This window comes from Numida meleagris, chromosome Z (genome assembly GCF_002078875.1).
Source record: "Numida meleagris isolate 19003 breed g44 Domestic line chromosome Z, NumMel1.0, whole genome shotgun sequence".
Classification (NCBI taxonomy): domain Eukaryota; kingdom Metazoa; phylum Chordata; class Aves; order Galliformes; family Numididae; genus Numida; species Numida meleagris.
In genome coordinates this window covers 37,233,894-37,378,072 of record NC_034438.1, presented here as the reverse complement: position 1 = coordinate 37,378,072, position 144,179 = coordinate 37,233,894, and the positions used below count along the sequence as shown (strand labels likewise).

General features: G+C 39.6%; 4 protein-coding genes across 11 annotated transcripts; 3 read left to right on the top strand and 1 right to left on the bottom strand.

Moving 5' to 3' along the window:
* OSTF1 (osteoclast stimulating factor 1) lies at positions 80,844–102,070 on the bottom strand. Its single transcript, XM_021381646.1, has 10 exons — positions 101,866–102,070; positions 94,584–94,630; positions 94,018–94,068; positions 93,872–93,935; positions 87,262–87,315; positions 86,710–86,817; positions 86,237–86,286; positions 86,054–86,132; positions 85,477–85,575; positions 80,844–83,215 (listed from the first exon to the last, which is right to left on the bottom strand). Exons 1-10 carry the CDS (start codon positions 101,897–101,899, stop codon positions 83,157–83,159), a joined length of 645 nt encoding a protein of 214 aa, XP_021237321.1. The 5' UTR covers positions 101,900–102,070; the 3' UTR covers positions 80,844–83,156.
* On the top strand, positions 101,931–111,169 carry NMRK1 (nicotinamide riboside kinase 1). 2 transcript variants are annotated; one of them, XM_021381647.1, is made up of 9 exons: positions 101,931–102,514; positions 103,926–104,011; positions 104,387–104,477; positions 105,122–105,170; positions 106,594–106,765; positions 107,496–107,567; positions 108,488–108,594; positions 109,527–109,616; positions 110,003–111,169. In XM_021381647.1, the coding sequence occupies exons 2-9, from the start codon at positions 103,983–103,985 to the stop codon at positions 110,020–110,022; spliced, it is 630 nt and encodes a 209-aa protein (XP_021237322.1). In that variant the 5' UTR covers positions 101,931–102,514; positions 103,926–103,982; the 3' UTR covers positions 110,023–111,169. The 2 variants fall into 2 exon arrangements, with proteins under 2 accessions (XP_021237322.1, XP_021237323.1); XM_021381648.1 differs by lacking the exon at positions 101,931–102,514 and adding an exon at positions 102,542–103,478.
* CARNMT1 (carnosine N-methyltransferase 1) lies at positions 111,554–133,748 on the top strand. Of its 7 annotated transcripts, XR_002433735.1 has the most exons (10): positions 111,713–112,233; positions 116,376–116,571; positions 117,536–117,699; positions 123,401–123,541; positions 127,608–127,786; positions 129,376–129,489; positions 130,287–130,390; positions 131,223–131,339; positions 131,704–131,750; positions 132,529–133,748. XR_002433735.1 is itself a non-coding variant. In XM_021381642.1 (9 exons), the coding sequence occupies exons 1-8, from the start codon at positions 111,728–111,730 to the stop codon at positions 131,322–131,324; spliced, it is 1,506 nt and encodes a 501-aa protein (XP_021237317.1). In that variant the 5' UTR covers positions 111,713–111,727; the 3' UTR covers positions 131,325–131,339; positions 131,704–133,748. The 7 variants fall into 7 exon arrangements, 4 of the variants coding, with proteins under 4 accessions (XP_021237318.1, XP_021237317.1, XP_021237319.1 ...); XR_002433734.1 differs by having other exon boundaries at positions 131,223–131,750; XM_021381642.1 differs by having other exon boundaries at positions 131,704–133,748.
* CZH9orf40 (chromosome Z C9orf40 homolog) lies at positions 133,896–142,304 on the top strand. The gene is made up of 2 exons (XM_021381651.1): positions 133,896–134,360; positions 140,925–142,304. Exons 1-2 carry the CDS (start codon positions 134,037–134,039, stop codon positions 141,078–141,080), a joined length of 480 nt encoding a protein of 159 aa, XP_021237326.1. The 5' UTR covers positions 133,896–134,036; the 3' UTR covers positions 141,081–142,304.

Genomic DNA, 144,179 nt, shown 5'->3' with positions numbered 1-144,179 from the left:
TTGACTCTTTTTTCCTGGTTTCTTCAATTCCTGTGAGAGTCTTCTGATATCTCATTGTATTTCTTTGCTAGCTTTTTCCACAAGACTAATGTAGAAAACAATAGGAATTACAAATTAATTTTAGTGATTCTTAGCTATCGGAATAGGCAGGGATCACCTCTTAAAAAACTTAGTGTAACCCATAACAAAATCTGGTTCAGCCCTGAATCTCATCAAAACTGACAGATCCTCTTAGAGAAAATAAAGGAATCATCTTCTCAAAGTTAAGGTCTGCCCTATGCACAGCTGAGTCTAACTCAAGAAATTCTTTTCTTTCCAGTTTCAAGTATATCATGGCACTTGGTGCCATAGCGTCTTATTCAATGCCTACTGCTTACGACAAATGTATTAACATTCTGAAATGATTTTTATACTCTGAGATCTCTGGGAACTACTTGTGGTTTTTTTTTTTTTTTTTAACTTGATTTCAGTCTCCTTTTCTAATTCTGCATGTGAGTGATGCAAAGCAAAAGAATGGCATACTCAGCAGCAAATATATTATATTTTACTACACATATCTCTCTGCTGTAGTGTATTGGAATTTAAAGTAGCTTTAGTCACTCCAAAAAAGTTTTTCTGCTGTCTGTGAGATTCCAGTATAAAATATCTTGGTTAAACTCAAAAATAATGAAGTGATGGGCCACTACAGAGGCATAATTCTTCTTGGAAATATGAGACAAATATTTTAAGAATGGACTCAAGATAAATGTGGGAAGTAAATTATTTTTCTTTAAAATCTTCTTTTTTGGTCCTAGTATTTAAGAGGGCTCTAGGGACAGAAGTGGAAGTTCTTCACTATGAATCACTGCTTTTCTGTTCATTTTTGGGAAGTAAAAAACTCCTGATGTTAAGAAAATTCGTCATAAAAATTGTACAGTGACAATATGCCTGTTCTTTTTGTGTACAGTTCCACTGTATTCAGAGGTCATTCAGAAGTACCTCCCTGTTGAAAACAGAATAGAAGCACAGGATAGCTAGATTTCTCACTGATGTAGATGCTCCACAGCCAGTCTTGCAAATTCTTTCTTCTATTTCACTTTACAGCAACTTTCTATGATTTGACCATTATTTTGCATTATAAAAACTATAAACTTTAATTTCTGGTTTTACATTTGAGCTATAGCAAAACAAATATTTTTTTCACTGCTTATAGGAAAAAAAGTTGCCTCGAACTCGCACACATTTATCCTTTGAAGAAGCACTACTATAATGACACTGGAAACAGAGGAAATGGGGAAAGCGGGTGTGCCATGAAGTTTCTTGTAAACTATAAAGGTCAGTAGGACTGCAGTTTGCTGTCCTAAATAACTGTACTGTACTGAGCAAAAACATAATCAATGGGGAATAGTGGCAAAGATATTTTAAATATGTTTCTGTATATATTTAAGTGTATAACATTTAAAGACAGCATGGTTAAGGATCTTCACTAAATCAAGTTAGTGTTAGATTGAGTTAGTTCATGAAAGGCAGGAGGGTAGTCTTCAGGGTGACTGAAGACCATATTGCAAGTACATTGTAGGTTGCATCGTCTCAATGAGCTGCAGGCCTAAGCCTTATCTAAGAGAATGTGGGTCTCCCCAGCTGTAGTGGTTTGCGCTTTCTTTTTTTTGATGATTACTGATGTTTTCTTCTGTTCTCTGCTGCTATTAGAAATGTAGTCTTTTTTTTTCTTTTTCTTTTTTTTTTTTTAATGTTAATGATTACATAGTGTATTTCCAGAGAGGAAACTTGTTAATATTTTGACTTTAGCTCAAAGCTAAATATTTCCACCAGGATAGTATTTGATAGGTTTCAATTTTAAAGTAAATCAGTGTTTCATTTTTCAATTTTTGCTGGAGTTTTCAAGCTGTTTACCGATGAAAAGAACACTTTGTGCACCGAAGCAGGCAATCTGTTTTAGCTAGATGTATGATATTTTTATTTCTGCCAAAAAGACCTGTGAAGTCCAAGAGAAGCCTTATATTCTGTTATCTTCAACGCAAATTGTTACCAAGAATTTGCCACTTAAAAGCAAGACCTGTGGATAGAGATTGTATATCCATTTAATTTCTATAAATTGCTTATTTCTCCAATTCAGATAATGAAAAAACCAACTGCCTGTAAAAATGATTTTGAATGAATTAGAAGAATATGACTTTCTATGAAAGCCATGAGACTGGGAAGACTAATAGTAACTCTAATCAGTCAACAGCACAAAGTTGCACAACTTCCATTTAAAATAGAATCAAGATTTTGTGCTGATAGCAGTACAACTTGACTGAGGAAAATGCTGGAGAATATTTATTCCTCCAAAATATCTTCCTAAGGTTAATGGGAAGTGAGAGAAAGAGGAATAATATGTCTTTTGCTGAGTTGATTTAACAAAATTTATTATAGTTTAAACTTTATTTTCGCAAAATTTTATCCTCTCTAGAAAGGTAGTTCTGTTTTTAGCTTCCTTTAGAAAAGAAGAGGTCAGTGTGAACTCTGTTTTTACATAAGAACAGGAATAAACATTAGGGTAATAAAACTGTTATTTCCATCTCAGTAATAACAGCATTCCTTTCTGTTTCAACAGTTACTATGGTTTGCCTGTATTTTTAAGACTTTCTTATCTCTGGAATTTTTCTGTCGCTGTTCTGCAATTTTCTCCCACATATTTCAGCTTCCTTCAGAGCAGACAAAAGAGGAGCTCCTTCATCACTTCCTTTCTATCTGCAGAGAAGTCATGATATCAAGTAGTCAGTCATCTGTCTTCTTCCCTGGCCTCTGTTAATTTGTTCAACCATTCATTGTCATCTGAGGACTTCCTTACATGCACAGCTTTGTGTTTTGTTTTCTAAATTTTCTTGCATAACCTCTCAGGATTCTGAGCACTACTCAGAATGCAGCTTTAACATTTTTAGGCCTTCTTGGAGATTATACTCCCAATGCAAGTGCTATTGCACCTGACAGGAGGTATCTTAAGTTTCAATCTAATTTTAGAAGATAAAGATTAATGGTTCTATTCTGGTTATTAATTAATCATTGTTGCTTAGGAACAAGAAACACTGACCTGTTACATCTTTTATAGGCAGATGGAGGGCAATCTCAAACAGTGAGAAACATCAGGTGTACATTATTTGCCAAAACAGAGAGAAATTGGATGAAGCTGATTAGAAGGGCAAACGAAAATGGAATAATGAAACTGAGAGAGACATTCTTCAGGAGATCATTAGAGGAACAGTTGGCACAAATTGCACACTCAAAGAGGAACATCCTAAATAAAAGCCAGTGCAAGGTCAAAATCAAAGGAAGGGGAGAAGTGAAGAAAGAAAAAAATGTGATATATAAGAGGGTAAGAATAATTAGTGAACTCAAAACCCCAGTGGATTTAATAATGAACTGAAGGCAGCAGTTGGACAAAAAATGATAGCTAACATGAATAAGCAAAATTAATTAACATATATATGTGCCTTAGACTTCCCTTTTTTTCTATGGCATATAATTTTTTCTATGAATGCCAAAAAGATTTTTATGTAGCCAAGATTTTAAGAACTAAAAACACTTTAATAAGAAAAGGCTAAGGCCAGATTAGTACTTATAAGAAATTTCTAATCCTGAAGATCACTACAAACTGAAGGTAGGTAACTATATAACAAACTACCAGGAAAAGCAATCAATTCTTCATCTTTTTTTTTTTTTTTTTTTAATCAAAGCCATATGAATTCTGGAAGATATATCTAAGGCATGAAAAGAGAAATGATCTTCAAGACAAAAATCTGAAGCAAATAATATCAAGATATGTTCACAAACAAGAGGCCTGCATATGAATAATTATGAGAAATAAGAACAATGCAAAAATAGAGTGAGAAACATTTGAAAATATGAAAATTCCATGGAAGATGTGAAGGACTTTACCCTCTTGTCTCTGCTATTGCTAATCCACAGCTTTCACTTTTGCCTGTGAAAACACTCTCTTTAGCATTGTCATGTTTTTATGATTTTTGTTATCAGAATTCCACATCATAGTATCATGTAGTGCACTGGGATTTAAAGAGTTAATGTTCCAGTTTCTTGGATTGATGAATTTTCTGGGTACCTGGTTCTCAGAAGAGAAGAAGAACTACGTATCCCAGAAGATTTTCACTGTTCCGTTTCCATTTTCCATTTAGAGGGAAAGACAAAACTGCTCGCAAGTCATGAGACACTCCTTCTTTTACTGCTCACCTCTGCGGTGTGTGCTCACTAGCTATCTTGCCTTTGGCATTAGAGTAAGGCCTTCAGTTTTGGATACTCTCTCTCTCATTTTATTTGATTTCTTAGCTTCAATTCCACTTATATTGTATTATATTTTGTTACCTTGCATTCTGAGATCATATTTAGTAAACTAGTTTTTCCCCCTTAGCTTGTTCCTGCTGTTGTGTTTTTAGGCCCTTCTCCCTACACTTTCCCCTTTTACTCTTTTTCCCTCTCCCAGGGCGTGGGTCCATGAGTCCCCCCTCCCCATTAGTCATAGAACTGGGCTGAACCAGCCCAGAAACTGCTGAAAAACACATTCCTTCTTTTCCTTAGTATCTGCACATACGGGTAAACAGTGAATTTTTCTTTTTTTAGGATATGGACAACACATCAGGCAGAGCTGGGAATGGTGGTGATTTGTTATTTGAGGAAGAGAAATTGGCTAGCTGGCTGCAGAAGGATAGTACTTTTATGCATTCATTGGAATTAGAGGCTGGTTTGGCCACTAGCTGACCAAGAGTTCAGGGAAACACAAATTGTTGTGCTTTTCTACATTGGACCTGATGATCACTTGCAGCTTTTTTGAAGTGGTCGTCAAATGCATTGCTTCCTCTCGCTGTACATAAGCATTTATCCTTGTGTAACAGTGGGACAAATTTCTGGTGTCCAAATTGTTTTATGGCAGTATTAGCTTAGTATAACTTCTCTGAAACTAGAGGAGTAGCTCCTCACTTCTCATGATAGTGATACAACATAGATGAGGGGGAATGGTTTTAAACTAAGACAGGGGAGATTTAGGTTAGATATTATGTTGCTATCCCCTCCCGTGGCTGTCCATCCTCCCGACCCGAGGCTGTCCATGCTCGCTCAGACAGAGTCTCTCAGTCACCGATGCAGTGGAAGCAGATCTCGTTTATTCCCCGGGATGCTCCTGGTATTATACCTGTACACCCGAACACATCCATGACACGTGCTGGTTTCGTAACTTCTGTCCAATCACAGTCTCGGTCACGCACCGTGCACGAGGCTCTGTGTCATGGGCTGCCCGCCCTCCTTCTGGTTGGTTCTTCTGTCTTCTAAATCCTTCTTTGACTGCATGGGTACTTTCCGAGCTTTCGGAGCTTCCAGGTTCATTTGGTCGCATGTGCAGGCGCAATAACTATTCTTGCGTAGCAGCACTGAGTACTAATGAACGGCTATTGCTTAATAAGAAGCCATTGAGACCCACAACATTAGGAGAAAGTTTTTCACTCAGAGGGTGGTGACGCACTGGAACAGGTTGCCCAAGGAGGTTGTGGATGCCCCATCCCTGGAGGCGTTCAAGGCCAGACTGGATGTGGCTCTGGGCAGCCTGGTCTAGTGGCTGGCAACCCTGCACACAGCAGAGGGGTTGAAACTAGATGATCTTTAAAGTCCTTTTCAACCCAGACCATTCTACGATTCTATGATATGACTTCCAGCTGGCATTCCTCACTCTTTTGATTATGAGGATCAGTCTCATTGTAGGTAGCTTGCTGGCATTTGGTTGGCACAGCACTGGTATGCCCCAGCAGGTAACAGATATTGCATGTGGACTGTTTGGATAGTTTTGAAGTTGTTTGGCCGACAGAATTGGGTTGGGAAACCAGAAATTTGGTGTATGACAGTTTTCTCCTCTTCTGGCTTTACATATCAAGTAAAATATGGTTTGAACTTGTAGGCTGGAACTCTGGAGGAAAAAAATCCTTTTTTTTTTTTTAAGATCATTATCGTTATTATCAAGTCTAACTGCTTTTATATTCATTTTGTTTCAACATTAATGGTTATGGGAGCTAGTGGAGAATCTCACGTAAAAAACACTTTCAATTATCTTGCTACTTGCTTGTAGGTTTTGTTGTCACCAGGTAATTTTTGACTCTTGTTTTAATGCTAATTGTTAGCTGATGCAGGAAATGGCTGCACTTACTACTCTCTCCTCCCTGCTGGAACTCCTCCTACTGCTACAATAGCAGAGGCAACTTCCAGTGGAAGAAATCCAACACACAGACCAAGGATTTTAAAAGTGAAGCATATGCAAATGGAAAATTAACCTGAAGCTTAATTTTTCACAATCTTCCTTAATAAGAAGCGTTCGCCAAGATTACTAGTGTCAGCAAAAGCAATAGATTAGAAATGCCATCAAAGTATATGCAAATCGAATATCATAGGGTATCAGGACTTTTCCACAATATTCTGCAGTCTCTACAACACACATCATAATACAGTGTTCAGCATGTCTGTAGTGAGTGGTAGGCTGGCAGTGGAGTGCTGCTCATTCTGTGATATTTCTGTTTCTATGGTCACTACAGTCACTTGTTAAAAGTCAATAATAGATTTTTTTTCTCTCCCTCTTGAACTATCTTACATTCCCATTGGTGCAAGGTGGAAACTTTTTAATTTACGATACAAGATTAACACTGTGTCTATCTTCTTATTTAAGGACTTGGGACTCAAGGGTCATAGATATGATTTCAGTTTACATGTGGGATACCTGGAAATTTTGACAGTTCATTTTTCATATGCCTTCTCCTTGTTGGATGTATCTTTGCCATTAATTGTGCCTACTGCCATGTTTGTTGTTTACAGAAAGATCACTGGTGGTGGTTGTAAAATTTATTTTCCAAATAATTTCCTTTTTTTATTCATTAAACATCTCATTATGTTCCATGTCCAAGTGTACTAGACCATAGTTTTATTTTCTTGCACCTCTCAATTCAGAACTCTAAGTTCTGGACACAGGGTCCAAAACAGCTCTGATTGCCTGGGAACACTTTGGTCACTGGCCTTTCCATCAAGAAGCTGCTACAGGCAGTGGCTGCTCTCAGGCCACAGGGAGCTCCTGGGCTCCCAGGAAATGAGGGTGATGCGTGCTGCTCCTCTGTAAAAGGGGGGCAAGCAGGGAGGGGCTGGGATGGAGTGCAGCATCAGGCTGGTCCTTCCCTGCAGAAGCCATTACTATCTTTTTTCCTCCCTCTCTTCCCTTCCTTTGCTCTTCCTCTTCCAAGTAGCCACAGAAGCAGCAAACCCAATGCTATTTCCCCTAGTCCTGGGTATTTCCCTGTTTCAGACTCTGTGACCTCAATTTCACCTGCAGCGCTGTCTCAGGTTTCTCCATTCTCCATGACCTTTTCCAGCCCCTTTACAGGATTTGGATCATTTCTGCTCATGCTGTTCATTGCACCACAAATTACACTTCTCTGAGACTTCATTGTGATTCAAAATCCTGTGGAAGGAGAGAGTGCTGTTTGTTTTGTAGGATTTATCATGACAGATCGAGTCAACTCAAATAGTGGATAGCAAACAAGACTCATCGGAATGGTTTTTGCTGTATACTGCGTATCTTTGTTTTCTCCAGAATGTTCTGAGGCAGGATTAGTTATAATAAGAATTTCCTGAATAAATTATTTTAAATATTTCCATTTAAAAAGAAATGCACTCAGTGTAATTATGACTTCCAAGAGTGTGCTGAAGGAACAGGGAAGTTTAAACTTATCTGAATGAATGTTTACTGCATTTTATCTCTGCCTCCCCTTCTGAAGCTTTTATGAAAATTCAAGCCAGTCAGTCCTTTTGTAAAATTTTCTCTTCTTTTGAATCTATATTGATAAATAAAAACTCTGATAATTTTATTATTTTTTATAAAATGCTCTTTTTTTCAAATTGAGCAATTATTTATGTTTTTTATGCTTTGATTTAATAGATTTTTGATTCACTAATCACTAATCTAATCTCCAAATATAATCACCAATATAATCCTAACATTATCTCCAGATTCTGTCCTTTGGTCTAGGATGTTTTATTCTTGTTCCTGACTTTTACAGCAAATTAATAAAATCTATGTTATAAATAACCACACTGAAGAGCAATATCATAAGTAAAGGTCCAACACATAGAAAGCCATTGGAGTAACCATTTCAATATCATAAGTAAAGGTGCAACACACAGACAGCCATTGGAGTAACCATTTCAACTTTATTTACACTTCAAGGTTGTCCAAACTGATGAAACTACCATAGAATATCAGTGTGTTTGCTGTGTGGAGGACAAAAAATAAATGATTAAAAAATCAGTCTGCAGTTAATTGGAAGTTAGCACAGGTTGGTTTGGGGTTTTGTTTTTGGTGAGTTTTTTGGGCTTTGTTTTGTTGTTATTGCTGTTTTTAAAATATTTCATTTGGGAGCAAAATGAAATCATTTATTTCTGGCTGTTCACATCCTTTATTTTTCCATCTTCCTCCTCTTCCTTTCATTTTCTGTGTCCTAAATGTAAATGTTTCAGATTTGTTTGCCAACTTATAAGGTATAATAAATTATTACCCACTAAAGCTCTGAAAAGACCATCTGGATAATAAATGTGAGTCAGTCAATTTTAACAGCTGGTCCTCATATGCAACTCTTTTGTCTTTTTCATTTATTTTTTACACCACCTTTTTGCTTTCAAAATATGCTACTGTTCCCTTAAATTAGTTACTCATTTTTAACTCTAAGAATGTATCAGTTTGGTTTTCTTCAGTTATTTAGAAAGACTCAATTTCTTTTTTTCTCTGTGCTTATCTGGAGCATGTTAGAACCTTAAGGGTGTTTCAGCACTTCAAAAACCACTATAAGTTTTTTGGTTTGTTTGCTTCACTTTTGAAATGGGTGGACCCTGATACGAAATGAATTTCGCTAATGGGAGATGAATTGCACATCACATGCAATTCATGTTCACGTGGTTCATGTGAGTCTGTGAGTAGTTCTGGGATCTTATAAAAAAACACAACCTGTCACAACATCACACCACCTTCACCCCCAAAAGAAAGAAAGAAAAAAGAAAGAAAGAAGGGAAGAAAGAGAGAAAGAAAATGGGGTGATAGAAACCTCTTGAAGCTCACTAAAGGCAAATGGCAAGTCCTGAATCTGGGCTGCAGTAATTCCATGGAGTAGCATAGGCTGGATACCAACTAGCTAGAAACTAGCTCGAACTATGCTCGAAGGTGTCCATGTAGACCAGCTGAATGTGATTCAGGGTGTATCATTCCAGATCTTCAAGGCCTTCTGCATCCTGTTCTATGTAGGCACAAGCAAACTAAAAAAGAAAAAGGAGGTTTTTTTTTCCTTTTTCACATCTGGAGCACTGTTTCATTTTGTGCTCCCACTATGCGCACTGACATACTGGTACACATTCAGTGGAGAGTCAGTGTGTTACTTATGGGTCTGGAACACAAAGCATGAGGATAAGTTAAGAGAACAAAGTTCGTTTTTTCTTAAGAAGAAAATGCTAAGGGAACATGGAAGTTTATCTCATTCCATATTGATGTTAAAAAAGGCAGGTTCGGACTCTTCTTGGAGTTGCATAGGCAGAGAGACAGGACAAGAGGAAGAGATGGGTTGTATTAAGAAAAATTCCAGTTGGATACTTGTTATTGGAATACTGTCACAAAGCAGGTAGTCAGATACTACACTGGGTTGGCCAGAGATGTTGTGGAGTTTTCATTCTTGGAAACAAAGAAAATTGATCTGGGCTCTGAAAACTGACACTGAGAAACCTGCTTTAACCTCTAGCACATGGACCAGCTGGTTTCCAGACATCCCCGACAACCTCAGATACTCTGTGATTCTTGTAATCTGGAACCAAGAATGAGATCCCGGTAAGAGTCTTTCAAATAACTTTCAAATACCCATTTAGTAAACATATACCAAGAGGACCTCAGGTGTGCAGTGTCATCTACAAAGCAATTAAATATATTTGTGTTCTTACGTGTCATGGTTTTGTGATTTTCGGTTATTGGTACTCCACATCATAATATCATGTAGTAAATGTACCTGGTTCCCAGAAGAGAAGGACTACTACATTCCCCACGGTACTTTGCTCCTCTGTTACCATTTTCCAGCCGGAGGGAAAAGATAAAAGCTCACAGTATAAGAACTTGCAGATCACGAGACCTCGTCCCTTTTTCCGCCGTCTCTCGTCTTGGCAGCACCTCTCTCTCCAGCCATCTTATCGTCGGTAGTAGAGTAAGGCCTACCTTGATTTTGGTACATTCTCTCTCTCTGTATTGGATTTATCTTTTAATTTAGCTTAAATTGTAATTATATTGTATTATAGTGTGTTGTTTTGCATTCTGATATCTTATTTAGTAAATTAGTTTGTTTCTCCTCAGATTGTTGCCGCTGTTCTTTGCTCTCAGGGCCATCTCCTTACCCTTTCCCCTTTTTCCCGGGGCGTGGGCCCGTGGATCCCTCGTCCCCTTTGTCACGGAACCGGGCCAAATGCCCGTAAGCCGTTGACATTATGTTTTTGCTACTTCATACACTTTACATAGTAGCTCTTTTCTATGCCTCATCGTCTCTTGTTGAAATTGCTTTCTTCTTCATCCACTTCATGACAGAGGAATAGGAGATAGCTCAGGATGAACGAATGACTTGTAATCCTGCTTATATACACATGACATATTAAATAGAGTTCCTTTTCTATGTTATTAATGAGCTAACCATGTGGAAGTTATGATATCTACTAGCAAGAGATGATCGTTCCTTTGAATACTGTTTTACATTTTAATGTCTAAATGGTTATGTGAGCAATTATGAATACTCATGGAGCACTGTGTTAATCTATGCAAATGATTTCTCACTTTACAAATCTTTGAAAACCAATGGACACCTATTTAGCTACCGGGTTGTGTAATTCCAGATGGGCACAGCAGGTGTACCCCACTTCATTCAGTTTTCCATAATGCTGTCATATTGCTTTTAAGTTCCTTCCTTCTGGATTCTTGTCTAGTCTATTTCGCAAAGATGAGCAGTTCACAAAACATGCGGCTAGTAGGTACAGAATACAAAATTATGCATCCCTGTGAGAAAATAATATTTTAAAAAGTGTGATAGCATCTCACACCGTCTATGACTCCTAAACAAATCTTAAATCCATTTGATTCAGAGATGAGAAACTGTGGTGATCATCAGAAACAGACAGCAATGAGCTTGTAAAACAGTTCAAGCAAACATTTGCAGTATGGGCATTAGCTAATAATATTGTTATTTTTAAGGAAAATTAATCCATAGGTCAGTGGATGATGTTTGTGTAATGAGTTACTGGTGACTCATCAGAGAGCTCTGAGGGAATCTTTTACTTGCTTGGGCCACTTCTGCATTTGGATCTAACTCTTTAGAAAAAGAAACAAAAATCTATTCGGTTGTTGAAGTAGGTTATTACTCCCTGCGGAAAAAAGGAAAGCCAGTGGCACGGAAATATGTTATATGTAGTTCTCTATTCTTTGTGTACATTTGCAGATGTATGGTTATTGTATAATATAACAAAGTTCTGTTATTAGTAAAACCTCTCTATATTTTCTGGTCTGTAAATACGAGTTTTGTGTAAGCATCTATTTAGAATTTATGTTTCTTTTTTTTTTTTAAACAGCTTTCTGACTTTGTCTTTCTAGCTTAACTGTCCTTTATTATCTATTCCTGTCTCAGATCTCTCTTCTTCATGTCATTTAAGCAATAAAATTGTTAGTCTGTGTACTTAGTCAGTATCATAGTATCTTCATATTCATCCTTAAAAACTGACTGTTTTGGAGGAATGAAGAAAAACTGAACTGTTTATAGTTTGCATCCTTGTCTTTGCACCATAACTTTTAACTTGAAACACCTGCTCCCTGGACAAGCACATGCAGAATTTCACAATAGACGTACAAGCTCTGTGAGACTCTCCTCTTTTTGATCCAGGTTCTTGTTCTTTCTCCAGACAGATACACAGTGTTGAGCCAACTGCAGGAGTGAACCTCTTCAGAACCCAAACAGTACCTCTGTTATATTGCAGACAGTCAATATATAAACATGTTTTGTGTTAGGTAATGAACAGCTGGGGTATTGATCAAATCATATGCAGAAATGGCGAGGCTGCAGAAAGCTATCTGCTTCAGGTATGCTATCTGAAAACTGTTCTGTTTTCAGGCTGATGCTGTGTCAATGAAATATAAAAGTATATTAGAATTATAACAGCAGACATAACATTTTGCTAATCGCTGAAGTGGTATGTCTGCAGCTATATGCTGCAAACATGAGTCAATTATTCTAATCGTCATCTCTGAGCTCTTGTTAGGAATTCAAGACCATGTGTGGTGTTCAGAAGGTAATTCCTATGATTGGCAGTTATTTGGTTGCTCTCTTGGCTATTATGATAAGACTCCTGTAGAGGCACTTCAAGCATACATAAAAATGTATAAGCAAGCTGTAACTGGAACATTTTGCAAAGATGAGGAAAATGAGAGATTATTAATTTTGCTCTTGTAATGTGCAAGACAACTTATGAGTAATTCTTTTTTTTTTTTTTTTTTTTGGTAGGAAAATCCAATACTGTTGGAGAGTGTTCTGTCCCCAACCCTAACCCCTGTAATAGTATTAAGTTAAGCATGTAATATAGCTGCAAATTAACCACAAGGGACTGGGGAAAGATTGAGGTTCTTAGCAGTACAGACGTGATCTAACTATTAAAGAAATTGGTCACCAATTGCTGTGACTAAGGGGTATACTCAAGGTAGTTCACATGCTTAGTGTGAATTATTGTATACCTTTTTGAAGAACCTTAAATCACCTCAACTAACTGATTCCTGAATTAAGAAATGTGGCATCTTTTTCAAGAGAAAATGCAGTAAATGTCCAACTTCTCCATGCACAGAGATTCCCACCCACTGAGTTCTTTGACTCCACTAGATAACGTTTATAGATTTTATTCATTTAATTCTATTTTTAGTACTTACTAGAGATTTATTTCTTTCAAAACTATTGAAGTGACAAAGTTAACAGGAGTTCTATGCTCTACAAAACTTCAATTCCTTTTACTTTTTTTCTTTTTTTTTTTGCTGGTATTTCAGGATTTCTTTTGCCATTTTCTAGCTCCATCTACTTATAAACCACTCTGCCTGTAGCTGTCATGGTGCAATAGTGGCTGTTGGGTTAGTTTGCAAAGCAGTACATGGTGTTTCTGAAGAACTGCGCTAGAAGGTGTGTACCTGCACTCTTTGTGCATTTTTACGTATGAATCTTATGTTATCATCAAAATAATAGAATATATCAAGGCAAATGAATATTGCTTCAAACTTAAAAATCATCTGAGAATACTGCATGACTCACAAATAGAATATTAATTTCAATTGCAGTTTCTTACTTCAGGGAAAATACTTCTTCTTTGTTAATCAAGGCCTCTTGATTAACTTGCTTCTGTTTGCTCTTTAGGGATTAATGCCAACTTCCATTTGTAGTAGTGTAAATGCTTCTAATAGCTGCATGGGGATGTGAAGGCTCCCTCTGAGAGTAGTCTTTACTCAACTCCTTTAACAAATGCTGAATGACTCAGTCACATTTTTAAAACCCTATGTGTGAGGGTGTAACCTTCACAGCTCAGTCTTTGGAGAGTTTTTGTGCAGGAAATTAGAGAAGTGGGTCACCCCAAAGGCAGTGTCCAGACTGTGGCACTCCAGTAGATAGGATTGCATGAAACAAGGCATGAAAAGCCTAAAGCTTTGTATCATCCTACCCATATCTATCTTTGACTGTGAACTGATTAGTAATGAAAGGTCAATGGGATATTGGGAAAAGGCTTTCCAAGCTGTTAGTAAAGAAGCAACTCCATTTTGGACATCCTTAGGGCTAATTTACAATGAAGATAGTAAGGGAATCAATTCAGCAGGAGAGTAGGGGCTATAACGGGACCATCCTTCTCCTCCTCAAGAAAGAAAAGCTCAGTCTACATTGACTTCTTACAGCAGAACTGAAGTGTGAATAATGTGAGGAATAGTATATAAGTGTCCTCCTGTCTTGCACTGGGTGAAGTATCAAGCAGAATACTAGCCTACTTCTCCTAACAGCTGACCCTCTAAAGAGGTTAAAAGTCCTAATACTAGAAGCTTAGGAAGAATTCTGTACCATGAAGGAGAGGAAACCTTATTTTATTTCACTGTTGACTGTGAGGCCAAATGTGGTCATCCTACAGTTAAATAACAGATGAATGCATTTTGTGAGTCCTTTAATTCTTCACAGAGTGAAGGATTCCTTAAATATTCCACTTTCACCTTTCATAACCTCATAACTATGTAAGACTGAGGAACAAACCTTGAGCCTTATAGGAACAGGTCAGTATTAAAATCAAAAGATGCAAAAGGGGAGAATGACTCGTCGCTGTGGTACCTTGACCTTGGCAGGACTTTGTGCTTTGCCATGTCTTAGCTGCTCATTTTGGAGAGGACATGAGGGTGGATTTGCCCTGCATTTTGTGTCTGTGACACTTCCAAGCTACTAGGACATGAGCCTGTCATGGCAGGCTCTTCAAGTGTGCTCTAAGGCATGACAGAAGAAAAAGCACAAGCCCAAGTCTTGCCTCTTGAAGAGTCTAGACTACAAATGCATTGGTAAAGGGTGTACTTTTGACACATTTCTAGTCTGTTCTCTAAACAAGTGACATCAGGACAAAGTGGGCTCTGGTTCACAATTTGTAGAATGAGAACAAAGCACTCTTATGAGACATTTGTAATTAAAAAGATATCACACAAATTTGTAACTGTTTTATTCTGAAGCAGCTCTTCAAGGTGAGGCTGGATAAGGCCCTGGGCAACCTGATCTAGCTGTGGTGTCCCTGATCATTGCCGGGGAGTTGAACTAGATGACTCTCAGAGGGCCCTTCCAACTCTAAGGATTCTAGGACTCTTGTACATTTGTTTGTGGCTTTGAACAGTGATAGTCATGGAGGAGAAGAAGAAAGCAAAAACAATTGGTCTTCCAAGTGGCAAGGCTGAGATTCTGTTACAGGAGGAACTGGAAGCCATTGTGCAGCAGGCAAACTGTGACTTAGTTGCCACTGCTGAAACATGATGGGATCATTCCCACAATTAGTGCTGCAATGGACAGCTACAGGTTCTTCACAAAGGATAGGCTAGGAAGGAAATCTTGCACCCCTCTAGGGATATCTGCATCCTCTGTTTGTATAAAGTGCCTGTATACCAATGCACACAGCATGGAAAATAAGAAGAACCAGAGATCTGTGTGCAGTCACAATGCCATGATGTCACTGCTGTCATGGAGACATAGAGGAACAAGTTGTATGACTGGAATGCTGTCACGAATGGCTATGTCTTTTTTTAGGAAAGACAGGCCATCAAGGTGAGGTGGTGGAGTTGTTCTTTATGTGAGAGAGCAATGAGAGTGTATCAAGATCCACTTGGGGGTGAATAATGAATGAGTGGAGAGCTTGTGGGTGAAAATCAAGGCACAGGCTAACATGAATGATACAATAGTGGGTGTGTACCACAAGATCAGAAGGAGAAAGTTAATGAGATCTTCTACAAACAGCTGGAAGTAGCCTTGTGATCCTGGGCACTGATCCTTATGGGAATGTTCAGTCATCCTGATATTTGTTGGAAAGGCAACAATGTCAGGCACACATGGTCCAGGAGGTTCCTGCAGTGTGTTGAAGATAACTTTCTGATGCAGGTGGTGGAAGAGTAAACAAAGAAGGCTGTGCTGCTGGACCTTGTTCTTACTGACAAGGAAGGGTTGGTTGGGTATATGAAGGTTGCAGGCAGCTTGGGATGCAGCGATCATGAGATGGTGGAGTTCAGGAATTTGTGTGGAAGAAGCAAAGCAACAAATAGGATTGCTGCCCTGGACTTCAGGAGATCTAGCTTTGATCTCAAAAAAGACCTACTTGGAAGTATCACTTGCGCTAGAGCGTTGAAAGGTAAGGGAGGTGGTCGACACTTAAACATCACCTCTTCCAAGTTCAATATCAGAGCATCTCTAAGAATATGAATTCAGGGAAAGGTGGCAGGAGACCTGCGTGTATGAGCAAGGAAGTCATGAAGAAACTCAAAGGGAAGAAGATCCACAAAACGTGGGAAGAGGGCATGTTCACTTGGAAAGAATATAGGAATGTTGTCAGGGCATGCAGGGATCCAACAAGGAAGACTCTTCAAATAACTGAAAGATGATTGCAGTGAGAGCGGTGCTGGATTCTTCTCACTGGAGACAGGTGACAGGACAAGGGGAAATGGCCTCAAGTTGTGCCAGGGGAGGTTTAGGCTGGATATCAGGAAAAACTTCTTTACAGAAAGGGTTGTTAAGCACTGGAACAGGCTCTCCAAGGAGGTGGTAGAGTCACCATCCCTGAATGTGTTTAAAACCTGTTTGGATGTGGTGCTTGGGGACATGATTTAGCGGTGAGTTGTTAGAGTTAGGGTACTATGGTTAGGTTGCAGTTGGACTTGATGATCTTGAGGGTCTTCTCCAACCTGAGCAATTCTATGGTTCTATGATTCTAAGGCCTTCTTGGAATTAAATCTGGTAGAGGTGATCAAGGATAACAAGAAAAGTTTTTTTTAAGTGTGTCAATAGTAAAAAGAGAATTAGAGATAATGTGGTTCCATTACTGAATGAAATGGGTGCCCTGGTAACAGGGAACACTGAGAAGGCATCTGAATGTTTCAGTCTTTACTACTAAGACTGCCCCTTGGGAATCTCAGACCCTGGAGGTAAAATGGAGAGTCTGGGATCTGGAAGACATCGCCTTGTTTGAGGTGGACAAGATCAGAGAGAATTTAGCTAAAATCAACACACACAAATTCATGGACACTGATGGAATGCACCCATCTGTGCTAAGGTAGCTGGCAGAAGTTATGTGACTGTCAAAGCATTCTCTATTATCTTTGACAAGTCTTGGAGAATGGGAGAAGTCCCTTAAGGTTGATTGTAAGCCAACATCACACCAAAATCCAAAAAGGGAGAGAAGGAAGAAGCGGGCAACTACAGGCCAGTCAGCCTTACCTCTGTCTCCGGAGAAGTGATGGAACAGCTTATTCTGGAGGCCATCTCCAAACAACTGGAAGAGAAGAAGATTATCAGGGGTAGTCAACATAGATTCACCAAGGGGAAATCATGCTTGACCAATAATGTAGCTTTCTATGATGTCATTACTGGCTGGGTAGATGAGTGGGAGAGCAGTGGATGTTTTGTACTTGACGTCAGCAAGTCATTTGACATTGTAGTCCACAGCATCCTTGTAAGTGTGGGATAGATGACTGGTCAGTGAAATGGATTGAGATCTGTCTAGCTGGCAGAGCTTGTAATCAGTGGCACAGAGTCCAGTTGGAGGCCTGTAACTAACAGTGTTCCCCAGGGGCTGGTGCTAGATCTGATCTTGTTCATAGAATCATGGAATTCCAATTCTGGGCTCCTCAGTTCAAAAAAGACAGTGATCCCCTAGAGAGAATGCAGAAGAGGGTGATAAAGATGATAAAGGGTCTGGAGCATCTCCCCTATGAGGAATGGCTGAGAGACCTGGGACTCTTCAGTCTGCAGAGGAGAAGGCTGGGAAGGCATCTCATCATTGTTAATAAATATCTGAAGTGCAGGAGTTAAGTTGACTGGGGGCAAACTCTTTTCCATGGTGAGCAACAGTAGAATAAGGGGCAATGGGCACAAACTGGAACACAGGAAGTTACATACTAAAGCAGTTAAGAACTTTTTCACTGGAACATGCTGCCCAGAGAGGTTGTAGAGTCTCCTGCTCTGGAGATATTCAAGACCAGTCTGGATGCTTTCCTGTGTGACCTACTGCAGGGAATATATATGAAAATGGATGCCTGACTACGAACAGTGAAATATTTGTGTGGTAAAGCATCCAATAAATTGGCCTCCATCAACATTTAATGTCTCAGGATTAACAGGAAATTTTTAAGATTGACATTGAACTGGATTTATTCCATGCAAAGAGCTGCTTGAAAGATTTTGTTCTTAATCTTGACTTGCTGGAGAGGTTATGGATATGGTGAGTGTGTCCTTTGTTGGCATTATTTCTTTAGGCTTTTAGGAGTGTTAAATTTACAGTTGATCAGTAGAAAGACTTAATACTTAAATTTATAATTTTCACCTATTTAGAAGGACAAACAAAACTAATGAACAAGTGCTTAGGTGATATAACTTTATTTAGGAGTCACCAGTGCGTAATCTTCTCGGCATTGTTTGTACAGTACTCGGAGTTTAGACTTTGCATATGCTTGTGAGTATTCATAGAAACATTCATACATTCATAGTTACATGTAATAACATAGCTAAAAGGACAGTATGGAATGAAAATCTTTTTTCCTATTCGTTAAAGCCCAGAACTTTATAGAAGAAATAGAGCAAGAATCATGACAAACCTGCAGAACATACTGTTCTAAGAAAGGACTTTAACAATGAGATTTGTGTAAGCTCTGTATGTGTATTATTCTTTAAAAATTATTTTAAAATAGTCCATTCTTTTGTCTATTTTTAATGGCTACCAGAGGTGCAATGCACACTGAACCAAGCAGGACAGATTGAGATGGGAAGGTATTTTACTCTGGAAGAAAGGATCTAACACACCACCCAATGCAGAACCTGCTGTGAATTGTCCCATGAAAACATGCTAGAAATAACTGAAAGCTCAGGGTTTTTTTTCAGTGCTTCAAAAGTGTCTGACCAAAGTACATCTATGAGTGTGCACTACATGACCTCTAATAGCTCTCAGCACTGTTAGGAAAGGCTAATTATTTGTAAGCCATTTGACAGCATAATTAGGTGACCTTCATATGGAGGCAGAATAGTTTCTTTATCAATTATGTTCAGCAGTGAAAAACTGATTATCTGCATGCTTTTGGAGTAGGTTGTAATGGGATCATAACAAAAACTATTTTGTTTTACTCACATATTGTAGGGAAGCTAAAGAATAGGAGTAATTCACTTAATTTGCTAAAGGTATGAAGTAATATGGTGCAACAATTTGGTTTAACAGATTGAAGGTATAACCGGAACAGGGTACTGAAGGAAATGAAATTATTTTGATTGAGGACAATTAGCCTTGAATGACAATTGTAGAGAAATGGATTAAAATTATTTACTCAGAGCCAGTGAAAAGCTAAATCTAAACTCTAAGTTTGGAGCAAGGAAAACATGGTATTTCCTCGTTTATAATCTTGATTTGAGAAAAAGCATAAAAGCATTGGCTTGCAATAAACAGCCTCAGTGATAATGAGTGTTAGTTTTCATTGTGTGAAACCTGCTTCTGTATTCAGTTTTATTCTAATTATGGGGTAACAGTTTTGCAATGACAAGCTGCCATTAGTAGTAAGGTAGAGAAATAGAGTCAGAAAATGGGATGTCTTTGGGAAGGAAATAAACTTTTGTTTGAACAATTAGTCTGTACAAAGCGGAAGAGTGAAGCAGCACTTCCTCTCAAGAGAAATGGAGTCTCAGAAGATAATTCACTAATAAATGAGATAAGGGAGTTAGAGGCCAGCACTGATTAAATTAAAGGTTTGAAATCAGAAATTAACAGTAAAACAAGCTGTCCAGAGAGAAAACTGATACAAGTTAGGGTGTGTTGTGTAGAGAATTATTCACTCTGCCTGGGAATGAACTAGCAGAGGGTGACCCTATGGTGGGATCTGAATCCCGGAAGGAACTCCTTTATTATGCAAGGAAATCACTGGAGAAGAAAGACGACACTATCTAATTTAAGAGAAGCGGCCTATATTTATCATCTAACCTCAAAGTAGCACACCACTATACCTAACTTAAATTGACAGGAGTATAAATTGTGGTGTTTTCTAAAAACTTTCAAGTACAGAGGAAAGATGTGTGATTTGAAGTCACTGGGTGAGGGAAAACCTGGAGATACTCCCTTCAGAGCTTCTGGAAGAGAAAACATACATTTGACCTTCAAAATACCAGCAGATTCAAATCCTTAAAAAGGATTAGCTGAAAATAAGTTTAAACAATAACCTGTGACATTCTGACTGCTCTTCTTCTGGACAGCCTAGACACATTCAGGACCTTAATGAGTGGTTGATATTGGTGCTGTTCCAGGAAGAGCTGAGGATCTTGTTAAATTTGTTGCAGACAAGGGCTTAATAAACTTGTGTGTTGTTGAAAGTAGGTAATAGCGACTGCTCTTATAAACAGAGAAGAAATACGTTATGCATTTTCTGATCATACTAAACAGTTTTATGAGTCTCATTCACTGAATCTTCTTGTTACATTTAAACTTCTGATGCTGCTTTAGCAGATCAGAACCTGGTTCTTCAGATATACTGATAAATAAGTTTTCTGCTTGCTCCTAATCAGATCATCATGCTAGGTGACCAACAATGTCATTACTATTGTGCTTCAGAAAAGGAGGGAAACTGTAGTAGTACTCCCACTGTATTATGGGTTTGATATTGACATTGAAGCACAATGTTGATGTCATTGCAGAAAATTTACATTCCAGTGACAAGGGAGAAGGAAGCAAACTTTACAAATGAACTTACCTATCTTTCAGATAGTCTGAAGTCTGCTCAGCTGTCCTGAAAACAGAAAAGAAAGCTCAAGGTCTCCTATAGGGGTATATTATTGTTTTTTGCTGATTTAAAGCACCAGGGTATTATAGAATGATAGAGCTCATTTAAAATGAATAGAAATATTCTGTCACTTAGTATCAACACCACTAGAAATAATGTAGAGTGGTGTTGTAATTTCATGGTTTATGATGTACTCAGTAGATCAGATGCCTTGGTATTAGCATCTTTTTTTCCTCTCTTTATGATTATTTGCATTAATCACAACATTTGTGTTTACCTGAAGAGTCTTACAACACCACTCCTTCTCCAGTGGCTACTGTGATGATTCTTTCTCATTCTGGATACCTGGAATTTTTTTAGCATTAAGTCAGCTGACAGCCTCTGGTTCACGCAGATCTGGGAAAGTCATGTCCAGAGCAATAAAGTGTAACAGCACACATATATCTCTGATCCTTTTAACCAAGTTGAAATCTTTGCTCATAATTCAATTGTTCACACTTCTGCTTAAGCTTCTTTCCTTCCTAGTAATGGAAGCAGGTGGGTGGCAATCTTCAGAATCTGTTGTCTAATGTATACTATTTTAAGGAAGGATGATGAAGGATTAAAGATATATAACAAAAAGAAGAAAAGAAGAAAAAGCAATACATTTTGAGTCTTGCACAGTGTAAGCTCTGCTGCAGTGCCTCCTCTTTTTAATGACAGTTATTCCAACAGGTGGGCTATGGCTAGCAGTTAGAATAGTCGAATTCAATGCAACAAAAACTATGCTGAAAAATAATTATTAAAAAAAATGTTGTCATATTAGGAAATAGCATCGCTTGGGAAGTGCTTAATGACAGTCCCACTTTGTGTCATGTCTTAAGCTGTAAAGGAATTAATTTGTTTGTGGAAATGAGTATTGGACTGGAATCATTTATTTAGCTAATGAGGTATGACTGCATGATGTCATAGTATCCTAAATATCGTGGGCTCTGTTACTGGAATACAGGCTTTGGGTAAAACAAAAAGACTTAAAAGCTTGTTCTTGGATGTTCAGTAAATCACCAGACCAAAGCTATGCTGGAACACCTCGCCTCAGTAAAACGAACAAATACGTTGGCTGTACTTCTCTAAAATTTGATTCAATTCAGTATTGTCCCTTTTCAGTTCCACCCAGGCAGGTAAATAAAAGAAAAATAATAAAAATCTCTTCCAGTTTCCTAAGCAAATGTATTCTATTAACATCAAGACCTTTCTTCATACTTTCCCATGGTCTAGTCTCTACATCCTCAGTTTAAAAATGTGATAACACAGAGAAAAGAAAGAAAAGTTCTTCCACTGAAAGAATTTAGCACGCAGAAAAAAAAAGATTAACATCAGATTCCTCTTAGATCTCTCTCTTCTGAAGGTAATCAGTTCAGCTGTGATTTCTGACTTGCTTCAGAAAAAAAAGTTCAGGTCTTTTTAACATTGCTTTCGTACTTTGCTCAGTATGTCTACCATTACTCTTATTTGAGTTTGGAGACTAAATAAACACTGGAAGCAAGCATCTTTGCAGTTGTCATTTGAAAAGATGCTGTTACAGTTTGTTGTTTTTTTAATGCTAGTATAACATTGAAGAATCTTTTTATAACATTCCTGGTTTTAATAATTTTCCTTAGGTTCATACCACTGAAACCTGATTCCTAACTGAAATGCTCTATCTGAAATGCATGGAAACAGAATAGATATTTTTCTACAACTGACTGCTCATAAGTAAAACTTTACTGGCATATGTTTTGTCTTTTATGAAGGGTGGAGGGAAAGAATGTTTCCTATGCTTTAAAAAAATATTGAAACTCTACATCTAAGTCATCATGTTATGTCACTGCTCATGGTCAAGTTATTTCACTTAGTAAGGAAAGTAAATTTAATTAAATTTTGTTGTGCATATAGAGCTTCCCACCTTAAGGATTTCTGATGAAGTACATTATAAAAATGTAATTGTAGCATGAACTACCCAGGCTATGCAACCTGAAATCAAACAAAAAGTTCACCAGAGGTTTGTTATGTATGTATACTATCTCAAATGACTCATAAATTTCCTGTGGATTCCTCTTCAGTATTTTACGTCTCTATTCCTCCTTTTTAAATGATCATATTTTTGGATCAAGTGGCACATGTAAAATCTAATAAAGGTTTCATTGGAATGCACAACCTGTTGTTCCTTATCAAGCATATTCGTTACCTCATGTTTTAGGACACAGGTCATCACAAAGCCCTGCTGGACTGACCAGCTTATGGCTAGGCACAGTTAGAGAATTATTAGCAACAGAATTATAATCACATTGAGAGACTTAGGAGAGAAGAAGAGTGTGTTGTGTGAGGCCACACATTAGCATTGATTCTGAGGAACACTGATTTGTATTGACATCAGGATTTTATCTCTGGTAATATGGAAAGAATAAGCCGTTTTCTCAAGGTCACGAAGCAGTTCAGTATTTAGAGCTCAGCTACAACCTGGATCTTTTTATTTCTGCTTGACTCTCTTATCTGCTGTACCATATTGCATTTTCTATTTTAATCTGTTAATTCTAGAATTCCCAAAATGCAAATAAAATAAGAGGCCTTTTCTGCTTCTTTCTGTGTATACACTTCCTTACCCTTCAGTGTTTGCAAGATTGTAATACAACACCCCTCTGGCCTTTTCTTCTCAGATGCAGTTAAATGGCTACAGGAAGGCCAGAGTAGTCCCAAGAGGACAAGAAAAATCCAGTTTCCCTTTCCCTCAACTGGCATTACACATGCATAACCCAGGAGACAATGAGGCTAAGAAGGTCCACACAAAGTTTTCTTCAAAGACATTCATATGTCATCCTGAAACATTTTCAGACTGTTCTGTCCATGATCCTGGTGAGAGTTGGATTTGAACATTTTTATTCTGACAGTACATGCTGGCTCAGGTGTAGCATGTAGGAGCAGAACACAACATGCAAGCTACAGCTGTAAAAAAGTGTATAGTGACAACACGAGCTTCCAGTATACACCTTCATTTCATCACCTATCAGATAATCCATGCAGTAATCTGCCCTCTAATGAAAGGAAGAGAACACAGTATCATAAAAATGAATTAAATTTGAACATCAAACAAGCCAGAAATGATACAAAATGAGAGTAAACGTTGGACAGAATACAATTACTTCAGAATGTAATTTCTCAGATATGTTGTCTCAGTTAACATACACAGGGTTTGTGGCATGCCATGTCATTAATACTGCAGAACATCTTCCATTACAGAACCTAGATTTCAGTTGCTTATGGCTTTGCCAAAATATAACATCAGGTTGATGTTTTATGCAGGAAGTCTACATTGTCTATTTGTTTAAATATTAGCCAAACAACTTCAGCTATATCCAAGGCTGAGAACAAAGAGAAAATCTGTTTTTTGTTAAAGAAAAAAGAAGGGTTGTGTGTGAAAAACTAATACAGCTTGACTACCGATTGCACTGAATGTTTGTTCATTAACGAACTGAATTCCAGTATTTCTGAGGACAGCAATATTAGGACTGCAGACGTGTCATTAGTGTCTTTCATACAGTTTCACAGAATTAAAGAACTGCAGTGATTGGAAGGACCTCAAGAGATCACCGAGTCCTGCTAAAGCAGGTTCCTTACAAGGATTCACACAAGTAGGCATCCAGGTGAGTCTTGAATATCTCTACAGAAAGAGACCCCACAACTTCTTTGGGCAACCTGTTCCATTGCTCTGTCACCCTTACCATTTGACTGTCTTTTGCAAACTGGGGAATTTACAGTAAAACTGGAGGTCTGAAGGAAGACAAAAAAACCTCAGCAAATCATTTTAACATATTCCAGACACTCTGAGTAGCTTAACCTGTTGTAATATTTGAGATACTAGCCAGTAGAATGTGCTAGCGTTGAAATATAGCTATTATTTAATCTCAGTAGCCATTTTCACATGGTGATGAACAAGTGAGACAACTGCTCAGGAAATGTTTTACACGCTTGTAATTTAAGCAATCAGATTTTGCAGGTCATTGAATCAGACACACTGAAAGGTAATAAAATAAAGATGGCCAAATCCTGTGTTCTTTCAAAGACAACTATTTGAGATCCTCACTCTTCTGGCCTGATTCTGATCTCAAGAAGGTTTTTCTGGCTTTGCAGAAGCGTGTCAGAAAGAAGAGTCAGTGGCTTACAGCACTTGAATGTTTTGGACTTTCAAATATCCAAATGTGCCTCCTACCTCAAGTCTCAAGTCTAGTAGTTGGAAAGAATTTTATTGACCTTGCTGCCAAACTACAGTGGCTTTGAAATCTCCTTGTCATTTGTTCTTTATTTAAAGCTGAGAGTGAAAATGCTCCTGCTATTCAACAGTTCCTGTGCCAAAGCAAACCTTTTTCCCATAATTTTGTCTCCTATTAGTATTTTTCATTATTATTTCTCATAAAATATTTCCCTTACTATCTTTGTCTCTTCTGATTTTCAGTATTATTTTTGATGCACTGTAATTGTGTTAGCACTCTGGAAATTGTTTTGTACAAAATGATCAAGGAATCCAGCCTCATTCGTAAAGAATTCATAAAGAAATTGATTTTTTACATGAGTAATTTTGGCCAGTGGGTGTTGAAGACAAAAATCCTATTTATTAATTGATACCATGGGCAACCTACTTCATTTCTCTATCTTGTCTTACCTCTCTCCCAGTTTTTTCTTATCTTCCATTCAGACAGTGACAGTCTATTTTCATTTATGTTCCTATCCATTGCTTGGTATGATGGGACCATAATTTTTAGATTCTAAGGTTACTTTCTTTATTTTTGTATTTGTTGAGAGGACAGTCACCAGTTTGGAAAGTTATAATTTAGCACAAAATAGTGTATTACTGTGTGGTGCAGTTGACACACCTGAGAGATAAGTTGTCATCCAGAGAGATGTAGAATCTCACGAGGTTCAGCAAAGCCAAATGCAAGGTCTTGCACCTGGGACACAACACTATCAGTACAAGCTGGGGGACAAAAGGATAGAGCACAGCCTTGCCGAATAGGATTTGGGATACTGATGGATGGCAAGCTGGACATAAGCTAGCAGTGTGCTCTCACTTGGAGTACTGTGTCCAGATGTGAAGTCCTCAGTACATGAGATACATCAACCTGTTGGAGCATGTTCAGAGGAGGGCCACAAAAATCATCTGGGGGATGGAACACCTTCCCTACGAGGACAGACTGAGAGAGCTGGAGCTGTTCAGCCTGAAGGAGAGAAGGCTCCAGAGACACCTGACAGCTGCCTGTCAGTATCTGAAGGGGTCTATAAGAAAGAAGGGGACAGACTGTCCAGCAGGGTCTGTTGTGATAGTAAAAGGGGAATGAATTCAAACTAAAAGAGGGGAGATTTAGGTTAGATTGTAGAACGAAATTCTTTACTCAGAGAGTGCTGAGACACTGGAACAAATTGCCAAGAGAAGCTGTGGATGCCCCATCCCTATAGAAATTCAAGGCCAGATTGGATGGAGCACAGGGCAAACAGACCTAGTGGGTGACAACCCTGCCCACAGCAGGAGCATTGGACCTGAATGATCTTTAAGATCCCTTCCAACCTTATATCCAATCAGATTGGATATAAGGAAAATTTTTCCTCAGTAAGAGTGATGAGGCACTGGAACAGGTTGCCCAGAGATGTGGTGGTTGCCCCATCCCTGGAGACTTTCAGTCTGAACCAGGCTCTGAGCAACCTGATCTAGCTGTAGGTGTCTCTGTTCATTGCAGGAGTTGGACTAGGTGCCCTTTACAGGTCCCTTCCAACACAGAAAATTCTATGATACTACAATAAAACCTTGAGATATAGGAAGCTGAAAACCCTGTTCATTTTTCCCGTGAAGCTGGTCTGCATGAAGAACAAATGTAAGGGTGGGATTTTACATTGTTATCAGAAGTAGTATTTCACCAATGTTGAAAGCTGGAGACTAGACAGGACTGTACCATTCTATTAAGAAACAAAGTTCCCAAGTTAACTGTGATTGGTCTAAGATTAAAATCAGGTAAGAAGTTCCTTATTATTGTGATCAGGAAAGAAGATGGGGAACATCTATGGTGTATTTGTTTTCATAGTTGTTTTATATAGATTAAAAGAATCTGCACGAATTTTTACATATGGAATAGGGACGAAAAATTTAGTGTTATAACTGTTTAATTAACGATATAAAGCCACCACTAGGAAGTCAAAACAGCTATGATCTTCTCAAGTCAAGTATTGTTTTATTATTTAGTAGAATACAAAAGTGGTTTTTTTTTGACTTCAGGAAGTGTTACATATGGCAATGAGCTGATCTTATGTCTATTCAGGGACAATCAGCACACTAGCAAAAATCACTGTGTTCTGGCCAGCAGCTTTTGCTTCAGTTTGACTGTCATCTGGATCTTGCTGAAGATTGCCAGTGGAATTTTTGATAATACGTTACATAGTATAATATATTTAGCATTGTTCTATGAGCTGAAGATTATCACAGAATCGCGGAATCACAGCTCTTGGAAGGGACCTCAAGAGATCATCAAGTCCAATCCTCTGGCTAAAGCAGGTTCTCTAAAATTGGTAGCACAGGTAGGCATCCAGACAAGTACTGAACATCTCCGTAGAAGGAGGCTCCACAATCTCTCTGGGCAACCTGTTCCAAAGCTCCACCATCCTTACCGTAAAGAAGTTCTTCCACATGTTAGTATGGAATTTCCTATGTTCAAGTTTTAGGCCATTACTCCTTGTCCTATTGCTAAACACCACTGAGAAGAGCCTGGCCTCATTCAATTGCCTCCAACCTCCCTTCTCGGTACTCTTTTTCCCAGGCTGAACGGACCCAGGTTACTCAGTCTTTCCTCATAAGAGAGGTGCTCCAGGCCCTTTATTATCTTTGTGGCCCTCCACTGGACTCCTTCTAGGAGATCCCTGTGTTTTATGAACTGAGGAGTACAGAACTGGACACAGTGTTCTAAATGTGGCCTGACCAGGGCAGAGTAGAGAGGGAGGATCACCTCTCTTGACCTGCTGGCCACGCTGTTTTTAATGCACCCCAGGATGCCATTGGCCTTCGTGGCCATCAGAGCACACTGCTGGTTCATGGCCAACCTGTTGTTCACCAGGACCCTCAGGTCCTTCTCTACAGAGCTCCTTTCCAGCACGTCATCCCCTAACCTGTGCTGATGTGTGCGGTTATTCCTCCTCAGGTGCAAAACTTTGCATTTGTTCTTGTTAAACCTCATCAGGCTCCTCCCTGCCAACTCTCCTGTCTGTCCATACCTTAATGAACGGTAGCACAAAATTTCAGTGTGTCAGTAACTCCTCTCAGCTTTATAACATCAGCAAACTTGTTGAGGGAGGACTCTATCCCTTTATCCAGGTCGTTAATGAAGATGTTGAACAAGACCAGACCCAGCAGCGCATTCATTATGTACTTGTGTAACAGAAAAAAATAAAAATTCCCAATGATACGAGGACACTATTACACAAAAGGAAAACAGACATCTTTCATATCACATGGTATAATCTGCCACCACATTCCTGTGAGGACTGTGTAATTTATAGCACATAACAGTCAGAGTGAATAAAAATAATGCCAAGATTTTACAAAGTGCTGAACAGTCCCACACTGTTAAACAAAATCTGAAGTTATTATTTCTCCTTCAGATATATTGTCACACACAAAGCCTACAAAACTCAGGAGTTCAGAGGTAATTCCTCCTTCAGAATCATTCTCAGAACCTACAGGTGTGCAGCAGGTCAACACAGACATGGCTGAGCTGGTGAGCTGGTGCTGAGGTCTGATTCTCTGCCCCACCTTTAGTCAGTTTGCTAAGAATGGAGAACTTTTCATCCCAGGTTCTTAGGGAGAATTGCTTCCTTCCCTCATATGGCTACTGTAACATGCTAGGATAACTGACTTCAGAACAGAATAGAATGTGCTTAGTAATCTCAACTTGCAGAGCACCCCAGAGAGAGTCAGCTCAATTAAGTAAACAGGTTTTGAGGTAAAAAAGACTGGAGATAACTAGAGAACAACTGTGTAAGTAATTCATTAGTGTAGAGTGGGGAAATTGAATCCTTTCCCCATCTCCAGCCACTTTTCTATGCCATGCAGAGCCTTACCCCTTCTCATAGCAGTAACATCTATGTACCCTCCTGTACTGTAGTGAGCAACAGTTTGGCCTTTCACACATCTTACTGTCTTAATTTATTTCCTTGAAGACAAATGCTGTGGAATGGTTCTGGTTTGGGATTTCCTTCTGAGTAATACAATGCATATGTTAAAGAAAAATGTTCAAAATAAATAAATATTTGCATAAACTATATTCTTTCTCCTTCTTCACCTCCAGAAGTCATGCATCTAAATAAAATTTTGAGCACCAAAATCTGAATGTTAGCATCTCATTTTCTCCAGTTAGCTATCATTCAGCTACCTGAAACTGATCAAGCTAGTTTCTAGGTGAAATTTTGGCATATTTTTCATTCTCATTTTCACCAGGCAGCTGCACATGAAGAGTGGTGATATGCACTCTACAATGTCTGACTTGTTGGAATAAATATTTCCTAAGAATGGGAGATTAAGAGGGAGGCTGAGGTTCTGTCTGTCCACTGGTAATATTTTCTCATCAGTCCAAACGCGAGACAGGAGAAAGAGGAGGGACACACAAGTCCTCCAATTTGAGATGAGAGGAAATAATTGCAATCTTTGTCTGCCGTTTCATGGTATTCTAAATAACAGGATATTGCCTGAGGAGCACTGACCCTTGCATCTAAGTTTAGACAAGGTTTACAGCTGCAAATCTCGGCTGTGGGAGGTGCCTCCCTGCAACCATGAAAACTGTTAACATTACAGGAAGGTCGACAGAAAAGGCTTTGGATGAATATCTTTCCTGATACCAAGGGTGCCTCTGACCCAGAAGCTAGAAGAAAAGATCAAGACATCTACTGAGATATGAAATGAAATGTATGTTTTCTGAAAAGGGCAGAAGGAATTAATAATAAGGACACAACAAGGTCTTATTAATTGCTTTCCAGTCTGTCCTCTCTTCAAGGTGTGGGAAAGTGTCCTGTTATTAAAATACTTGTATTCATAGCTTAATGTGTCAGAGTTTTCCAGGTGCTTAAGGCATACTCATGCTTCAGTAAAAACAAGGAGATACCAAAGTTATTGTTGGTAGTAGCTAGATGAACTAGCACTGGCAAGAGCTGAAGAAGTCATGCAAAATGCTGTAATGCCTAGGTTCTTGTGGAAACCAAGGAAATGTAACTTTGATTTTGCAACATGTGCCTTGCCACTTGCAGGTTTCTTGAAATCATAAGCATTAACACCAAATCTTGTGGGCAAGTTTGTTTTTTTTTTGGTTGAGCAACTGTGCAAACAAATGAGAGAACAGTGTGGATCATGGAAGAAATTCCAGGAGACATAAGGATATTTATAAAATAGCATATCACAATGGCTTTGTTAATTAATTTTCACTCTTAAGAACAGTGATTTGGCTTAATAACAAAAGAGTTATGGAGATAGAAGGAGAACCAAGTCTCCTATTTGCTGCAATGCCAGGCTTCTGTAGAAAAAAATATATATTCAAAAACCTTTCATTTTTCTTTTCTTGGCTGCTTTTCCTCAGAAATATTCAGTCTGTAATCCCCAACTCCCACCCTTGTACTTGGCATGGCACATATTTTGTAAAGCTGAAAAGCAGGCAACCTTGACACAGAGAGACCTTTGCAAAGAGGTATGGAAAATTCCTTTGTCTTTTTTCCCAGTAGCCCTCAAATATCACACTTACATATTTCATTTCAAAACAAATTAGACTGTTCTTTCCCAAGGCCAGCTTATAAATATAATTTTCATTTTTATGCATGAAAGTTGATATATGCATGAAGACAGAGAACTCAGATGCTGTCAAGTAGACAAAGCCAATCTCTTAGTTATGGTTGTATAAGGAAATAGTATAAAAAGAAGAAGAAAGAGAAACAGTTTTGGAAGATGCATGTTTATTGATGTCCAGTAGGAGCTGGATCTCAAATTCCTTTCCCCCATAACAGCTTTGAAGGAAGTGTTTTTCAAGCAGACCTGAATATTGCCCATTTCTTCTGGAAAATGTCCTTTTTCTGTGAGACCCAGCCCTTAGCCTCTCTTTTCCAACATTAAAAGACATTTTCTCTTGACATATAGTTATGGAGGACTCTGATCAGGCAGTTCTTGAGAAACATTTGAATTAACATTTTAAATATTAGTCTGGGCTCAATTCTTCAGAGGTCAGTTTGAGACACACCTCCCACTTATGGCCATGGGAGTTGATCGTGTTCATTTTATTTCTGATGGCGTTGAGCACTTAGCAGCAATGGATACTTTTCAGAAAAACTAATTATTGCTTTCTCTATGATTATTTTATATCATTTTATATGGTGTAATTTTATATGGTGTAACCTAGATCAGGTTGCACAGGTAGACGTCCAGGCGGGTCTTGAACATCTCCAGAGAAGGAGACCCCACAACCTCCCTGGGCAGCCTGTTCCAGTGCTCCATCACCCTCACCATGAAGAAGTTCTTATGCATATTTGTGAGGAACTTCCTATGCTTCAGTTTGTGGCCATTTCCCCTTGTCCTATCACCACGCACTGCTGAAAAGAGTCTGGCCTCATCCCTTTGCCTCCCACACCTCAGATATTTATAAACATTGATCAGATCCCCTCTGAGTCTTCCATTCTCAAGGCTGAACAGACACAGGTCGGTTGGCATTTCCTCATAAGAGAGGTGCTCCAGGCACTTTGTCATCTTTGTGGCCCTCTGCTGGACTCTCTCCAGGCGATCCCTGTCTTTTTTGTACCAGGGAGCCCAGAACTGGACACAGTACTCCAGGCGAGGCCTCACCAGGGCAGAGTAGAGGGGGAGGATCACCTTTCTTGACCTGTTAGCTGCTCTCTTTTTAATGCACCCCAGTGCCATTGGCCCTCTTGGCCACCAGGGCATACTACTGGCTCATGGCCAACCTGTTGTTCACCAGGACCCCAGGTCCCTTTCTGCAGAGCTCCTCTTCAGCAGGTCATCCCTCAATCTGTACTGGTATAGGTACTGCAGTTGTTCCTCCCTAGGTGCAAGACTCTACACTTGCTCTTGTTAAACCTCATCTGGTTCCTCTCTGCCCAACTCTCCAGTCTGTCCAGGTCTCACTGAATGGCAGCACAGCCTTCTGGCTTGTCAGACATTCCTCCCAGTTTTGTGTCATCAGCAACTGTGCTGAGGGTGGACACTATCTCCTCATCAAGGTCATTGATGAAGATGTTGAACAAGACCAGATCCAGTATGGACCCCTGAGGAACACTGCTAAATACAGGCCTCCAACTGGACTTTACACCACCGATCACAACCCTCTGAGTTCTACCAGTCAGCCACTTCTCAACCCACATAACCATCCACTCATCTATTCCACACTTTCTCAGCTTTGTTGTGAGGATGTTGCGGGAGACAGTGTCAAATGCCTTGCTGAAATCAAGGTAGACTACACCCACCACTCTCCCCCCAACCACCCAGCCAGTGATGGCATCATAGAAGGCTACCAGGTTGGTCGAGCATACCCAACATGGGTAGCTGGAAACGTGCAGCACCAAAGTGGGATGCAGCCAGGATCCTTCAATTTCACAGCAACAGTCCTGTGGTGCTTCTGTGTGCCTCAATTTCCCAACAGCAGCTGTCAGATAAGACGACACCTGTCAGGTAGGTTAGTGCTGTTAGGTGGAAGTGCATTTCTCTTGAAGTTCATGGAATGCCTAGAGCCCATGAAGAACACTGGCAAGAAATAGATGCTAAATTTGCAAAATTTTGAGCTTCCTTGGTTAATGACACAGTGCATATTCCCAATGCATGTACCACAAAAACAAAACAAAACAAAACAACAACAAAAAAGCCACACCACTGTTCCGCGCTCAGCTTTTTAGTGGCAGAGGAAGAAACTGCACCTGCTCTGCCTCCCTGGCTGTTCAGGGTATTTAGCTGATCAGAACTCAGACAATAAGTGCTCACAAGTGTCTGACAGAATTTATCCGTAAAAAAAAATATCATTTTTATAAGATTTATGTAACATTTCATACATAATTGGGCAAAGAAGAAAATACTTGGCAGGGATTTTCCTTGCGTGCTGTATCCACTTCAGGAAGAAGAAAAATGTGACTCCACGGAGGAATCTTCAAAATTATGAGCCGTTCAGTAAGCATCCTGGGGATGGCATATTCAGTGCATTGCGCATAGGTCAGCACACGACTCCCACACTTCATAAAGCCTTCAATCTGAAGCTTCACACAGACTAATAAAAAATAAAAATAAAATAGTACTAGTAAGTTAATGATGCTTTAATATTCTACATTTACCACTGGTTTTGAATGCCCAGAGTGAAAAATAACAACTTAAAATTCTCACAATCACTCGACAAACTAAGGGGAAACAGTGAGTTGTTTCAAATTTGTAGGGAATGTTTTGATCTGCATTTGCGAATAGATGAGATCTGCTGTAGATGGGACAGTTTACCTACTAGGAGGCAGGCTATCAAACTCTTAGTAGGTCAGGGACAAATAGCAAAAATCAGAGTTAACACTACATACAAAGGAATTTCCAGCAAACAAAACGTTACTTTAGTTATGGCTGGTGGTGTACAGAACAAGTGTACACGGAACAATCTTTATTTTGGTATGATTTCCTGTGTATTTCTGAAGGCAAAATCATTGCATGATGAGTATTTTCTTATGCAGAACATTAAATTTCTGTCTTTGCTTCCTTGATATCTCACCCATGGGATGTTCATGAGACAGCAGCATATTTATAGATTACCCTGTATAACTTTCTCTCTATTTCTTGATAATGTGCTTACACAGTAAGTTGAAATTTTCAGTTATCATCTCAGAAATAATTTATGTGCATAAACTATGAGAATGCTCTTGTAGTCATAAGCTTTTACATGACAAAAACATCAGGACAATATTTTAATTTTCAGAATGAAGCTGTTCTGATAAAAGTCACTATCACTACAGTTCAGGTTCTGATTTTCAAATCCCAGACTACTTCAATTAAGAAAAAACAATATTTTAAATATTTTGGGGGGATTTTGAAATATTTAAATGCTATTATTAAAGAGCAGTTATGAAAACAAAGAACCTACTAAATATTTTTAATAATTAACTGCTTAGAAAAAAAATAGTGAAAAGTTCAGTAGCTCTACATGTGAAATTTGAGGGCATCTTTTTTAAAGCATTTTCTGTATATAGTAGACATTCATTCACTGTAGCCAGCTGACAGCCTGCATATGCAGTGGAAGAGCACAGATGGGGCTGGAAATGGGCTAATGCGTCACTAGCTTTGAGTAAACAAGCAGTTGCAAGCAGCTGGTAAAACAAGTTTTGAAGAAGGCTGGTTTTGAGATTAATGTGGTTCTCTTTATAAGATGTAATAAGCAGGGAAGATTGAAGGACCATGAGGAGGAACCTTCTACTGTCTCAAACATGGGCTTTATGGGGTGACAGCTAGAAACAGAGGTGAATCTAGATAATTTTTTGTTACTTCTAAGGTCACAAAAGTCCTGCAATGCCAAAGTAGACTGAAAAAGCTGCCCAAGTTGCCTAACACCTCCATGAGAAAAATCAGTGGTTAGACCTTGAAGCTTCTGGCCAAGTATGGAAGCACTTTTGCATGTGTAAGAACTATGCAAAAAATCCTAAGTGCAGTTATGAACAGAATAAATAGCATAACTTGGTTATGAGGAGCTGCTTCTGCCTATTATGGCTCAAAATTTTGTTTTAATTCTTCTTTTCTTTTCTCTGACTTGGAAGTCTTGTATCCAGTCTATCAGTCTCGAACAACACAGCCCAAACAGATCTTCCTTTTAGTTATAATGAATTAACGAATATTTGAAATACCATGATTTGCTGTGATATATTCCTCTAGTGACACTTGAGTTCAGCACAAGCATATTTCTTGCATCTTTTATTCATACCACTGTTTTCTTCCAAACAAAGTATAAAAATAGCATTGCAGCTCAGCAAAAATCTGCTCATATTAATTGTGTTTCTTATTTAAAAAAAAGTATGATACACTGAACCGCTGTTACTACTACCTTTATTTATTACTAATTACTAATACCTTTATTTGTATTATACTGCCAACAATTACTGCCAGTTATTACTACTAAAAATTATGTCTGGTTGCAATCTGATGTTCCTTCTGATCACATTGGATTATTTGGTCATGGCTAGCAGTTTACTGGCAGAAAGGGCTGTAGAGTACACAGAGTTAACACAGAAGATGCAGAATGGATGAAAAGGAAGTCATAAATCCTCACTTCAGACTGCTTTATGCTTAGGCACTGAGCCAGTGAGGAGCATTATCTCAAAATGCTAATATGTTCCAGGTAATTTAAGGATGCCGCCAGTGACATAGATGTGTTGGCCAAGATGTGGATTAAATACCCTACTAAGACTCTTTGAAGTCTAGATTCTCTAAATCAACAAAAGCTCTAATAATATCCTAACATGGTTTAAAAATACCCTCTGATAATGGAGTTTGGTAGAAGACTTAGCAGGTCTTAGGACCAGTTCTGACCTGGGCCAGGCCAGAACAACAGTGGTCCCGAGAACAAGGCAGAGGTGGGCACCGAAGATGTGTGCCTGGTTGCTTCCAGCTGACAAAAGAGGCTCTCTGTTCTTCATACTTAAAAAGAGAAGTGAAGGAATACAATAATCTGTTGGGTGAGATGCTGTGAACACGCTGCAAGGCTAAACACTGCTTCTGTTTGTTTGAAATTAGAGACCTCCAAGAGACACAGAAGAAGCAGAGAACCAATCTAGCACATGCAACCAGGCCTTCTTATGGGCCTCAGTATTCATGCCCAAATTTTCATATGACCTTAAACTCAACCCTGGGGCAGAAAATTGGGAGAGTAAACATTAACATCATCATTTATTCTTCTCTGTAGTTGCAATATTCAAAATCAATACTAAAGATTTTCCAGTAAGAAACTGCATGTTTTCCAGTAGGTTTTGTTCAACTACAAGAACTTGAAGCAATACATCTGGAGTACTGTTACTTGTACCAATTGAATTGTACCACTGTACCAATGGAACTGTACTACAAAATCTGTCTTTTGTAGATAGTAACTCACTTTATTTCTGGATATAGTATACATTACCAATATTTAAAGTCTTTCTCACTTTGTGGATTAAAAAAGATAAAAATTGATCCACAGTATTAGATTTTATGGTGGAAGATTCAGGTGTAAATCCACTGAGTACCAGTTCCTCCATGTATTGGGGGCATATACGAGCCAGTCTCCTGGCCAAGCTTAAAAATGAAGGAATTGAAATGTAAAAAGATTACATTTCCTTCTCAGCCAAGCCTAAACCATGAAATTAAGAAATGACATAAAACGTTTTTTCTAGATTAATAACTATTTTAAAACACTGAGAACATATCTTCTTGTTTCATAATAGGCATGTTTCTCAATGCAGCCAAGAAGAAGCTCACATCTGCAGGGATTGAGTTCAGGGGATTTCTTTGCAGGGTGCTACTCCCTAGTGAGTAATTAAAACTCTAAAAGAAATCTACCTAAACAAACAATAGTTCTGTTATGACAAGAGTTGCCAGATGGTGCTTGGTCATGCATGTTTACAAGTTGTTTTTGTTTTTTAACATAAGTGAACCTCCTTTGAAGTAAATTTCTGTTGCTGTAAGTGGATTTATGCAGATTAAAAAAAAAAAAAGAAGAAAAAGAAAAAAACAGATAGCAGGAGACTTTTATTTCTCTGTTATTTTCTCTGTATTTATTCAGCAAGGAGGATAAGAAAGCTGCCCTTATGCCAGATGAAGTTCCTGGGAGTGAGTGGGGCTCAGGATCACTCCTACAGCACTTGCCACCCGTCACTCAGTTACACAGCTGCCCACAGACCAGTGCTGCTGCAGAACCACCTGGTGCGACACCCACATCATTTGTGCCTCTTTTGTTCTGGATAAGTATTGCAGGTCCTTCATATCTGGCTGTGCTCAAGAAAGAGATGCCAAGAGCATCTCTTAAGATGCTTTGAGTTAGAAAAGGGCCTATCTTTAAGAAAGAAAATGTGTTTTTAAAAACTTGGGAAGGTCCCGAAGTCCCAGCCAGAACCTAGCCACTTTCTCCTTGAAATGCCTATTGGGCACCTGCAAAGCAACGCACTCCAGGGGATACCTGCCAGTGCAGGCTGCCCAGCTCACCTTCGCCAGCCAAGGCAGTGCAATCTCTTCTGCACACAGTTCATCACGGGATCCTGTAGCTCGCCATTACCTGTTCCAAGGGGGCTTTCCCTCTTATCTCAACATTTGCACTTTTTCTTCTTCATTCTTTGAAAAACGTGAGACTTAATCAGAATAAAATTTCTGCACTTTCATTATCTCTCTTCAAAAAAGGTGATGTGCTTGATATTTTCAATAAACAAATCTGTGTATTCCTGCTCTGCTGGTGGGAAAGTAAACCACAGGTAAAAAGGCTTATCTGAATTTGTACAGAATATAATTGCTAAATTGAGAATAGTGACCTAGTCCCTCAGCTTTCTCTCTGCAGCTGCTGCTTAAGGAAACATATCCTGGTTTTACTGCAGAGATCACAAAATCAGAAACTGTGTCAAAGTGTTTCCCGATCCAGGAAGATTATCTTAGTTCTATGGTGCTAAGTCCTCATTCATCTCAAAAATTCTGCTTACAGAAGAAGTCAACAGTGCATATTACATGTTTGTGTTGTTTTAAAGAGTGTGAGATATCCAGATGTGGAGAGAAACGTGGGCTAGAGATATAGCTGGGCTGCACTGTTTTGTTGCTAACCCATTGATAAGTAACATCTTTGAAGGTCGTCATTTACTACTGGACTTAGATCTGTCACTGACTGTGACTGAACTATTCTATAAACACAGCTGTGGCAAAATATTTGGGTCAAATGTTTGACATGATGGTGAGGTACATGGTGATCATGTAGTATCACCTCATTAAACTACTGTTCTGTGATCAGCTCCATCTGCCTGTCACAATGGTGTTTCCTATCACAAGCACTTCATTTTTAAGCTGTATTTTTCTGACATTGCCATTCAAATTCAGCCCAGAGTGAATTTAAAGATTAACCCATTTAAGGTCAATGTGCAAATCTCCATTGACTTGTCATTTGCTATATATACCAAGATGACTGGTGATTTTACTAAACACTAAAAAGACATTTCTCTACCTCATGGGCTTATGGTTTGTTCTTATCTTGTCAGTGTTGCAGAGGAATGAGGGTGTTCAATTGCTCAGGGACCTCAAGGATGTCATTAGGTCTGGAGAAGTATATTCATTTCCCATTGCTTTTTGGGTCCCCTAAGTCACCAGATGCTGGAACTCTTGGAGGACAAATCCACATTTATCCACTTTTCAACTGTCATTCCAAATATAAAACACTTATTAATATGGCTGTATGACTGACAATTATAGAAACAGAATTGATATATTTCCCTTGCAATAATGGGTGAAAGTCACATAAGGAAATAAAAATGGAATAAAATTGTGAAAGTAACACATAATGCAAAACTATTAGATTCAAGAAGTGGTACATAGCAGAGGTAATTAGAGACAGGTTGACATTACTCTATTACCTTCTTAGGAAGTCATCCCACAATGTCTCCCACACAAATTGTTACTGTGTAGTCTTTGTGGTTTTGCATACTGTTTCTTCTTGCACAGAATCACAGAATCATAGATGTTCTAAGGGACTTCTGGATATCATCAAGTCCAACACCCCGTTAAAACATCCTGGTAAGTTTTGAATGTCTCCAGAGGAGACTACAATGTCTCTGGACCGCATGTTCCAGTGCTCTTTCACTCTGACACTGAAGTTCTTCTTTGCATTAATATGGAACTTCCTGTGTTCCAGTTTCTGCCCGTTGCCTTTGTCCTGAGAGGATGTTGTGGGAGACAGCACCAAATGTCTTGCTAAATACAGGGTACACAACATCCACTGCTCACCTCAGTTAGTAATGACATCCTAAAAGGCTACCTGACTGGTCAAGCAAGATTTCACTTTAGTGAACCCATACTAAGTACTCTTGATATCCTTATTTTCTTCCACTTGTTTGGAGATGACATTCACAACAAGTTGTTCTACAGCCTTCCCATGGAAAGAGGTGAGGCTGACTGGCCTGCAGTTTCCTGGATCCTCCTTCTTACCCTGTCTGAAGACTAGAGTGACATTTCCTTTCCTTCAGTCTTCAGGCACCTGTCCTGTTTTCCATGACCTTTCAGAAATGATAGATTGGTTCAGCAACCATTTCTGCCAGATCCCTTGGTACTCTTGGTGCATTCTGTCGGGGACCATGGATTTGTGTGTATCTAGTTTGGGTAGACAGTCTCTGAACAAATCCTCCTTCACCAAGATGAAGTATTCGTTTCTCCAGACTCTCTCTTACCTCCAGGTTCTGGGACTCCTTAGGGTCAGTCTTAACAGTAAAGACTGAAATAAAGAAGGTATTCAGTAATTCTGCCTTCTCAGTGTCCTCCATTCCCAGGGTATCCATCTCATTCAGCAGTGGGCCTACATTTTCCCTAGTCTTCCTATTGCTATTGAAATCCTTAATCTGCTAGAAAATGGGCCTTAGCCTTTCTTGTTGCATCCCTGAATGCCCTGAAAATGTTCCAATATTCCTTCCAAGTATCCAAATTCTTTTTACCACTGTCTGTAATCTTTCTTCTTTGAGTTTTAACATGAGCTCCTTGCTCATCTATACAGGTTTCCTGCCATATGCATCTGAATTCTTATTCCTAGAGATACATCATTCTTTAGATTGAAGGAAGTGGTGCTTGAATGTCAACAAACTCTGTTGGACCCCCTCAACTTACAGTGCTCTAACTCACTGGACATCTCAAGTAGGTCCTTGAAAAGATCAAAATTTGCTCTCCTGAACTCCAGGGTTGCAATCCTACTTGTTGCCCTCTTTCTCTCACAGAAGAGCCTTAACTCCACTATCTCATGATTGCTATAGACAAGGTTGCTCCCAGCCTTCATATCCCCAGCCAGCTCTTCCTTTTTTGTGAGAACGAAGTCCAGCAGAACATCACTCCTCATTCGCTCTTCAACTAGCTGGATCAGAAAATTATGTCCAGTGCACTGTAGAAACCTCCTGGACTGCGTGTGCCTGGTATTGTTGCTTTTGCAGCAAATATGAGGATGACTGAAGTTCCCCATGAGAACCAGTGCCTGTGATAACAAGGCTATTTCCAACTGTTTGTAGAAGGCCTCATCAACTTCTTCCTCCAGATAAGGTGGTCTGTAGTGAACACCCACAGTGATGTCACCCATTAGGCTGTCCATTAATTCTCCCCCAAAAGCTCTCTACTCATTCACCATTCATCCCTAGGCAGAACTTGTTATGTTCTAGTTGCTCTCTCACATAAACAGCAGTTCCACTACCTCATCTTGCTGGTCTGTCTTTCCTAAAAAGCACATAGTCATCCATGTATTGGACAGTACATGGAGCTGTCCCACCATGTCTCCGTGACTACAACAAAATCTTGTACTTGTTACTCCACATAGATCTCTGATTCCCTCTTTTTATTCCTCGTGCTGTATGCATTAGTATACAGGCACTTCAGAGAAGTAAAGGAAGAAGGGGATGGAGGTTTCCCCAGAGGGATGCAAGAGGATCCTCTTCATCTATACACATACTTGAGTAGGGTCGCCTTCTGGCTCTTGTTATGGGAGACAACTAAGGAACATTAATTGCTGCTCTAGTTGGCCTGGTTCATTCCCCAGTCAGTTGCAGTGATGTGAGTATTGCCATGTTAGACTTTGCATCCCAAGTCCTTCAGTTTAAAGCCCACCTCACTAGGTTGGTCAGCCTGCTGCCAAAGATTGTCCTTCTTCTTCTAGACAAGTGGATCCCATTCTCCCCTAGCAGATTATAATCTTCATAGAAAGAGTCATTGTCATAAAAACCAAACCCCTCATGCCCAGAATTTGGCTGCCCTCACAGCCAGAAGTTGGTTTGCATTATACATCTGTTTCTGGCTGATCTCTTTCCTCCAACTGGCAGCACTGAGGGAAAGATAATTTGGGCAGTGTTTTCCACTTGCGCTTCCAGGGCTCTATAGCTTTCTTTGATTCTGCCCATGTTCCTGCTTCCACAATCATGATAACGTGAAAGAGCAACAACTCTCTGCAGCATAACTGATATGTAACTAATAAATGAATGGAGGCATAGTACAAGGTTTAGAATTTGCATGTGGACATTCCATAGGATTCAGTATTAGTGAGACAGAGAGATTATATTTTGGATCAGCTGATGTGGAGCAGAGGCTGCCCAGCAGTCCTGCTGTATTCCACATCTCTGTCTGCCTCTGTAAGGAATCTGGTATATGCACAGAAGGCTTTCCAGAGCTAGGCAGAAATACGCTTGCAGCAGCACAGAGTAACATTAGCAGTTGGATATACCAGAGCTGTTCGAGCTTCATGACCTCTGGAAGAAAACTGGCAATGGGATGGTTTTGCAGTGTGAACCTATCAGAGAGATGGGGAAAATGCTGGTGTCCCCCACTAGCTGGGCAAACTGTGAAGCAGAAAGGAACTGGTACAAGACAGTCACTTCCATGAACATCGCTGTGACTGTGGGTAGGAGTATGGGGCAAGAAGAATTGGTGCTCCTCTAAACACTGTCTCAACAGATCTGCTGTTACTGGCTTTCAGCCGCAAATCTCAAGAGGACAAAATGAGTGAAAATGCAGTCGGATCATGCTAGCAGCCATAGCTGTAGTGGCTTATCTGGGAGGAGACGAAGAGAAAGGCATGAGTGTTTCAGTCCTCCCAAGGATCCTGAGGAAAGGTGAGCAGAGAGAGTCAGTCAGCAGAAAGTGATGAGAGTTCAGTTGCACAGAGATAGGAAGAAGAGTCAGGCCTTGAGAAAAAGCTTCATTTCTTTTCATTTCTTTCACCCCTTGGCGAATCTTGTCCAGTTCACATTATGGTGATTGGCAGCACACAGAGAGATACACGGAGCTGTGTCAACTTGAAGGAAATGTAACTTGACTTCTTCCGTGTATTAGACTTCCTAATTTTCACTTATGGTCTAACAGTCAGCTTGAGATAGTTATGTGTGTGTTTTCTGAATATAGTACCTGTAATGCTGAAAAATAGGCTGTGATATTCTTGAAATGAAGAAAGAATAGGTCATGTCTTGTCTGAACTTAACATGTTACTTCACCAGTTGCTGGTTTTGCTTATTGGCTTAGCAATATCACACAATGTGCTTCCTACAGTCTCTAAGGGAACTCCACCGATTTATGTGAACTGTCTCCACATTACTACTTAGAAGCTAACCTGCAAGACTTTCATCTTTTGAATCAGCTCTGTGTCTTTGTCATGATATTTCTTGACATTTAAATGCCAGGCTCCGGGAGAAGTCCCAAGGAGTTCATGTTCTTTTCAAATTAGCTGTATGTACTCAATCATCTCAAAAAAAATTACAACACTTTTATATATCCTCCTTTAAAGGTAAATTGCTGTTATTCCTTTTCAGCCCTCATCTGCCTGTCTGAGACTCTGATCTCTTCAGTCCAAACAGCATATCCAAAATTACAGATGGTTGTATGAACCCTATCATCCTGTTTACAGACAATGGCACATGCACATCATAAAGAAGTACAAATTAGAGCTATCACAGAAGATGTACATTGAGTAAATAGTCTTCAGTATTGTTGGGTAAAAAAAAGGGGTTTCAAGTGAGCTTATCTTTGCTCTGAAGGGGATGAAGCATTTTTTCAGTGCCAGCAACATGGTGCCTTTCCACAGCTGCTTCTGAACACTGGAGAAAGAGGATCCACAAACAGACTGGGGCTGGCTGGCTGAAAAATTGTCTCTGTCTTTCCTGCAGAGACAAGCCGAAGTAGATAATGCAGTGGCACAGAACAGACTGTCTATCAAACAAAAGTTTTGTTTTCATAGGCTCCTAATTATTGTTCTTTAAAAAACTGCAGAATGAAACCACACTGTTCTAGCACAGAAATAACTAAATTTAACGTACTGTAGGGCCAGTGGAGTGCTCAGATTGATGATACATTCTTTTCCATGCGGCCTTAGCTAACCTGCTTGCCAGCAGTGAACAGGAGGGAGGCATTTTTCTCTTTGCTAATGGTTTGAGTGGGGAATGTTTTCATATTTTATGTGGCACTGAGCTAAAGGCAACCCTTTACCTCTCTTCCCCAGGCTGATAGACTCAGCTGTAATTCACTTTTGTCTCAAATTTCACTTAAACTCACTTAATAGGATGCTTTTTCTACTATTATTGTTAATGTTACTGTTCTTTAAGCATCTGTGGCTCCTTTTAGCTCAGGACTGTAGTGTCAATGGGAATCCATTTCCCTTGGCACAAAATATTCAAATGTCAGTGCGTTAAGTCTTATTCCAATCCAATAATAAGATGTATAATTAAGAAATTATGGCATTGCTTAAGCGTCCCCAGTTCTTTGATCAAAAAGTCTAATTTAATTTGAAAACATGTGGCTGTGCTAATGTCTGGGCCAGTCAGTCTAGACTCAAGCAATGCGTGTGGGCCAGATGCAGAGCTTGGCTGCTCTCTTCACTGAAGTCACAACCCTCCTTCTAAAATTCTTGAAGTGCTGGAAGTGCATGTGTGGGACGTGTTTTGGTTTCATTTATTTGTATTAATCTGAAGACAGCAGCCAGCTTACCTCTGCTTGTGTGACTCAGTCAGTTTTTGTCTACTTTATCTGCTAGTACAAGACAAGCTTTGAGAAACAGACTCTCCTCCCAAAAAGCAATGAAGCTTCAGAAATGAAATGTAAGGAATTAAATGCTCCTGGAAGATGAGACCTTGGATGTTCGCCCCTCTGACATGAGCACTTGGCTCTGCAGAGGTGCTGTGCAGCCTGGTATGCCCTGAGATGTGCTGGGAGCATGGGATGGGGGCTCTGGGGAGCCCTTGTGCATGCTAGTGGCTGCCCATCCCTGCCTCAAGGCTGATCCCACTACCTCACACTTTTTGTGCCGAACCATACGGCAGGAATGGAAGCAGTGAAGCTCTCTTATGTTCTTTTCACCTACCTGTCTGCTTAGGGTGGGTCCCAGCCTCAAGATGTTAATCCTGGTGCCCTGCTCAGGTGACGGTGTGTGTACTGGCAGGTGGCACTGGGCCTTCTGAAGACCATGACCTCACAGTACACATTCATCACAATGGTTTCTGATAGAGAAATGAAGCATCCCTTTCTGAGCCATTTTGAGGAAGGCATAGGGGGACTATACCTGCATTCCAATAAATGAGTTACACATGTATATGTGCCAGTAACCAGGCTGTACCCCAACTCTGTTACACTCTCTGGCCCATCCTGCTCATGCATATCCCTTTTCACTTCAGCTTCCTTTCTCCTCTCGGCAAGGGGAAGAGGTGTTTAAAAGAAACTCACATGAAGGAGAAAATGTGGAATGTTTGTTTTTGGCTTATTTTTAATAATAGTAGATTGAGTGGTGGCTGCATTGATATGAAATATCAGAATACCAGCTTGGAATCTGCTTTATTAAATAGCTTGTGTGTGCACAGAATATGTGTAATTTTTAGTGTTTTTTAATAATTCACTTTTTATTAAATTTTTCAAGTACGACAAAATATGTTATGATGTTATCATTTTCAGATAACAGTTGTCTGTTTCCCTTGGGAATTGTTTGTTTATGAAGGAAAGGGATAACACTGTTACATTTTCATTATTATGGGCCCTAACCCATATTCTTCGATATTCCCACCTTCTATTATCTTTAGTGGGACTTCTAGATGTACAAGCAATCTGCAGTGTAGCCCTTAACAGCAAAAAAAAAAAAAAAAAAAGAGCCAACTCTTTTCTTATCTACAGCTGTATACACCAGTGAAACCAAGTCTTCAAGATGCACTTAGTATCTGATCATATGTTTAGTGAGTATAGGAAAAGACTATTTGCTTAAGTTAAAGATAAACCAGTAAACAAACAAGAAGAATAAAAATACTTCATGAGTAGTTGAAACATCTTTCAGTATATTGCTTTAATAAGTAGCTTTCAGTTTAACTGTGGCTGTACCAATCACTCTTAGAGCCCATTGCATCAATTTGTGACAGAGATTTTCACTTTTTGAACCCACGCTTTCCTTCATCAACTTAACTCCTGAAACTGAACCTAGGTGCACCTCCTTCATATAATGTTCCATGTCCTTTGATTTAGAAGTGGGTCTAAATCTCAGCACATTTTTTCAAGACCATGGTGTTACTGAGGGGAAACCTAAATCTGCTCTGATCTTGAACCACACTGGCAAGATTGTTCTTCTGGTGTAACTGTAGCCAGGAGGACACATCGGACAAACCTGTAGAGAGCAACACCATGAAATCCATCCTCACACAATCACTGCCAGGGATAGAGCAAATCAGCCAGTAAAGATTTATCTGAAATCTTTCAAGACATTTCTGGTTCTAGAACATCACAATATGCAATTACCTGCTGATTTCTCATTCTTCCCATGACAAGACTTTGGCCTATTCCTCTTCATAGAAATTTCACAGAGAAACAAGTCTATATAAATTGAAATAATTTCGACTGTTTTCTCATGTTTTTTCAGAAAATGGTAACATGATGGTTTTAATCTTCATAATGTATCTTTATTATAGTTATGAGTGTTGTAGGCTAGAGAGCTACTATTCTTTGTATTATGTTTAGCTAACTCTGTTAGACATGTTGAATGCCTTCTTGACCCTTTCACAGATGGATGTTTGAACTGCTTGAAAATGTGATTGGTATGACAACACATAGCTTGAAAAGACTCAGACACATAAAGTTGTTGCAGCTCACAGAATTTATTCTGCAGTTGCAGATCTTGTGACTTTGAGCAATTTTGCATTCACGAAAGTCAAGAAGCAGAAGACTGTCCTTATGAACAGTGCGTGTTCAGCAGAGTAACACAGTTTGTTGAAAATACTTCCTGAGGTAGTGAGATGGAAAATGAAATCTAAAACGTGTGCAGTGTCTTTAAATGGAACTAGAAGGAACATTTCCTTTCTGCAGCTTGGAGGGGAGCCATAGACCCACAGCTCCTGACCTCTTTTCTGATGGGTGCAGTTGCTTGCACTGTGCTTACAAGTGAAGCTTCTCACATGGTGCCTGGAGTTTTCCGAAGAGTGGCAGTGATAAAAAATATCCAACAGTTGACAACCTCTGAAGTGACAAGCTTATTTAGAGTGCAGTGAATGCTGATTTTAAACTTTTGTCCAATCTGGTAGCATGCTTAATGCAGTAAAACCTCCGCTGTATTAAAACTTGTGTTGCCTCACATGGCAGTGAGCCATGCAAAGGAAAAGCTTTAAGTCATCTTCCTAACAGAACCAGCTGTGCTGCGTGGGCTGGACAGAGATGGTGCTTCTCGGGAAACAAGATTCAAAGGCCAAGGAACCCTGGCTTTACATGAGTACTTCTCCTGTGCCCATTATGTTATTGATAATAGCTCTTTTCCCTGTGGCCTCAGCACCTCCAGTCTCTTTCAGATACAACTACAGTTTCCTCAGTGAAGCTTACCTCCCTGAGCAGCTGAGGAGGTTAGAAGGAGGACAAAATTACGATTGAGATGAAAGCAAAAATTGCCAGATACAGAGAGAAGAGAGGCTACATGGTGATTCCCAGTGCTGGGAGTGACTCCTGTGGCTCTGCATACACCCAACATATCTGTCTGTGCATGAAAGAATCAGAGTTGTCAAGGCTGACTGTCTTGATGGTTAAGGCATTCACTTCAGAGTAAGAAAGTGGCCCAGAGTGAGTGCCAAGCCAGTGGGAATCCTGCCATGGCTATGTTGAAAACTTGAGTTTTCTTTTCTAAGAGCAATCCTAAAACTGCTCCAGAAGGAAAGATTTATATTTCCAGTAGTACTGAACACCTCTTTTGACATAAAACACATTTCTCCTTTATCTTCTCATTGGTCCAGGTGAAAAAAAATCTATGTAAATGTTGAGTTTTCCTTATTTTTCTCCTTATCTTAATGCTTCAGCTTTTAAACAAAATCAGTGGTTTATTCACAAACCTATAAACATCTGTAGGAGCTTTGCTATGCCCTACTGTTGCTTGTGGAGAGGACAAATTTTTTTTTTTTTTTTAAATTCCTCTTACTGTTTTATTTAACAACAGTAGTGCTCAAGATGCATTTTAACAGCCAAATGAGCTCAGCAGACTCCTAAAAGACAACCTGCGATAACAGGATGAACATAATGCTGATCAGTTCCAGTATTTCACTGCTACTGAACTGAAATAAGCAATTGCTTCTGAGCAACAGAGGAAGACAAAATTACAAGCAGAGAACACAACCCTAAAAATATTAATAAACAAAGTTGTGATAATGAACCTATATTTTCATTGACTAGGCATGTTTTACAAGGGTCTGAGAACATGCTAACAATGCTTCCAGTGTCACAGAGTTTGGACACCGCTGTTTTTAAATAGAAGAGTCTAACAGAACAGTCTCAGATAATGTGAAAAACATCCCTAAGAATTCATAGTTACTGGCTTATTAGAAAAAGCTGTAATTCAAGCCAGAGGCAATACTATCTAATATCATCAAATATGAGAGAACAATTCAGGGAACTACAAAAGGTAAATTACAAGAAATATCCCTGAGTGCATTTTAGTATTTTTCCTTTCAGTTGAGAGCAAAGCATATTATTACTCTGTCAGCATTTGTGAGGAAATCATGAAGCAAGGATAGATTATTGCATGGGGAGATAAAGGAGACAATGGCTTGAAAGGTGTAGAGATGACAAATCTAGATTACAAGGAATAAATAAAATTCTTGGAAACTGTCAGAATATGAATGCACTACTGTTATTCTACTGTTATTTACTCTGCAGTTAAAGCTGACACGTTTTCATTCATCATTTCTAGATCATGGATCAGATTTTGTTGTCATTTATGAGAAGGCAAATCTAGACCAACCAGATGAACAAAACCAGCTAAGGGCAAGCATTTTGGCAGTTTGTACTGAAATCAGAATTTCATCACTGTTGCAGATTAGAGGACTGGATGCATACGGGGAACATAAACTGAGTCCCCTATGCTAATATAGAGACTAACTAAATCATAGATGCACACAGACTGCCAGTAGTTCATCTGCCATAACATTTCAAAGGAATAGACCTCCAAATATTTTATTGGATAGAAAGATGTTGGGAGATCCTGTGCCTATGACCCAATAGTTTATGCTTTCTCTAGCTGACCTTGAGCTGCAGCTTCAGTTGCATATGCCAACATTACAGCAATACTTGTGGTAGGTGTAATTATCCCAAGTTTTGTGAAGTTTGTAGATGCCCGTCTGAATATAAATACTGGATGATACTTTCCTTATTTGTCCTAACACTGAGGTCATTTCTTTCTCTCTTTCTCATTCTCTTTTTCCTTCTTCCTTCCTTCCTTCCTTCCTACTTTCCTTCCTTCCTTCCTTCCTACTTTCCTTTCTTCCTTCCTTACTGAAGATTCAAAAGAAAGATGTGAAAGCTCCAGTAGTTGTTTGATTTTTCCTTTTGTCAATCTAAATCTGCTCACCAGAAGTCTTGCACAAAAAGCAGTTTCTCTGTGTTAATTGTTCCACAAGAAAAATACAAAATATATAAATGCTATGCAGTAATTGTGCTCAATGACTGGGATACAGCCACATCCTTCTACTGAAATTGTACGTAGATTCATCGAGAACAGGCTCCTCAGGTGTTAAGCTTTGGTAAATCTGATTTGTCTATGTTTAAAGGACTGGGTCTATTTCAAAGTGGCACATCATTAACGATGAAAAGAAAACTATTCATATTCTTAGTGCCAATTTTTCTGTTACAAGATTACATACATTTTCTGACTCATTTATGACAGAATTAAAAGATGGTCTTGATAATGTACGTATATCATATACAAAGCCCTAGAGTTTCTTTTGCTCTTATTTATAAGGAGAGATGAAACCACATACAAAGATGAAATATAGTCAGGCTCTCTCTGACATGTATTTCCAGTTTGCCATGCCAGGAATTGGTGTACAAATTGCATTACTGCAATGCCCTATTATCAACTTCATACCATGCAGCCCCTTCGACATTGGTAATGATGTGCAGGACAAGCCAAGAAACTAGCTATCCTGGAAAAAAGAGAAGAGATCCTCCATGTGACCAGACATAGCTCTTTTTGTCCTGAGATGTAAGACTATTATATGTAAATTTTCTGTATATTCACTGGAATTACAGCATTTGTAAACATAACAGACAGTTAATTAGCCTAAACTTACAGATGTTTTACTTCAAAATGTATCACAGATTCTTCTCAGTTGTCTGACACAGTAAACTGTCACATTACTCTTGTCTTTAAGACAGGAAGTTTATGTATGTTTGTCTCACTACTGATTTTAAGAGATTTTCTGATTTGAGTGCAAACCAAAAAAAGTTGAAGAACTGAGTCTCTCAACTCTGGACTGCCTTCCCAATCCTAGGCTGGCTGGACAGCAACTGAAAATTATTGCTGCTTGGTTTTCCACATAGTTTTGCAGGAAATTCTTTTACAGGGCAGCATGCTGCCCTGTAGGCAGATGGCATGGTGGACAGTTTGCATAGTGAGGCCAGGAGATGAAGGAAGAAGCATCATGTCTGCTGGTCAGAACCAAGAACCATATGACATTTGCTGTGCCTGTTCCTTGGCAGTTCCAGAAAAGGGATGCATTTTCTTTATGGCCTTTTCAAGTGATTTCTACTCTACTCTCCTCACTTGCATCACAAAGATTATTTCACACCCTGGCAGAACACTAGGTTCTGAATTAAAAACAAAAGGAAACAGCTATGACATGAGATTTATGTATGAACATAAGAGCTTTTCCAAACCATCTGTAGTGAGATAAGAGGTTCCTACTCCAATCAGAGACCAACAGGACTGGACAACAGTCTTAGTGCTGCAGTCAGAAGACTACTCAACTCCAAGCTACAACAACATGATCAAAGTGTGTGAGCTGGGACAGTGCAGCTAAATGCCAAGGCATCTAGATAGTGTAAAATCAACTGCTTTATTGAACTAGTACTTTATAAGTGTGTCAACACTTCCTTGTTCTGCAGAGTGATGTTGTAGGTTAACATGACTGGAGGACTCTGTTGGCTAGCTCAAAGTCATGGAGGAAAGAGCTGGAGAAAACAGTTCAAAGAAAAAAAGATAAGTTTTAACTGGAATGTTTTTAAGATCAGTCACCAGAGAGCATTCCAGTATTCTCCTGGGACCAGGCCTTCACAGATTCCTCTGCCTGAATGTTCTACTCCTCTATCTTCCTGGGACCAAATCAATTCCATTCTGGAATGGGAGGAATGTTGTTGGCAGCTTCTTGCAGGAGAGGAATAAATGCATCATTGAGTTAAGCACTAACTGAGGCCAATAGCTATACTTCGCATTTTCTTTCACCCACAAAAATATTTTGGATTATGGAAGAAAATCATAACTACTTTTTAAAACATGCTTTGTGGTGGGATTATGTCTTCATACAAGCATTCCAGCTGAAGATTAGGATTTCCATATGAGGTATACTTCAGATAGCACTACCAGACCATCAACATGTTGTCATGTTAGCTGAAAGCATGCTTTCTTTTTCTACTGAGTTGTGCCCAATGGTTTTACAAGCTCCACTTAGTAATGTCTGACTACATGAGGGGGACAGAAAGACAAGGGACTCTTCTTTTGTTCATAGCCCTATTGGCCCTTGGACAGTTGCAAACGCTGATCTTATTCCATAGCATCAATTCAGGTGCTGTGGTCTATTTCAGAGCCAGACAGAAATGTAGGTGATCAACATTTTGGGGCACTAGAGAAATGAAGGTGAAAATGATTTACATTGCTCTTGCTGGCTTTTTATTACAAAAACAGATGTTGGAGTTTTACTGGCTGAAATAATCAGCCACAGAGCTGGTAGGTCATCAGCCCTACTTTCCCCATCCAGTGCTACAACTGTAAAACAAAATGTATATTCCAGAAATTACAAGTTTTATTGGATATGCCAAAAATAGCATCTAGAGAATAAGCGTATAAATGGGGGGAGTGGAAAAAATCATGATAGCTTTGCATGATGTTACTTAGAACACTACATTTTGTAAATCAATTCTCTCTTCAGCCAAAACACAGAAAGTCTTTCTCATTGAGGAAGAAAAATTGGAATATGAGAAATGATGTTTTATAATACAATAATGGATGTGACATAGTGTATAGCAATACTTGCTACCTTCAAAACAATTCACAATTTTTGTCTCTTATGAGGTATTAAATGAATATTCTCCCTTATACTGCAGAAATTGAAAAGCAGAAATATGAAAGAGATGTTGAAGGTGAGATAAGGAAAACAAAGAAAAAGTTAGGATTAGCTAGATTCTTTTCCTACTCTTAGATTATGTATATTTTTGTGTGGAAAATTCTTACTTGTGAGGTACCATCAAAAAAATTTAATCTGTTGGTTAAAACCACTTGAGATTTTTTGTTTCTATATTTCAGAAAAAGTTGAAATGTGGTTGACAGCCAAGGAGTATGAAAGCACCTATTGAGATAATAGGGGAGAAGTGAATGAAGGGCAAACTGCAACTGTGAAGTAGAAAGGTTGAATGAGCGCACTTGTTGCTGCCTGTTTTGGAGAAGCTGATGGGTAATTAAAATTAGTTTACCTAAGAGATTAAATATAGTTTGTAAATGCATTTGAAGGTAGGAAGTAAGGCAAACAAAAATGAGGCTAGGGAAAATTTTCTAATGTGACTACTGACAGTTAAGGGGATTTAGATTCACAAATGCATAAAGATCCTTTTTTTTTTTTTTTTTTAAATTTTCTCAAGAATAGAATAATGGAAGCTGAAATGCCCTGAATTCCTCTGTAAATTCAGCTTCAGACCATTCTGAAAAATTTACCCAGACACTGTATGGGCCAGCAACTGACAGTTCACATGAAGTTGTAATGTATTCATAGCATGTACAATGCAAATTGGAATGAACAGGAGGATGTATGAAACTTACCTCTGACTGTCTTTACTTGGAGGAAACGAGCAGTTCTGTGTATTTTTGGTGGTTTATTTATTTATTTTTTGCAAGAGGCACTGAGCCAGAAGAAATAGTTTGGTAATGAAAGGTTATGTGTAGTTCTCAGAAAGGACGGAGGTCAAACTATTTCCCAGTTATTGTCCTGTTAATTTCCTGATCATGCAAGAAACTGTGTCTGTTGAGACAAAGAAATTTGTGTGCAGGTTTATGGCACAGTTCATAGCCACATTTCTGCCCCTATGGTCTTGAGCTGTGAAAGCTTTTATGTCTGTCTAGGGTAAGAAAAATCTGCACATTCCCTTTGAGAGTGCAAAACCCAGACTGAATATCATCTTCCCTATCATCCCTTACAAACGATTCTCTGAGGGAAACCTCAAAAGCTTCAGTTAGCATCTTGCAATTAAAATCCTGGCCTTGATGTGCTCAGAGCACTTGTTGCAAGTGAGAGCACAACCACTTTTGAAGCAGTCAGGTTGCACCTGTCAGAGCTAAGACTGAATGGCAGTTCACTGGCACCCAGAGTGCTACTACGTTCTGTCTCTGCATTTAAATGGAAGGTAACAAGTTCAAGCAGCTGATGAATTTTCTGGACTCAAGCAGCAACCATAGATTTTCACTGACAGGGTAGAAATAAATATTTACACCAGAAAGAAATACTTTCACTTCTTGTGCCCTCTCTTGTTACTTCCTGCCCTCCAGATTTTACAGGATTGTAGAATCACTAAGGCCAGAAAAGACCACTAGTCCAATCACCAACCCATCCCCACCTTGTCCCTCACTGCCACGTCTAGGAGTTTACTGAACATCTCCAGGGACAGTGATTCTACCACTTCCCTGGGTAGCCTGTTCCAGTGCCTTACCATTCTTTCTGAGAAGGAATTTTCCTGAACTCACCTTGGCACAACTTAAGGCTGTTACCTCTTGTCTAATCTCTGTTACCTGGGAAAAGAGGCCAGTCCCCACCTTGATGCAACCTCCTTTCAGGTAGTCATAGAGAATGGTAAGATCTCCCCTCAGCCTCCTTTTCTCCAGACTAAATAATCCCATTTCCCTCAGTTGCTCCTCATTTGTTTGGATGACCCTACTGCACTGTCAGTAGAAATGAGATGAGAGAGAAAGAGAGCTTCTGTAGAAACAAACCTGCCTTAATCACCAAACAACATCTAAAAAAAGACCCTGTGGAACAGTGGGATACATCATAGGGTTTCTTTCACCAGTCCCCTTCCACTGTGGGCCATAAGGGCATGAAACAGTTACAGACTATGTTCAGCCAGGCTCCCCGTGGTCTGAGAGTCTCATAACGCATTGATGTTATCACCTGATCAACAGAAATATGCTTCATCTGTCTGTTGCTGCTAATGTATTTGGCATCTCTCAGAGAAACACAGCTTAGGGAAGTCTTTAGGAAGAAGGTCAAACATATCTTTTCCTAGCATCACAGAGGTAAATCCTGGACAGGAATGTGACTTACAACTAGTGAATTTGGAGAGGGCTGACAAGTTGAGTTGTTTTCTGAAATGTGTGGTTGCTGTGCACTGCGCATGATTCTTCAGCACCCTCTTGCAACTGATACGACTCTAGGCTGACAGCAGTTGGTTATACTCTGTAAAGACAATAAATGTCAGATTTGGGTTTCTGCAGTTACATTTTATCTGAAGTTTAGATCATTTAAGAAAAGATTTAGTATTTTTACTCAGTATTTTAAGGGGTTTCTGTACAGTATTTCTTGTTACACAATTGTCTGTGTGCTAATGCTTGTTTCAGTACAATCTGAATGTCAATCACAAACACGGAATTAAAGTTTTTGTTAGAGGATCTTTCAGTGTACTTCCCTGCATCTATTCAATGTAACTTTGGCTGGCTTTCTTTTCCCCCCCTTCAAGAAACTTTGAGCTTGTTTCCAGCAGATCATGCAGAGGTGAAAGTGTTGTGGCAGAGGGAAATGTGCAAGTGAGGTCCCTGCTCTGGTGGAGCTTCTTAATGCCTGCAGAGAGAGCCAGGGCTGTCAAAGCTGAGTGGGAAACAGGGCTAACCTGCCAAAGAGACCTATAATGGAAGTTACACATGTTAGTGGCAGTTTGTAGTAACTCAGCAAAGCTCAGACAGCCTACTAATGCCTCCTTTATTTGTTTTTCTACATACTGAAAAAAAAACCCACAAAATAAATGTCTTCTGTAGGTATTCAGCTGTCTCCATTTGGCAGCTAAAAATCCAGACACTGAATTGAAGGCAAACTTATGTGTGATGGTATGATTTCAGTACACTCTGAAGAAGCCTCTCTGTATACAAAATGCATGCTGCACCAAGGCTTTATGTGGCCTATGTGGTTACAATGAAAGCAGTGGGAAATACTACCTGAGGGGAAACCTCGAACTCCTGTTTACTTCCTGAAATAAATTTTATGCAGATTTTTGTTACTAGTCTAAATCTACATATACTACCTTTGGGCCCAGGTGAACCTCATGAGGTTCAACAAATCCAAATGCAAGATCTTGCATCTGGGTCAAGGCAACCCCCACTACCAATACAAGCTGAGGGATGAAAGGATTGAGTATAGCCCTGCTGAAAAGGGCCTGGGGGTACTGGTGGATGGGAAGCTGGATATGAGCCAGCAATGTGCCCTCACTGCCCAGAAGGCCAACTGTATCCTGGGCTGCATCAAAAAAGAAGAATGTCCAGCTGGTCAAGGGAGGTGATCCTGCACTGATGAGGCCTCACCTGGAGTACTGCATCCAGATGTGGTGTCCTCAGTACAGGGGAGACATGGATCTGTTGGAGTGCATTCAGAGGAGGGCCACAGAAATGATCCTCTCCTACAACGACAGGCTGAGAGAGCTGGGGCTGTTCAGCCTAGAGAAGAAAAGGCTGCAAGGTGACCTAACAGCAGCTTGTCAGTATCTAACTGGAGCTACAGGAAAGATGGGGACAGAATCTTTAGCAGAGTCTGTGGTGAAAGAACAAGGGGAAATGGCTCCAAGCTTAAAAAGGGGAGATTTAGGTTGGATATAAGGAAAAAGTCTTTTACAGTGAGGGCGGCGAGGCACTAGAACAGGTTGCTCGGAGATGTGGTTGATGCCCCATCCCCGGAGACTTTCAAGGTGAGGCTGGATCAGGCCCTGGGTAACCTGATGGAGCTGTGCATGTCTCTGCAGGGGGGAGTTGGACTACACGATCTCTAAAGGCCCCTTCAAATTCTAAGAATTCTATGATTCTTTGATTACTAAAGTTGCTGCCTATAGTAGTGAAGAATTTGCCCTATGAACACACAATCAGCTGAAAACAGCCCTGGGGCCACCCTGGCAACTAATCTCCAATGCAAAAGGCCGCCATCTTGGAAGCACAGCCTCAGGAGTGGCAAGGTCACAACTCTTTTCAAAGATGCATGTTGACACATGCCCCAGTGTACTGTGTGCTGTGACAGTTCTCCTGCGCTGTCTGCCACAGGCAGAGGCAAGAGGAGAGGGCTGAGCTCATGGCAACATACTTCCTCTTGCACAGTGTAAGGTGCCTAATAAACCATGGTAGAAGTGTAAATTACATTAGAATGAAATCTGTGTAATAAAATGCAAAAAGCAATCTCTAAACAAGTAAAAAGTAATTTTTTCTCTGCATGCTATCAAACATGACTCCTGTGCTTAACTTCTAGAAGAGTACATCTTGTTATGTTATTAAGAGAAAAAAGTATCTGAAATTGAGACCTAACTTTTAGTTATACAGGAATGTGTATTCTTGGACAGAATTGTGATTGCTTGTGGTATTGTTTACAATTGGCAATAGAACCTAAATGTAGAATTAACCATCAAACTTTATTTAAACAAAACTATTTTCAAAAGGAAGACAGTAGAAACAAAACTTTCAATCAAAAAATTTTCTTAGGCTGTGATTTGTCTCCTCTGTTGAGTTTTCTGGGCCAAACATGGAATCTGCGGTCAGCCAAAATCAAAGATCTGAGATCAGGCTTCCCACATCCTGACTAAGTACGCTGTCAACCAGATCTCTTATCTGCATGAAAGATAGTGTTCTGAAGCCTTTTTTGCAAGGACAATTTAGAGTGGAATAAATCCTAAAGACAATCTTTGTTTCATTTTTATTAGATGGATTTCTTGTAAGCTTCACCTAGGATCCCAAAGTGTCTAGTGATCCTGTACTGATGCCCAACCATACTTTTTGTTATGAGAATTTGGCTGTAGCCTTATCATTATGAAGCACTGTAGGTCATACTGAATATCTATTAAATGCATTTAGCAAAACCTAATCTGATAAATCTTTAGAAGAAGACTGACCTTGTGATGAAAATACTAAAATTAATGTGTTAGTCCATGCATTTTTTAAGGATCTCTCTTTGTTTTAGATACAGAGCAAAAAATTTAATCAAATGAAAGTTTATGTAGTGGCCTGTTGTTGGAAGGGAAGGAGGTAACTAACTTTGGGGAAAGACTTGTAGCTTTCTTTACCCACTTTCGTCTGAAGCTCATTCACAAGGACTTTTGCAATCTCTACAGTGTGCATGACCTGCAAAGATAGAACTCCACTGCCTCTGAAAATTCACAGCCTAAAGAGCCTAAAGATCACATTGGACCAGCTACAATCTTTTTTTCTCTTTCTAACACTTAAGTAATCTGAAGGAGAAAATAGCTGTAACGCTACATGGCCATCTACTGATGTAAAACTGTATAGCTTCTGAAAGAAATGCAGCTGGAAGGGAAGGAGTATAGATTTCAGTCCTGGTTAATATACTTCTCTAAAAATGCCATCCTTCACTGGATAAATTGCATGAAGAGCCAATAATATTTAGTGAAGACTCCTACACTTAAAAGCAGGCATAAAAAATGGATCAGAAGATTACTAGTTAGGATTTGTCCTCCTAGGAGAAATTACTGGTAGAACTACATCAGCATAAATCATCCTGTGGATAATCCCTCATCGATATATGTATGCATGCATAAATTTCAACTGCTCTTGCTTTACACAAGTAATTATACCTTCAAGACCCCAGTGGGAACATGACCTTAGAGGTAAGCACATAACTAGAGTGACTCTGATATTAAAATACTCCAGCATTCCTTCTTCTTTTCCTAATGTTAGAAGTGAAACCTGTATAAATCTCCTGGCTATGAAGGCAGTTACACATCCTGTAAATTAAAACTTAAAAACTTTTAAGCAATGTACCACTGATACTCTCAAAGAAATAAAGATCTTCATTTACATTTAGACCATGTCTCGATTATATTTTTGTAAAAATAGCTGAGCATGATATTGGGTATTTATACATTGCATTGGTAGAACTGATATGGGAAACACTTGAGTGAACGGATATCGTGAGAAACAAAATTGTGCCAGTTTTTAAGGGGTTATCCATCAGATTTGTTTGTGACTTGTCCTGTGTGGCCCTTCTGAACCCTTCCAGCACTATTATGATTTAAATTTCAGCAAAGTAATTAACTTGGGAACTTTCAAGCCGATTTGCTTCTGGCAGCTCTGTGAGTGCACTTTTCTTTGTGAGGTTGTGCAGAAACCAATTAATAGTTCTTTCATGAGCTGTTCTGCAGAATAGTTCTTGCACATAAGGATAAAGTCTAATATTGGATGCAGCCATTTCAGACAAGGTGAAGTACCATCTCAGGGGCAGATTATACCAGTTAGCACAGGGGCTTAGAGATCAATCTTTTATGCTGTTAAGGGAAGGACAGGGACCTTCAGAAAGGAATTCACCTCTTTACTCCCTTCTCTGTATGAATATCAAGATTATCTGAAAAGAAGAGGGTATCATAGAAACAGGAAGAATTTAAATGCTAAGCAGAAAATAAAATAAAAAAAAAAAACCAAACAACCAAACAAAAAAGAACAATGTATGCTAAAGGTGAGAATATGCAGCTACAGTCTGAGGCAATGAAGCAGTAGCTTTCAGCAAGAATTAACTTGCTCCCCTAAGACTAGAAAAATGAAGTTTAACTTTCCCCCTGGAAGCCTACATGGTAAACTCAGTTTGATCCCATGTAAGAACTGTGCGTGAATGGGTGACTTCTTATGTGTATATTTGCATATTAGTACTCTGTGTGCATATGTATGGGCTCCTCACTAGTATGAAAATGAAGACATTTTCTGAAGTATTAGTATGCTGCAAAAGTCATCTTGCCTATGACTCCTGCTACTGCTATGTCCAGATATGTCCCTCAAGATACTTCATTTAATTTAGGAACAGAAATAATTTCAGGGAGAGTACAGACATTAGTGTATCTGCACACGTATATACACACAGTTGTGTGTGGAGAAAGCATACTGGCAGTTGTTGAGATTCACAGAATTACAGAATGGAATGGGATGGAAGGATCTTTCAGAAACTATCTAGTTTAAAAAAAAAAAAAAAAAAAAAAAAAGCATCCTGCAGATTCCTTTCCTTGTAGACAAAGGCTTTAATCTTCCTAAATAATTGATGTTATTTTACAGAAACAAAAAAGAAATTTTGGTTATGATTCAATTCACAGGAACAAGTCCTGTGGTGTCATCGTTTCCTCTGACACAAGGACATTTCTCTTGGCTCCCTGCAGTGGGAGGTAGCTGACTTGTCCTGAGAGGGAAATTAAAACACTCCACCAAATTACACCTTTCAGTTTGTCCAGATTTCTCCTTTCTGCTGAACACAGTCACCTTGTTACATCTAGCACTGCCCTCAGTCTAAGCAGTTTTTCTCTTGTCTTGAATTTTGCCCATATTTCTGACCCAAGATCTGCTTCGTGGTCACTTATTGCATGAAATGAATCAGCGAGACTTGAGAGGGAAATTTGTCCCTTATGAGCCATCTGGATGTTGTATTCAGTTCACAGATAGCTAGTTGTTTGCTTTTCCAAGGTTTTTCATTCTGCATTGCTAGTTTCTGGTGGCAACCTCTGGTCCAGGCAGACAGCTCTTCCAGTGTTACTTTTTGCTTTTTAGGTGAATAGAGGATTGGTGCCAAGTGGCTTCCAGGTAAGGATTTTAACCAATTTATGGAACAATAAAAAAATTTTAAGTTAATTATCTTGGCTGTCTTTTCTAACATGGAGAGGTTTCTTCTGAAATTATAAAGAGAGGGCTTTAGCTAAAGTCTGGCTGACTTGAGTCAAACTCAGAATTTGCATAGCCAAGGATAAAACCACTGCTAGGAATCTTTGTTTAGGCAGCGCCCTGTACCCTGCTGTTCTCATGCTAAGCCTCCACAAATTTCAAGTCTGTAGAGAAAATATTAATCAGTCATCTCTTAAGAATAAAATGCTCCCACAAACGTAAAGCTGCTAAATCAGTACTCAGGTTGCCAAGGCAATTGGCTGGATTCCAGCAAGGATAGAATGATGCTCAGCCCATGGACATGGGAAGGGTCCAAGGGCATAAACTCAGAAGTAAATGTCAGCTTTTTACTGACAGTTAACTTGTGCAGAGGCACTAGATGCCATGACACTTCTCAAGAAAGGTCTCCTGTAATACTAAAGTAAGTTTTGTGCTTTTAAGGTGAGTAAAGGTATTACAAAAACTCTTACATGAGAATCTTTGAAAAACTAAGATGCAAAGCACTTTGAATTGAATATTTTCCAGCATAATATAAAAATAAACTGTTAAATATGAAGCAGTTGGCATAAGTCCTTTCTCACAGTTCACCAGAAGACTGAAACCGTGAATACTTCTGAAATTCCCAGACTTCAAAGATGGATTGGTTAGGTTGTTTTACCTAACTCAGAAACAATAATCATGATAATGATGCACACTGGAAATATGTTGGTTAGTCTTACCTAAATAACTATATGAATGGCCATAACAAAAATAATAAAAGTAATATTGCCATTTACCTCAGACTAATCAGCAGTAAGCTGAAACTCACTATAAACAAGAATGGCTTCCAAGGTCAGTCCCCTTGTAATCCTACTCAAAGTACCTGGCTGATCACTCTGAAGCAGGACACTCAGATGAAGGAAGGGATCAAGTCTGTGCTGAAGATTTCCAGGGAATAATGGTGAATAGTATCTACAAGTCCATGTTTCAGTGAAACAAGAAATACATTATAATCAGTGTCTAATTCTGACTAGGTGTTAGGGAAAATCTGCTGGAGAGAATTTCTTAGTCACAAATTCACCAGAAGACTTTGGAGAACACATATGTTTCAATAGCAATGTTTTTAAGATTAAGCTTAATAGGTGTTACTATTACATTTCAAAATTATTAAGATCACTTTTAAGCATAAAACAAAAAAAAATCAGAGTTTAGATTTGAAAGATATAGTGGGTCAAGGTAGCATTTTTTACCACTGTGCCATGGCACAGAAACTTTAAGCTCTCTTAGTACTCAAACTTTGGATCCCTAGTATGTCTATATCTAAAGCACTTCCATTAACTTCAATAGTGTATGTATGTGCAATGGAAGGAGAGGCGCTTTGTGGAGCATGGTAAAATTACTACCTGGAGATTGGAATATATCTTATTACAGAAAGGAAGTTATCTGCCGTACTTGCTGTTTCTCAGAATTTAGGTTACTAGGCTTTTTCATATAAAAGTATATCATCACCTTAAATGAATACAAAACTATTTTCTTTCTCCTAAAGAATGGTGGTGGATTGACTATATTTTAAGTCAGTTTTGCTGTACAATATGGATATCTCTCACTGACTGTGATTTATGTTTTCAATATATTGTGTTTTAGAAAATGAATATATTCATTGGTCTTATTATTTTGCCAGATGAGCTTTTGCAATAAATTTGTGGTCTATACATGTGCAAGAAATGTACACACAATCTGTGTTGTGTTACATGCTGTAGCACATAATGTTCCAGCTTTTAAAGAGGATGATTATATCCTAAAGATCCAGAGGTGCTATTCCATTCTTCCTTTAGGGAAGTAATCCTGCCCCTGTACTCGGCATTGGTGAGGCCTCACCTCGAGTACTGTGTTCAGTTTTGGGTGCCTCAGTACAGAAAGGACATTGAGGTGTTGGAGCAGGTCCAAAGAAGGGCAACAAGGCTGGTGAAGGGCTTGGAGAATATGCCCTATGAGGAGCGACTAAAGGAACTGGGGCTGTTTAGTCTGGGGAAGAGGAGACTGAGGGGAGACTTCATTGCTCTCTTCAAATAACTGAAAGGTGATTGCAGTGAGAGCGGGGCTGGTCTCTTCTCACTGGTAACAGGTGACAGGACAAGGGAAAATGGCCTCAAGCTGCACCAAGGCAGGTTTAGGTTGGATATCAAGAAAAACTTCTTTATAGAAAGGGTTGTTAAGCACTGGAACAGGCTCCCCAAGGAGGTGGTAGAGTCACCATCCCTGAATGTGTTTAAAACCTGTTTGGATGTGGTGCTTGGGGACATGATTTAGCGGTGGGTTGTTAGAGTTAGGGTAGTATGGTTAGGTTGCAGTTGGACTTGATGATCTTGAATGTCTTTTCCAACCTGAGCAATTCTATGATTCTATGATTTCTATGATTCCTCTTTTTCTACATTAGGAAAAAGGAAACTGAGTGCAATTTCTTTATCAGAAGTAAAAGCTACTCAAGTATACTCTGAGACTAAATCTGATGTGAGTCTGCACGTAAGGACTGAGCTATGTGGAATACGTTAGAGTTAAAATAGCAACAGCAGATCAAATGATTTGTTTCCTCCAATACACTATTGTGCTCTTTGCAGTGGACAATACCTCATTTTTCATAAAATGATCAACTGATCTTCTATAAAAAACACTGATACTACATTTAGTTAATTGCACAGTGTAAGATACTACACCTTGAGAGGGAGACCAGATGCTTCCTAATCTCAAAAATTATTGATATATCCCCAGATAAATGGGGTTTACATTTCATCATAAATCTTAGATCTGCTTCATACGTGAGCATTCAAGACATCCACCACACGGGTTTCTTTTTGTCTGGCTTTTGAATGTGGTTGTGTTGTTAAGGTTGTACAAGCTGAAAGAGTGTTTGTATGTTTGAGTGCACTGGTACAAATCACCAGTGAAAAGGTGAAAAAAAGGCAAAAAGGACATAAAAACAAGGAACAGAAGATTAGCATCAAGATGATCTAAGAGGTTTTTTTTTTTTTTCATGGAGCTGCTAAAATTGAGAGGAAAAAGATTGAAACAGAGGTGGTTTATAAGTGAAGTGACAATCTATTCATGTCGAGTGTCACATAATTATGTAAAATAGAGGTTTTCTTTGTATCACAGTTATACCATGTGGCTTCTCCAGGATTATTATTTGTACTGCATGTATTTGAGGCTGAAGTGCATTTAGTAGAAAAAAATAAAATTTTTTACAAGATAGATGATAATTTTATTAGTGCAGAACTCCATTTAATTCATGAAGCTGATCCAGAAATCTGTAGAGATTCGATTTGTGCTTCACTTAATAATGTGGATTTCTGTAGTAGGTGAAGAAAAGTAAATTAGAGTAGAAACAGTTTTAAAATCCTGTTCTCAAGAAGCAGTGTAAATCAGCAATTTTTGTTCTGAGGCAGAAAATTTTCAGCCATTAATGATGATTAATGTTGCATAATCATTGCATGCAATTGATGTGTGCTGTGCAAAATGCCTGCATCAGAGAGCTTGCTGCTCAGTGTCAGTATGTTTCCAAGGCAACTCATGATGCTTCCATGTTATAGGAAAAAAGGTGCTATGAGAAGAAGAGAAACAAAAATAAAAAAAATCTTCCTTTTTCTCAATTCTCTACAGAATTCATAGTCTTTTCAAAGCCTAGCTTCTCTTCTTTAGAGGAGACTTCAGTCTGTGGAGCAAAATGAGGTTGATACAGCAGCAGAAAAATTCCAGGCACTGTAAAATGCATTCACATGTGACTTAGTATGTGCATGTAGAGGTAAACCAAGACACACGTCAGCTGACATGTGACAACACAACAGCTTATAATTTATGGAGATCATCTTTGCAGTTCACACTTGCAGTTTTACCTCTTGCCAGACTTATTTGCAAAGAAAAGTTAGATATATGGTTAGAGATTGCAAGATCAAGCCCTAGCCAAGAACAGATCATAAATGGCATGAGCATCTTAGTACTGTGAAAGGAATCTGTTCTAATGAGATTCTTTGAAGACTGCTTGGTGCCTGCAAAAAGTGGGGTTTGCTTCTAATTCCTACACTGAAACAAACCAGACAGCAGGGAGATATCTCTGCTTCTTTCTCAGTCTTTGAACAATGTTTCCCTGCAATTCTCTCCGAGCAATAAGAACTCTGATGGTTAGTGAGCAGGAACAGGAGGGACAGATAAGACTAGAAATTAGTCTGCACAGAATGTCAAATGTTCAAACAGCATATCTCAGGATTGAAAACACGAGTAATTGCTGTAGAACAAGTAGCGAGGAGATGATAATGCACAGTTGATGGCCATAAATACTCACTTGTAGTGAAATATACTCAGATAAAGCTGATTTAAAAACAAGACAGTCTACTGCATAGGAAGGAACAGGGAAGTTTTGTTTCAGAGAACTTTCTGAGTACTCTACTGCATATAGCACACAGTCTACTCTTGCTCCTAATCCTGCATGTCTACTGTCCTCAAACATGAAATCTGTCATGTAGATTTTTTTAAAATGACTACACTAATTTATTATAGTACAAAAGGTATACTACTACATTTTAATTTACCCTTGCTATCTTCTTAAGATTACATATACGATCAACACAGATTGACTTTTTATCTGAAGCTCAGATGCAATTTAATCATGTTAATGTCTGGTTTAAGGAAGGGAAATATTTCCATTTCTTCAGTGAAATAGGAATGACATTGGTTCCATGTATTTCATCTTTAAATCTTGATTCTCTCAAATTCTTAAAACACCGGACAAGTTCTTAACACAAGGCTTATTAAGCATTCAAAATTCTAGTGAATATTTTATATCCAATCCCATTTCAACCGTATAACTGAATTCAGTTTTGAAAATTCGGTGGTGAGGGAATTTACTTTTGTTGTTATTGTTTTTCAAGACATTTAGCTGAATCATTTTCGAGTCTTCGGTACGAGTCTTCGGACACAATCTTTTCATTTTTCTTCTTTTTACAATAGATTTTTAGACAAGTTACCAGTAAGTTATTAAATATCTGCTGTAACTTCCATTGAATACATTTGCACCAAAAAATTCCAGAAATATTTGCTCCCACTTTAAAGTGTGTCATAAACTATTGGCATGTTGTGAAAGAATTATTTGGTTTCTCTAAACTATAAAGCAAGCTATCAGGCAAAATTCCCCTAATGTTTAGAAGTATCTAGTAGCTGTAAAAGGCTTAAGATTCAGTTGCAGAATATAGTAAAAACAATGTAGTGGAGACACGGATCAATACAGTCAAGTTTTTCAGGCTGACAATTTGGATGTTGTCCTCTCTTCTCATCTGAAAAACTCTGTTGTCTCACCTGAAAATGGTTGAAGATGTTTTGTTCACATGTTTTAGCACAAAATTTCGAGTTATCCATTAAGTTATTTGCATTTTAAAGTATTGCATCTTGTCCGTTACTTTGAAGGAAATACCTTTTTTCATGTCCCATGAATATGAGGCATAGTGTTCAGTTTAAGTGCCTCTAATAGCAAAATAATATAGTGAGAAAAAATAAACCTCTTCAGTATAACACACTTCTTACACAAGTGCCTTGAAAATAATGAAACAGGCAAAGCACTCTATCCCTTTTTTCTCCACTGTACCAAACCACTGCAGTAAACCACTGCTGCAAAGTGTTTTCCTATTCCCATGTTTTGAGACATCAGTGGTCAGTGGATAAAAAAGTCTGCCATGGCTATATCGTTTTGTCAAAGTAAATAGCCTTCATTCTATTTTGGTGCACCTGTATCTAAAAAACGCATTTAAGTCTTGGTAAGCAATGCCATTTAACTTGGCATCACTGTGAAATAACCTTATATAGAGAGAGAATCTGATAGCGATATGATCCACTCCTGCAGCTCTTCAAAGCAGACACCTCATGCTTCACTGAGATTTCAAATTCCCTTGAAAGGAAATTTCAAGAGAGATAGTCTGGGCAGCAGTAGAACTTGTCTCTTCAGCAAGCTGATCTCCATCCAACATATCGCAACGGTTTCTGAGGAACTCCTTTTGCATTAAACATAGCAGATAGGAAAACAACTACTGTCATGACTTTGTGCTCAAATGCACTCATCACTGCAGGAATGTAAATTCATTTTAGATGGAAGTTATTGCTACAGCCAGTGTCATGGTGCATTCCCACACGTAGAGATGGCAGCAACAATATCAGGCAACAAAGTCTGTAGAGCCCTCTTGTAGCAGCATTTCCTTTGGCTAGAATTGAGCAGGTGAGGAAGGAGAGAAAGCTGGGAGGAGTGTGAAAGCACTTCTGTGTGTTCAGGCCAAGTTCCCAAATTATTCTTTTTCCACTGTCTTCAGCTCTCTCCTTTGATCTCTCTGGCACTCACAATGTGCCAGCAACCTTGGAAGAGGGAAGTCCTCCTTCAGCCAGGGGTCCCCTCAGAGTAGGGACAGAAATCTGCTCGAGAATGTTAGACCCATGTTTCAAATTGGTATCTGCCATACAGAACTCACCACATCTTTGCAGTGTGATACTCACATGTGTACTGGATACTGATCTTTACCAAATAATTTGCAGTGCCATTTAAGAGAATATTTCAAACTATTATTTTTTGTTATCCAATATATTTATCCTGGTTGCAAGGATAAAAGACAAAGTAATTTATATGAATGGGTAAAATGTACATGAATACATGAAATGTACATGAATACATGAAATGTAAAGATGCAGCCCTGATTTAATAGAGTTTTCCATTTTTTTGCAATTCTTTGCCACTTTAGGGCTTAAGAAAAAAAGAAAAGTCAAAGAAATCACTCTTACTGCTTTGTGCGTGGTGTTTGTTAAAACAGGTTTTCCAGACAGGTTTTTACACAGACAGTAAAATTTAATCAAATATTATTTTCCTTAATGTGGCTTTGCAAAGAGTTTATTGCTTCTGCTTTCTCACTCATGTTAGTCAAATAATGCAATACAGATGTTCTTTAACACAGGAGATGAGTGTACACAGTAATGCATGTCAAAATTTCATGCATATTTCTCAGAGAAATTTGAAGAGGAGACAGAAAATCTGCATCCATTAAAAATCTATGTCTAAGATCACAAAAGAACACCCACTCTCACTGTACTTAGTTTTACTGAGCACTCTTCAAGTGTTAAGAAAATAATTCTGAAGCTACTTTAAAGCGTAGCTGGTAGCATGCTTTAATCTTAAGGGCATCGAGTAGGTTACACAAATCTGAAAGGAAACGACTTGGCTTCCAGATTGTTCATCTTCGAGTTTCCAAGTACTCCAGAAGCACAGCAACTGTTGCAGGAAGGCATAAGTTGATACTATTTTTCCTTTTTTGTCTTTGTTTTGAATTAGCTCTTCTAACTGATTGAGTATTTGAACTCCCCACTATAATACTGGAAAGTTTTGGGGTTTTATTACTAAGGAACCTTTTTTTGTTGTTTGTTTTAATTATTTTTAAAATAACTACTACTCGATTAGCATGTGAGAAAATGAAAATTTTATAGATGTTTGGAGTTGCAGTAACTACAGTGGAGCTACTGTAATTAAAAAGTCAGGTAATTAAAGGAACTGCACTGTAGATTTCAAAGAAAACATAGGTAAACATATTTCAGGCGTCTCTCTAAGCAGCTCCTCTTTTCAGTGGCCATTGATGCTCTCTAAATAGATTGAAAAATTGATTTCAAAACGATTACTAGTATCTCATGAGCCTTTGTTTTTTGCCCATCTGTAGTAGCAATATGATGGGAGAAAAAGGTAGGCTTGTTCCACCATCATTCCTCAGGAAGTTAGCCACATGTAGTCAGGAGATAAATTCCAGAAAAAATGTGAAGTGCCTCTACAAATGCCAGCAGCGCAAAGAGCATAGGTTCTAGGAAAAGGGCTAAAACTGAGGTGTGTGAGTGTACTGACTCCGTTATCTCTGCTAGAATTTTCCACAAGCTTTGCCAAAAAAGGTTGCTTCTAGAAGTCTGTTTTCCTCCTAACTGGCAGTTTTGTAAGGCTTTTCAGACTAGAGACAGCTGTTAGTACACGAGCTTTGAATACACAAGGAAACAACAGAGTCAGTTTTTCCTTGGGAGGGAAAAGTTATTCTAAGAAGGTGCACTGTAACATTAGATGCTGGGACACATTTAATTAACAGTACATTTAAATAGCTTAAATAATAATAAATGCTGGGGAAGCTGAAACAACAACAAAGAAGTCAAAAATGAAAGAATCTAAGTCCTTCAGTGAAGGCAGGAAAATTCTTACTACCTGTACTGAAAAAGAGAAGTAGGTGATGGGGAGTGAAACAGAGAGGCAGGAGAGAGGACTGCCCATGTCAGGTATAAATGAGCGCCCTAGTTGCGGAAATCTAAGCATATGAATATCAGGAATCTTCTGAAATAAATATTGCCTCTGCTGGATTGCCAGCAGGTTAAAAGAGTATGAAGACTCATTAGGAAAATGAGAGAAATTGCTGTTTCCTTCCTCACTGCCGAGCATGGTGAGGGTAAGCAGAGCTGCAGTTCATCTTGAAAGGAAGTCAAAGCGGAAGGCACCAGCATGAAGTGAAACGAGCAAGTTCTATGTGTCAGAGTCCTGTCAGGCAGACAGGTCATTTGGCCATACTTCTTGTCAGAAAGTCTCAGAGTGTCAGAGCAGTAAAAAGCAGAAGCTCCAGCAGAAATTTTGCCACTGACACAAGGCAAATGCTGGTTGTCCTCAGGGGGCCCTCAGGTTTTTCAGCAGCAACCCCATGTTGCTGGTTCTGCCATCACCTGTGGTGACTTCAGCCCAGGTTCAAGCTGGGCCTCCACGACACTGCGAACCTGGGAGAGGTCTGGCTCACCGTACCCACTGCCTTCAGGCAGTACCATGGGTGTACACGTGCATCAGCTGGGAAGCAGCATTGCCCCCAGGGGGTTCTTTTGACCAAAAAAAGGCTCATCACAGCAGCTGTCAAACTGTATGAAATGCAGAGGCGAGGCTATTTTCCCCCAGTCCTCCAGGTCCCCTTTCCACCGGCACAGGTGCAAATACTGTGTATTAACACTATTTATCCATCTTGTGTGAGAAGGATACAGCAGTGTAAATATAAATTCACTCAGCATAGTCAACTGCTGGTAAGGTGAATTGATTTTCCATTCGCTGTCTCTCAGAGCTTATTTCCTTGAAAAGAGACAAGTCTGGATGCAGCCTTGGTGAAGAGTAAATCAAAAAGGCCTTTATTTCTTGCCATGGAGTTGGATCAGTTTCAGTGACCGTTGCTCTTGCTTTTCCTCATATTTTTAATATTCTTCATAAAAGTATGTCGCCTAATGTCACCCCAGGGATGCTGGGAAAAGCCAGCAAGGTTAAGAGCCCTGATGTTCATTGAATAAGATCATGTTCTATAGCTTAGACTTCACTTTTGACCAAAAGTACCTTTTTATTACTTTTAATAGTCCCTAAATTCTCCTGATTCTGAAAGCTAGACGCTTTAAGGACTCTTTTTCAGGTTGCTTTTTTAAAAATTTCCAGTGTTTAGAAATTGTAGCCAGTGCAGTAAAAGTCCAATTATAATTTCCTGCTTTACATTGTACCTCACTAGTCACACAACATCAAGTTCTGACTCAAGCTGTTTATGGCCTAGCCCACACAGAGCAAAGATGGATTGCAAGGAATAACCGAATTAAAAGATCCCAGGATGCACCAAAGTGCATACCAAAGCATATTTAATTCATTTTTGAGTGAGAGCAGTGTTGCCTGTGTAGATGGGCTTTGCTTCATGAAGACGGTTGCAGCACCAATAAAGGAGAAGGTGGCAAAGGATAGGACTTGGGGTCACAAAAGAGGGCCAGTAGACTGACATCTGATTTGCTAAAAACCTGGAGCAGCTCTGCTGCTCATCCAGAGAGCTCAGAAAGCTGAATGCAGACAGACTGGGGACATGATCCAGGAAATGCATGGGGACATCACAACCCTGCTGCCCAGTGCTGCTGCAAAGCAAAGACTAAGGATGCGTGGTTCCTCAGACCCTATGACATCTCGCCTGACTCAGCTGCCAAGCAGTCACAGTCCTCTCAAAGAAAGCTCTGTCTGTCAGTGCCAATGAAATGCTGCATAGCGTGGAGCACCCTTAACATTCCTGAATCTTCTTTTAGTTTAATTCCTCCTAAACTTTGCTCCTACACATTGAAACACTGTCAGCCACCTGGAGATGCAATCACATGTAATGCTGAGAGAGACAGGAGAGGCAGCTTGCTGCTACGTGCCTAGTGCTTTTTCTCCAGAGCAGGCATTTTTTTTCTCATACAGTTTACAGTATAAAGACAGAGGGAAGAGTTGTTTATCTCCTATTTCTTTTCTTTTTTCTTTACTTTTCCATTTAAAAAAGACGTTTCTGTTCCACATGCATCTATTCCTGGCACTTTGTTGAAGTTCAACATTTTGCTGGTCGCCCAGGAAAATTTGATATGTTGCCGTACTACAGGTGTTGCAGTAAGAGAAATGACAAATCAAGGGTTGTTAAAAATCCAGTGAACTAAATCTGTTCACCATATTATCTTATCTAGGATGCTTGTGAGTTTTTTCTGTGATGGGTTAGTGATTGAATTGCAGGAAATTATTATTTTTCACAACAGTGTTTGAACAATCTGGCTTATTTAAAAAGATGGGGGCATTTCTGCCGCTGCACTAATATAAACTGTAGCTTGTGAAATGGAGTGTTGCAAGAATAGAACGCTATATGCAAATCAGAATATTTATTTGAGACAAATCAGTTTTGACAAGCTCATGCCCACTCATTACAAGTGTGTGGGTGCTTCTGCTGATGCCAGGATGGTTAGAAAAGCAGTCATTGAAAGACAGTCACCCATCACTTTTGGAATACCAGTTATGTACAAAGCACTCTGGGGCAGTGGACTTTCAGATTACAGCTACCTGACAGAAACTGTCCTACCAGTACTCTCCTAAACAGAAAGAGATGAAGTTCTTGACACTCCTCATATACACATTTCTTGTTTTCCTCTTCTGGTGCAGAGGCCTTGCACCACATCCCAAGGCCTCAGAGTAGAGTCAAGAGGCACGAACATGATTTGAAAAATCTGTGCAAAAGAGTACATTAAAAAAAAAAATGATATGCACATTGTGAAACTGAAAAATAGGCAAAACAACAGATACACCCAGAGATTTTATTGCTGTAACTTCTCAGAGTTGGTTCAGTCTATTCAGAGCCTTGTCCAAGGGTAGTTACCAGACCAAGGGTCTGGGGATTCTCTTGCCTTTTACAGATAGGCAATTGCAAAGATTGAAAAGGCTGTCATGAGTCTGCCAGAAGGGAGGGCAGGATTAAGGACACGGTAGGTATCTCTGACACATGACCAACTTTCTGGGGTCCACTCTTGTACACAGTGCCAGAGTCAAAAAAATCACAGAAGAACTCCTTGAATTCTTTACTACTGTGTGTATCTCATACAATAGATTATTTTATTTATTTATTTATTTATTTATTTTATATAGCAGAGTAGATCACAAGCTAATCTCATCTGTTTAAGGTGTTACATTAAATTTGAAGAAATTGGCGCCACTCAAATGACCTCTTACAGTCCTCAGACATATGGAGTGGTGTAGCAAACAAATCAGTCCCTCAGAGGGATGCTACAAAAACAATTCCTGTCAGATCCCCAGCACACAGATATGATCTTGCTTTATCTTTTATTATCACTTTCTAAGTCCTCCAAACACCACTGAGATATCCTCCATATATACCCAACAGCTTTGTAATGCATTAGTTTTGACTGAGAAAAATCTAGAGGATTGAACTTCAGATTCTTCCAGAGTCACAAACTGATAATTAAGAGGAGGGGAAAGCCTGCAGACATCTCTCACTTTGCCAAAGACAGTCTAGGTATGAGGTATGTTAGGTGATTCAGAGGACGAATGAGGCTGACAATAAACAAAGAAATGCAGCGTGGTTGCTGTAACCCTTTACAAAATGGTGAGGAATGTTTACAGCATCAGGCAGTTGGGTCAGTGAGTTATGATTCCAACCTGTTAGGTAAACTGGAAAACGTATTTAAAGTATGTTAAAAGTTATGTCAAAAGAAAATATTTGGAATCTAGCATTGACTGTATTTCCTGAATCAAACACAGAGGCGTCCACCAGATTGAAACAAATCTACAATGCAGAAAACTTAAAGGGTGAAATTGGCATCTGACCTTTGCTTAGATTTGCTTCCACTGGACATTTTTGTCAGGTCACCAAGTTGCTGACACTATTTATCACATGCTGAAAAGCTGAGCCTCAAATTGGAGTAAAAGATAAAAGCAATTCCTGTGCTCAGCTCCATTTGCTTCTGGGATCTCCTGTTCAAGCCCAAAACATGCAGCATGCTTGGGTCATGGACTTCCCTGAGAGGGTCACAGGAAGCATTGCCTGAATAATTTAGAGATTTCTACAAGAAGGTAAATAGAAGCTATCTCAACTATTAACCTCCAGGTGTGTGATAGCTTACTAGAGGATGACATCCCTAGGACATCTGGTGAGGGAATGCAAACATTGAATTTTTCCAGGTGTATAAAAACTTTAGTTCCATTTACAGAGAAGGAGGTGATTAAGGAAATAAATAAACAAAAAACAAATAAGTAGATAAATTAGGAGAACCTCCAAACCATATTTTAGTTGCCTTTGATGCCTCCATGAATTTTCTTATCTCAGAATGAGCTGTAGCATTAATAAACTTTCTACAGTGGAAATAGGCGTATCAGAGCAGGTCTGCACACTCTAATTGCATAGAAGAAACGGGAAGAACATTCCCTGCTGTAAATGAGCAGAAACTTGTACCTGGAAAAACAATAACACATCACCATAGAAAAATGTCATCTCTCAATAGAATGCAAACAGTGGAGTTTTTCCCCTAAGGATTTATTTTCATGCTAGTATGGAACCCTCCATCAAACTGGTAAAATAGAATCTGGTATAAGGATGCCACTTACCAAATAAGACTAAGTGACATTTGGTCTTATGGCCTTAGAAACCAGGAAGCAAAATATCAGAAGTTTAGGGGTGTTTTCTGGTTTGCTTTTTCCTTTTTTTTTTCCCCTCTTATGACAACCCTTTCTTTTCTCTTTTCGCGTCTGTTTTCTTTTAATGCAGATCAACCAGACTAACAATAAATCTGATTGCTTGGGCTGCAACTGTTTTTCTAACTTTTGCAGAAGAGCACTGTATAAAGTGAGCTCATCATAATGGCTTTGCAGTAATATTACTTTTTATTTTCTGTAACAAATTATTATGTAATTGAGCAAAAACAGAATAAAAATTCATTCACGCGTAAACAAAAACTAAATTGCTTCAAATTTGCCACCCTGGGTTGCTGCGTGACAGGAGGTATCTGGGAGTGACTGATTTATCTATCTGAATACAGAAAAGATTGGCAAGTAAAAGGCAGAGAGTACAGAGAGTATTTTTCAATTTCTGCCTTAGAAGAGGAAATTGATTTTAGGGATAGATTATGGCCTGAGCAAATTCACAATTGCCTATTCTGTAACCACATTCTCTTCATTCTTTCTTCCTAGGGGCATAACTTTGCATCTGGCTTACTTACAAGTACTTCATGGGAATAGCTCCTCATAAATAAAACCTCCGTTGTTATTTACTGTTTCACAAGACATTATTACATCCGCAGATCTGGTCAACAGTGATTTTAAAGTTTGATGTGGTTGATGAGAATGCTATATAATTCTCAGCATTTAATGGATTTTTGCCAGAATAGACATTGTTTGAGATGTCAGAGAGGTAGTAGACATATCTTGCGTTCTAACTGTATTTGAATTGAGAATGTAGTGCAGCATTAATTTTTATATTGTATGCATTTCTGAAGACTGGTTATCTTCGCATGTAGCATCATCAGATTTGTTTGCTTACTAAAGCTCTTTTATTTTTGCACTGCACATATTTGCTGGCAAATGCCAACACATGAAATTATGCAGGCTTACTGCTGCTGTGCTGCTTTGCTTCCTGCGTATGGGCACATGAGTTCTCTTCTGTCTGCTTGGGGTCTTCTAGTACTCAGGGTTGTGTTACAGCTTTAAATGCTGACCCTTAACAACATTACCAACCTTTCAGTGTAAAGAACTGGAAAACATTTCATTGTTATGTAGGCATATTATCCTTTTTCACGTTTTAACTCTCCAGTTTTTCCTGCATCTTGTGCATGCTGTAAAATGGCCAGCCTCCATACGGTCCCTTAGAACAATTCACATAGGCCTTGTCCTGCTTGCTGTCATGAATGACATCTGGATGAAAACAAAAATACTGATATCACTGTAAGAGAAGAGGAGCAGGTAGGAATGTCGTTTTGGAGCTGTGATGGAGAACATCTGTGTATTACATCACAGGAAGGGGATAGCTGTGTACACAGTCCTGACTCTGGGTAAGCAGCAGAGCACATGGAGACTGAACTGACTGAATGAAGACTGAACAAAATCAGTCAAACCTACCTTTCATCTGCTCCTGCTAAACTCTGTTTACTCTCCAGTGAGGAACTGAACTTCATAAGAGTCTGCTACTTACTTATTTTGTCAAACAGCTTCATTCGAAACAGGCAATAAAATTAATGCTACTGGGAATGTAATGACTTGTCTTGCCTACAAACTATGACTGTTCTGCCTTTAAAAGTGAGAGTCATGTCTTCTCTCCAAGTAACAGTTAGAAGGCTAGGAAATAAAATTAGTAGGGAAAATATTTTTAATGAAGCGTAGGAGAGGTACAGTGTATGTTGAAGTACAGGGAAGCTGGAAACTGCTAACCATAAAACTATACTTAAATACGAATAAGTCTTATGGTTTCCCTGGCTGTTTTCTATCTTCTCCTTCATCCTCTGGGCTAAGAAGAAACTTATTGACATATAATGTTATATACTTCAGGAAAAAATAGAGAAAGGACTGCAAATTAAGCGGGACTTTAGTCCACTAGCTAAAAGCTGCTGCAAATACACATTCATATTTCAACAGAGAAACCATCCTGAAGCCAGAGTTTCTTGCATATATGTCTATTCATCTTTTCTCTTTTAAAAAATATCTAGTATTCTATGCTAGTTCAGGCAGAAAATTTCCTTCAGATGATCTCCCGTATTCCCAGACTGACCTCAACTTAGTTTCTGGATGTAGTTCCATGACGAACTATTTCAAGACTGAAACATTATGACTGACTTCAGATCACATCTAGATTTCCATTTTGAGCCTGGAAACCTCAGGATAATTAATACATCTGGTTTATAGATGTACTGCTCAACCAGGCAAAAGCAACATTTACTTGATTAGTGAAATGAAAATAAACTACCGAAGGACTGGTTACTATATTTTTGCAAAATATGATCAAAATCAACCAGTTTTACTGCAGTCACAGGATACACATTCATGTAAGCTGAGATGATTATGTTTAATAAACTGATCAGCCCAGAAAAATATTCTCTCTTTTTTTTATCATGGGAAAAAATCAGAATGTTCTTCTATAAATTAGACTTTTTTATTTAACATGTAAGTGTAACTCTCCTTTTTGCAGAAGAGAATTATGAAAAATTCAAGTCAAGAAATTCACCTAGTTTAAAGTGAGTAAATATTATTTTGTGCTACCTTAGTCTGCATCATTTAAACATAAATGGAAAAAGTAGGCAAAGCACTTCAGTTTCAATTTTCTGGAGTGTGCAAACAGATGGATTTTGCAAAGTCTGTTTGTGTAGCTACCTTGTGCAGCACGTAAATTCATTTGCGCAGTAGGATGATTAGAATCTGGTCAACACAGAAAACAGAATTGCATAGAGGAGTTAGTGAGGTCTATATAAGTTTTACTTCTGATACAGAAAGCAAAAAAGAATTCAGCTCTGCTCTTTAAACCCAAATAGATGAACCATCTAGTTCATTAGCAAGACTGCTTAATATGGTAGTGAAGGTGATGCACTTGGGTTCACCAGGCTATGTGCAAGATCTATTTTCAGAGTACAGTGTGTAGGAAATTACTGGTTTACATAACTGCATCTAAAATAAAATTAAAAAAATGATTAAATAAAAAGTTCTCATGTATAGAAGCAAATATCAGCATTATGTGAACTTATCAGCCTCTGTGTCAAATTGCCTTTAACACAAGTGGAAACTTCTTTGAAACATCCACTAAATGGCTTCTTCTAATCATTCAGTGCTTAGCTGCTATTAATTTCTTTGTAAAAGGCAACTTTTGTCTTAGTCAGTGTAAGACGTGTTATCCAGTACTGTTCCTGACATGAAGTTATGGGTATGTAAAACACTGAACGTGCAGAAAACATTTTTCACTTCTTTCACATGAGACTTTGAAATTCCCCATTCTTAATTAAAGCCAAAGCAAATGCTGCCTGGAAACCAGGAGCTGAGTTTTGACAAATAATGATTTCATTTTAAGGCTCCAAATCAAGCCATAGATATGTATATGCTTAAATTATACAACCACTTAACACAACTTTTATGTTGCCCATGTGGATTTACATAAAAATAATGTTATTACACTAGTAATAACACTGAAATATCTATCATGCATTGCCCTTGTCTGGGACAGAGTTGCTTTACTTCACCGTAGCTGGTGCAGCGCTAGTTTGGATTTATGATGGAAACAGTGGTGACAAGATGTGAATATTTTAGTTGCTTCTCGGCTCCTCACGCTGTCAGTGAAGGGCTGGGGGTGCCCTGGGACCTGGGGGGGGACACAGCCAACACAGCTGACCCAAGCTGACCAAAGGGTTTTTTGTACCATATGGCACCACACTCAGCAATAAAAGCTGGGGAAGAAAGGGGGGGGGACAGGGGTGGAGAGCGTTTGCAGTGACAGTGTTTGTCTTCCCAAGAAACTGTAATGCGCAATGAGTCCTGCTTTCCCGGAAGTGGTGAACATCTGCCCACTGATAGGAAGTTGCGAATGATTTTCTTATTTTGCTTTGTTTGCACAAGCAGATTTTGCCTTTCCAGTTAAAGTATTTTTATCTCCACACATGAGTTTTCTCACTTTTACCCTTCTGATTCTCTCCCCCACACCACCTGGGGAGAGTGAGCTCTGTGGAACTCAGCTGCCTGCTGGTTTAAATCACAATCTGTATGCAGAAAGATACCCTACTGTACAAACTCTTTCATTTTTATATCTGAGAAGACAAGTGAGTTTCTACTAAACCATAGCTCAAGAGAAAGATTAGATATATAAAGTTCATATGCTAGAGGTTTTTTTCATTTAACTTTTTTTAAGTTTCAAGATACTGTTGGCACATATATTTTAGTCTCTTTACTGTTGAAGGAAATCACAGAATCCCAGATTGGTTAAGAGTGCAGGGCCCTCTGGGTTCCCTGGTCCAACTCCTGCTCAGTCAGGGACACCCACAACCAGGTGCCCAGGTCCATGTTCGCAGATTCTGAAGATCTCCAAGGAGGAGACTCCCCAGGCTCTGGGCAGCCCGTGCCAGTGCTCTGTCATCCTGACAGTACAGAAGTGCTTCCTGGTGCTCACAGAGAGCCTCCCGTTTTCCATTTTGTACCCATTGCCTCTTGCGCTGGTACTGAGCACCACAGAAAAGAGCTTGGCTCTGTCCTCTTCACATCCTCTCATCAGATGCTTACAGACGTTGGTAAGGAGGGAGCCTGTTCATAGGAGAGATGTTCCAGTCCTGTCATCATCTCCAAGGCCCTTCAACAGACTGTCTCCAGCACATTCATGTCTCTCTTGTACTGGGGAGCCCAGAAGAGGACCCAGCACTCCAGCCATTCCCTCACCTAGCACTGAGGGAAGAGTCACCTTCCTTGGCTTGCTGGCAAGGCTCTGCCAGAGGCAGCCCAGAATATTGTTGGCCTTCTTGGCTGCAAGGGCACATTCCTGGCTTACATTAGTCTGGTCACAGAGATAAGGAGAAAGTTACAGTGTTGTTCAACAGATTGTCCAGTTTGAACAACTGAAAAGATAAAACCAGCACAAGAATATCGTATCCCATTTAAATTTTAAAGTACTAGAGTGAACTGCGAAGAACAATACAGGCAGGTTCCAGGAAATTGGTGTCACTAGGAAGAGTGCAAAGGAACAAAGCTTATCTAATTAGAAGCTAAGCTTAAAATCCAGCAGCTCTTAAAATGGCAACAGGATACTAAACTAGAGTTTCCCTAATATAATATGGGTAGTACTGAAGCCTGGAACAATGGAATTATGAAAGCCTTGCTGAAGATCTATCTAATACAACCTGGTATTGGGCAAACTCAGTGGAAATGACTTAAGGAGTTAAGGACTCCATGCTTCAAGTGGAAATGACTCCTCAATAATTCTGTGATTCTGTGATAAGCATCACAAGAGCCTTGCAGTTTACTTTCTCCTGTATAAAAATGCCCTTCTTTTTCAAACTCATTTATCTTGAACTATCTTGCCACATCTACTGAAGTAATTCAAGCATTTTCAGCATCAATTTGGAGGAGAGGCTGTAAACTGTCAGTCTTCAGAGATCTTCCTACTGATGAGAAACTATTTGCATTTGTTCAGCCTCTGCAATGGTTCATGCTTTTAAATAATTCTTGTCTGACTCAAAAAGCTGAAGTTGTTTAGTTGCATGAAATTTGGCTCCATGTGGAGTTTTTTTCTTAAGAGTACTTGCAGAACTGTAACTGAATTGGCAACCTTCTCTGATTAGATGGAGCCCTCTAAACCCAAGCAAGTGCTAGCTCTGGGCTTCAATCAGTCTCTGTAAGTTTCTAATATATATAATACCTGCTATTCAACCTTTTCATTAACAAAATGTTTGCAATACTGTTGCTTTTAGCAAAACTGCAAGTAGTCCTGACATATTTTTTGTTCCTTTGTTCCTTTTCTGTTTTAAACCTAGAGCTAGGCAGCAGGATGTTAGATCTCTGTGGGATTTTCTACAAAAATAGCTAGAAATAGAAATCTTGGGGAAAAACCTAAATTAACTTCTGTAGAGAAGTAGAAAATTGATAGACTGAGAAAGAAATGTACTATTCTTCATGAGTTTTTGATTAAGTGAAATGTGCCATGACTTCACCTACATTAGGGAAATTATCTGAGCAGACAGATACAGAGAGCTTATGGGTTAGGGTTAAAGGGAAGGCAGGGCAAGCAGATATCATAGTGGGAATCTGCTACAGGCCACCTGATCAGGAAGATCGAGTGGATAAGATTTGCTATAAACATATAGGAGCAGCTTCACATTCACAAAAAAAATGGTCCTTATGAGGGACTTCAGCCACCTTGATATCTGTCGGAGGGACAACACAGCAGTGCACCAGAAATCAAAAAGGTTCCTGGAATGCGTTGATGGTAACTTCCTCTTCCAAGTGGCACAGGAACCCACAAGAAAAGGTGTTATGCTGGACCTTGTCCTCACCAACGAGGAGGGGCTGGTGAGTAACGTGAAGCTCCAGGGCAGCCTTGGCTGCAGTGATCACAAAATGGTGGAGTTGAAGATCCTTAGGGCATCCAAGAGGGCTTGCTACCTTGGACTTCAGGAGAGAGACTTTGACCTCTTCAGGGTGACGTGGGATATAAAGCCCTGGAGGGAAGAGGGACCCAGGAAAGCTGCTCAGTATTCAAGGACCATCTCCTCCAAGCCCCCATCCTGAGAGAAAGAAAGGAAGGCAAGAATGATGGAAGGCCTCTGTGAATCAACAAGGAGCTCCTGGATTTACTTTATGCAAAAAGAAAATCTATAGGAAGTGGAAGCAGGAATGGGTTACCTGAAAGGACTACAAAGTTGTCTGAGCAGCCAAGAATAAGATCAGGAAAGCTAAAACCCAGATAGAATTAAATCTAGCCAGGGACACAAAGGGCAACAAGAAGAAATTGTGTAAGTATATCAGTGATAGAAGGGAGATTAGGGAAGTTGTGAGCCCTCTCCAGGTGCAAATTGGAGACCTGGTCATGAGCGATATGGAGAAAACTGTGGTGCCCAATGACTTCTTTGCCTCAGTTTTCACTGGCAATGGCTCTAGCCATACTACCTAAGATGCAGAAAGAAAAGGTAAGAACTTGGAGAAGGAAGATCTACCTGCTCTAAGTGAAGATCAGGTTCGAGATCATCTAAAGAACCTGAAGGTGCACAAGTCCATGGGACCTGACAAGATCCATCAGTGGGTTCTGAGGGAACTGGCGGATGAAGTTGCCAAGATGCTATCCACTGTATTTGAAGGGTCATGGCAGGCTGGTGAAGTTCTCACTGATTGGAAAAGGGGAAACATAACCTCCATTTTCAGGAGGGGGAAAAAAAGAAGATACAGGGAACTACAGGCCCGTCAGTCTCACCTCTGTGCCTGGCAAGATCATGGAACAGATCTTCCTGAAGGCCCTATTAAGGCACATGGAAAATAAAGATGAGGTGATTGATGAAAACCAACATGGCTTCACCAAGGGCAAGTCATGCCTGACAAACTTGGTGGCCTTTTATGATGGAGTTACAGCATCAGTGGATAAAGGAAGAGCAACTGATGTCATTTATCCAGACTTGTGCAAAGCATTTGATGCTGTCCCCCATGATGTCCTCGTCCCCAAATTGGAGAAAAATGGATTTGATGGATGGACCACTTGCTGGATAAGGAATTGACTGGATGGTCACACTCAGAGAGTTGTGGTCAATGGCTCAATGTCCAAGTTGGAGACCAGTGACGAGTAGCATTCCTCAGGGATCAGTGCTGGGCTGATGCTTTTATTATCTTTGTAGGCGACATGGACATTGGGATCGAGTGCACCCTCAACAAGTTTTCAGACAACACTAAGCTAAGTGGTGCCGTTGACACCCTAGAAGGAAGAGATGCCATACAGAGGGACCTGGACAGGTTTAAGAGGTGGGCGCATGCCAACCTTGTGAAGTTCAGTAAGGCCAAATGCAAGGTCCTGTGCCTGGATCAGAGCAATCCCAAACACAGATACAGGTTGGGCAGAGAATGGCTCGAGAGCAGCCCTGAGGAGAAGGATTTGAAAGTGTTGGCTGATGAAAGACTCAAATGAGCTGGCAATGTGTGCTTGCGGCCCAGAAGGCCAACTGTATCCTGGGAAAGCTGGGGAAGAACATTTTATGAGGGCATGTAGCAACAGGACAAGGGGAAATGGTTTTAAACTGGAAGAGGGTAGATTTAGTCTAGATATTAGGAAGAAATTCTTTACTGTGAGAGTGGTGAGACACTGGAACAAGTAGCCCACAGAGATTATGAATGCTCCCACCCTGGAAGTATTGAAGGGTTTGATGGGGCTTGGTGGGGCTTTGAGCAATCTGGTCTAGAGGGAGGTGTCCCTGCCTATAGCAAGGGGGTTGGAAGTAGATGACCTTAAAGGTCCCTTCCAACCCAAACCATTCTATGACTCTGTGATTCTATGATAAAATGAAAATCTTCAGTAAAAGAAGCCTCAAGTAGACAACTAACACTGTGGAACTACCTGTGCTACAGGAATCTGCTGAACACAAAATATACATGAAAAGTAGATGTAAATTTTGAGAATATATTTATAATTTATGTTGAACATCTCCAGAGAAGGCTGAGGATTAATTTCAGTTTAAGATTTCCTTGTAGACACAAAGTCAGGTAGAGGTGTGATACATGTAATTAAATTTTAACATTTAATGTCACCTCAATTGTTTTAAGCAAATTACATTTCAAATGGTCATTTCAGAGTTGAATTCAGTAAGGTGGGTTTTGTCATAGTAAAATACTGTAGTAACTTGAAAATTATCCACATGGAGTGACTGCCTAAGAACTAGATCAAAGACAGCTTAAATATTTGCAGAAAACAGAGACTCAGCATTCGGTTGTTGATGAAAATTTACTGGTTTGAAAAAGCTCCAGATAAATCAGAACTGCTGTCCCCGGACAGCACAGCATTTCTAACTGAGACTTAGCTGCCTTTCAACAGAAAGGCATACGTAATTCATGGAAAGTATTTGAATGTGGAATTAGGTGACACCGGGAGCTACCATTTTGCCACTCTTCTTATATTACACACCTGCAGGCAGCCTTCCTTGGAGAGACTCTTAAACTTATCCATGTACCTGCCGTGACACTTCGGAGAAAAGTAAGGGCAGAAAGTAGATCTGTATGTAAGATACTGTAGCATTTCACTCCAGCTGTAACTCCTTCTAACTATACGAGTTTTGCTTTTTTAAATGAATATATATATGAAAACTGGTATGTAGACAAGAAATCATATATTTTCACAGTGAGTTTTATTTCACAAGATGAGCAGACAGTTGCATGAGAAAAATGAAGTTCTAAAAAAATTAGCAGTAACTTTAGTTGAAGAAATGTGTTACAGCACTAACTGCCCTGTGATGTGCCTCTCCCCCAGGACACTCCAGTAAGGACTTTTCAAAGGCAGCATTTAGGAGGATCCAACCTGTACTTCTGACACTAGTCTTCCCTTGTAGCACCCAGATAATCCTGCAGGTGAACAAGCCAGTCTTCTGGCAGTAGTTAAATCTACAGACATGAGTATAACATACAAATGTTAAATCTGATGCCCCAGTTAACTTTCAGGATAAAGAGTCACAGAAGACATCAGATTACAGTTAATATAAAATCTGCTTCTGAACTTCTGACAGGCAAGCAATAATTTTGGGAAAAACCACCCTCTCCATGACACAGAACTTTTAACCTTATGAGTTTCATTTACACAGAAAGAAAACTCATTTCACAGACATACGAACCTTCTTCCTTCTCCTGCCTCTTTTTAAAGGTCTTTCACTTGCATTGTGCAATAGCATGTTAATCAACAGCATTCAGCCTAACATGGGGCCTGAATGTGCAGCAAATGAACTAGTAAAAATAGCTGATAAAATGTGAACCAGTCAATTTCTGCCTATTTTGAGTCCTGCTCAACAATTGTTCTAATGAAAGTTGAGAGAGGAAATCTTGGTGGCTTTTTCTTCTTCCCCTCTAGAATTTTCACTTCTGAGTTCACAAAAAATGAAGAATCACTTTTTACTGACCACAGTTATTTCACAGGGATGGAACATACGTTCTAACACTTCAACAGTTTAGAAGTGAAACGCTTTGACTCTGCAGATGAAACTATCTGTAGATCGCTATTTGCGCAGTGTCTCAGCCTCACACTGTTCTGGTCAATCTAATGCAGCTTTCTAAGCAAATGTTCATTTGAAAACCCTCACCCGTATTTTCTTCTTTCTAGGATAATAAAATGAATATCTGATTCAATATATTTTAGAACTGTAATCTTAGTGCTCTAGACTACTTTTAAAATCTAAAATACAGTGATTTTCTTTTATCCCCCAAATTTCACTCCTTTTGTTGTGTCAAAGTGTCAAAGACTATGTAGTTGTGGACTGAATCTGTCAAAACTGCTAACAGGGAAGTTAGCAACAAATTTTCAAAGTCAGACTGTGTTGCAAATACATGCCACATTCCCTTCCCATCAGGGCAAAGAAGTATCCCTCAGTAGGGTGCAGTCTTTGGCTGCAGCTATTTGAGCAAACTAAATTAGTATTTATTAAATTCTATAGAAAAGCTTGAAAGTGGCTCAATCTTAGCTCTCTTTAATTCACAGGAAGAAACCATACTTTTAAAAAATGTTTATTCAGATACCTCTTGTGAAGATACCTGTAATATATTCAATATACATCTTCCCTCATTCCTTCAAAAACACTTAAGTTTTGAGGTAATTTAGGACAAAATATATATAAGAACACTTAAAAAATAAAAGCAAGAAATCAGTAAACAAACTGTAGGCAGGATAAATAGAAAAATATTCAGTCTTCCTTTCATTACAAACTGTTTCAACAAAATGCACTTCAAAAAGCAAAATAATCAAGTCACTAAGTCCAAAATTAAGTGTATTTCTCAAGCAAAACTGACTGAAGCAATTATTACACCTGAGTCTGCATTTCAGGAATAGGGCCCATAACAGTACAAAAGAAAGAGCATCCAGGGGCATTCCTACCCCTTGTACTCAGAGGGACAGGAAAAAAATAAAAATACTCAAACCTACGAAACTGTATGCTGTCTTGATGGCTCCACGTGGGCAGAATATGGTCACTCTCTACAGCAGCATCTCCATTCATGCCTGTCTGACTCTGTTTTATCTGCACAAAGGAACGTATTCCTGCAGAAGCTTTGGGGAATGTTAGCACTGGTGTCCCGCTGTCCCAGAGGGACCTCTTAAGTTTGAGGAGTGTTATTCCAGAGATGCAAGGCACTTGCTGGGAAGGTCTGAGATGAAAACTGTGCGTTTGGAAGACTGTTCCTCTGTCCATTCAACAGATAAGAGAGGTAAGGCTATGCCACACATCCCCTGTCAGATAATTCCAAAGGAACTCTGATCTAAAATGTGGCACCTTCTGATACGCATGAAGATTATTACTTTGGAAAGCATTATTTTGTTCGCAATTATATGCTAAATTGGAAGACTGCAATACTCTAAGTAAGATAATTTTTTAGTTGTAAAGATATGCTTTGGGAATGAAATAGAACATAGGTTGTAGTTCTTTAGGCTGAATGAAAAAAGCTAATCAGAATCTTCATCATCAAGGTATTCCTCTGCATTACTTAATGTTCGGGCAGTACCTGGAAAGAAACAAAGCCTTCTTTTAGTCTGAGATAAAAGTCAGACAAAGCCTCAAAGACAATAACAAAACAAAACAAACATCCCACTGATTTGCAGTGCTTGACAATTAGTATATGAGAAAACTGATTTCTGTATCATTTAGGCATGCTAGCACTGCACAGATGCTGGGGCTGAAGATCTGTATCTCAAACACAGAGTTCTTCAGCAAGGTCTACAGTGACGCCCAGCCCTACATCCAGTGACTAAGCCAGTGGTCACACCTCTTAGATTTAGTCTGTTCTCAGTGACTCTCAGGAGCCATCTTCTGGCTCCTTAGAAGCTGTACAGCAGAGCTGCCACTGATTTTATTTTCTGTATGTATTATCTACAAAGTGCAAACAAAAGGATGCCTGAGTTGACAGTCGAGCCTCCACAGTTTTCTTCCAAATGCTTAGTTGGCTGCCATTTCCAACTGAAAATTGAACACATTCCATCTATTGTCTCCTCTTTCCTCATTTTTTTTGTTTCTTTTTTCCAATCTCGTCTTTTAGAACCACTTCCACAGTTATGACACATGAACGTGTGTGTTTATATACAAAACACAAAATTGCACATTTGAGTGGTGGTGAAGTAACTTTTCTTGGAGAAAACAAAATATTTTATAGATGGACTGGGATATAAACTGCATCTAAATAGGAACAGATTTGAAAATGGGGACATGTAAACTACTGAAGCAGGGCGGAATTTTTGAAAAAGATCCTTTTTCAAACTGACAGATACTTGAAACGCTGAAATGTAGAATCAAGAGTCACAGAAAAAAGGAATTAATACAAATGGCTAAGATAATACAGAATAAAAGAGAAGTACATGGACCAGTGATGTCAGAAATCATAAAAGACCAAACTAAGATAGAAAAATAAGTAAGCAAGCTACACTGGAACTGCAGTTAAAACTGACATCACCTCTCACAATAAGGCAAATTTGAAAATATAGTGCGAAAGTATCAGAGCCTGCCAGCAGAAGTGCAAAGGATTAAAAACTGGTCAGCTATGAAACAAAAATAATTGATGCAAATGCAACAGAAGTAGGTAATATTTCTACAGCCAGGAACCAAAACATTAATGCAATTATTTTGGACATTAGAACTGAGAATACTTCCATATCAGATGCATTTCTAACAGATAGAAAAAAATGAAGTCAGTGCTCCTAACAGGATTAGCTATTGTTAGAAAAAAATATTTGTATTGAGACAGAGAAAAGCTTGCCCCTAGTTACAATTGCTTTCTTCCGAGTCAAAACTATGTCAATTTTGGTAATGTTTTCTAGTAAATCCTGGTATTACCTCTTGCTATCAAAAAACTGGTTGCTATTTTTGTCGCAACTGATCATCAGCCTTCCAAAGCTCCCTTCAACTGTTCTATCATTTATCCATGAGTTAGTATACCTTTGGTTCTCATGCTTTCCATTCAATGGTACAGTTGCTAGACTGCATATCTCACTGGATATGTGTTCTTAGGTTATTTTTCATCTCATGTGTAATTCACCTAGGATTTCCAACCCAACTTCAGTCTTATGAAAGCCATAGGTAGCATCACTTATTCGACACTGAACAATTCAGTCTTTGTTCAGCTTTTTAAAGTGGCTTTCTATCTCCTAAAAGTTTTTGGGCTTTGCTGTTGTTTTCTGTTCATGTTTGTTTTGTTTTTAAACACAGACGGTGTGCTATTAGAAGGGATGAACACAAGTGGGAGGTAGTGAGACTATCCTGATAAATAAACTGGAAGCATTCTTTCTTTATTTCTCTGTTGGAGAGTCAACTTGTTGAAATATAGGAATAAGAAATTTAAAAAGGAGCAAGAAGAAAACAAAAGAGAAGTTTCTGTTGATGTTGGCTTAGTTTGGAGTAACAAGTGTGATTAAAAAGGAACATACCATATTGTATAATTCATACCATTTCTTATGGTGTAGTGCTCTTAAAGAAAGTTTGTTTCCATCCTTGCTTTTCTTCTGAATAGCGCTTACTGTTTCTACAACAAACTCCTTTGTCCCTTGCTGACACAAGATGGCATTTTGCAAGGAGTCAGCAACACTGAATGTTATGAACCACAGGCCTCTATCATAGCTCGGCTGAACTACCCCATTCAGATAAACCCTTCCAAACAAACCCTTATCCCACACAGATCCAAACTAATTATTACGGCTATCAACATGTTGATATTTAGTTTAAATTGTAAGTGTCCTCTAAAGATGAAAAACATATTGTAAGAAAAATTAGAAATACCTGCAGTATGTTTCTTCTTAAGAAGTGAAGCACAAGCTGCATTGGTCGCCATGTCTAAAGCCAGTTTCTTCTCATTGTTCTTCAGATCCGTTCTTGCCCCTTTATAAAGGAAAATTTCCATAATGAATCATTGTCCAGGTACATCTTGAGTAATGGTATTATGAGAAGATTTTCAGTAGCATGGGTAAAACAGCTCAGAGTAATGGACAAGGAGATCTCATCTGTGGACTGATCTGACGCAGACTAAAAGCTAAGGATATTCTTCCATAAGCTACAGTTGGCTGGGAAAATTGTTGGCTGTTCTTCCTGCCTTTTCAGGAAGCAAATGGAATTGTTGTTCTGGGATTAAATTCCTAATTTTGTCTACAAAGCAGGATAAAATGTATCTGGAGGAGATGAAATGTCTATTTCTCAAACAGCTGCCAGAATTTTCTGCAAGGCTTATACAACCAGGCAGGCAAGCTGGCTAGGGACAGTACCTGGTTTATAGGAAAGGAGTTTAAAAAACACACATTAACAAACATTCAGGAAGCTAGTCTGCCATACAGATTGTTGAAATCTTGGTGAAGATCTTTACCCTTTGCCAGCAGCATCTCTACAATATCTGCATAACCCTTCCATGCAGCAGCATGCAAAGCTGTGTCTCCCAATTTGTTCTGTGGAGTTAAAGGGAAGAGCAACAGGATTAAAACACAGCAAAAAAATATTTTGGCTTGTACCATGGATGAATAGCATCACATCTTTAGTATAAGGGTCCTACCTGCTGGTTCAACTCTAGGTTTGCTTGGGTAAACAGAACATCCACTATATCTGCAGAGAACAGAGAAAAAAAAACAAACTGTACTTATTTGCATGCAGGGTATAGATCTTAAGTAAGATTCAACGAAAGAAAGATCCAATCAGCTAATGAAAATCTCTAACAGCCAGAAAACATCGAGAAAGCAACTATTAGTTACCATGAAACATTACAACAAAATAAGCAACACTTTTTCTTGGTCTGTCCTTCTTACCACTCTGCTTCTAACAGTAACAGTGATTAGAATAACTCCTCCAACAGTGGCAACAAAATACACAGCATTTGATGGACCTGAACCTCCCTTTAATTTCTTTAAAAAAACAGAACAGCACAAGAAAATCCTGGCTTCATTTTTTAGCACAGTGACTTCAGCAATCTGTCTAACAAACAAGTCAAGAAAATCAGAGATCACTTACTTTAAATTAATTCTTTCATACCTTTGTGACCTCCATGGCATGCCCAATATAGAGCTGTGTTTCCAGCTTTGTCTAAGCCATTGACCCCAACTCGGTTATCCAAACACTCTCTCAACCAGCTCAGGTTGCCTGAAAAAAAAATTCAGTTTTACAGATCTTTTTTTCTTTAAAAAGTTAACAGAATCATTAAAAGCACTTATTTCTCTCTGTTCTATGAACAAAGAAGATGAAAAAATTATTATCAGCAGCAGTCACAACTTGTAAAACAATCAGTCCAGTTCATAACAAACATTTCTTCTTCCGTTTCCAGGAGACCTTTACGTACGTGTATAGTTAAACGGATAACACCAGCCATTTTTGCTGCAGATACAATCATATCATATTTAGAGACAATTCTACCATGCTGTAAAACAGATTCCAAAAGCTGCAAAACTTCACTAGATAATTAGGTCAAAACATCAGGCAACCAAAACAGACAGGATATCCTCAACCTAAATATATTTATTATTTTAGCATAAAACAAACAGTCTTTTAGCATCAGCATTACAGAACTAAAATCCAAATCACACTTACCTCGCTTGGCAGCTTCATGCAGTGGGTTATCAATAGACTCTGCTTGTTCTGCCACTGAAATGAAACAGAGAATAAATTCTAACTATGTCTGAAACAGGATATTTGACATCTACATGGAAATAAAGCTTTTTCTTAGTTCTGGAAGAGCCAGCAAAACATATTCCATCTGCATGTGAACAGAGACTTGTGAGATACGACTAGTTCATGGGTGTCCAACCCTTTGGCTTTCCTGGGCTTCAGTGAGTGACGAGTAATCGTCTTGGGCTGCATCCAAACTATGTAACAGAACTAACGTACATAAGTAACAAAACTTTATACAAATATATCTGTTATTAAAACATAAGAAACAGCAACAAAAACATAAAACTAGTGAGATATCTGACCTTGTTTTCATGATAATGCATCAATGTCTGGTTCAATGGACATGGTTGCAATTCTCAGTGAGCTCTAAAGATGTCCATCAGAGATTCTTGATGAAATGTTACTCTACTTGTGATTCATCTTTGAAAACAATTGTTCACAAATGTACATGTTGCCAAGAAGTGATGATATGAATAAGATGTGATTGTGAAGCACAGGATACTTTTTTCTGTTAAGGCAGGTCTTATAAAAGTCTAGTGAGGAGACATGGTCAAATTTTTCTTTAAGTTGAACGTCTGATTGCAACTATATATATTCCATTTGAAAATGTGCGGGCGACATATTTATATCAACTGAAAATGGAGATGCAAATATACAAAAAAATTAATTTTTTTTGAAATCTTGAAACCTATGCTCAAATCAATTTATCAAAACTGAAAACAAGGCTGCATATTTTTCACTGTTCACAGGTCTATGTTTAGCCAATGTATCAAAACGCATGACAGTATTTGCCATAATTTGAGCTCGCCACAATATAAGTTTCATCTTGAACACTGTAACCGTTTGAAACAGATAAGTTGATTTTCACCTTGAAAATGCAAGTTGAATTCATTTAAATGAGTGGTCAAATCCACCAAAAATGCTAAACCTATGAGCCCTTTTTCATCTTCAAGTTCAGGCACAAATTTTCCTTTTGATTCCACAAATGACTTGATTTCATTTTGTTAATCATTAAATCTTTTAGCATTTTACCCCAACTTAGCTACCTTCCTTCAGAAAGGTAAATGATGCCCTGACAATCAGCATCCATACATTTAAGGAACTCCTGAACTGCCCATGATTCAGTCCACTGAACTTCACGAAATTCACAGTTCTGACGATGATTTGCATGACATTATCTATTATTAAAGCTTTCACACATAAATTTTCTCTATGCATGACACAGCAATATTTCACGTGTGAGCTGCCAGTGGCAACTATATCATCTTATATTAATTTTATAAATCCCTATTTTTTACCAGCCATCACCAAGGCACCATTGGTAGCTATACTAGATACATTGACAAGGGTTCAAGAAAATTGCTGTAACGTAATTTTTACTGCTTCATACAAATTAAGAGATGCAGATGTGTCTTTTAACGGCACCAAAGAAGCCATTTCTTCAGTGACATTATACTCATCAACAATACCTCTAATGAAAATTGCAAGTGCAGCCATATATGTATCACCGGCGCTTTCACCTATCACCAAAGCATAGAATTCAAAATTAGCAGTTTTACTCTTCAAATTTTTATAGATGTTCCTACTTCTTCAGTTCGCCTGGCTACAGTCTGGTGAGTCAAACTGATTTTCGAAAAATCTGGGTTTTTTTTCAGGACACATTATATCTGCCATGCTTTCCAAACATCGCTCAATAAACTCACCATCAGTAAATGGTTTTGACTGTTTTGCAATCAGATTTGCTACCATGTAACTAGCTTTTATAACAGTCTTTTAACTTTTTAAAAAAGATTTTGTTGAGATGACGGATGTTTTCAGTTCCACTACCTCTTTACAAAGCATTCCTTGATATGCACTGAATTTGCCCCATCCCTGGAGGTATTCAGGGCAAGGCTGGACGTGGCTCTGGGCAGCCTGGTCTAGTGGCTGGCGACCCTGCACTCAGCTTGGGGGTAATCTTTCAAGTCTTTTTCAACCCAGGCCATTCTATGATATGATTCTATAATATGATTCCATGAATTTGGCAGCGGGTTTCTGCAGATAATGTCTCTTCAAATTGTAATCTTTGAAAATGGACAGTTTTCTTACAAATTAAGCACAGTGTCATACTATTTGTCTTGACAAAAATAGTACTCATCTGTCCATCTTTTGCTGAACACTCTTCCTTCATCCACAATTTCTCTTTTACTGGGTTTTGTTTTCTTCTGAGACGTAATGAGGCAGGTTGAAATAGCAGTACTGGAAATCACTGTGTTTTTCCAAACAAGCAGCACAAGCACATACCACATGTAATAGACACAGGGCTTGATGCGGCTGACTGTGTGTGATGGGAGCAAGAGGCAGATTCAGCACTGTGCCCTCTCCACACCTTGGTTCCAATCCCAACAGCACTGATCGCACACCAGTGGCTTGACTGTTTCCAAGCGATGGGTGCACAGTGGAGGCAGAGCCGCTGCCATGATGGAGCACAGTGGCTCCATTGCGAGCTGTGCCAGGCCGCATGCAGCTTGCAAGTTGGATATGCCTAGACTAGTCAGATAAAATTCAATTTATTGTGTTGGAAAAGCAATTCAAAAAATAGCCTGTAAAAACTTCAAACAGCAGCGCTGAATTGATCAGAGGCTGCAGGTCACCAGGAATCTGGTAATGTTCTGTCTCAGTTACTACACATCTTTCTAAAATTGTAAGGTATTCTTAAGCAGCTGCATGCAGCTAGGCATTCAACCTATAGATTGCCATCTGTAGTTACGAGAGAATTATTTCCAAGGGCTATCTAAAGGGTAGCTAAGAAAATGCACTGTCAATAGGATTACAATTTATTTTACAGAAGTTTTAATTTTCCCTGGAAAACTTAGAGGAGATCTGACAATCAAAACTGCTTAAACAAAGAATACAGATGGAAGTTCAGGCTTCTGTATATCTTTTCTTCATCTCATAAGCTTTAGGTTTTACTAGCGAAGAGCACCCACCAGCTCCTGGTCAGTGTCCTTGCAACAGCAAAAAGAAAATTAACAGCACTGTGGAACATTTGGAAGTCAGGCTGTGATTTGGCAACTTCTTTTTAAAAATTCTTTTAGGTAAAAATGTCTGTAACTAGTAAGGGTTCAAGCAAATATGACTGTTCAATCTGAGATGAGCAGGCTCTCCAACCCCCTGTGTCAACGGTTTACAGGCGTTAGGCCCGATTCCGTGACAAAGGGGACGGGGGACCCAAGGGCCCACGTCCCGGGAAAAGGGGAAAGGGGAAAAGGGTAGGGAGATGGCCCTGAGAGCAAAGAACAGCGGCAACAATCTGAGGAGAAACAAACTAATTTACTAAATAAAATATCGGAATGCAAAACAACACACTATAATACAATATAATTACAATTTAAGCTGATAAATCCAACACAGAGAGAGAGAATGTCCCAAAATCAAGGTAGGCCTTACTCTACTACCGACGATAAGACGGCTGGAGAGCGAGGTGCTGCCAAGATGAGAGACGGCGGAAAAAGGGACGAGGTCTCGTGATCTGCAAGTTTTTATACTGAGAGCTTTTATCTTTTCCCTCCGGCTGGAAATGGTAACATAGGAGCAAAGTACCGTGGGGACTGTAGTAGTCCTTCTCTTCTGAGAACTAGGTATGTCCACTACACGATGTTATGATGTGGAATACCAATAACCGAAAATCACAAAACCATGACACCCCTGCTTTACAGCTTATTAAAAAGGCAGGGACAATTTGAGAGTATGTTCCTCAGTTCAAACTGCTATTACAATCACTTGCAAAGCAGGTAAATACAACATACTTAAGTTATAAAAAACGGAATACTAAGGACAATCATGACCTATCCAAACCTTTTCTGACTCTGGTGTATATTCCTCCCGTAACAACTTGCAATTGCAACATTTCACATTTCTGCCTCTAGCTGTGAGCAAAATAAAATATACCTTAGATTCCAATATTTCAGGTTCATGCAAACAGTGAACAGAATCTTAATACACAGAATCATAGAATCACTAAGGTTGGAAAAGACCTCCAAGATCATCCAGTCCAGTCATCCAGTATTTCCCACTAAACGATGTCCCTCAGTACAACATCTAAATGTTTCTTGAACACATCCAGGAACAGTGACTCCACCACCTCCCTGGACAGCTCGCTGCAGCACATGACCACTCATTCAGAGATTTTCCTAATGTACAACCTACATCTCCTCTGGAGCAACTCGAGGCCATTCCCTCTAGTCAATACAGTGCCACAGAAGCTGGTCCCAGAGCAGCCAGGCATTAAACAAGTAAAATGCCCCAGTGACATTGAATAGTGCTTGTACTACAAAGCATTAATACCAGTAACACTGACAGAAACACAAAAATAATTTTGTGCTTATAAAACTATTGAGAGTTCAGTAATAATTATTTTTAACGCAGATAACATTTGATTCTGGCTTCATCAGCTATTCTATTCAGTGTCTTAAAAGGTGTTCCTTCAAGCCCAGCAGATGGAGCACAAGACCCCATCAGAGCCTCAGTACTTCCACGTTTGTCTCCACTTTTCTCAAAAAGACTGCAGAGGAGCACAGAATTTCACCAGAAAGGTAGCAATGTTTCTGTGGTTAAGAGTAAATCTAGGCTGTCCTACTGTGATAGCCAGTGAAGGAGGCTTTTGGGGATTGTGCACACTTTGTATGAAGAAGACACATTCCTAGTATTTTTCATTCCTAGTTTTAACATAGACTTCTATTCTGCTTACACATGAAATTTTTGCAAATGCACGCACACACACACACCTCTCTGGCCAGAAAATCACTGACTGCTTGAGGTTGGAACTGTCCTCTGGAGGTCACTTGGTTCAACCTCCCTGCGCAGGCTGGGAGACCCAGACCAGTATGCCCAGGCGCATGTTCACATAGCTGCTGAAGATTTGCAAGGAAGAGTCTACAACCTCACTGGGCAATCTGTACCAATGCTCTGTTACCTGCACACTAAAGAAGTGCTTCCTGATCTTCAAAGGGAACCTCATGTTCCTGTCTGTACCCTAGCACTACGCACCACTGTAAAATACCCAGTTCTTTGCACCCTGCCTTCAGGTATTCATACATGTTAATAAGGTCCCATCTGAACCTTCTCTAAGAGAAGTCCTAGCAACCTAAGCCCTTCCTCATAGGTGTGGAGTCCCTTCATCATCTTCACAGCCCTTTCCTGGATACTCGCCAGCATGTCCATGCCTCTCCTGTATGGTAGAGCCCAAAACTGCACACAGTACTCCAGGTACAGTCTTACCACTGCTGACAGAAGCAAAATGTTGCTCAGATAGTTCTTCAGTAGAACACTCTGGAAGCAAGTTTTCCAAAATGATCACAATGGAAACACAGATAAAAATAGCTGCTGGTCTAAATATAGTACACTGCAACATCCAAAGGAAATATGAATGCAGGTAAGCATATTTAAATCATTATTGTATATAACAGCAACTACTCTGCCAGATGGCAAGAGCAGAGTCAGTCCAGAAGACATGTTTTTCTAAAAATGAAACTTCATGCCAGGGTCCAAACAATTGCACTATAGGCTTCCACTCATATCTCTACATATCTCTTCTTCAGGGCAGGGAATCATAGCATTGCTACCATGATGTCTCCTGGTGAAGGAGGAACAACACAAAGCAACCACACTGTTACCAAAATGCTAACAGTTTTGATGCAATCTGTCATGTGACATGGCTACTCTGCATACACTTCCGGGGAGGACATTAAACAATTGTGTTAACTGTACTTGTGGCTTTTCAAAGTGATTTTAGTTGAATGTGAAAAAGCAATTTCTATTCTGTCAAAGCAGATATGGTATATTTGATGTCATGAATCCCTGTGAAAATGTTTTGGTTTTTTTTTCCCTGTGGTTGAACAGATTCAGTAACAAGCAACAAATGGTACACAGAGTGAGGAAGAAACAAACAACAACAACAACAAACAACTGCCAGAGTACATCTATAGAGCTGCTTACAGTTTGCTTTAGCTTCCTGTCCATATACAGAGTTTACTTAAACATTTGAGTATTGATTTATTGATTAGCCCAGTAAGAAGCCATCCCATGCTGTGTCAGGCTTCTTAATCTCCAAGTTACTGAAGGCTCTGCATGCCTATCATTATGTTTACTTAGAAAAGACAACATACAGGCTGAACAAATATAGTTTAAGATACTGCTAATGAGAAAATCTTAAAAATGAGAATACATTCATTATAGGTATGAAGAATGTATGGCTATGAGCTTTGAGTGTACTCTGTAGAACTCTCCTCTATATTTAACTGCTTTTCCCCTCCCAACTAAGAGCATCTGTTATAACATGCACATCCAGAAACAAACACTTGGCAAACTCACAGCCTGTATGCTGCTGAGGAATAGTGGTAAGTGATGCTGTAGAAATATTCTGAAATACTCTGGTAGAATAATGTTAAATGCCAGCACTTTTATCAGCTTCGGATAGTAAGCATATCAGTAATCTTCATTTCTTTTGACTGCAAATAATCCTACCAAAGGAAAATATTTTTGATATTACCATAGTTGCTTGGAATTAGTCCAGTTCTTCCTTTGCAAGTTCCTTTCCACCAATTTGTATCACTCTGGAGAGAAAGAGGAGTAGAGTTTAAAAGGGATATACTGGATCTCAGAAGCATTCTGCCTGGATGGATGCGTCAGACTCACCATGTCTGAGATGTAAATTATATCTCCTTCTTCAAAGTACAGTTCATCTGGCTTTAAGAAAAATTAAAAAAAAAAAGGTAAATAAAAATAAGAATATGTGTACTTCACTAAAATGCTCAATATACTCAACTGTAAAAAGTTTCCTTCAAAATAGTAACGCTCTAATTCTACAGAAACTAGACAACTGCCTAACAGTCTTTGATACCGTAGTTTGACTTGACTGCAGCTAACTTTTTTTATCTTTGATCTTCCTGAATGCTAAAGACAGACTGTAGCTTTCCCAACTGAGCACTGTGCAACAAAAGCAGGGAAATATATCCCATGTTTGTTAACTTCTTCCCCTTTCTTGGCTGGTCCCAGCTCATCAGCACTCTCTCAGTTCTCAATTATCCTTGTTGCCTTTGGAAGAAAAGTCATATTTAAAATGAATATCCATCAACAGATGTTTTCATTGAAAAAGTAGTACAGCAAATCCGATAGTTCAACCTTGTCACAATTAAATAAGTGTTATTATGGATAAGATTAAAAATAAGTCTCCCCAATCCCTGAAGTCTAAATATACTTACTGTTCTGGGCTCAAATGTATACAGGGCCCTGAATACTTTAACTTGCCCTAAAAAAAAATTTAAAAAATATGATTAACATAATCTCTAAACACACTGCATCCACACACAGATCCCACATACAAGTAAATTCCTTTCCTTAACTCTTAAAACTCCTTGCTGAATGAGTCAGTGTAATGCCCATAGCAATAAATCTGATGATGAAAGCACACAAACAAGAAGCATAGGTTCTGAAGGAAATGTGCCAACCGATCAGACAAGTGTATGCTGCCTGTTCTGTCTATCTAACACTGCCTTCATGGCTTACCATCTAAGTCAATGCAAGTGTTGCCACTGATTTCTGATACATAGTGTTGTTTCAATCATATGCAACAATATATGTTATACATATATTTTTAATAGTGTCTTAAATGCTTCAGAATTAAGGAAAAAAGTAAAGAAACAAAATAAATCAATGACTGATGTCTGCCATATGTTCCCGTACTCATTTGTAATTGCTATTAATCAGGAAAATAATGCAATGACACAGAAGCACTGCAGAATCTGAAGAAAAATGACAAATGGTCAGCAAGTCCTATTTATATCAGGTACAGCAGATACAATATTCTGCTTAGATGCAGAAAATAAACTACAGTGTTTACAATACCACTAAGTACGCAATGTTTATTTCAAATAGGGCAGCATCCAGGCCCAGAAAAAAAAAGAGGTAGAAATTTAATTTCATTAATTGCAAAAGAAGCATCCCTGTAAACATTTAAAATGTTCAGTATAGGGCTGTTTCAAGTGTACAAAGCAGAAGATGGGTTCAGGAGAAGAAACTTGTATGCCACATAATTTTATTAACTGAACTCCCGAAATCCACTGATTTCAACTGAGATCTATATAGACCTTTATTTGCTTTGAAATATCTGAAGTCTTAACTATGTAGGTTTCTTTCTGGATATCATGATGCAAGTAAACAACATTGTACCTGAGGTTCTTGAACTGTACTTTACATGTTGTATGGGTCAACTTGTAATCAAAGCAGTTGTTACTTTTGAGTAATACCGTAAGACTTCAGTTTGGCCTTACTGATGCTCTCTCACACAGCAGCCATGTCTTGGACATAAAGGCTTCAACACTTTACAGGCCTATGCTCTGGAAGCCAAACGCCTGCACTACGGCAGCAGCTAAAAGCATGAAACCTTTTTTATTCATTACTTATATGAAAATGATCAAGAAAACAAGTAAACAAACCAGACAGTAATATGTCATAATCCTAAGAGCTTCAGAATGAAACATCCAAATTGTGGCTGGAAGTCAGTTAAAACCAAAAACAAATGGACAAAGAAGAAGAGATGACAAACCAGAACGTGTGGCATAAATGGATGGATGGTACATGGTATTGTTCCTTCTCCTACACTTTCTTAGAAAGGTGACAGCACAACTCATGACAGGACTGCACACTAAACCCTTTGATGACTTCAACCACGATCCACCAATTTTCAAGGTTTTATTTAAGTAGAAGGAGAAACTGGAGACTAAAAGGGAAGATAAAAAATATTAAAAGGGGAAATGAAAAGATTGTAGAAGACAAGGAAAAGCAAAAAATTTAGATTTGTGCGTACAGTACACATTTTTGGTCATAACGTACTGCATCCTTAACAGTTTTAGAAAACTGGAAAAGAATAAAGGAAATGCAGATAAAAGTACTGTTGAAATGTTGTTTAAACTGAAAACAATTTGCTTTACGTGTGTATACTATAATTTACAACAGAAATAAGAGTTACTTCCCCAAAAGTCAAGACACAGTGTCACAGCACAGCACATTCTAAAACACTTCTCTCTGTATTCATATCTACAAAACTGCAGGTCTGGTTAACCTTAATTTTACAGCACTTCATATGGGAATTAAACACTACTAATTTCTGGCACTTTCAAATTATCTTTTAAATATTTATTGATAAATAGACATTAAAGCCTGCCTACAGTGGTGAATTTAAGAACTAAGAACAGCAGGACTTACCACTTCACAGGAACTATTTTTAATGCAAAAAAAAAAAAATCAGTCTGGAATATTTAAAACAACAAAATATAAGGACTAAGAGGGAATATCAAACTAGTATCTCTGTTCTGGAAATAAAGTGTCTTTTATTAGGCACGTGAGTAGCTGCATTCACTTGAATACAAGTACTTCCACTTAGTGATGCACGTCCCCAAGCACGTGGACAAAATTACAGCTTTCACTGACTTGGTGTCCTTTGGAATTAATAAACTCACGGGCCTAAGGACTTGCTGAGCTCCAACTTCCACCACTCATGACTTTGTGAGATCCCTGTAGGACAGAGAACTAAGGCATAAGCAGTGATTTGAACTTAGCAATGCTAACAGACTGTGCCTCGCAATCATGTATTTGTAAGACACAATAGCTAAAGCAAGGGGAAACACACATTCTTGATATTTCAAGATATCAGGCAAACAGTAATGACTTTACTATCTAGATAGTTAATCACTATCCCCTCTAAAAATAAAATCAATTGAGGCATAGTGTAGTGATATGTCCCACATCAAATATTTTCCTTATTGCAGGGACAAGTTTGAATAGCCCTTTTCAGTTCCATACTTCTGCCACAAGTCTGTCTTTTTTCTCTTCTCAAAGGATTTGCATTAAACATCTGCAGTGCAACTATCTGTCAAAGAAAGATAATTCATTATACATACTACACTGACATATAAACTAGACATAGAAACTCCCCATGCCACAATTTACCAAACCCTCACTCAGCAATGCAACAAGGTGAGTCGTCCTAAAACCATCTGAATTCTTTAGGACAACTTCTCCTAAAAAATACTTTAATTAGGAAAGGAAAGGGGCAACTCAGATTTATAATATTGCCCTCTCTCAGGTAAAACTGATTTGTCAGGACAATGAATAGCAAACTAAATGCATGAAAATAAAGAAACTGAGTGGCTAAACAGTAACGAGTTAAAAAAAAAATGCAGCTTCTGATACGTACTGAGCTAACATGATCGCTGTCAGGATTCACAATGCAAAGTTAAAAAAGGTTTTCTCAACAACCAGAAACATTGTTTCCTCCTATCAAGTCTGATATTTATTTTTAATTAATTATAGTATAATAGAAGGTTGTTTTCAAAGACATGCAAAGTGTTCCTGCAAGGAGGATTTAGTTTCTCTCTCAGTGACTTTTCCCCCACTTCCCTTTTGTTCTTTTACCTCAGCTTCTCTATGCCATCATAAGATGCTACCATTAAAATTCCCTCTTCTACACAAAGCATTTTCTACTTTCCTCTTACTTGCTTCCATCTGTGAAAGAAAGAAGGCTGATTCTTGCACAGCATTATTTATTTAGACGTTAGTATGCCAGTTCCAGGGTCTATGTCAGTTTCCAAGTGTCCTCCCAGAACACGATTCGTGCATTTTATTTTCTCTGTAGCAAGACAGACACCGTCTTTTTGCTAAGTGCATTGGCAAGAAGCACACTCAGCATTGGTCTGAGACCCTACAAATGAACTACACAACCTGGGAACAGAATTTGGAAGGCAAAAAAGTGTTGTCAAGAGCTAGCATTGTGGTTAAACTACATATCAGGATCTTTCGTGATATGCTTCCAGTCTGCTTTAGTAAGAAAAGAAATATCCTTATCATGATAGGCACACCTTCAGAAACATGCCATTTTCTTAGACCATTAAGGGCAGATGGAAACTTTATTCTGACTTTTCAGGAACTGAAGAATACAGTACTTTACACTCAGACCTTCAAGGATTAAAGAGAGGGAGTATGTTTTACAAGACTGCTGCTTTACATTTGGAGTTTTGCTCAAGGCACACAGGCACGACAGAGTATGACACAGCATTTAAGAATTATTTTAAGTAAGAGAGAAAAGTGGAGGTCCCGCTGTTTGGAAAGCCATCTTCCACTTTTCAGCAGTATTTGTTAGAAAGGGGAAGTGAGTATAGGCTAGCAAATGGGAGAGCAGGAAGGGGGTGTTCGGAGACATGTAGAAGAGAATCCAAAGAGCAGACCAGCGCCAGTGCTGATGACAAGCTAGGGTAGCACTGCATCAATCAAGTACTGCACCTGACAGCATGTTTGTTCTTTCTGCTCCACAGGATTTGTATACAGAAAATCAGAATTCAGGATATTCTCAGAGAAGATATATGTGGGCGTATTCACTTTGATTTGACATGAACAATTTCACAAACAAATTCTGACTAGCACAGTATGATGCTGAAATCTTCTACTTATTACTAGTTTAATGTTTGCAAATATGAAGAACACCTTCACTTGTAGGAGGCTTGTTTGCGGCTCGGGAAGCTTGCAGTAAATTGAATGTTTGGGATCAGAAACACAAATTTAGCATTCATGTTTGCGCTGTTTAATAGTTCTGCTGATGCCTCCCACATATGAACTCATGACTGCAGTGTAACTCCCCAAACTTACACACCCACTTCTCCCTAGCTAACAAAAACCTTTTCTGTGACTACAGAAAGAGTTGACTTAAAGTGACAGACTGCTGAGACCTTAGGGATGCCATTCAGCATACATCTGCTGCTCCTGTGAATGGCAACTGCCACAGCTTCTGGTTTACCTCAGTAATGTGAAAGAGACTTGACTGTGGTTCAAACCCAAGTATTTATATTCAGAATTCTATTTTTAACTCTGAAAACTACTATTGGTTGCAAAGGCAACAGACCTACTTTAAGCTAGTGTCCCTTCATGTTACAGATGTTATGCTTCCTCCTTTCTCACTTCCTCTCAACTGGAATCATTTTAAACTGCAATTTCCTTCAGAAAAAGACTTGTCTTTCTCTATAACACTTAAGTGTTGTGTTGACTTTAGGCCAAGATCAACAAACTTACTTTACCTGGAGAATATGTAAGTAATAAAGGTTTTTTTTTTTGTTTTTTTTTTAAATATTAACATTTCCAGCTTCCTCAAAGCTGTCATACACACTATGTAAGGCCCCAGTAAAAAACGCATAACCACCACCGTTCAAGGAGACAACTAGCAGAAGTCAATGCAGCTTGTCAGGTTCAAAAGACTTAAGAAGTAACTTTGATAATTAGAATTAACATAAGACACAGAATGTTTAGGAGGTTAATGAACTCTAAAAAGAATAATGTTGTTTGAGATAACAGTAGAGCTTTTGAAGGATGGAGGGGAAATCCTACTGTTGCATAATGCTGATCCAGAAGAAAGCTTCAATTATTTTCAGCTCTCACTCCACTCCTCTGTATCTCCAATGGCAAGTTTGAATACAGGAAAAAAAAAAAAAAGGCTTTCAAATTAGTACAAAAAGTCCCAGCAGAACAGCTAAGTGAGGAGCCTGTTTTAAAGGAAGATCTCAGAACACTAGAAATTAAAAATTTCCCAAAGCCATGAAAAACAGTCACAGCCTCTTACTCAAGGGCTAACCACTGGCCCCAAAATACAGGCTCAAGAGCTGAGAAACATTATTAGATGACTGACTAAAATCCACTGACGTCAAAGCGTTCTCCCTCACAATTGAAATCCAACGGACAGCCCGTGAAGCCAGATTATTACAATGAAAGAGCCTTCTATCAAATAAAAATATCTTACATACTTACTATTTTTTCCCTTAGCACATCTTGTTTTGCACATTTTCAAAGCACCGTCTATGCATTCATATGTAACTGTAATCTTCAACAGCCCTTTAAGGAACACACTTGCTGCTTTCGAAACCAGTATAACGCTAAGCACACTTCCCTGCCACCAGCTCTATCTGCCTCCATCTCCATCTAGTTTGCGCGTTTTCTTCCTGAACATTTCTTAATGGACTACCGCAGCCAAAGTCTTATTCTCTCTTCTATCTGCCTGAATTGTGAGAATTCAGTGGCAAGGCAAGCAGACTGCTGCTTTGTGACAAAGACAGGATGGTTTATGGATGGGATACCAAACAATAATAGCCAATGAAGAAAAAATAACACAGCTTGAGCAAATGAACATGGACAACGTTTCCCCACCTGCAGCCTAGAAGCTGGTAACAAATAGAGCATTATGCTGCTCTTGTTTCAGCACATGCAGACCCCATGTTTATGTCTTTAACTCAGTACATTTTACAGTCTATAATCTCCATGAAATTCAGTGACACTACTAAAAGTGTAACTGATATTACAAAGGCAGACAGACGAAATATTTTAAAGGAAGCTAGAAGACAGTCTCTTCCTGAAAAAGACTTTGAAAAAAAAATTTCTGCAACAGCATCTGTAAAGACTTTCCTTCTTCAAAAAGGAGGGACTCTGTAAAATGGCTATCATGACCCATAACAGCCCTGAGAGCAACTACCAAGACAGTCTTATTCTCTTCCTCTTTCTTCTTCAGCCATTTATTTCCATCCATTTCCTTTTGCTGTGTCAAGTGATCATGTGGTAAACCAGATTGGCAAGTTTATTAGAACGTGAAAATAACCTGCAGATGAGAAGTACCTTGCCGTGCCAGAGCACCCACCCAGCCTGCCATGCCACCGAACTGAAGGGCACAGCGACAGTGAGGGCGCAGAGAGCCTGCCCTTCTGACGCCCTGCGTCTTATCACACACTGCACCCCAGCAAGCCGGGGGTGCCCCATATTAGACAGAGAATGTCTGAGTCAGTCTGATAGCCCCGGCAGGCTAAACATCATAAATCCTTGAATTCCGTAAGATTCTTATGCTAAGCCTAACCAATTATTTTGCAAATCAGAGAACTGAGTTAACTGCCTGACTGGAAAACATTCTTCTTCCTTCGCATCTGGCTGCAGAAAGCAGCACCACACCCTCCTCATCTCTCGGAAGCCCATACAGCTCTTCACGCACCTTCCCAGCGGGCAACCACAGCGTCGGCGCCTCTATCGCTTTTTTTTCCATTTCAGGTCAACTTAGAAAGATGCTCAGCGGGTTAAAAACCAGAGGAAACTGTTACGTGGAAGAAGTTCTGGGGCTTTAACAGATCAGCAGAAAGCGGAGGTTGACGGACTGACTGCTCCAAAGTCGGTCAGCACTGTTTTTACAAGACCCTGCGATTCGATATGAGTTTTGAGAAGCGAAGCTCCTCGCGGTGTGCCCGAAGGCAGCCCCGCAGCCCCCGCCGCAGCGCTCGGGCGGCGCCGACATTAATGGCGGCGGGGCGGGGAGAGGCGGGGGCCGCCCGGCTCTGACAGCCCGAGCCCCGCTCTCGCGCTGTCCACGTGTCAGCCGGCACCGAGCCGCCCCGCGCCCACGGCGGCCCCGCGCTGACAGCGAAAAGTCTGGGCGCGACGGGCCGAGCCGCGGGGACACTCCCTTACCTGGCTTGGCGGGCTTCGGCGGCGGCTTGGACATGGCTGCGGCGGGGCCTGACGGGCTGCGCAGGTGCCTCGGGGCGGCGAGGCAGAGCGGGGCGAGCCGCTCCGGCCTGCTGGGTATCGTGCGTGGCGACAAGGCTAGGGGAAGGAAGGGAGGGAGAAGGCGGACGAACAGACGGGCGCCGGTGCCCTACACAGCGCCTCACAGCGGCAACCACAGGCACTCCGCCAACCCGAAACGCCGCGCAGCCAGTCCCCGCCTACTCTCCCTGACGGGAGGAGCACGGGGAAGAGGGGGCGACCAATCGGAGAGCGCAGCCTGAGGGGGCGGCCAATCGGATTGAGCGGTGCTGGAGGGGGAGGGACTTGCGCCGTGGGGCGGCTGACGAGTGGGCCGCCGGAGTGCGGCGGGCAGCGGTAGGGGGTGGGCTTTGGTGGTGCGTGTGGGTTTGTGCCGAGCGCGGAGTCCCGCGGGTCAGCTCCTCCAGCGTGGGAGCTCTTGGGGCGGGGTGGCTCGTTTGAATGCTCTGGTTGCAGGTTTAATGCTCAGCCCGAGGCACCGAAGCAGCTCTGTGAGGGAGCTGCAGTGAAACTTCGCTCGGTCCTTTAAAGAGACCGAGTAACTTCGGAGTTCTGTGCTGCAACGCTGGAGGCAAGTTTGCCCTCGTAACTTGGGTTGTACGTTGTTCTGAGGGAGGCGGAGTTGGTGGGTTTTTTTGTCCTGGTGTTTTTTTCCCCGTAAAATGGGATTAACTTTGGTATAGCCGGTGACGTAAGTTGAGTCCAAAGCTCAGCACGTGTGCCTAGATGTTGTTTGGGTTGTACGGCAGTGGTTTTGTGGGACAAAGGCTAATCCCCCAGAACACAAACCTTAGTGACAGTTTAATTTGAAAATAGCGTTGAGATTTTTGTGAATCAAGTTTCATCACGTCCTGAGAACAGGTGATCTGTTGACACCCTCCACATAGGTAGCCAACACCACAAACACACAGTGAGTCGTGCACTTTGGGAGTTATGGGTTTTTAGAAATTCCTGTGTGCTGTCAGGGGTGGCTTTGCCTGCTCTGTCCTATTCAGTCTTGGGTGTCACAGCCCTGTCTCCTTCAGCGTGACTGTGAGCAGAGAGCAGATGAAAAACAAGGTGTTTGGGTATTGTTAAATAGTTGATATCTGGTGTGTGCTCTTGGAAAACAGTATTTGACAAATGTCAGACTGGGTTGGTGATGCCTGTAGACTTGTGCTGCTGTCAAGAAAAGCACATTTTCCAAAGAAAGTTCTGGGAACAAGTTAGGAAAGACAAGATTGTGTCTTTGGGCAGCACTGACAGCTGGAGGTGTTCAGCCAGACAGAGCCTCAGTCGTTTTCTTGGCAGCAGCAAGGATATGGATGAACAAACATAGCCTGTTTTGGAGTTTCAGTCTTTGATCCGTTCTGGAGATCAGCTGCTGCCTAGTCCTTCTCACTGTTAGGTTGGCTGGGATGCCTTAGGCTGCCGTTACAGTAGTTTTAATGAATCCATTAATTTGGTGGAGCAGATGAAGAGCACTTACATGATCTGTGCTGTTAACTGTGACAACAAGGGAGCGATGAGTTCTTACACTGCTAAGACTGAGATGTGTAAGTCTTTGGACATACTCTGCTATAACCTTAAGAGAATTCTTGAAACATCTTTCTTTCCTCAGTATGTCACTGTTTTTTTTGTTTGTTTGTTTTTAATTGGCTTTTTTTTGTTTGTTTGTTTTTCCATCTCAGCATCTGTTTACCTAGTCATTTGGATACCGTTAATGGTTGAGCTAGGATTGCGGTTTTTTTTTCCAGGTACTTCTGTGCTAATCAGTAGTGGTAGAACTCAATCTCTCAGAGTTCTCCTCAAATCATGAAATACTGTCTAAGGTAAAATATGTAGAAATCTGTGATGCAGCATCTGTGTTGGAGTGTTTAGTTACCGTTTGAACAAGCAGTTGAGGTTCTGACAGTCGGTTTGCGGGGGAAAGAAAAGACAAAAAACAAGTCTTAACTATAACTGGAATTTCTTAATAACTGCAGTTGTTTTTGCTGAATTAGGGGTTTCCACTGACTGTTTTTGACAGTGGAAAGGAAGAACTGAGGAGAAAACAAGCTATGAAAATACTGGTTATTGGCCTTGGAGGGTAAGTATTAGCAAATGAAATTTTCTCTACAGCTCAAGACTAGTCTTCCTTTCAGAATGAATTGTGGTGTAATTTCTACTTCTGAATGGATCATTTTTGAAAATAGTTTACAAATACAGCATGTTATGGTCTTTTTTTGGAGATCTCAGGTACCACTTCTAATTTATTTCTTGTCACTGTTATATTTACTCTCTGAAAATTCTTAGAACACACTTAGTGTGTTTAATGTTAATAAACCTCTTGGAGGTGGGGAGAGAGAGGAGTGAACTGCGTCTCTGTGGTTTACACTGTTTATGTAGAGGTGCGTGTGCATAGGTGTGGATATGTCTGGAAGAGAGATCTTGTCTGTTGCAGCTTCTGTATTTTCTAACTCAGAGTTACAAATGGAGGAAAAACAACGCTGGCAGAAAAGCTTAAGAAACTGCTTCCGAACTGTGATACAATCTCTCAGGATGACTTCTTTAAGGTAATGGTATTGATGCAAAGACCTGATATGTAAAAGTGGACTTGACAAGATTTTAGTATAATTTCTACTCTTTCCAGTTCTCTGTTAATGGACTGTTAAAAGTGATGCTGCTTAAAGTAATGTCAACTTTGTGAGCACTGAGGTAATTGAACTTTCAGTGGCCAAAACCACTGAATATACTCAGCAAAAGAAACTGACTGTATATTTGATACCCTTTCAAAGTAAGGAATGGGTGTATGCTGGGTAGATTTTTTTAAGATACTGAATGCTAATGGAGTTAATGGTATTGCTTTGTTAACCCTACTGCTATGCAGCAATTGTAGCTCTTCATTTCCTAAATCAAAAAAGGAAAGAAAAATCAAAACTTTTGTATGAATATTAAAGTTCTTTGTTAAAGAGATTGAACTTGTTCTTATTTTTGAAGAGTGAAGTTCTAGTGAATTTAGGAACAATGATCTGGAGAATCTGTTGTTGCAGATGAAATAAAGTGTTTGTATTGTATTTTAATAGCTTTATGCAGCATTTAAATTTTGAAGACAAATTTATCAATTGGGATACAAAGATATATGATCTGTCTGTAAAACAGACCTGTGAAAGTGCTTATAAAAGCACCATTGAAAATTATGATCTTTTTTTCTCTTTAGCCAGAGTCTGAAGTAGAAACAGATGAGCGTGGATTTAAGCTGTATGATGGTCAGTAACTTTGACGTGTTCTGTTGGTTCTGTTTTGCTGAGCTCCAACACTTTGTTCCCTGTCTCTTCTAAGTAAGCAACTCCCCTGTTCCCTGTCTGTTCTGAGCAAGGTTGTAAACAAAGGAGGCAGAGCAACCCTTACTTCAGTTTCACCCCCTATCTATACTGAGATAAAAATAGAAAACTTGTTGAATTAGTAAACTACTGAAGCTGGTGCTTGCCTTTCCCTTTCCTCTTTTTAATCTTTTCTTCTAGAATTGCATCTGGTCCAGTAGCAAATGGTTCCTCTCAATTGAAAGTCTCTTGACTTGCAGCACTGGCATAAGCTAAACCTTATTACTTTCTATGTAGTGATGGATTTTTTTCTCATTAATAACTAGCTGATCGGATATCTTCACCATCATGTCTCTTTCCTTATTATGTTCCAAATCAGATAAGACTGGATCTGATCCAAACACCTCATGTCAGATCTTACACAGAGACAAGAATGGTTCCAAATTCAGACTTAATGCTGACTCAACGTGCCAGTTTAGTTGTGTGAACTTCAAGACCTAAATCTGCTTTCTGCCAGTGCTTTGTTTCGGGTCATGACTAGTTATGAACAGTTGATTATTAACTAATTTGTTTTTATACTTGGTGATCACAAAATGTATTATCCTAAACATAATCCAGAACCTTGAATTGTAGCTGAAAACTGACTTTCATCAGTTAATGCAGTGTGTGGCTCAATTTCTACACTAAATGAAAGTATGTGAAACTAGATGAATAAGTTCATCTGACTGGGCTTAATGCTGCTTTTAAATATTACTTTAAAGTCTGTTCGCTCTTACAAAGTCTGCCTTCTGGCTGCAGTTCAGTAACTTAAATGACATCTATCTCTGGACAAAACCATATGCTACATTGTAATATTTTGCTTCTTATGCCATCCTATCAAACCAAGCCATCCCTCTGCACCATCCAAATACCTAAAACTTAATTTAAAAAAAAAAAACAAAGAAAAGGATTTTTAAGCCTCATTCCTTGACTTGTTTCTGTGATAACTGACAGAATGGTAGAAGTGTTTGGGCTGAGCATTTACAAGTTCTGTGGAACAGGATAGCACTCCATGCATTTTCTTCCATACAGAAAAAGTCTGTGAGGTGAATTCGCACACTTTTTGTTGTCGCAAGGTTCTGAAAGACCACACCCACCAAATGCATCCCAGTCAGGAGGAAAGCATTTGTTTCAAGGTGTCATCAGTTGCAAACATCATACTGCTTACATGCCTAAGAGACTTCTGGGGGTAACAGCATTCCCCTTCATTTAGGTTTACATGTAGATTATTTGTTTCTTACTGATTTGGGTTAATCAAGGCACTTAAGGGCCTTTTTTCTTTTTTAACACTTCGTTTCTAATGGGTGCCTAACATTTTGTATTCATCTAGTACTTGATGCCCTCTATATGGATGAAATGGTGAAAAGTATTCACAATTGGATGAACAGCCATACAAGCTCAGATGTTGCGACTGAAGAACCGATGGACATGTGTAACAGTCTAAAAATGACAGAAGATGTTTATATTTTGATTGTTGAAGGCTTTCTGCTGTATAATTATGGGTAAGTAATAATATGTCAACTGATATATTAAAAGCTGCCCTAAAAAGAGCAGCCCTAAAAACATAAGCATACTTAGTTGTATCGGAAATAGTGTTGCCAGCAGGAGCAGGGAAGTGATCATCCCTCTGTACTCAGCCCTGGTGAGGCTGCACCTCAAGTTCTGTGTTCAGTTTTGGGCCCCTCACTACAAGAAAAATGTTGAGGCTCTGGAGCATGTTCAGAGAAGGGCAATGAAGCTGGTGAGGGTTCTGGAGCACAGGCCTTAGTGGCTAAGGGAGCTGGGATTGTTTAGTCTGGAGAAGAGGAGGCTCAGGGAAGACCTTATGGCTCTCTACAACTACCTGAAGGGAGGCTGTGTGGAGGTGGGAATCAGCCTCTTCTCCCGTGTAACTAGTGATAGGACTAGAGGGAATGGCCTCAAGTTGCGCCAGGGGAGATTCATGCTGGACATTAGGAAAAGCTTCTTCTCCAAGAGAGTGGTCAGGCGCTGGAACAGGCTGCCCAGGGAGGTGATGGAATGTCATGGTTTTATGATTTTCGGTTATTTGTATTCCACTCCGTTGACATGGAATCACTATCCATGGAGGAGTTTAAGAAACATTTAGATGTTGTACTGAAGGACATAGGTTAGTGGGAAATATTGGTGATAGGTGGACGCTTGGACTGGATGATCTTGTTTTTTCCAACCTTGGTGCTTCTATGATTCTGTGATTCTATATTGCTATCTTAGGCCTCTTAACGCACTCTGGAATAGAAGATATTTTTTGACCCTTCCTTATGAAGAGTGTAAAAGGAGAAGGAGGTAAGATTATTCAGTTGTTCACAGATGGTGACTGTATCCCTTAACCTGAACTGTACTTTTTTTTGGTACCAGCTTTTCTTCAGTGCTTGACAGATATAAGCTGCTAAGATCATCTGTTGTCTGTTATTCCCAGGCAACGCTCTGTGGGTGTTTAGCAAACATTAACAAAAGCATGGAGAGAAGTGTTTTTTGTTTGTTTTTGTTTTGTTTTTATATATATTAAAATGTTAAATGTTTTATAAACACTGAAACAGAATTTGTTGTCTAGAAAAAACTATTTAGATTACCAACAAAATGCTAGAGTTAAACTAAGGTAAAATGAGAAAGAAAACATACAGATATACATGATGATTAATGTTAAAGTACCAGTCTTTATGCGTGTTCTTTTCCTGTATGCTTCATTTAGACTGTGTATTAGTGCCATTGCAAATTTGATTTGGAATATTGAGCCAGTGACTGACTTGGCTCCAGATTTGAAACACTATTATGTGCTTGGAGCAAGATATTTGCACAAAATCAAAATCTGCTGTCAGAGTCGAGCAATACTCCACTCAGTTGGCTTTATTTGACTCCACTTTCTTGGTTCTTGACTAGACTTGTCTTTCAGGAGTTTAGTATCTGAATTTCTGGTGAATTAAAACTTGAGAAATCTTTGCCAATAAAAAGAAAAAAAGGTAAAACTTTCAATACAGCTTAATTTATATGTAATACATTTTTCAGTTAAACTCCTTTTACCTTGTCTTTAATTTGATTGGCAGAAATAGGTTAGCAAGAATTCATATCGTGGATTATGTTATAACAAAGTAGCTTCCTTTGTTCCAGTAGTTACGCAGCATCCTTGCTTGTATGTATTTTTTCTAACACTGGGTTGGGGGTGTAATGTAAAACTTGCATGTGAAAGCACATATGTTTCTGTGTAGCACCAGAGTCTATCAGCCAGCAGATACACCTGGGTACTTCGATGGACACGTGTGGCCTATGTACCTGAAATATAAAAATGAATTGGAAGAAAGTGCAAGTAACATTGGTAATATATCCTTAATTTTAAACATATAAAATGATTAAATGTGACACATTTCTGGATTTTGTTTGGTTGTTGTTGGTATTTTTTGTAAGGGACAACATTTTCTTCAAATACTATTGTGACATATGCACAGTACATTTTGACCTTTCTGTTGGTTTATTTTTTTAAAGTCTTTAGGGTTGTATCTTGTTATTTTTCTAATTATGAGTTTAAAAAATATAAATTTTTCAATCACTAAGTCTATTAGCAAGCTAGTTTGCATGTGCTTGTGTGTGTACATGTCTATGACTAACCAGGAAACTTCTGAGACAGTATCTGATGTATGAAAATCCCGTATGAAGTCCTGTTAAAAGCTACGGGACATTTCACAAGTACTTTTTGGTATGTACCATAGTCACTACTCTTGTCAAAGTAGTGTGAAATGTGGTGGTGCTGAGTTTGTGCGATGTTTGCACTTGCGCAGCTCTTGGGACTGCCTAATTCTGAACTGAGCCTCAGGGAAAAGAGGCCAGGTGGCTGTTTCATCAGCATGCAGGGCACTGCTGCTTACTGTGCAGTGAGAATGAGAACTGCAGTGTCCTTCCTCAGCTTGCTCAAACCCTAAAGCTGAGGAAGATCCTGAAACTTCCTACTGCATAGGAATCTTTCTGTTGAATTATTCCAGCTCTACTGTCCTAATGTTATTAGCATGACTGTTTTGGAGAATTTTTTTACTATAAATATTTGTAAAATGATTATTAACTGGAATACTTGTACATTGTGTTACTTTCTAACATGCAAACTGAATTTGGGAAAGAAGCAGAGGGTTACACTGTTCTTGCTTTTTATTTTTTTCCTCTCACTGCATCTGTAGGAATACTGAAAATTTTGCTAATTGTTACTACAGATAACATACAACTGGCACAGAACTAATAATTTTTTTTCTTTTTTCTTAGTTTATTTAGATGGAACTAAATCCCAAGAGGAGCTTTTATCCTGTGTGTATAGTGATATAATACAGGAATTAAAAAAGCTGAGGGAAGGAAGTAAGTGATTTTACTGGAAATTGAATTTGCTTATAGAATTCCAAGTTAACTAGGAGCTTACTACTCTGTATGGAAATGCTGCAAGGATTAGATAGATCTCTTGTCTCCATATATTATAGACCTTATACGTATTTGCCTTATATGTATTTGCCTTACACATATTTACTCTGTCATAATAAAGTAGATCTTTAAGTTCACTGAAATTAGATTTTGTTAAATAATAGGTGAATTCACTGCTATCTACTAATAAATCTGAAAAAGAAAAGTAAGATGATACAAAACATCAATGAAAGGTGTGTCTTGGTGGTGGTAGTTTCAAATATATGGTGATGTCACATGCAAACACAGAAATAACACAAGTTAAAGGTGTGTACTTTTTATTTCAGATCAGCAGGACACAGCATGATAAAGCAGAATGCCTCTGTTCGGTCTGATACAAATTGAAAGCCCCAGGCCTCTGGTACTTGGCAAGACAACCAACTGGGCAGATGTATACATTTATGTCCATAACCATAGTTCATACAACACAAGTGGATTTGTAGCTAAAGTGTTAACTCTATAACCCTCAGATGTCGAGTACCAACAAGCTTATTCTTTAGAATTCCTTCCATCAGTCATGCTTTGAGTGACCTTTATATATGATAGAATGTGTATATTCTAAAGAATTAGTGTTGTGTACAAAAATATAACTGTAAATGTGCAGTTCTGTTGGATCACTAAGCATATCTGAAAATTGACTAATGCAATTTGAAATGTTCATAAAGTATTTGGGAATTACAATGATAAAAAGCTATTAAATATGTTAGAGGTAATCACTGATGAACACGGTTAGAGGAACTAGCTGTAAGCTGTGACAATGGTAGTTTTAAGATTCAAGGAACAATCTAACAGCTTATACAGTAACTGAATCTGTTACTGAATATATTGTAACTAAAATTACTTAGAGCTGCTAAAGCCTATGTAGTATTTGTCAAGTAATCTGCATGTTACATATTTGGACCAGCTCAGAATGGATATTTCAAAAAAAAGATTGTTGGGAAAATGTGGAGGAATAAGATGACAGAAAGCAGATGCATCACTAATAATGTTAACTACGTGTATCATGTAAAGATAAAGGATTAGAATGGCTTGAAGTGCAAGACAGTAAAAGCGTGCTTTGGGAAAGAGGATGTAAGAAATATTTCTTGTTAATTTGTGGAACTCGGGATTAAATTTTACTTATGAGAGTATTCAGAAAGCAGGTATAATAAACGTATGTTAAAACTTTATTACAGGATTTGTGTATATGTATTTAGATGAACTAGGAGATTTCTATATGATCTCTTGCAATTTTATCTGCAGACATAAAAAGGAAAGGATGCACTGTATTACTACAGTTCAGCTAAACTGTTTATGTTGATTGAAATGTATTACTTTACTGTTAATGGTGTTAAAGTGTCTTAAAACTCTGAATAAGAGAGGCCTTAAAGTGAGCGATGTAAATTTGTGTCTAAAATAAAGTACTTCCAGATACTATTTTGTATTGTTGATTTGCAATAAAAAGACTTCACGTAGCTTTTGCTCGAATGCACTGATGGGCTGTCTGACTTTAAACAGTGCCTGCGAGGCCAGTGCAGGAGGAGGGCAGGAGAAGATCCAGGCGCAGAGCAGCAGCTCCCTGCAGCCCAGGAGAGGCCCACGGAGGAAGAGGCTGCTCCCTGCAGCCCGCGGGCGCCACGCGGAGCCGATCTCCACGTGTAGACACGGAGGAGCCCGCGGTGCGGCAGTGGGTGAGGCCTGAAGGAGGCACAGCCCATGGAGAGCCCCCGGGCGGAGCTGCAGCTCTGGAGAGCGGCCCGCGGTGGGGCAGCAGGGCTGGGGGAGCTACTGCCCATGCGGAGCCTTGGGGAGCAGCGCGCTCGTGAAGGATGAAGCCAGGTTAGGTCAGTGCACGGAGAGTTGCGTCCCCTGAAAGCGCCGCGCGAACAGCCCGGAAGGACTCTACGGTCCGCCGGCAGCTGAAACCTCGCGCCCCCATACGGACACGACAGGAGAGAGCAGCCACCGCCGCCTGCGGGAGCCGGGCTCGCCTGTCTCAAGGGCGGAAGCGAGGAGCCGCAAGGAGACACGCGATGTATCTGCGCCTGTGCCAGCCGCCCCGCCTCTCTCCCGCCCCGCCCCGCCCCGCCCCGCCCGTCCGTGCGCGTATTCAGCGAGGCCTGCGCGCGGCTGGGCCCGCCTCTCTCCGGAAGCGGCCGATCGAGCGTGCGCAACTGTTGGCGGCGGCTGCCGGCAGGGGGATGTTGGCCGCGTGCGCGGTGTCCCGAGAGGCACAGCCAGTGTTGCCGCCACCGCCCCGCGGCGACAGAGATCCGCCGGCCAAGGCCATGCGCAGGGGGCTGCGGCGGGGCCGCGAGGAGGAGCAGCAGGATCAGGAGCGGCTCCCGTGGCCGGCGGAGAGCGGGGGCGGCGATCCGCAGGGGGAGCAGGAGGCCTGGAGGAGCGGCGAACGGCGGCGGCGGCAGCCGCAGGAGCCGAGGGCGCTGGCGGCGGCCGCCAGGGTGGAGGAGGAGGCGGAGGAGGAGCGGATGGAGCGGGAGCATTTCCGGAGAATCATCAACGCCTTCCGATACTACGGGTAACCGCGACTGCCGTCTTACGCTGCGGTGTGCGGCGCTGCCCGCTCCCGGAGCCGCTGGCCCCTTGTGACAGCGCCGGGCTGCGGGGCGCCCGCCGGGCTCTGCCTCCGGGTGCGGGCCTGCCCCCGCCCCTCGCGTCTGGGCGCGCACCGCCGTCCCGGTGTCGGCGGGAAGGCCTGGAGGGAAAAACAGCGCATCCTGAAGCGGTGGTCTAGAAGGGTGCTTTGCTAAGGTGAAACGCTTGGATGCTTGGTGAAGCGTCGGAAACAGCAGTAGCACCTACTGGCCAAGAAGGGAAAATGATGTTTTGGCTATTGTTAATTGTTCAGATCACCTGTTAATAGGCCTGAAGGAGGCCATTTCTGATAGTTAGGGCTCTGCGGGAATTTGATGATTCCAAAAACGGCTCACTGTCTCTAGGAAAAAGGTAAAGAAAGGAGTTGTCTGAATCCATCGAATGAAAGGGCAACAAGTCAAGTGGCGAAGGGAGGCTGGGTGAAAAAGTCATTTCAGAAAGCTGTCTCCTGTTACTGTAGGCTTGGTAAGTGGATTTGGGATGTGCTTACACTACTTATTTTATACTTTTGTTCACCCATTATTATAAGCAGAGCCTTTTTTTGTCAGCGTAAATTAAGCATATTCTGTGAGGTTCTTCGTGTGAGTGGGTGATACCTAAATTTTGTTTCTGTTTACTGTTTTTCTGTCTTGGATATTTTTCTTTCTGTTGTTGTTTATCAAAAGTACTGTTTGAGCGGGAGGTTGAACTGTATGATGTTTTGATGTTTTCTTCAAACAGAATTCTTTAATTCACTTTGGCCATATCAAAGACTGCCTGTTGGTATAACAAATAGCTGTAATGTTGGTGATTTAAAGGTATGTTCTGGCCTTAGAAAGTAGGAACATCCGTGTCGACTTCGTGTTCACTTGTGATACTGGGTTGCTTTTGAAGCCCTCAATTTCAGTAAACATGTAACGAATGGATTTGACTTAATTTCTAGAAATCAAATAGAAATTGAAGTAAATTACTCCTGCTTCAGAGAAGTAACGAAGTTTAAGTGGTGTTACGTGTATTAATAATTTAAAGAGTTAATAGGAAGCACCTGTATGAACAGTAGATCTTCAGATCAGTCCAGATTAAAGGCTGGAGGCAGACAGACACAACTTCATATTTTGTATTTTTGATTTCAGTGAATTTTCATTCTTCAAAAAGATTGCCAACTCAACATTAAAAGGATATAGCATTATGATTGAAAGAGTTTTACTGGCGAAACTTAAAAATGTTGGTACTGAGCTAAGCAGCCATTGTGATTTCTATAGAATAGGCATGTTCAACCCATGGGCCACATGCAGCTGTGGACTAATGAAGGTAGTAATGAAGCCTCAAAATATCATAAATTTGTAACATTACTTTGTGATTGTTAGTGATACTCATGAGTCGATTGCACAGAGCTCAAGTGCAGACTGTGTAGGTGACCATGGAACGCTGTGGAGGGGAGAGCAGTGCAGTGCTAACATCTCTCAAGCCCACCACATGCAATCATCAATTTTTTGGTATATTTATGACTCCATTTTTATGTCAACTGAATACATTGTCTGAGAATTTTCAAATGGAGTGTATAGAGTTACAATCAGACTTTCAACTCAAAGAAAAATTAGATCATGTCTCTCTACCAGACTTTTATAAGCCCTTTCTTACCAAAGAAAAATATCCATCTCTTCATAATCATGCCTTATTCATATTATCGCTTGTAGCGGTACCTGCATTTGTGAACAGTTATTTTCAAGGATGAAGCACAGGAAGAGTAAAATTTCATCAGAAATCTCGGAGCACCTTGACAGCTCACTGAGAATTGCAGCTACTTCCATCTGCCTTAGTTTCAGCTGGGATGGAATTGTCTTCTCAATGTCTGGTACGAAGCTATCTTTTGATTCTAGGAGAAGAACACACAGGTGTTGATGGTTGCCTGCTGAGCAGTGCACCAAACCAAGGCCATTTGCAGCGAAGGACCTGAGGAGCTGGGAGGGAACAGAACTAGGGCAGCTGACTCAAACTGGCCAAAGGGACATTCTGTGCCATATGACATCAAGTGGAAGCAGTTTTGAAAGGGGGTGGGATTACACCTGGCTCTCTTCTGCCACTTAGGGGTGCTATCTGGGCATCGGCTGGGGGGTCATGAGTAGTTACGTGTGCACCATTAGTTCTATATGTGTGAGTATATAATCATAACTATTTTCTCTATCTTAGTAAATAGTTTTATCTCAACCCCCAAGTTCTGCTTTGTTTTTTTTTAATTCTCTCCCCCATTCCACTGGGAAGTGAACAACTGTGTAGTGCTTAGCCACCTGCCAGGTTAAATCACAACACCATCAAAGTAGACTGTTGTCTTAGTTTCCCAGAAACAATGTCAAATATCTCACTGGTTTTGTGTCTTTGTTGCTCTCTTTTTTTGTTGTTGTTATTTGCGTAAAAATTGTTAGTTATGCATTAACTTTACAATATTTTGTATATGTAGCCCGAGACAACTCTTCTTCACTCAGCATGTCCCAAGCAAGCCAAAAGTTTGGACACCCCATGCTACAGAATCAGGATTTTTTTTTTGTACTATTCTTCAGTGCTTCATTGTTCTTAAATATCAGATAAACTCAGTGTGTATATGTTACTGTGAACATGCCCTTTTTGATAGTATGAATGGAGATTAACATTGGGGATGTTAACTGGTCAAGTTTCCAGACTGAGGCTGCAACTAAAATTACAGCAGCTGCGCCAGTTGCAGACAGCTGAGGCCTGCACAGCTACTTGCTCACTCTCCACTGTGCAGTGAGGAGGATGGTATGAAACGTAAATGTGAAAACTCATGGGATGCAATTTAATAACTAAAGCAGAAAGTGCACAAGCATATGGAACTAAATAAAGAATTCACTTGTGACTTCTCATGACTAGAGATATTTAGCCATTTCCAGGAAAATGATGATTGATCACAGATACTGGTTTCTGGGGAAGAGACACTCCTCCTTTCCCCAGCTATTACTGCTGAGCACAATGTCATCCAGTACAACATAGCCCTTTGGACAGTTTGGGTCAGTTACGCTGACTGTGTGTCCCCAGCCTGGCTGGCTGGGCAGCATGAGAAAGAGAAGGCCTTGATAGTGCATGTAGAAGCAATAGCTACAGCTTCTAGTCAGAAATAAACCACCATATGAGCTACTGCACGGGAGATGAATTCTACCCCACTCAAAAGCAGCACAACGCCTTACAAATTCTCAGCTCTACTACAGTAAGCTGACATGAAAGTTTGAGAAACTGTGGTATGACTTCATGTGAGAAAATGATTTGCTCCTATCCAAAGGGGCAATATCTCTTGTTCTGGCATCACGACCTTTACCTTCCATAGTTGCTGTGACTGTGCTCAGTTGGCTTAGCTTGCTGAAAAGACAAATCAAATAGAACTGTCTTAAAGGGCTCTGGTCTGAGTTAGCAAGTCAGTTTTCTGGCAGGCTTTGTTAGTGCTAGTACTGTCAAAAGGTGCTGGAACTGTTCAGGTGAGGAAGAGGACAAGAAAGAGATGGAAAAAAAATCCTTTGTCTCTTGGCAGTAGGTTTATTTTTTTCTCTGGAACAGTTATTTTTGGTAAAGGGAGAAGTTACAGTTAGGTTGGGTCAGGTACACTATCAAATTTGCAGTATTTGCACTTGATGAAATATGCTGTTAAAATAAGGAAGTTTAGTATCTCAGTTGGAGTATGAGAACTCTTGTTTTCTAGCTGTCTTTGCTGTTATGGTTCTTTCAGAAGCAATTGACATTGAGGATCCCTGTTCTCACTCCATATCCTTTTTGTGCCAAAGGTTACCACAGCACTTGCTTGCTTCATTCAATGTAAATAGGCTTTGGGAAGCAGTCTGTCTATTTTTGATGAGTTCATGTATTGATTGTTTATTCAATTTTGTGGAAAAGCTAAAAGTAACTATTTTACCTAAAAAGTTCTTGAAAACTTTCTTTCTGGTAAGCAGTTACAATGTCTGAACAGTTTTTTAATTTAAAGAAATTAATAATTCTAAGTGGTGTAGCCTAGAGAGAATTGCTTGTGTTTAGTGCTGTTGTTGCTGCTAAGTATCTAAAGATGTTAAACTTCTTCCTTTCTAGAACGAATATGCATGAACGCGTGAACAGAACTGAGAGGCAGTTTAAATCCCTCCCAGCTAACCAGCAGAGTCTTCTTCCTCAATTCCTTCCTCACCTTGACAAGATTCGGAAGTGCATCGATCATAATCAAGAAATACTACAGACCATTGTGAATGACTGCGTTCATATGTTTGAAAATAAAGAATATGGAGAAGACGTATGTTAAAACTGACTTTTTCATACTCCAGAATCAAATTCTGTACACCTTGTAATTTTCTGTATTTCTGTTTAATGCCTTTAGGTGTCTGGCTTACTTTCCTTTTGCTCTTTTTTTCTCCTCTATGATTTCTTGTTTGCTTATATTTTCTCATTCTCATCTTTCACATCTTGTAGGGCTGACAATGAAACAGTGTTGTTAGCCTTTGTAGTTACTTTAATGAAAGCTAATTGCAAATTGCAGTAATTACAATTTTAAAAACAAAACAATTAAAAAGAAAACTTTTTTGGCTCCGGAGTTCTAGCTCCACCCTTGTTAAAGTTGATATTTCAGTTAACTATATACAGTTTAAATAGCATTGTCTATCTTTCTGTAGGATTTTTTTTGGTGGCATTCTGAATCAGTCACAGTTTTAATTTGGCCAAATATTCTGACTGTTACCATCTGTAAAGGTTTTTCACTATTGATCTGCTTTTTCACTGTGACATCTCTATTAAAAAAAATGCACTCAGGGTTAAAAGAGTGGCAGAGATGGAAACTGAAGTCCTTTTTGATATCTGCAGGTGAGGTACAGTAATAGGCAGTGCTAGTGTAAGCTTTTTAGCACTGCCTCATTAGTACCTAACAGGATCATCATCTCAGGGTAAACAGTTCGCCCCCTGCACTAGTGAAGCCCTGCTCCTTTCTTGTCTAAGGACTACAAGTTGTGCTCTGTTTTGTTGTACTACATACTGCTTTTGTGGTATGGAACCTAGTCTTTTAGGTGCCAGAGACCACCACAGTAAATTTAGGATTCTGGGCTGGATGCAAGCCCTGGTTTCAGAAGTGAAAGTCAAGTACTGGCTAAAACTCTCAGCAGGCATTATAGCATGTTAATTGTCTGTATATGATTTACATTTTGTTATTCAAGACTAAAGATACTTATGCATTTTTTCATTAACATGTGTTTCCCCACTTTAATTAGGGAGGAGGAAAGATTACACCTGCTTCAACGTTTGACATGGATAAATTAAAATCTACTTTGAAGCAATTTGTCAGAGACTGGAGTGAAGAGGGAAAACCTGAGCGAGATTCCTGCTACCAGCCAATAATTAGTGAAATTGTAAAGAACTTTCCAAAAGAAAGATGGTAATGGTATTTTAAGACTTAACCTCTCGTATGTGCGTGTACTGTTGCACGAATCTAACAAAGTTATTATAGATCAATGAAAAGCTTAGATTTAAAAGTGTTGAAATTGATGTGGATATGGAATTAATCAAGAGAGTTTTTAATAGAATGTATTGGAAAAGAGCATAATTCTAAACTTCACAAATAGTAAGCCAGGATTTATTCTTTTTCTGCAGCTTTTTATAACAGGATTTCTTTTAACTTCTGAAGTAATAAGCCATAGGAGGTCATTAAATTCACTCGGTTGTGCTCAGCGAGTTAGTGTTTGCAAGTTAGCAGGTTCTCAGAGTGTTTATGCTGCAGATAAAAAGAAAAAACCTTGTAACAGCTTCAAGCATTAATATTTCCTTTGATGTTGGAAGGAGGAAAAAAAGGAAAGAAGACGACTTGTAACCCCCCAGTATATTTCTATTCCAAATATTTAATTCTTGTGTTGGTTTCAGAAGTTACAAGGCCAGTATTATTTAACAACTGTTTCACATATGTGGGTAGCTTTGTTACTGCATTAGCTAGTTCAAAAAACAACATGAAAACAATAGTTAGAATGGTTTGGTTCTCTTAGGTAAATTTAAGTAGAAGTATTCTGGTGGAATCCAGGAAGAAATTACTGTTACAAGAATTACATATTTAATGATTGTGGCATTTAGACACTCAGCAGAAAGTACATTTCAGTTTAAACTTCATAGTCATAATGGGAAAAATCATAAGCTTGGTACTCAAAAATCAAACAGGCCAGAATTTAGCTTTGTTACAGATGGCTGTTACTGTGGATTTTCCTCTTTCTGTGTGATTGCTAATAATGGACTTACTCCAATTTATGAATACTTTTCACTGGCCATTTTTCAGTTTTCAGTTGATGGTAACAGAACGTGGAGTGGAATCTTGTATGGTAAAATGGCAATTTCCAGCAGCTTGCTTGGTTTTTCTTTCACTTTGCGCTAATTTTTGTCAATATAGATGCACCACTGCAGATACTTTATATGAGGGTGAGCTTCTTGTAATATGCCTTTGGTGTTAATAGTGTCCCACATGTGAATTAAATATTGTAAGTTGCCTTATGTACATCTAGGGTAGCTCTGTAGGAAAAGTCATAGTTCTGAAAGTAATCATTCTGGTCTTCATAATAGCAACTCATTTTTTTTTTTTCTGTACGCTAGCTTTGCAAGTTAGCAGATACTCAGGGTGTATATGCTGTGGATAGAAAGAAAGAACCTTTTTAGTTGTGGAAGAGGTCACTGTTTCCTCGAGTCTTAGAGATACATGACTGCAATTGGAAAGTTTTATCTCGTACCTACTTGACATAAACTCGAGATGATACTAGAAGATACTAACAATAAATCTGAAGTTGATTGCTCTGTACCAAAATAGTAGGAATTCTGGTGGTGGTAGTAGTTGGACACAACTAATGTGACAGTGCTTCTGTCTGTGTTATGGTAACTCTGAATTGCCGGGTTTTTTTTGGGTGCAGGAATATCAAAATATCACTGTATAGATGAAACATGTCTACTACAAGGTTGAATTTGAAATATATTGTATTTAACAAATGTGTATTATGTACATATCTATTTTAAAGGTCTAATATTGGTGGTCATCATGGAGCTGTGGTAGTATTTAGGTAAACTATTAATTGTCTGTTTCCCTGTGACCACAGGCTGTCCTAAGCTGCTGTATTCTTTGAGACAAGAAGTAGGGTAGTTCAAAGTGAGCTGTTGTCTTTGTGTATTGCAAGGCTTGTAATCTCAGCCTTGGCAAGAGGTAACTTCCATGGCAATGCAGGTTGGCTGGACAGTCTAGTTCATTTTTTAAAGTTTTGGTGGAGAGCAATTTCATTTTAAAGAGATGGGTGAGGCCTGAACTGACAGTGATGAAATTATACTTGCTGTTATGTTTATGATGGATTCAGAATCTATTTGCTCCTGAGAGGACTGGCTATGAGTGTTCGTGCGGGAAGACAACCTGTAGATGGAACCTCAAAGTGCAGTTCTACATTTCTTCTCACTTGCAGTTCCTTTTTAGAGTGGAGTGTGCTGAAGTGTCCTGAGATTAAATTGAATTACTAGAGGAAAAAGTGTATTATTGGCACTTGATAATGAAAGCAGCTTTGCATCATTATGTTTTGTGTTGAAAAAGATGGAGATAGAAATACTTGAAGTATTATCAATACAGTCCATCCTTTATTTCTTAGTGAGTTCATCAGAACTGTGCATTCAACTTATGGTAAACAACACTTGCATTGATTTCTTGCACTGGAATTGTCTGAAAAAGGAATACACTTTTTTAAAACTACCCCAAGTATCTTTTGCTCCATGCATGCTTGTGTTGTAGCTATTATTTGCAAGAGTGACTCTCTTATGTTGATATATGAAGAACAGGAAAGGAAGTAATGAAGTATTCATTATGCTCACTGTTCTGGGATGCAGAACAGATGCAAACAGTGGTTGAAATAAGCTGTAAATTTGAACAGCGTTTTGAGTAGGAGCCACTGTTATCTTGTATTTCAGTCCAGTTTTCTGACAAAGACTGTCATCTAAAACTTAAAAAAAAAAAAAAAAAAAAAAAAAGCAGAAGATTTTTCTGCCTCTTGCTCCGCTTCAGGAATGATTCCTTCTTTCTTCTTAGCACAGAAAATGTTAGTAGGATCAACAAAGCAGTTTGAGGTGAAGTTATGTTAAAGATCTTCCTGAAGAAGCAGTATGTTTCCTGTGTTGGTAACAGAATTACGTCGTGTGATTCAGCTCACATAATTGTTCTCCTTTTGATGAAGCTATCTGAATTTCTTGGACCTGAAAGAGCCATTATCATTGTTTTCTGTAGGAGAAAACAGTGAAACATTTTTATTTCTTGAAGGAATATGATTGTTGAAGTATTTTTTTAAGGGGAAACTTAAAGTTGAAAATCTAAGTATATTCCTTTTATCTTCTATGTTCTTTCTGACTGTTACTCTTAAGGACACAAAGATTGAATTTCTTGTTCAGAAGGAACAAGGAAATGGTTAACCTTCAAATTAGCTAATATGATTCCGTGGTTAAGAACTATAAGCCTTGGTATGTATCAGCTTCAGCTCATTAACTTGGCCTCCTGAACCAGCTTTAACTGGAAATTTACATATATCATTTAGTCCCGCAAATTATTTTCAAGATACTGTTAGGACAGCCCAAAAGAAGTAATCAGTGTTGAGTTTCTTAATACAGTGGGGAGTAGGGAGGAAGGTGTGGAGGAGTAGGGGTAGGAGTTCAAGCATTCCTATGGTTGAACGTTAGGCTTTCTTTTTGCATTCTGTCAGTCATATTATAATGACCATAAAGCTCCTGCTTTATATGATTTTATTTAACTTGCTATAACATACATCTGTCTTCCTAGAGTTTTTAATTTACTCTAGATTTGTGGTTCAGCTGCAGCTTTGTTTTAACCATTGGTTTTTAGAGCAAGGAGTATCATCAGTGTTATTCCTGTCCACTGAAGGCTTTGCAGGTTGGGGTTGTGTAAGCCTGAACTGCCAGCTTTGGAGAAACTCTGCTCTTCAGGTGATCATACTTCTTAGCTAGTTTCATTGCTAATTACATTATTTATCTAGTGTCATGAAAGACGAGCCACATTCTGGATTTCCATGCAGATATTCAGAAGTGTGGCATGCAGGCTCTTGTTCATCGCTGATGAAAATGCATATTTAATATTGTTGAGTATGTTGATGAACAGTGTTTTGTAGGTGAAAATTTGCTCTATCAAATAGTGTTGTTGTGCTTTATTAAAAAAAAAAATTGAAGCCAATTCCAAGCAATTTAAAACAAGGTAATTTGTCTGGGGGCCTTATATTGTTCTAGGTTGAATACAGGTGCAAACTGTAAACTGTAATTAAACCTGTATAACTACCTCCTTGTCATTAGGTTATTTTTAAGAAAAATGTCTTTTTTGTTTCACTCCTGTCTTTTACTGTGAAAATGTCCACACAGGTCTAAATATTTCAGAGATAATGGTGAACTGTAAGGAAATGAAGTAATACATAAGGTAGAAGTGCATTTGGTTTAATGGTGAACGGATACACAACTGTTAAAAGAAAAAGCTTCAAGAATGAGCATCTTCTACCTGAATAATCTATTCTGAGTTCCTATTTTCAAAAGGTTTGTGTTGAGCAAGTAGTTTTTCCTTGAATTTGTCTGTTTTCTAAGGAGGACTTCATGGCTAGCTTACTTCTGGTTTTTCTTGTAGAACAGGCAAGGAAAGCTGTTGCTTTGCAGATCTTAAGTAGTTACAAAGTCGTGACATCCTGTTACTTGTTAATCCGAAAACAAAATAGCTGTAAGTATATTTGAATGAAAATGATTTTGATTTTTTAGATGGGAGGTTTCAGTAGTTAACATGATTAAGCTGCAAACCAAAAGGCACAGTTGAAACTGCTTTGTCAGTTTGTATGGCCATTAGACAAGGTAATACTTTCTTCAGATGTTTGGGTAATAACCTTCTAGAGATGTACTGCTTTTTAGAATTTGCATATCTGCCAGGCTCAACTTCACAATTATGCAGCAGCTTAGTAGCTCTATTGAATCTGTTTTGGCAGTCTGAATTTTTAAGTAGTCTTAGGCTTTGCATTTTGCTTTCTTTCATTGTATACTTGAAAATGCTTATTGTGGCTTTATTCATTTAATTGCATACATAACTTGTTTGTTTTTGAAGGTAACATGCAATGAGAGGATGGACTACTGTACTTGATATATGAAATTACAAAGTCTTGTTCAGGACTGGAAACCGGAAAATTATGTTTTTAATGATGTATCTATTCAGTTTCGTGTGGGAGTGTTTTTCTTTCAGGAGGGAAGGTTTGGTTCCACTGTGATGCAAGTATATCAGAATATATGTGTGTGTGTATATATATATACACGTACATATACATACATATACATACATATATATATAAGGCTATATATATATATATAGCCTTTTTGCCTGACAGAGCCGTTCTTGTTCTATTTATTAGTTGTTGGCCTTGGAAGATGAGAGCAGTTTGTGTGAATCTGTCAGTAGCTACACAGTGCTGGTCATATTCTGATGTTCTTACACTGATATCCAATTTTGGCAAGTGAAAGGGTGGAAAGTAGTGCAGTACTTTGGTTTAGGAAATCCTATGTCACTTAATAGGCATATTTAACACCCACAGTCTGTGAAAGGGTAACTTCTGTAAAGTTTTTACAGTCTGAATTGCTCATCATCTCACCGAAGTTTGATTTGCTTTGTGTTTCTGATCCCCAAATGCTTGTTTATTTTCCATACAATTTAAGCAAGAAGATTTCTAGAATATGCAGTAGTTATCAGCGATCATCGTAGAAAAAGAAAATCATGATATGTAATTGTTCTTTCTTCCTGAAATTCACTTAAGAAATTATTTTAGCTTGATAACTGTAAAAGTTTTCAGAAAAAATATTTTGTTTTGTATTTATGCACTGTATTCTCAATAAGGGTTTCTTATGTTCTTTTTGGTCATTTTCTATGAATTGTATTGACTGTACGGTTAAATGATCTGAACTGGCTCCATTTGCCTCTAATAAGTCGCACAGGAAACACTTATAATATCCAAGTATATGGGGAAAAAATTGTTTGACTGGACCTCTGTAAGCTTGTTTAAGAGGTATCAGATAAACATTTAACTATTATTTTTGTTCTGTTGCAGGGATTTCTCCAAAGTTAATATCCTGGTACCTGGTGCTGGGCTAGGTAGATTGGCGTGGGAAATAGCTATGCTCGGTTATGCTTGCCAAGGAAATGAATGGAGCCTCTTTATGCTCTTTTCTTCTAACTTTGTACTCAACAGGTATATAGCTTATGTTTTACTTGCTGATCAAAACCTACAGGTAAAAGGGAGGCAAAGTTATTATAAGAAAAAAATTAGATAAATAAAACAGATTTGTAAGTCATAACACAGGACACTGATAACCACTTTTTAGAATGTTTTGATGCAAATAATGATTGGGATAACTGGGAGAAGAGAAGCTTATGTCTGAGTCTTATGGGTGAGTCATTATGAATGTGGTAGGAAACATGAGTTTTAAGTTATGAAACTTAAAATGCCCGGATTCTATCACAGATTCCCTGTGTAACCTTGAGTACTCAAGTGCTACCGTTTTTATTTCACATCATTTTCTGAAAAAAATGCACACCTATTTCACAGGTTGTCAAATATTGACAAATTAATTACATGCATGATATTTGATGGTGGTGATAAGTGTTAGATTCCATACTAAAATCTTAGGCACCATTTTTAAATGGAAAACAACTGAGCAAATACACTGAGCCACTTCTTAAGCAAGTCCTGTCATGAGATAACATCTAAAATGTTATTAGTTCTTCAGTTACACTAAGGTTATAAATTTGAATGTAATAGATTTCACTATATAGGTTTAATTTAAAATGAAATTTTTGTATTCGGTTTTCTGTCACATCCATTGGAAATTACTGATCTCATGAGGAACTTTTTAGAGAGGAAAGAAGGCGCCAAAAATAACTAACTGTTCCTCTAAGGATTAGGGTGGAAAGATTGGGTATATGAAAGAGGTTTGTCTGGGTTTTGTTGTTTTCATGGTTATTTTGTACGAAGTTCAGAGACTGATTGCCAGTTAACTTCATATTGAAAAATCAGTTATCTGCCTAATACCTTGCAGCTACTAAAAAGAAGTCATCTTCTTCTGCTCCCTAACCAAATAAACTTTGTTTCTTAGGTATTAAGGTATTAAGTATTAATTTCCCATTTTGAGGAACATCAGTCAGCTGTCGTATTGGCTCAGACATGTGACATGTTTTTTACCTTCCTTAAATATGGGATCTTTAAACATTTGCCTGTGGCTTTCTATTTATATAAAATGTATTTAGCAAGAAGGCATGTATATGCTGGATTTCCTAACTGTATTAGATCTTACATAGTCAAATTGAATGTCACTTAGTTTCTGGGAGAGTTACCAGTTACAAGTTTTGTTATTAGCAGGGAAGAGAATACTGGTAACTGCTACACTAACTGAATTCCAGTCATTTTAGCTGATTCCTTTCTATCAGATCTGATTATGCCTTGGGACATCTGTTAGGAAGGTTTTGTGGAATTTTGAGTATTTTAATTTTAGCATTAGGTGTCTGTTCCTGGTTAGCCTGTGATCAATATTAACAGAACATAGCAGTTAAAGATGAGTGAAAAGAAAAAAGGACTTCAAAAATTTTGCAAATTAATCTTTAGCTCCAGTCTTAATTCATTTTTGTTTTCATTTGATAAAATAACAAGGATTTTGCTAGTGTATGCTTACAGATTCGATCTGCCTTCTTCCTCTATCTAACCTTAGTCTATTTTTAGGAATATAAGATACTGTCTTGAGTATCAAGTCTACTTCTACAGTGGGCTTCTTCTATATGTGACTGAAGTCTTTTGTCTACAGAGATACCTGGTGATTTTAACACATGTAAAAAACTTAATTCTTGTAAATTATGACTTTTTTTTCCACCATGAATGAGGTTTAATAGCATTATATGTAGAAAGTGCATCAAGGCCTAACTATGTTCACTTGTGAATATTTGAAATAAAAAATAGAGTGCATAAATTAAAATGCGTTACTGGGAAGCTCTAATCTGAAAATACACTTATTCTCGAGTGGTTAACCTCCAATGGCTCCAAGACTCCTGTATGATTCTGCTTTTTCTTTTTTGTGTAAGGCTCTTACTGCTGGTTTCTTTTTGTTGCGTTTAGATGAGTTCAGTCTATAACAGATGGCAGAGGTGATCATAGGTGATGAACAGACTCCCTTTGTTTTTTATTAAGAACAAACACTGTAAAAAGCGTAACCTGTTTTCCTGCCTCTGGAAGACATACCAAAAGTTCAGCTGAAGTGATATATAATTTTGCATCCAAATGACAGCAAAGTGCTTTAAGAAAAGCTTTTAAGTAGAATTCACAGTAATTAAAAATGGGCTAGTCCTTGGCCTCATGAAAGAGTATCTTTGTAGGTAAATCTTGCAATTTGAGAAGGCTGCTTAATTCTACTTATTGCATGTCCATGAGTGCCTTAGGATGAAAGTAGTTAAGCATTTTATTTTAAAATCCATGGTCAGAAGTAAGATTTGACCTCACCGTCTTTTGCAGTGCAAGCTTTTCAGACGGAGTGTTGCACAGTAAATGTTCTGCCCTTACTTGGAAAGAAATGAAACATGTCACAGTTTTACATGAAGGTGTTAACTTTATCTAACATGTTTTGCTGGAAAGATGGAGATGTAAAGGCCTGCAGAAGTTTCTTAGTTTCATTGCTTGTTGGTTTTTTGGTTGTTTTGTTGTTTTTTTTTTTGAGGTAAAATGGAAGATTTTCAAGTGGGACTGTGGACAGAGGAATTAGTATTTTATACTAAATTAGTTATTCCTTCTGGAACTGTTGGGAAGTCTACATGGATATAATTTGTACTGGAAAAAAATACTGAGAGGTGTGTCTTCCCTTGTAGCTCAGGAAAAATCCCTTTCTGATCTACTCAGATTTTTTTTCTTCTCCTTGCTTTTTTGGAAAATTTCATTCTTACACAAAAATATTCTTAGGATGCTGCAAATTGACTGTGAGCATGTGGAGAATGCTGAAATAGCTAACACAAAACGTTTGTTGGCAGATTTAGAAATGTTGTCCTAAGAATATGATGTCCCTCTGTTTAGGGTTTTTTACCTAATTGCTTTCTTTGGCTAATTGCATATATCTGATTGTCTCCATACACAACGGATATATAATTATCAGTTCATGTGCTCAGTATACTGCTGCTCATACAACATCAGTACTGTGGGTTTTTTTGTTGTTGTTGTTTTTACTGAGTTAATACAAATATAACACAGTGAAGGTACAAGTTGTTGTTTCTAAGACTTTGACAGAGCTGGTTTTTTTATCCGCCAGTGAAGAGTGCATTTTCTATAACCTGGTAGACTGCTTGCAGCTTACAAGTGTTTGCTGTGTGTCCTGTTGGATAGATGTGTCCTCTGTTATCTGAATAATTCGTTACACATGTGTAACATGGCCTTAATAATTGGGCTTCACTGCAGAATTCACTTTGTCATAGGAGAAGAAAATTGCTTCATTTTTTAATTAAAGATTGATTTTGCAGGCCTGTGGGAAAAGGTGCTCTTCATGCTCTCATGCCTGTTTTTTCAGTTTTTCAAATAAATGTTCTTCTAGATGGTCATGTCAATCCACAAGTTCTATTTTACCAGGACATATTTAGTGTAGGCTCTTACTTAGCATAATTGGAATATTCTAGGTATTGCTAACTTAAAATGATATCACAAAACTATTATACTTTGCAAAATTGATTTTTTTAATATAAATGCATTATTTCAGTTAGTGTCTGAAAAATGCTTTTTTTTTTGCTGGGCTTCAGAACGCTTACAATTAAGCGTAGAAGAAGAAGAGCCTTGGATGAGAACAAATATTGCCAAGAAAGTTGAAAACAAGTATGGAAGTAAGATAATTCTTTTTGTAAATGGGGGAAAAAAAAAAGCTGATGCAAAAAAGCTTATCTTTACTACGGGTACTGAATCACAAATTTCAGTAATTCAGTGCAAGGAATTTTACTCATTTTCAATGGAAAAATCAGGAAAAATTGTAAAAAGGAGAAAAGGAGAAATTAAAATGAAGAAAAGGCAGTTACTGTGTGGTTCCACCAAGTCAGAGTGAACTTGGTATTTTGATCAGTTCATAAATTGTTGGGCAGCCTGAATTGTTATGAACTAGATAGGTCCAAAAACCAGTAATAGCTTTGGCATGAACTTCTTGAACAAAAAATATGTATGTTGAAAGTTTGACTCGTACATCTCTAGATAATATGTAAGCAATTAGTTGAAACTGAATTGTTCCAATTTCCATATTTTCTAGATGTTCTGAAGTTAACTCATGTAAGCTTTATCCCTGGATTCATCAGTTTAGCAATAACAAAAGATCTGCAGATCAAATACGTCCAATTTATTTCCCTGATGTTGATCCTCACAGTCTACCTTCTGGTTCAAACTTCTCTATGACGGCAGGGGATTTTCAAGAAATTTACTCTGAGTGCAGTGAGTAAAAGTATCATTTAGACCATCCACATAGTTCAGAGTATTTGTTATGATTGTAATATATGAATATGTAAATAGAATAGAACTGATATGTATGAGCATTAAGCAAAAAAATACTAGCTGTAGCAAGATATTTTTCTAAATCAACTTTTAATTTTGGTTATTAAAAAAAAAGGATGCATTCTTTCCTAATGAACATTTGTTATGGTCATCTCTTTTAGAAGAGGAAGCAACATGGAAAAATTAAGGAAAAGTTAACCTGATGGAGTAAAACGATGTTATGAACAACAATCGAAAGAGTCAATTTTCTTATTTGGTGCAAAAAATACAAATTTGTATTTCTTACTGATTTATTTCCTGTTACGAAAGCAGATGTATGTGTGCTTATTGGTCAGTCATGAATATTTCAGAGGTACTCTGTAGGGGTGGTAGATAACGAAGACTGAGACTTCTGCCAGTAGAAATACCACTATTTTCTCTTGCAATATCAGGTTTTCAGTGTGCTGTTTTCATTGCAGCCAAAGTAGCCTATTATGACTAAGTTAAATTAGCCTGCAGATTACCATATTTAGCACCTACTCCATCAGTTACGTGTACAAGACTTGATCAAAAACAACACTTATTTCACTTATAGATGTAGTTTAACATTTTAACACTTGAGAACCTGGTAGAGCTAAATAAATAGTAAGCTTATATAGAAGTTAATATTTTATTGTCACACAGTATTTGATTATCGCTTGGAATGCCTATTTTTTTTTTGTTACAGCTCCCACCCCTTTTATTTTCATAACAGTTTTTCACCATAATTAAATATTTTTTGATCAACGTTTTTTGTGTGTGTGTGTGCAGCTAGTCTTCCAGGTACTTTTGTAGTGGTTTCTTTCCTTACAGTTGCTTGCCTTTCTGAAGTTGTTATCTTAAGAGTATCCAGTGCTGGAGATAAATTGAGATTTTTATTTTTTTATTTCAGAAGCTTAAACTTTTACAGTTTCAAGGATACATGTTTAGAGACAAACAGGGAGATTCATGCTTTAAAAGGTAGTCCTTGAAAGATCTTGCTTGTTATTTATTGGAGAAATTTTCAGTTACTTTAGAGCTATGTGATTTGTGAAAGTCCACTTCAGTGTAGAGCACTGTATTCTTCTAGATATTAATATGTCCAGAGAGGCCCCACATCACTGGATACTTTTACATGTGTATTTTTAATAGTTTTATAGTGAAGTTTTAGGACTGGTGAGTAATGGTATGCTTGGGCCTTCATTTTTGTCAAATGGTCACATGTGTTATAATGTTTTTATTTGACTGTATAGAATTAATTTTAAAATGCATTAAAAATATATTTGTGTATAATGTTTTAGAGCATGTATGTAGACTGCAGAAATCCAAACTTAAATGTCTTTAACATAAAACGTTTTGCACTTAGTTTCTTGTAAACGACAGTTTACTTTTAAACTAAATGAAATGTTCAGTCATTACTGTTAGTTAAAGGAAATACTGAGTGTATAAACAAATACCGGTGTTAAATGATGAATTTTTACAGGGGAAAAGAAGATTTGAATTAATCTGTACAATTTGTTGTTCTTGCACAGATACTTGGGACTGCATAGCAACTTGCTTTTTCATTGATACAGCACATAATGTTATTGATTATATTGATACTATATGGAAAATACTGAAGCCTGGAGGCATATGGATAAATGTAGGCAAGTGTGACCAACTTTCTTCTCACAACCCCTGACTTCTCTTTTCTCACGTAACAGGCATCGAGTACTATAAAATAGTAGTGGGGATGAAGGCATCTGTACTAAAGACTGTGTGGAAATGAGAACACCCATGGCTTGAAAACTAGATAATTTTGTGTTAAGCATTTATTCAAATATTTGTTAGTTACAGTCAAGTTACCACCATGTGATTTGAAATGTTGAAGTGTATCTTCCCAGTGCTAGGTTTCTTATTCATGTGTGACGCTGCTGTTATTTGACAATTGTAGTGTGCTGTATTTTTGCTCTTAATTAAAGCTCCTAAGTTTTGGAAATGAGGTTTATGGATATCCTTATCTCAAAAAAAGACAGGCTTTGAGTCTCCTATGGTGAGGGACTGGCAGACAAAACTCAGTCATTAAACATTTTGTACAGGAGAAACTTGTCAGTCACAGAATGTGAGCATAGCTCTTGAGTAGACCATGGCTTGTCCTGCATTCTGTTCAATGCACACAGCAATGGTACTAGACTGATAGAAGGGAAGAAAGTTCAAGGTACAGAACATGTGGTTTGATGGGAAATGAGACTTCATTCTTGCATAAGCGGTTGAACTATTGTAATTTTGCACAGATTCTGACTTTCATTTTAAGAACCAAATTTCAGTGATAGTGTGTTTGAACGTAGTGGGTCTGGATGTTAGCATTCTTCACACTTTCAGTATGTGGTTTTTAAAAAGTTTTGATTTTGAAAAAGCTTTTGATATATTTGATTATTATTTCCATTTTATGTTTGCACTCTAGGTCCTCTTCTTTACCACTTTGAAAATTTGGCAAATGAGCTTTCAATAGAATTAAGCTATGAGGATATAAAAAATGTTATACTACAGTATGGATTCCATATAGAGGTAAGAAGATGGTGTAATTTGAACTAAGCGGTATTGGTAGAGACTGGGCAAACTCCTTAAATGTTTGTTCAAGCTAGCATCATAGACATATAACTTATAGGAGAGCTAAATGTGTATAATTGTGTCACACATTTGCTTTCCTCATTTTTTGAAAAGCGTGAGGCTTTGAAATCTATGGATTGTAGTTAAATAGCAGTTTCTAGACAATACAAGACAATAACAGGGCTGGAGCACCTCTCCTATGAAGAAAGTGTTCAAAAAACATTTATATGTTGTGTTGAGAGACATAGTTTAGTGGGGTTATTGGTGGTAGGTGGATGGTTGGACTGGATGATATTGTAGGTCTTTTCCATCCTAGCTAATTCTGTGATTCTAAGGTTGAGGGAACTGGGCCTGTTTAGTTTGGAGAAGAGAAGGCTCTGGGGAGACCTCATTGTGGCCTTCCAGTATTAAAAGGGAATGTATAAACAAGATAGGTTACGACTGTTGTGAGGGTGGACAGTGATAGGACAAGGGGGAATGGTTTTAAACTGAGACGGGGAGATTTAGGTTAGGTATTAGGAGGCAGTTTTTCACTCAGAGGGTGGTGACGCACTGGAACAGGTTGCCCAGGGAGGTTGTGGATGCCCCATCCCTGGAGGCATTCAAGGCCAGACTGGACGTAGCTCTGGGCAGCCTGGTCTAGTGGTTGGCGACCCTGCACTCAGCAGGGGGGTTGGAACTCAACGATCTTTGAGGTCCTTTTCAACCCAGGCCATTCTATGATTCTTTCACTAAGAGAAGCTTGTGTAGTGCTTAGAAATGTTTTGAAAACTTACACTTTTTTTTCCAGGTGGAGAAAGAATCTGTACTGTCAACTTACACTGTGAATGAACTCTCCATGATGAAATACTACTATGAATGTGTGTTGTTTGTGGTGAGAAAACCAGAATAGAAGTGCTTTGAATAGGTTAGTCAGAAAAAAGTTTTACCTGAATGCTAGAATTAAAAATAATATGGACTGAATGATGTCTGGACACAACCTCAAATCAGTGGTGCCTTCCTATTCCTAATAAGATTTAGATAGTGTCTATTTTCTTAATATTTCTGTTGCTATCCAGACATGTACTATGCCATACGTATTTGTACTATAACTAGTGAAAATGGAGGACAAAATGTTTGCATACACTGTCTTTGTGCTTTGGAATGCATTAAGAACAAAAATGTTTTCTTAGGTATAAAAATTGTTTGCCAGAACCAAGCTAATTTTACAAATGCTGCCTCATTTTTCTTGGATTTATAGTGATTTCCTTTGTTCTGCTTTCTGATGTTAGGAATGCACAGAGGTTCTTACTGTGCTTGCTGCGTCACGTTTAAAAAGGTATTTTTAAACATATGTTTAAAATTAGTTATAAGGTCTGAAATGATTGAAAATTTATGAAATGATTAAATGATTTGCTATTGAATGGTGGCAACCCAGCAGGGGGGTTGGAACTAAATGATCATCTCATAGTGTTGAAATGAAAATATGGGATGCTTTGTAGTTTTAAAACATACTGATTTTGAGTCACCTACTTATCGCTTAAGCCAAAGTGTTAAAAGTATAATTAACAAAGTTATGATAAACCTTGAACTCATCTCTTTTTTTAATGTTAATGGCAAAACTGAGTTATCCATGCCACTTGTAGGTAGTGACAGAGAAAAATGCCTCTTTCTTGAGGAATTTAAAAAATTACATGTAAATAATGTGCTGTAACTTAGTAATTTCCTTACCTGAGTCAGCATTGTAGCTTTAGGCACTTTACTACTTAGTGGCTTACTTCTAGTTTCCTTATCCTAAATTTTTTTCTGGCTAATGAGGTTTAGGTGGATATTTAATCTACAAATCCTAGCCGAATCTTTATAGAAGTAAGGCTGAATCTTCTGTTGCTTAAGTTATGTAAATGAAAAAACATCAATTGATAATTACTGTGCTTAGAGGAGGTATAATGGTAGCCATTTGTTCTCTTAATGTATTGGTTAGTTTCAGTACCACCTTTACTGTTATTCAAAATACAAGAACCTTGTGGTAAGGAATTAAGGGTGTTTTCAGGGTCATAATGGTGCACTGGACAATGACTTGTATAAATGTTTACTATTATTTCCGGTCCCTTTTTCAGGGTGATGTCATAATCTCATAATCACATCTTCTTGATATTTCCATTATTAACTTCTGGATTTTTCCTGTTAAGGCTGGACATTTGTGCCTTCATTTCTAAAATGGAAGTTTTAGCACGGAAGAAAAACACAATTCTGGTTGTTTTTTTGTTTGTTTTTTAAATAGTTTCAACACTGCGTATAGGAAAAGAGCGACTGTGGGTGTTTCAGTACTGTGCCCCTTTCTGGTCAGAATTTTTACTGAGAATAAAAGGTTCTGGACTACGGAAGCTTTCAGCTTTACGTAAAATACTCTTATTTGAACTGCACTGCCAAGATTTTACTCCCATTAATGAATTGCTGAGGTTCTGCCTTGGTCCAAGAAAGATTTTTAAAACACCGCTACTGCAAGGGAATTAAAATAAAAGCCCTTCCACACCTTCAAGAAAAAAAAATCTTCAGTTACTTTCACTGTCTTGTTGTACTAGTTACTTTGGTTACTGGATGGACTTTGTGTTTCTTCACTTTATTTTTTCCTTAGCTGAAACAAGATTAGCGTTTTGGTTTCCAGGTTCCCTGAAGTCAAACAGAGTTAGCTGAATGTCAGTCCTGCCCAGGCTGAGGGCTGCCATGTTTCCCACCCTACCAGTCGGTGGCTATACCCAACATGCCATGTTTCCTACACATGGGAAACTGAACTCTTGCATTCTGGTTGAACATTGCTATCCTTTGTTCTCTGGGGTTTGTTCATTGCCGCCCCACATCGTCACAAGTGCCATTTTTAGCACTGGTTATAGGAAGTGGTTTTACTGACTTTAATCATGTATATAGTGATGTGCTTGTATTTTTCATTTGGAAAATGCCGATTTTCCCCCACGGATTTCCTTTTAATGTGTAGCAGCTACAGTAACAGCTGGAAGCAGCACAGCCTTGTGCATCAGAGGTGTGAGCCAGTGGCGCTGGACCCTCTGCCCTACCTGCCCGGGATCACCGCTGTGGCCACGCTCCGCCCACTGCACCCAGTGTGAGTGCGCTCCAAGATCCTGGCGTAACAAATGCTTCCGTGTATGGAGTACGTTCGACAAATGTAAAGCTTCCTGTATTTTTATTTATATGTAGTGCACACACAGCACAGTCACAAGATGGGGATTGGAAGCTTCATGTCTCTGCGTGAACTTTCTGCTATTTTTAATGTGTGTAATGAACTTGACTTTTCTCAGACATTAAAGTTTGCAGTACGACACGAGGTGCGGTGTGGTTTGTCGCTGGCTTGAGTACGGCTTAGTTGCCGTGCGCTCCTGCTCGTGGTTACGCGGGCTTCGGGGCTGCGCCGGGAGGCGCGGAGCCTCAGGCGGCAAAGGGGTGGGGGCGGTGCGCTGAGGGACGGGCTGCTGGGGCGCGGTCTCGCCTTGCCCCACCCCTCCCGGGTGGCGGGCAGCTCGCGGTGCGCATGCGTTTTGTGGGATTCGTGGTGGTGCGTTCGCTGGCGGGTGTGTTGCGTTCGGCGTAGCTTGCGCGCCCGGCCCTCCCCATGGCCAAGCGGCGCGCGGAATCGCTGGTCTGCTACGCGCCCTTCAAGCGGCTCCTGCGGGAGCCGCCGCCTCCCCGCGCCGCCCTGCCCGAGCGCCGCACGCGGAACGAGACAGCGGGTGCCGGCCCCGCCGCCAAGCGGAAGCTGGAGGAGGCCGAGGCGCCGCCGGGAAAGCGTCCCGGGCTGCGGGGCGGCAGTCCCCGCGGGGAGCAGGGGGATGCGGCGGGGAGGCGGCGGCGGCGAGGCGGGCCCGCGGCGCCCCAAGACGAGCGGACGACGGAGGGAAACGACGGCAGGCGTGCCAAGGAGCCTGCAGCCACCCCGGTAACTGCGTGGGGGGCGGGGCGGGAGGGGCTGCTTCGCCGCCCGGGGCGGGCCCCTGGCGGAGGCGCTCCCGTACGGCGCTGCGGGACCCGCAATGCCACGTGCCCGCGGGGAGCCCCCGCCGTGGGCGCCCGGTGGCGTCTGCGGACTCTCCGTCCTTCTTCTGCGCTGTGTTTTTTGAAGCTAAGAAACTGGTGTTCCTACCTGGCCCTGCCCCTCTCCGCTAGAAAGGCGGGGGGGAGCACTTGCCTCAGTTTACTTCGTCCTTAATCACATCCCCGTCCAGTTGTTGAGGTGGAAGTTCGAAGGGTTTCTTTCGGTAGTGCCTCTCACGAGTCGGGCTTAGGCTGTGACAGCCTGGCTGCCCAGTCGCTGGTAGGGTGGGCCCCCAGCAGCGGCGACTCAGCTGCTGCTGGTGCTGTGATCGCGGCGGGCCAGCACACGGCTGGCGTCCGGCGCTGCTGGCTAGCGTGGAACAGTGGAGCAGCACGGCCTCTTCTGGCCGTGGTCTTTGCCGTGGCGTAGAAGAAAACACGTGGTTCCAAGAATGTCTTAGCTTCGCGAAAGTAGCGCAGCAGGCCTGAGTGCCCGTCTGCGACGTGTAAACTCACCTGGGCCTTTCAGGTGAAAGCACAGAATTGGCTCTGGTGGTTTTGTGGTGGCAGGTGTGGTAGGCCAGAGGGACGTCAGGCTGCTCTTTCGTTTTTACAGCACCGCACTATGACTTGTGAAGACATTTGTGACTTCTTTGTCTCAGGCTTTTTCTTTTTTTTTTTTTTTTGGTCTGCTTTTTCTGGTGGATTGTAGAATTGATTCATGAAGGAATTGAGGGAGAAAGTACCTGTACTTTTACTGTATACTTGTATGCTTTGCTATGTAAAATATTTTTGACAGGCAGTATTTTTTAGTTGTTTGTTTCCCTAAGTATTGTACAGGCATGTCTCTCTCACTCTGAACCAAAGCTTGGTCAGTGGCAGACAAGAGGTGTTCCTTCCATATTCTGAACGTTCAACCTGAATGCTTTGCATCTTTCACAGCAGTGAATGTTTGTTGTGATGATTCTTGCATCTTTCTGAAAGTACAGCTGTAGGTTAGCGTTGTTCTTTGCTCTTTGGTGGCTTGTGTAGTTTGTTACAGTAGTGACCATGGTCAAAACAGTGGTAATTTCACACTTGCTGTTAAATTTGCTGGCAATTATCCTTAAATTGGCCAGAGAAGAGATAGTACTTGAGTTTACTTGCAAGCATACTTGACAATATTTTCAATTAGATTTGAGAAATTAACTCTTAAATAACTTGATCCATTAAAGTTGAACTTTATCTTTCTGAGCTTGTTTTGGAGATACTTGGGTGAATGGGAGTATTTGATGCGTTAATGTTGAATGTTTGCTCCTCTCTGGTGTACTCCACTGGCTTGTTCGCATTCACACAGAATTTTTGTGAAAAATATAAATAAACCGAAGTACAGCTGCTCTTGAGACTTAACTACTCAGGAAGTTAATCCCATTTGTAGTCCAAGACCAAAATCTGTATCTGCATCTTTGTAGTTTTGAGGTTTTGGATTATAATTATTTGATTTAAAAATGCCATCAATTAGCAAGTGCATGCAAAACAGCTAGCACAGAGGTATTCTGGATGTGAAGAATCTAGCTCTCACCGTACGAGCAGCAATTTATTACTAAATCATAAAAAGGGGAATTCAGATTAGATGTGGTGAGGGTTGGCAAGAGTAGCTGACAGGTTCTGAAACTCCATTGCTGGAGTTGGTTTTCAAACATACTCACCACCTGCCTTGTACAGTACTGAGTGAGCGACACAGCCCCGTTTGGAGCTTGGGCTGGGACATCTTCCCTTTCTCTTTGTTCTTTGGTTATTGTTTGTTGTTAATATTATTCTGTATATAAAATTCAGTTTACAAAACTATATGCTCAGATGTGCGCGGCTGCTTTTAGATACTGGGTATTTAGATAGGTATTCTTTCAGTTACCATATCCTGTTATCGTGGACCTATATCATTCACTGGTTTTGCTCGCAGTTCCAATTAATGGGAACTTTGGTTCTGTAATCTTATGTGAAGGCAATCTTTGTGGAAGTTAATGCATTAGTAGAACTCTACAGGTGCACAAACGTCTTGTTGCTATGAGATGTCTTCACATCTCAAGCCTCTTTTAATATTGTAGGCCTTTAATAACGCACATTCTGATGGTAGAAAAGGTTACCTAATACAAACTGGAGTTCATGGTAGGCTTGTATTGCAAGGAATAAAAAGATGTTTCTTTGGAGAGGAAGTGTTGTGAGTTTACACACTTAATTTTTTAAATTTATTTAAAGAAAAAAAAAAGACATTATTCTAGTGGCTGCGGTTTATGGCCAGTGCTTACTGGATTTTATTGAACATTACATTTTCTTATTAATCAGTTACAGAGACTCGGCAGACAGAGCAGGAATTCGTTCAAAAGCCATATCAAAACAGTTGTACCAGTTTAGTTGCTAAACTGCTTTTTTCAGCAGTTGTTTATGCTGAGACATGTAACATAATATCTAACAGTTCCAATAACATGTTAATAAAAATGCAAGGCATTTACTGTTTTTGTATACCAGAAGAAAGTACATACTTAAGATGTAAGAAATGGCTTGAGAATGTCTCTTTTCACTTCTTACATATATAACATCTATAGACACATGCACAGGTTGGCCACCCTGTCTGTAAATTTTATTTTGTGGTTAAGGACATAAGGTTAAAAACAAACTGTGCTTTCCAACAGAGATTCCAAAGTTTTTTCAGTGACATGTATGTACCCAGTAAGGTAGTAGATAAGTGCATGTTCCTCTCAGGTTTTTTCTTGTATGACTTAACAGTCCCTGAACCTTCTTCTCTCTGGCCCCAAAGGACACCTTGATTTTTCTGATGCCTACTTGAGTACAAAATGATAGAATCACAGAATGGCCTGGGTTGAAAAGGACCTCAAAGATCGTCGAGTTTCAACTCCCCTGCTGTGTGCAGGGTTGCCAACCACTAGACCAGGCTGCCCAGAGCCACATCCAGCCTGGCCTTGAATGCCTCCAGGGACGGGGCATCCACAACCGCCCCTGGGCAACCTGTTCCAGTGCGTCACCACCCTCTGAGTGAAAAACTTCCTCCTAATATCTAACCTAAACCTCCTCTGTCTTAGTTTAAAACCATTCCCCCTTGTCCTATCACTATTCATCCATGTAAACAGTTGTACTCCCTCCTGTTTATACACTCCCTTTTAATATTGGAAGTCCACAATGAGGTCTCCCCAGAGCCTTCTCTTCTCCACGCTGAACAAGCCTAGTTCCTTCAACCTTTCTTCACAGGAGACGTGCCCCAGCCCTCTGATCATCTTGGTGGCCCTCCTGAGGGCCCCAGGCCTGGACACAGTACTCCAGATGGGGCCTCACAAGAGCTGAGTAGAGGGGGACCACCACCTCCCTCTCCCTGCTGGCCACTCCTCTTGCAATGCAGCCCAGAACACAGTTGGCCTTCCAGGATGCCAGCGCACACTGCTGGCTCATGTCCAGCGTCTCGTCCACCAGACCCCCAACTCCTTCTCTGCAGGGCTACTCGCAAGGAGTTCTTCCCCCAGTTTGTGTTAATACCTGGGATTGCCTTGGCCCAAGTGCAGCACCTTGCATTTGGCCTTGTTGATCCTCATGAGGTTCACAAGGGCCCATTTCTCCAGCCTGTCCAGGTCCCTCTGGATGGCTTCCCTTCCCTCCACTGTATCGACTGCACTGCTCAGCTTGGTGTCATCTGCAAACTTGCTGAGGGTGCACTCAATGCCATCATTTATGTCATTGATAAAGATGTTGAAGAGCACCGGTCCCAAGACCAACCCCTGAGGGGCACCGCTTGTGACTGGCCTGCACCCTGACATAGAACCATTGATCACAGCCCTTTGGCTATGACCAGCCAACCAGTTCTTAGTCCACCAAACAGTCCATCCTTCAAATCCACACCTCTCCAATTTAGAGAGAAGGATGCGGTGAGGGACCATGTCAAAGGCTTTGCAGAAGTCCAGAAAGATGGCATCCGTCACCTTTCCCCTGTCCACCGATGCCATCACTCCATCATAGAAGGTCACCAGATTGGTTAGGCAAGATCTGCCGTTAGTGAAGCCATACTGACTGTCTCGGATCACCTCTTTGTCTCATATGTGCCTTAGCATGTCTTGTAGGAGGATCTGCTCCATGATCTTCCCAAGCACAGAGGTAAGGCTCACTGGCCTGTAGTTCCCTGGGTCTTCCTTTCTCCCTTTCTTAAAAATGGGAGTAATGTTTGCCTTTTTCCAGTCACTGGGGACTTCACCAGACAGCCATGATTTTTCAAATATGATGGAGAGCGGCTCTGCAACCACATCAGCCATCTCACTCAGAAGCCTGGGATGGATACCGTCCAGCTCCATGGACTTACAGACATTCAATTGCATGAGGAGGTGTTGGACTTGTTCCACTGTTCCAGTGGAATGGAATCCGCTCCCCACACCCTCTCTAGAGGCTCAGGGTCCTAGCAGACATGGGAAGCCTGACCACCAGTGAAGACTGAGGCAAAGCACTCACTGAATACCTCAGCTTTTTCTATGTCTGAGGAAGCCAACTCTCTATTACCTATTATCAGAAGGGGAACACTCTCCTTGGCCTGTCTCCTCCTGCCCATGTACCTGTAGAACTCCTTCTCATTATCTTTCACATCCCTTGCCAAGTTCAGCTCCATCTTTGCCTTGGCTTTCCTAATCCTATCTCTACACACACAGCCCTGTATTCCTCCCAGGCTACACAACCCTGCTTCCACCTCATGTACACTTCCTTCTTTTCCCTCAGTTTAAGCTGCAGGTCCTTGCACAGCCACGTCAGTTGCCTGCCTCCCCTCCTCAACTTCTTCTGCTTGGGGATGGAGAGCCGTTGCACACTCAGAAGGGTGTCCTTAAAGAGCTGCCAGCTCTGTTCTGTACCCATGCCCTCAAGGGCAGTTTCCCAGTTTACCATCCAGCAATTCCTTGACCAGCCAGAAATTTGCTCTCCTGAAGCACAGGGTCCTGACTCTGCTTTTTGCCAGGCCTGCATTCTTCAAGATCACAAACTCTACGAGGGCGTGGTCACTACAGCCCAGGCTGCCTCCAATCTTAACCTCTGTAATGCTCTTCTCTGCATTGGTGAGCACCAGGTCCAGTAAGGCTTCACCTGGGATCAGTCCGTCTAATATCTGGACCAGGAAGTTATCCTCAACAGACTCCAGGGATCTCCTGGATTGTCTGCCACTCGCCGTGCTGCTATCCCAGCAGATATCCAGGTGGTTGAAATCCCCCATCAGGACAAGAGCCTGTGAGTGCGGCCCTTCCTGCAGCTGAAGCAAGAAGGCCTCGTCAACAGGCTCCCCTGATCAGGTGGCCTGTAACAGACCCCAGCCACTAGATGCCCTTTACCAGACCGATCCTTGATTTTAACCCACAAGCTCTCAACCTGGTCATGGCTCTTTCTCAGACACAGCTCTTTGCAATCTATCCACTTCCTAACATAGAGGGCAACTTCCCCACCCCTCCTACCCTGTCTATCCCTTCTGGAAAGCCTGTAGCCCTCAGAGTATTCCAATTGTGAGATTCATCCCACCATGTTTCCGTGATAGCAATTAGGCCATACTTTCCCAGTTGTGCCACGGTTTCTAACTCCTCCTGTTTATTTCCCATGCTGCATGCATTGGTATAGAGGCACTTCAGCTGGGCTATTGGCCTCGTTGCCTTCTTGGAGGAGCCCTCCCTAATACCTCCAGGACAAGTCTGGGGTTTTCCCCTACCGCCTCCCAAGGTGAACTGCGCTCCCACACTCTTCTCTGTCATTCAGTACACACCCTTCCCCCATCATATCTAGTTTAAAGCCCAGCCAGTTTGTTCCTTAGAATATTTGTGGCCCTTCTAGTCAGTCGCCTCCCATCTGCCGTCAGCATTCCCCCTTTCTCAAGGCTGCATCCCAAGCCATAGTACCCAAAGCCCTGAGTGCGACACCATTTGCAAAGCCATTCATTCAGCATGTCTGCCCTCCTCCTTTTGTGTGGATCCCAGTCACCAATTGAGAGGACAGAGAAGAACACTACTTGCACTCCCGATCCCTTCAGCAGTCTTTCCAGAGCCCTCGGAAAAATGTAGATTATAGAGAAAAAGAAATAGAATGTAGTAAAATAGTTGAATGTGTTCTTTTGAATACCAGCTTCTAAATGCACCTGGAATATCTGTATCGTTGTGAGAAGAAATAAAAAGAACAATTTATGTATGTGTGAAGTACACTAATTGCACAGGTTTTTCAATATTACTCAGTCACGTTCCTGAACTGGTCGCCCAGGGATGTGGTTGATGCCACACTCAGAAGTCCCTTCCAACTCTAAGGATTCGGTGATTCTAAGCTGAACAAATTGATGGGATTGTAGAGATGTTTCCCAGAAGTGATACAGTAGTTCTTTGCAAGAGTTCTTGACAAAAGTAAATTATGATTTGCTTAATTGATTAATATGATGCATGTTAATATTTTGTTGCCTTTTTGTTTCTTTTCAAAGCAAGAAGAATTCAGTCAGTTTAACTCATTCTTGTATTGGAGAGCACCATTGCCTACAATTGATTTGTCTGATATTCAGAACCTGCATGGAGAGACTACATCTGCTGATAAAACTCCTTCAAGGACTGATACCATGGAGACTGAGATGGAGACCTGATCAGTTGTTTCATATTTGTACATCTACTCGCAGGAAGCTTGTTTCTGTTTGGATTCAGTTTTTTTTCTGTGTGGGAGAAAAATCAGTGTGCTTCTGTTTTCATGAAGAAACAGTGTTACTTCAATCTGAAAAGGCAAGTCAGAGCTGTCAGGTTGGTGGCATCATCTCTGTTAAGTACTGTTAGCTGGCTGGAGATGTGAACTTACTGATTCTGTGCCGAGGAGGCTTATGTTTGTCTAGCACAAAGGCTTGACTTCATGGAAGCAAGGTAGACGAAAACTACAAAAAATTAATTAACTTCTGGATGCAATTGTAAGAAACAGTTGGATAAGTTACACATGGAAAGGAAATGGAAAATAATTTAGCTTGTCCTGAAGAAAATGTGTAACTGTTGTACCACAATATGAAATTCTTTATCATAAAGCACAGAAACTAGTATTTTTTAGTGTTTTTTTTTTTAGTGTAATAGCTAAGCCAAAAAATAGAAGTCCACCAAAACCAGACAAAACATTCCCTTTTCTATGCAAACCAAAAATGAGTGTGTTGGGGATGGGAAAGGAAAAGGGGATCTATTCTATAAGCTGCCAGTGTTTTGAATGATGATTTACATTCTTCTTGTGATCACTCAAAGCAGATAGTTTTTAGATTTTTTGATCTGTTCTTAAGTTAATCGTTTTCTTATTCTTTGTGACATTAAACTAGCTGGTAATGTGGAAATAGCAGCTGTGTCATGCAGGGTCATGAAAGGTTAATGCAGTATGAATTGTGTACGTAGTTGACTGAGGTTTAGTTTTTGGCAGATGTTGTGGATGTTGCAGAAACTTTTTTACAGAAGTTCAATTAGTGTTTCTTTTGCTGTGAAATATGATCGTAATGCGCTTTTTCGTAATTTATCTACAAGTTGAAATACAATTAGAAATATGTGTCTTCAATAGTAGGCTGAAATTTGAAGTTATATTGGCAGACTGTCAGACTTACGAATGTGACTTGATTTTAGGTGAGTTTGTCATATTTTTGCTGGAATAATCTTCAAATAAAATAAAATTCTTTTTACTAATGTATTTGTTAAAGGTCAATACAATTTCAGCTGTGCGCATTTGAAGGCCTTGGGACTGTTACTGTTTGAAGCTCCTGACTTGTAACTTGATTGTTTTATTTATTGTCATTGTTTGAAAAGAGACAACTTATCAGCCTTTGTAGTAAAGAGTTCAAAACTTTTTTTCAGCATTTGTACTGTAAAATATTTTTATTGTCTGGGTCTCCTAGTGCCTGCAGAAGAAAGGAGGAGGCTTACTAACATGGACATTTCATGGTGCTTATTCAAATATGCTTCTCATTGCTGTCACATTAGCGAGATACACATTTAAAGTAATATTTAAATTAAGCATGCATTTAGTATTTTATTAAGTCCAAATCTTGTTCTCTGAGGAGATGCTTTAAAAATAACTTTAAAAACATACTCTATTTCTGTCAAGAACGCAACCGCTATTGTTTACTATAACCAAAGTAAATTAGAAAGGAAGTAGATTTGTGTTTTTTTGTTTTGGTTTGTTGCTTTTTTTTTAACACTAATATACTGCCTTCCTATATTTACAATATATCTAATACTTCACGCCATTCAGTATTTCTCAGGATCCTCTATTTTACATTATTACCTAGTATTTATGCAGGTACACGTAGCTCACCCTGAAAGTAACCCCTCCTATTTATTTCCCTGGAGACAACAACAGATACAATGCACGTTCTGCAGCCATGAGCAAGAGCCTCCATACAATGCTCATAAAAATCTGCATGGCTGTCTGGAACACGGCTTGTCTTTCATGTTGCTGTCACCACTGCTGAAATTTACCGCCTATGGCCTCACTGTGCTCACATCCACTCTTTGGTTTCCATCAGCGTTCAGAAAGTGTCAATAGAGTGACAATGGGTGCAATTTTTTCTGCATGGAGGAATTCAATCACAAAATCGTAGGGGTTGGAAGGGACCTCTGGAGCTCATCTAGTCCACCCCCTGCTAAAGCTGCACAGGAAAGCATGAGCAAACAACCTCCTGCGAGCACTTGGAATGAAAAGCAAGCCTGACATAGGGATCACCACCAATTTGTGTTGCTCTCAAACCAGAACAGGCAAAAAATGTGTAAGTTTCTGAAAATGTAAATAATTCATAGGAGAGTGGATGTGAGCACCATAGAAGGTGGATTATTGTGGAGATAGTAAACATGCAATTTTTATTTTCCCAAATATATCACCATATGAATGAAAATCACAGAATGATGGAGCGTGATGGAAGCCCAAGCTGGTGCCTGAATATGTGCAGCCCTGGTCTAGGAGGTCACCAGCTAACAGGTTGTGATGTTAGCGAGATGACTGCAACCTTACTGACCCTCACTGTATAAATTCAGGTACTGGCTGAGCCCAGCATGGTCTTGTGCCTGGACTCCAGTCAAGCAGACTGGAGCCTTGGACCAGTGAACAAGGCTTTGGTTGGGTTGTGCTGTCAGGCTGCTCAGGCAGCTGGGCCCCTGCAGGGCACACTTGCAGCAGCAGAAGTGAGTGGCAGGGGAACATGACCTCCAGCATGGTTGGTGGGGACCAGGAGCTGGGAGGGTGTGTTGCTGAGAAATTTGGGCGTCGCTGCTGCCTGCTTTGAAGACTTGATGTGACCACAGCCTCTTGCAGTTTGTGACAGCCCCTGCCTGTTGAAGCATGAGTGAGGGAGCAGCTTCCCTACTTCAGCTCTCCCCAGCCCACTGCATAGCCTGGGGCCATGGAGGTACCATCTGACTGGACGTGTCCTGTCAGTGGGCACAATTGGGATGATGTCACCTGCATGACCTAATATTTCTTAATACCTAATACCTAATACCAATGACGTAATATTTCCAACAGCTTTGCTATGGCTGTGTGTTCTGGTTGGTGAAGAATCATAGAGTCATAGAATCACAGAATGGCCTGGGTTGAAAAGGACCTCAAAGATTATTGAGTTTCAACCCCCCTGCTGAGTGCAGGGTTGCCAACCATTAGACCAGGCTGCCCAGAGCCATGTCCAGCCTGGCCTTGAATACCTCCAGGGACGGGGCATCCACAACCTCTCTGGGCA

What these genes read in the sequence shown, in the direction of transcription:
- OSTF1 (XM_021381646.1), bottom strand. Translation starts at nt 101,899, where the DNA reads ATGTCCAAGCCGCCGCCGAAGCCCGCCAAGCCAG. An exon ending in GCATGAAGCTGCCAAGCGAG is followed by an intron (nt 86,818 to 87,261) that starts GTAAGTGTGATT and finishes TTTTTTTTTCAG; the next exon opens with GCAACCTGAGCTGGTTGAGA. An exon ending in ACCTAGAGTTGAACCAGCAG is followed by an intron (nt 86,133 to 86,236) that starts GTAGGACCCTTA and finishes TTAACTCCACAG; the next exon opens with AACAAATTGGGAGACACAGC.
- NMRK1 (XM_021381647.1), top strand. Translation starts at nt 103,983, where the DNA reads ATGAAAATACTGGTTATTGGCCTTGGAGG. An exon ending in CTGGTTATTGGCCTTGGAGG is followed by an intron (nt 104,012 to 104,386) that starts GTAAGTATTAGC and finishes TTTCTAACTCAG; the next exon opens with AGTTACAAATGGAGGAAAAA. An exon ending in CTCAGGATGACTTCTTTAAG is followed by an intron (nt 104,478 to 105,121) that starts GTAATGGTATTG and finishes TTTTCTCTTTAG; the next exon opens with CCAGAGTCTGAAGTAGAAAC.
- CARNMT1 (XM_021381643.1), top strand. Translation starts at nt 111,728, where the DNA reads ATGTATCTGCGCCTGTGCCAGCCGCCCCGCCTCTCTCCCGCCCCGCCC. An exon ending in ATAAAGAATATGGAGAAGAC is followed by an intron (nt 116,572 to 117,535) that starts GTATGTTAAAAC and finishes CACTTTAATTAG; the next exon opens with GGAGGAGGAAAGATTACACC. An exon ending in AACTTTCCAAAAGAAAGATG is followed by an intron (nt 117,700 to 123,400) that starts GTAATGGTATTT and finishes GTTCTGTTGCAG; the next exon opens with GGATTTCTCCAAAGTTAATA.
- CZH9orf40 (XM_021381651.1), top strand. Translation starts at nt 134,037, where the DNA reads ATGGCCAAGCGGCGCGCGGAATCGCTGGTCTGCTACGCGCCCTTCAAG. An exon ending in AGGAGCCTGCAGCCACCCCG is followed by an intron (nt 134,361 to 140,924) that starts GTAACTGCGTGG and finishes TTCTTTTCAAAG; the next exon opens with CAAGAAGAATTCAGTCAGTT.